The sequence below is a fragment of the Prinia subflava genome, chromosome 1 (genome assembly GCF_021018805.1).
Source record: "Prinia subflava isolate CZ2003 ecotype Zambia chromosome 1, Cam_Psub_1.2, whole genome shotgun sequence".
Lineage (NCBI taxonomy): Eukaryota > Metazoa > Chordata > Aves > Passeriformes > Cisticolidae > Prinia > Prinia subflava.
The window spans coordinates 74,950,979-75,095,157 of NC_086247.1; the positions used below are offsets into that span (position 1 = coordinate 74,950,979).

Here is a 144,179-nt window from a genome sequence, read left to right on the forward strand (position 1 = left end):
TTTATGTAGGCTGAACATGGTGGGTACTTTTCCTCTCCCCATCTCTCCTACTCTTCTAGAATCACATATTTCTGCAACTGCTTGTGGCTTGCTGGGATGGAACAGAATTCAGACACTGCCCTTGTTACATCTGTTGTGCACCATACATCTTAGATTTAAGAAAAAAGAAAAGAAAAAACCTGGCTACAATAATTATGAATCAAGTACCATCCTTCTGGAACAGTCTTAGGGCGTTTCACAGAGCATTCGCTGGAAATGTTCGCTTCTGGCCCGCAGCTGTCCCCGGGCCCAGAGTGGTTTTGCAGGGGAGCCCAGGAGCTCCTCACCCCCCCAGGGCTGGCCTACCCTCCCCTCCCGGTCTGTCACCAGGTGTCCCTGCAGGCCAGGGGACAATCCAGGGACAGCCCAGGTTCCCACACTGCCCAGCTGATGGCACCCGGAGCCCTTCCTTGCCTTCCCGAGGCACAGCCGGGCTTGTGCTGGCTCGGCACTTCACCGGGGTGCTCCGCAAATGCACAAATACCGACAGAGGAAATGCGGTAAAACTAAGAAATGCTTTGCCTTGTGACCCGGAGCCCTCCTGATCCTTGCCTTGTGCTCCAGTGACCTCAAAAGACCACGCTTTAGCAGCATCAGCCTTAGAGACTTGCGTGACAGGGTATTGTTAGTTGAAGTTCTTACTGCATAGGGAAGTGAAAGACATTTTGAAGACATGTGGAACACTGTGAAATGAAGTGGTAAGAAACTTGAGATTTTTTCATGCCTCTACATTTTTAGCTTTTTGAATATCAAGTAGTTCATCTGTTTTACACCTTGAATAAGAATCTGCTAGCAGGAGTTGACATTTGTAACAAGCCCTCTCTTTGGCTTCTGAGTATTTGGTTCTCTTTATGTATTCATCCAAACCTTCAGGTGATGTATTGAGGCATGTGAATCTTCACAGGCAGAATCATTCTGTAACAGTGAATCCTGAGCAGTGGTTCTGGGATAACTTATTCCTGCTTCCCAAACATGAGGCTTCATAGTGTCAAAAATAATATATGGTAAGAAATAGTGAGGTTGGATTCTCACATTGTCCGAGAGTAAATCAAATAACTTTTAAGGTGTAAAAACCTGTTAGTTTCCAACTGCAGTTGAAGGTGCACAAAGCATATTTTATTTTTATAGCCTTTATTATACAGGGGAGAAAAACAGTTGTAGCCGAGATACTTGAAAAGATTTAAAGTATCTTGAAAAACAGAGTATTATTACCTATGCTGCTCTTAATGAGATGATAATTATTTCTAGCTGAAAGACATACTCAGTATAAAACTGAACAGGCTATATATTTAAAGGTGGATCACTTGCTGAACTATTACTGTCATCATTACTGTTTCTGAATGTATTCTGCATCATAATTGGTTTTTTTTGGTTCCGTATAAAGGGTAAGAGAAATAATAAATTATGTTGAGCAAGGAGGATGTACCAGATGGAGCATAAATCTGCAAAATGTGTCCATTTCAGTCAAACTCCTTCCAGACCCTCTACTTTGAATATTTTTTTTAGCATTGCATAACATTTTGGCCTTTGTTTTATACAGAAGACCTGGGTTTTTTGCTCAAGGAGGGGTTCTGCAGAGTTGAACATAAGAGCTTGGGTGAGACCCTGCTTCTTGCCCCTCCTAGGCAGGTTCATCTCTTGCTGCCAAGCTTCAGCTTCTGTGCCAGCGAACTGTATCGTCAGTGCACTTGCATTTTGGAGGGTTGTGTTCCTTTCAGGTAGCCAGCAAGCAGCAGCTTAGAGCAGTTTCTGTTCTCTCACCTGAAGATGTCTTTTGAATTATATTCAAAAGGGAGACAGAAGAATCAGTAAAATTTCTTCTCAGGGGTCATTGTCAAGCTGCTTGGCTAACAGGGTTGAAAACATGGAGGAAAGGGAGAGTTTACAACTAAAACAGCAAGAAACCCACCAAACTTCAGTGAGTTAATAGTTTATTTCCCTTGTTTAAATAGCACTTGCACAGTGGCAGGACAAGCTGTCTCGTTTTGTGAGCCTCAGACTCTCATCTTCCATTCAGGCCCCCTAAGATCCTCCCCAGCAAACACCCACTCAGAGCATCACTGGCCTCCTGCACCTCCTGCAGATTTTACCACAGGGGATGATGGCACATGACTGTTGTGTACTAGCTTTTGGTATCTGACATTAACTTTGCTTTTAGACAACCAAGTGGTTCCATGGTGTTCATTTACTGATGACTCCTTTTTAGAGCTCGCTTCACTCAGAAGTTCCAGATTTTGTCTCATCAAACATATGTTGCAAACACAAAACCTCTTTCAATTACACAAAATAGTGCCTTCTAAAAGGTAGTAGGTAGCTAGAAACATCACTAAACCCCCCCCCCAAAAAAACACTACAAAACAAACAAACAAAAGCAAAAACAAAACAAACAAACAAAAACCCCCAAAACAAACAAACAAACAAAAAGCAAACCAACAAACAAAACCAAACCAAAACAAAACAAAAAAAAGAGAGAAAGGAAAAATGGATTGGAGCAGTGTTTAGGGATGATTAAAGCAAATCTGTGATAGCTTCAAGAATCACCAGGTTTGTAAGGCACCTCTACAAAAGGTCCAGGTATCAATACAACCCCCCAACACCCCATCCCATGGATGCACATTCTGGTGTGTCTGCCCTCCCAAAACAATGTAAAACAACAGCACGGAAAGTTCGAAGGAAATAATGGTGTGAAGTTTCCTTTGAGGAGCTAGGAGAGAAGGTGTAATATCTGCAGCTGGGGAGGTGTCCTGTTGCACAGCAGGGACTGCTATCATCGGTGGGTCTTGCCACCCCTGGTTCTTTAAAGAAATGCTGCACTGGAGGATGTGGGAATTAACCACGTGCGTATGGCAGGTGGGCTCAGCACAGAGCAGTCAATTTTGGCTGTGACTTTGGGAGCAGTGGCTCCAGCTGCCGGGAAAATATTTGTCTGCTCACCAGACACAGTTTTTATGTCACCTACAGGAAGGAGGCCCATTTGTCACAGCTGCAGAACAGCCAGTGTAGAGAGTTAATGACTGCTGCTTGACTATCTCCTGGGGAGTCAAGCAGCACTTGCAACAGCAGGCTTTGGTTTTCCTCCCTGTGTGCCTCCATGCATGTCACAGGGGCTGGGAGAGTGTTTGCTGTGGTCATCCAACACGTCCTCATTCAGAAGTGTCATTTACAGGCAGTAGTGAGGGTGCTGCTCCCTCAGTGCCATACCTCTGTTAGAGTCAGTACTTTTTTAGCTGTCTGTGGTAAGAAGCCCTTTCCCTTGGCACAGCCTAGGTCTTCCCCAGCAGCAAAGATGCTGTAGACCACCAGCAGAGCCGCATTCCGTCATACTGTCACTCATTTTTGGACACAAAAGTAAATGCTGTGCAGAACCACCCCAGAGTGGGAGGATTTCTGTCTGGAGTAGGGCACTTTCTCATCTGAGGTCTGTGTATGCCCCTTGGGGGAAAAAATGGATTATATTTCAATATGCATGTTTAATGGAAGAGCTAATCGCCATCATTACCAATGGAGATCAAAGGAGGGGCTGCTGATGAGTGTGAGGGAGAGGACTTTCAAGACTACAAGCTAAGTAAGTGAAATAATAATGCTATTTGCCCTCATAATGAGTGTCTTACTTTTTACCTACTTCAGATTAGGCCCTTTCTTTCTTAGGAAGAATGAAATTAAGGTCCCTGAAAGAGAATGCTTAGTTTGAGAAATGTCAAAGTGGCCCCCATGTGACTCTGCGTGCGCTGTTTGGTCTGCTCAAAACAGAGCAGTGTGGCAGGAATTCTCAAACCTGTTTCCAAACAGACTCTGTCCTTCTGAGCCATGGGATGTTGGCTCCCTTGGCCTGGCCTCATGAGCGGATGCAGAGAACCAGCAAACCAGCAGGCACAAGGGCAGTATCTTTTTCTGAGCCCTATCCAAGCTCCCTTTTTTTTTTTTTTCTATTTTTCTTCTTTTCTTTTTTTCTTTTTTTTTTTTTTCTCTTTTTTTTTTTTTTTTTCTCTTTTAGCATGGCCTCCTGCCAGGGAAGTGCTCTGGGCAGGGAGAGCTCGGGAAGGTCAGGGACCACTCTGTGTGTGGGACAGCTGTGCCAGCAGCTGCCAGCAGCCAGGGAGTGCGTGCCTGGGAGTGGGGCAGCGATGGATCGTTTGCTGATGTAAATATCTTGATTATGTTCTGTGCTCTGCTCAGCCCTCCTGGTCTCAGACAGGAACATAAGCTAATCCTCTCTGCAGCCATGGCTGGAGAGTGGAATGGGTGAGCTGGACACGGTGAGAGCCACTTCAGGGCTCTTTGAATGTCCCCTGGACAGTCTTGCACCAAGGTCCAGGAGAAACAGAGCTGTTGTTCCCAGCCCTTCACAGATAGCAGGGGCCTGAGAGGGTGGTCATGGAGCCCCAGAGGGAGGGGACAAGAAGAAACAGGCAGGAACTGGAGGGCCGACAAGGTGCACGAGAGCCTAAGGCTGGATCTCTCTGCTGTGGGCCAGTGTAAGGAGAGCAGAGGCACCAGCATCCCAAGGGGTCATGAGCAAAGTATGAGCAAAGTCTTAACCATGGTACCCCTCCAAGACCAGTTTAAAACCAGTGGCTGCTCAACTGTCAAAACACTAAAAGCCAGTCTTCTCACTGGCTCTGGATGGCTCACATTTGGTCATTTGGGAATAATTAAGGAATGTGATCAAAATATAAAAACATTTTTGATTAAGAATGCTTTTGCAGCTTCACAAGAACAGCTTTGGAAGCCTGCCAGATGGATGTATCTTCTGACATTTGAGTTTCCCTTGGCCTGAGGATAAAGTTCTCCTTTTAAATACTAAGTGTCTGTTCAACAGGAATGATAAAATTATTTGATTCGGTATGGAAAAATTATTCTGACCATGGTATTTCCATATCAACAACACTTGGAGGCTTTGCAGAAATAAAGAGCTTATTTTGCATCATTTTATGGATACCTTTGGATTTCATGAACTTCAAGTTAAGACCTTGCAGTTGGCAGCATCATACCCATAATTCAAAAACAGTTTGAGTGCTGGATTAATTTCTCACCAGGAGGTATATTTTGCTTGTTCCAAATGAGAAGAGCATTTTAGACCATGTCAGATTATCAGAATTAATAAAACAGAAGCAATCAGAATCATGAATCATATGCAAACTGTTAGAACTTTAATTAAAGTAATTAGAATATGAAAGCTACTGGACAATATTGGAGCACAGATCCCCCTCAAAGAAAGCATGGATCATTCTTTTTAACAATGCAAAAACGTACATCTCTGTTAAATACATAAACATCACTCAATTTTAATGCAACATATATTTTTATACTTCTAACCTTAGCAGTCATTTTAAAAATGTACAAAGTTTTAACCTTCATTTTTGTTTAAAGAAAAGCCACATGTTTAAAGCAAAGCAAACCAGTCATTAAAAAAACATACCAGCAGCTTTAGCATGTGTACAAATTACAGAAAGCAACATTTATTTTGAGATAAACCAACTGGAATTCTTTAAGTATGATAGAAAACGATGCATGAGGTAACATTTAATTTAAAATCTAGGATCCCTGTACTGTAGTTCCAAACAGTGCTCTGGCTTGACACCTACAGTCCTTGCAAAATTGACTTGTTTAAGTAGTTGAGGATGGCTATTAGGCACACTGCTTTGCATAAAGACAGCTTTATCCTAAGAAAAAATCTGATGTTAATGCTGAAAGATATTCTGAAAGAAACGAAAACCCACTTATATCTCTCAGGTGAAATACACATTTGCCTGTTTCTCAGGTTTACCTTCAAATTATAGGAACAAACTGAAAAATGGGGCCTTTTCTCTACAGGAGTGTGTTGATAGAGAATTGACCTCAGGGCAACTTTGGGAAAGTGTGGCTAGCTACTGCTTTTGCCTCTTTCAGCACAAGTAGCCTGCTGAGAACAGAACAAGATGTCCTGCAGAATAATCCATGGTCAGAGGGCCAGGCTGGGAAAAGATGAGGCTCCCAAACTTTCTTTTCCCTCTTTCCTGAGCAAGAGTCTTCAGATTTTGGGTTGCCTTTTTTTTTAGCATGCTGCTTCCAGACACTACTTCTCACTCTCAATTCTAAAAGTATTTCTGAAAAACTAAAAACAAGTCAATTTTAGAGAACCCAAAGGCACAATTAGATCATACAAGTATGAATTGAGTATTTTTAGGCATTTCTGTGACACTGTTCCCTGTAGTATCCAAGCATCTTTCACCAGCATTAGTGAATGTTATCCTTATAGCACCCCTCTGAGATTGGAGAACCTTCTGTGCTTGTAGTCTCATGTTACAAATGCTTCAGTCTGGCCTTGCATGATGCGGTCAAAGCTATCTTTGTTCAAAAACTGAAGACTGAGAAGAACTGAGGCTTCCTAGGAGTTACTGCTACACAGTTTGGTTCTCCTCCACGATGACTTGCTGCTGTGAAGACAAAACACTTCTCGGCTGCTGCTCTGTACTTTAGGTTTTGCTCACCGTTTGTAGTTTCCTCCCAGAGTGGCCTTGTGGCTGGCCCTGCTCAAGTATGCAAAGATGAGAGCTCAGGCTGTGTGACACTGGCTTCTCCACTGCAAAAGGCACAACAAAGTTTGCTCTCTGTTGTGCTCCTAGCACTATGAAGTTTGTTTTTCTCTAGTAACTAGAATCTACTGAGATGCCCAGTAACCATTAAATGACAGAGAACCTTTCACTAAAGATGATAAACGAAGGGCATATTGCTCTCTCTGCCCACCAGTACGGTTCTGGCAGGGTAACACAGTGCAGGGTGCTTGCAGAAGACCCTTCAGCTCATTCATCTGCGGCCATCTGTCCGTCTCTCTCCACACACGCACACTCGCTCCTCTACACTCACGTGTGCTCCTCCTCAGGCACTCTCAGAAGCTTTCTGTCCCAGGTAGGTGAAACAAGCCTTTCTCAAAGGGAATGCTGCCAAGCTGTGCTGCCTAAACCCCATGAAATGCATTTCAGCCATTCCACCAGAGAGAGTCAAGTCCACTTTGAATTTCTGTGGCCTGTGATGGTAAAATGCCCTGCCAAAGAGCACAAGCAGCGCAGGGGGCTTTGCCACTACCAGTAATCCCAACTTCAAGTCTCTTATCACAAACCCTCCATAGATGTTTGGCTTCACAGAACTAAGGCAGAGGCAGTAACACCACAAAATAATCTAAATTATCTAAAATAAGGGAGCAGACAGAGCAATGTTCTGAAAGATCAAAACATGACATGATTTGAGCTTGATTCCCTTTATGGTAGTGGGGACTGTTTCTGCCATTTGAAAACACAGGTTAAGCCTTGGATCCTGTGCATTTACTTTTTAAAAATATACAAAGATATTGCAAATTATTTTACTAAACCAGATGAAAAGCTTGTTGATGGCAACAAGGAAGGAAATGTCATCTACAAAAATAAGTACCTTTAACTTTTTTCGAGAATTTGCTTTTGCAGTTTTTTGGTGCTTGCAAACTCGGATAAAATCAGTTGATCTAAGTAACCAGTTAATTTATTGCCTGTAGCCTTCCAATTGTTTTATTATAGTTTAGGAGGGATTTTTTTGTTCATCATAATAGACACAAAAGCAGAGTTACATTTGCTTTGGAGAGCAAACTACAAAATTTAGCAATGAATGTTAGTTCCAGGCTGTGCTGTTTTCTGCATGGGCACATACACCTTACTTGCCACCCTGACAGTAGCCTCCTTAAAAGTTAAAATTAATTTTTTTTCAGTTCTGTATTTTTTTCTTTGCATTTCTGTTGTGGATTTTTTGCTGGATTATGGATAAAGCTGCTGTTTCAATTTTTACATCCTTTCCTAAGAGGGGATTTATATGCTCACATTTGCAGATAGGCCACGCCATTCTATTATGTAAATGTAAGTATTTACTTTGCATTACTTTGATTACCAAGGGGAGTTATGAGAAAGGGTAGCTTTTTTTAAATGCTGAATGATGCACATGAAGAGAGGTGGGAGAAGCAGGTAATAAGGGCAATTGCTTCCTGTTTCCAGGCAGTTTTGCTTTGAGAGTTAACGGGAAAAGTGCAGTACAGTACTCAAATACTTTATCTGCAGATACAATAGCTTATTTTTGCTTTGCTCTTGTTGTGGGCTCCCAGAGGGTGGGAGGGTACTATAAAGCTGACTCTGCAATACCGAAGTTTTGTCATCAGCAAAGGAATCTGTGCAGCTCAACATTTTTGCTCACATGTCTACATTGTAGACCCCTATTAGGCACTATCTCTCAATCCTTAACCAAAAGTCTAAAAAAAGGCAAGCAATCTTAAGTCCTTTAAGATTCCTCTCCAGGTTCCTGGTTGAATCAGAGAACAACTTAGGTTGTAAGGAAATTGCAGACAGTTTTCTTGCTAAGTTCCCCTCTATTCAAAGCAGGGCCACCTTTGATACTGGACCAGGCTGCTCATGTCCAGATGAATTTTAAACCTAATGGATTGCCCCTGTTTTCAAGTCATTGTTACACATTCAGTTGTGAAATATACAAAACCTGCATGCCTCAAACGATTCTGCTGCTCCGGGGATGCACTGCGAACTTAGCTGGAAAAGTCTGGGTAAAGGTTTTCAGTAGAAAGTCACAAGGTGGCTGGAGCTAAGGAATGAACTTGAATTAACTCATTTAATTCTTGATTTTATTCCCACCAATTCCTTCTACTCTTGACTCTCCTTTTCAGCTTAGCAAATGGGAAGTAAAAAAAAGTCCATCAAAGAAGAGTTGTGTTGTAAGCTACTTTTTAATCACAGCATTAGTTGACATTCAGTCAGCATGACAATTACATTTTCCTTTTCAAAATGCCAACAGACAAAATAAGCCTAGCAGGAACCTTCAGAAGAAAATGAGGAAATGTCTAAAGACACTGAATGTGGAATGACAGAAAATAATGAGGTAAAACTACTAAATTGATTTGAGCAGTGACAAGGTTTGGTAAAACCAAGGAAAAGATTCCTTTCGGGATCATAGACAAAAGAGCACCTAAAAATATACTGCCATTCTTCTGTTCTACTGAGATGGATTGGATGTCACAGTTATGAAATGCTGAGACTGAAGCTCACTCTCTAACCCTACAATTAATTTGCAGGAGCTGCAGCCAAAATGCCCTTCTGTGCAAGTCTGTGCTCCAAGCTGAGCCTAAAGCTCGATCTCCCTGCCCCCGTATTTTGTTTTTAGCCTTTTTGTTCAGAAGGTGCCAATTACTGAGAAGTCTGGCAGTGGTTTTGCTGAGGATTGCATCTATGCACTGACAATTGAATTTGGCTTTCCAAAGCAAATCCACACAAGCTGTCTGAGCCCGAGCTTGGAGCCAGGGCTGTGCTTCATCCCATGCCCTCCGGCTGCTCTGCAGGGCTGCTGCAGCCTGCGACCACGCTTGGACCCAGTTTGCTGCTAAGCTGGCAATTCTGCCTTGTTTCACGATGCTGCCAGGCTGCTATACAGTGTGTTGCAGAGCATAGAATAAATTCAGAGCTCCTCTTCCTACCCTACAGCCTGTTCTGCACTGCAACCCCTCCACAGGACCTTACTCCCTTCAAAATAGATGGTTTGCTGAACTGTAGTAGAAAGCCAAACATGAACACGGGAAGGGAATCCTAACATTTTATTGTTAAGCTGGGCATGCCAATTTGCTACCAAAATTGTGATAATTTTGTCATGTTTAATTAATTCTTTAGTGACATTTCCCCCATGCAGCCCTGTCAGTTACTCAGAAACTGGAAGGCGTAGTGCCTCCTTACTGCACGTTATAAAACCTGCACGCTGGTTTATTGCTGCTTGAATCGTCTTCAGAGGTGTTTCACACTCCTGTCTCTGCAGAATCCTCTACTGGGAGACCAGCGCGGTTTGTTACATGGACACACTCTCCTCATCCTTCAGTCCCTCTCCAGGGCAGCTGAGAGGGAAATGGTGTTTTCTGTCCTCTGATTCCCTCATCTCCACACCATGCTGCTGTCTTTAGGAGGGATATACAATATCTATAAGATTTTCAGCCTGTCCTCTTTCTCTCCCATTCCAGTTTACTAATCTAAATCATGTTTCAGCTTAAAGGTCTGCTGTTTCATTTACTCTTTATCTAGCTGAAATGGCGATTTTTGAAAATGGCTTAGTATTAGTCCCACGTGGAGATCATGTTTAGACTTGAACCCTTGTTCTAAGGAACTGTTCAAAGGTCGAAACAAACTTGCCTGCGCAACACTCTCCTGTACACACCCACATACGTTTGCATGGCTTCCCAAGGGTTCCTGCCGCTATCCCCAGGTAACAACACTCTCCTGTACACACCCACATACGTTTGCATGGTTTCCCAAGGGTTACTGCTGCTATCCCCAGGTAACAACACTCTCCTGTACACACCCACATACGTTTGCATGGCTTCCCAAGGGTTCCTGCCGCTATCCCCAGGTACCAACCAGCTGCACCCGAACCTCTGCCAGCCGTGCCACAACCACAGCGCCTCGGGGAGAGCGGAGCGCATCCCGCGGCCCCCACGCCCGACCCCGCCTGCTCTGCACCGGCGGGGCGCTGGGACGCTGCTGACACTGCGGGATGCTCCGTCCCCCTCGCCACCTTGCAGCCCAACACAAAGCCATGCCCGACGCCTCTGGCTGCCCGGGCCTGAAAGCATCCTTTCTCCCTTCTTTTTAAGCACGAGGCGCCATCCCACAAAAGAAGGCGCTCCTGCCTTCAAAAGGTTTCTGTTCGTGGGCCGTGGCCTGCCCTGAATCAGCTGCATTCATCAGCCACCCCTCCGTCTGGGGCCGCTTCTCTCTGGCTGCGGATTCGGCGAAACACCGAGCAAGAGCCAGATATAAATCTCCTGCTCAAAGGAAATATTTAGCACCAAAACGAGTAGAAAATAAAAAGGCTTCTCTGTGACTTACCCAATCCTCTCACTTGGGGCGGCTCTATCTAAACAAGCAGGGCTCTGAGCGCTCCCGCCTGGAAGAGCGGTGCCAGCGGGATGGGGAGCGGGACTGCCCCGTGCCTGCGCACCCGCTGCTGCGCCCCAAAGGCTGCAGGCACTGCCCGGGAAATGCAGAGCTTTGTCCATCCAGCCCCGGGCTCGGGGAGCGTGAGAGCCTGCCCAGGACAGGGAGGGGAAAGAACCTGCAGCTTCCTCTTAATTCTGAAAAAGGAAAGCTCACGACACAACAATGCAACTTCATGTACTTACTAAAAGCCAAGGCACGTTAATCCACAGCTTATCAGTGCTCTGCTTTTATTTCCCACTCTGTGAGCTGCTCTGCAATACAAGGGGTAAGATGCAGATCAACTTTCTTTATCTTTTCATTTTAACTTCGATTGTGTAATTCAGTCTGGAAAGGCCAAGTCTCCACATGAATTCATTGAGATGATGGTGTTCCAGCTCTCTGACACAGAAACAGGATGGGTTTCTATTGCAAAACAATTACCACAGAGATAGATAGCCATTTCATAAGCAACAGCACAAGAGACACAGCTAAGCCATTTCGCTAGAACTCAAGGAAGTACTTTTGGAAAGGAAGAAGTGCAGGACAGGGCATGTACCAGCATCTACCTGACAGAGACACTATCAGTGATGCTCTGCCTGGGGCTTTGGCCACAGAGGATGTCTGCCCACTCCCAGCCTGTAGCCCATCACACTGGCTGCTTCACCAGCCCAGCTCAATTTGCCACTAACAGGGAGCAGCGAGGTTTCAGGAGGCTGCTGAAGCTCCTGCCAACAGCCCCAGAAGCAGGCCCAGTGTCTGCAAGGGACAGAGGGAGAGCTCCCTCCCCGCTGAGCACCCTGCCTGCCCACCAGCGAGCACCCGGGGCAGCACGAGGGGATGGCTGGGACCACTCCCTGCAGAAATGTCATCACATTTTGTTAATCCAGCAGAAAAATGTAAAGAAATACATGACCTGCAGAAAACAGAAAGAGATGCAATGCACATGTCCTTATGTCAATGTGTCAATTCTTGCCCAAGTCCCACCACTCCTGTGCTCATTCAGTATCTTGCAAAGTAAAGGACTGGTAAGTATTACACACACACCTGAAAATTTATCTTTTACAGTGCTATTATTTTAAGTCTGTATCACCAATAATTATTTTTTATATATTTGTTCTTGTATCTTTTATCTAAAGTACAAGCCTCAGTGTTATCCTCTGTTTTCAGATTTTTACTTTTTGGTGCAACCATTACCTTGAAACCTACACTTGTAATGCACAAAATTCTTCAAAAATACTGCTGTTTCAATTTTAGTCGTGTACCAAAAGAAATATTACACAAAAATATTTTCCTGCTTCATCTCTACAGTTCCTGAAAAACTGCATCTTGTGGACTTGGAGACAAATGTACTGGAGAAACCAAAATTACGTGAATAGAGGAGACCTCAAATGGCCACTGTGATCTGTAACTATCTATATACACCTTATATACATATGACTGTTTGAGAACCTGTATTCATGAATGTGTACAGTCTACATCCTGCACACATTAATTTGTCTGAGGGTTTTTTAAAAAGAATTTGTTTAAAGTTACTGTCAAAAAATATTAACCCTGTGGTGACACAGCAAACATGGTTGCTGGTTTTACTCTTACCCTCCTACTGCCACTGCTCATTAAACGTAAACTGATTTTGCAAATCTGTCTGTTAACACAGTAATTTCTACATTTTTTTCTTATTGTATTTGCACATGTAACAAATTGGTACAAATATTTCCAATAAAATGTAAAGCTCACTGTTACAATGCCTTTCATGATGGCCATAACTGGTTACTAGTCAACTCAGAAGTTTTGTAGAGACATTTTTAGCTGAACTTGGAAAAATAGGAAACGTATTGTAGTTTAAAATAAATGTACATAATATACAATATATATATATATCTTTATACACATGTGTATGTCTACATACACATATACTGATAAAACATTTAAAGTAATGTTTAGTCTTGATCAGTTCTCTGACTGCTGGGACTACCTGGCAAATAAATCTAGAAACAGAATTTGTCTGCAATTAAATAATAATTTCCACAACTTAGAAAAATATACTTTTACTAAATAAGGTTTAAATTAACTGATTTATGGATATAGGATAAAGGATAATGGTTTCCAGACTCTGACATGATTAAATCTGAAAGGACCCAAGCTACTACAGACCAGTAACAAGCGCTGCCCCGCAGCCAAACACAGAAGAGCACAGAAACACAAGCTGCTGCAGCAGCAGCATCAGTGACACCCAAACCCTCCCTGCTTCCCCCACCTTTTACACAGCCTTCATTTCCACCCAGCCTGGGTCTCCCAGCCGACCCCACGCTGTGATTTAAGGCGCGCTCCAGCCACAAGCACACGGAGCGCAGCGCTCCGCAGGGCCGGTGTGAACGGCTCCTCGCTCCCACACAACGCTGCCTTGAGAGCCAACACATCATCAAGGACCCTAATTGTCAGCTTGGAGGACCATCAGTACTTGAGCTTCACCATATGGATTTTGATCTACTGCATAGGTAAATACATCATGGCAAAACGTACATTTGTGTGTTGTGTGTGTGCATGTGTATAGAAGTATAAGTACACGTGCACACACACATGTATGTGTACATCTCTATATAAAAAATTTCATGGAACTATGTGTAGTAATGTTATCTAGCATGGTATCCTGCATACGTTATCTGATCTTATTAGTTTTTAATATAGAGGCACCAGAAATAATTATAGAGAACAAATCAACCTTTAAAAATTAAACTTAGATCAGTGGACAAGAACTTTGGTAAAGCTTGTCAATATTTATTTTTGTTTTATTCAAATACAGTCAAAATCTATCAGTTGCCATCACCCTCTTCACAAGAGGAAAGTGCATGTTTTTTTTTCCTAAAGAAAATTAAATGTAAGGTGGGACTTAATGAATCAAGAAAATTCTGAATTAAATGTTTATATTTTTCATTACTATCTGATGCAATGAAAGCTAAATAGAGTTCTTGTCCTGTGTGTATTTTATTTATCATATGCACATATATATAAATATATATATATATATATGTACTTCTCTGTTCATGTAGCTGTGTGTGTACATACACATCCACACACTTTCAACATGAGAGAGGAACCTGTTTTTCTCCACTTTCTGCGGGGAGACTCCCACGTTCCTCCCTGTCTTGTACCCTGTGCAGTATAAGCTCCAGTGATGAGGCCAAACAAAAAGATATAGTTCACCATAGTATATTAGTTTATGTAGCAAAGTCATTTTCAAGCAAGTAAAATAAAGCTCTGTATTCCAAACTTCTTTTCCATTTCTCATAAAGAAAAGGAAGGAAAAGGAGAGAGGGGAGGGAGTGGGGTTATGGCAGTAGCATTGAGCCAGTGGCACGTGGCGGCGTGCGTGTGCGAGCACAGGTCCGCACACACACAGGCGCACAGGAGCAGGGCTTTGGTTGACAAATGCAGATTGTCCAGAGGAGGTGGATGCATAAGTAAGGAAGACTCTACAGTGATGCAATTGTATCTTTTATGCTTGCATGGAGTGAGAAAAAAAATTCAATCGGAGAAAAAAAAAAAAAAGAAAAAAAAAAAGAAGAAGCAAAGACCTCTTTTTAGGTCCCTCATCAGTGAGAGCATACTCAGTATGCTAGAGAATTTATCTGAAACCTTTTAAATCAAGGCCTCTTTATTACAAAAATAAAAACGAACAAACAAAAAAGTATGAGAGACGACAAGATGCTGAAGCGTCACTCCAATCGTCCCTGCAGAGAACAATTGCATCCCATTTATTATTCATTCTCTTCTCTCATTTCTACGATGTCTGTCATCTCCTCCGTGTGAGGCATGTCGGTCATTGCAGAGTCTTCACCTTCTGCAGCTGTCTCATTCTCATTCCTCTTCTTTTTCTAGATTGAAACAAGCATCCAGAAACCTATCAGTAAGCTGTGCATGAACACACTCCTACCAGCTTTGGACACTGGGAGAAGTGAGGTGAGAATATGGTTTGTTTAGAGTGTGTTATTAAAAACTAGAATATTTATGTCATATTTGTGGCTTGCCACCCACAACTTAGCTTAACTTAGATGATTTCCATAGCCTTTCTGGGGCGCAGTTTTCTTCTTCCTAACATAAATGCAATCAGGCATTTCTTATGCTAAGCAACATCCAAAACAGGCTTCAGCATGACTGGAGGGAAGAGAGCATCTGGAATCTTTTACATCACAGACTTTTTATTAAAAAAAAGGAAGGAAAACAAAATGTGAGCAAAGAAAAGCTTCTCTAGGGAGGGAGGCGAGGTGGCAACCTATTTTCTCAAATGTCAAACTTCAGGAATTTTACAAGATTTGAGCATTCTGGCTTTTCTTAGTGTTGCTGATCCACTGTGATCCCTTGCCTCACCAAGGCCAAGTAATATTAGACTATTTTTGGCTAGCACGAGCAGGAGGTCATTCAAGAGTCCTATGATTCATCCAGGATGTCCTGGATTAGTAAAGCTAAGAAGAGTTCAGCCCCCTACAAAACAAGTTGAAGCATCTGTTCCTTATTACCCATTTCTCAGCAGGCTGACTAGTTTTACTGAAAACAGTTGTACAGCTGACAAAATATCCCCCACAGGTATTATTGATTCAGCTGAGATGGGTGTATCAGAGTTCCAAAATCTCAGAGGTGTCTACACAACATTTGATCTGCAGCTCTCCAACTGCAGGTGAGAATAACCTGGTATATACAGCTACTGGTTGGCTCTGCCACTGTTACACAGAAAAAAGAATAAATTAGGTTGGCACAGTTATTACTCCTACAAGCTGCACTTACCACTGAGAAAAATTAAGCACAGTGTCCCTGGCCAGAAAGACTCTGTGAGCTACTATGGTAACAAACTAGCAATGAGGATGTTGTGAAACCACAGGTCAAGACAAGCCATTTCAGTGTCTAAAAGTCTTACTCTTTGGTTCTCAAGGCAAACATAACAAATTAATCATGACAGAGATTATGATTTTCTTCTATTGTCTTAACCTAACAAGGTTATTGTTACAACCTAACCTTGTACATTTTGGTCTCTTGCCATGGCCTGCATTGTCAACACCTATCAAAACCGATTTTAGGTTGTTCCAATATAAGCCTTTTAAGATATTACATCTTCTGCAGAGTGTTTGTTGGGTTCTTTTTGGAGGGTTTTTTTTTTAATAGATGTGGTAGGTATTTCCACTTGGCACTTGGTAAGAAATCTAATTAAAAAAAAAAAAGTCACTGCATAGATTATATTTTCTGTTCCCATCCACAGAGTCCTTCTGTACTACAGAGTGATGTACACACCTTGCTGGTTCTGCTAGTTAGAGCTGGACATAGTGCCCTACACGGTGCCTTGAACACATAACTGAAAGGGAACAACATGCAGGTACTGCAGTGTATCCAGTCACTCAGCCAATATTTATTCTGTGTTTGACTTTATTTAGTGGAATCTTCTTCAAAATCCATGTATCACTACTACTCCACACATGCAGGATTGTAGTGTTTAAAATATGTAAAAATGCACCTGTTTAATTATTTATAAGCTCTTACTGTCAACTGCTGCAGGAGTAAGTCTTGTTTTAAGCCACTCCTCTAGATGGCAAAAAACCGTAAGCACCTGTGCTTCTTGTTGATTTTCAGTAGAGCTGGTTTTATAGAGAAATGAATGTATATATGCAGAGATATATGTATTACATAGTGTATACACACAGATATATATGTATACACTGTATATATACAGATATGTATACACCACATAACACATTCCATGGGAGGAAACTTGGAACTTGTTGGAACTTTAAGGTTTCTTCCAACCCAAACCATTCCATCACTCTGTGATTCTGTGATTCTATGATTCAATATACATACAGAAACTCGTGTTGTAAGCTGAGTACATGTACATGAGTAGTTCCTATGCCTACAGAAAAATGCTATGTTGTACTGCAGTAGCAAATACACAGGGCAAAACTGCTGGTGGTAAGGACAGGATATCCATGATGCACGTTTTGAGAAGCAAAAGGCTCTCTGGCTGCACACCAGCATGTCCCATGGCCTAGATGCCCATTAGCAGCTGGATGGCACCTTCTGGTTTTATTTCAGCCCAAAGACTTTCCAAGCTGCCCACTCCCGAGACTTAACAGGGAAGCAAACCAAAGTGAGGATTTCTGGGGAGTTACATTGCCAAAGTGTAACTTCATCTGAACTAAAATCCGCTCTATTCATCACCTGCTTCCATGAGGTCCCACAGAGACTCACTCTCACCTGTTTCCTATAGACGTAACAGGCCGCTATTGCAACCATGGTGGATTCTCCCACAAAACCAGCGAGAAGGGATCCTACTCCAAGCGTGGCTCCATGAACTCTGTTGAAGGCACAGAAAGAAAGCAGTCATTGTTGTGTGAGAATGCATGACTCATAATTACATTTGCACTGGCATATATAACCAATCTGCTGATAGAAATATTTTCTTCAAAGGCACAATACACTGCCTAAGAGAATAACTGGTATTTTAAAGGCCTCGTTTGTTTTTAATGGCTACACTGTTTAGTAAAAGAAGCACACAGAATCAAATTATGGACTAAGAATTTAAAGACTTGTACAGAGTGCTGTAGAATAGATTATTAAACTTATGAACAAGATATTCTTCCATTAGCTTTCTTAACAGTGTGTTTATTAACATGGAAATAAATTCCCCTTAGGACACGTTTTTGCCTCTTTGACATTCGTGTATTTTTTCCAAAGGGACATCACTATTGTGCCTGTCCAGAGTAGTCACGATTGTGCATTTGTAAATGTTTATTTTCCAAACAGTGACACTATTTAGGCTTTGTATCATGGTTAGTATTTGGAGAAAATGTTCTGAGCTATGCAAATTCAGCTATCAAGTGACAGGGAAGAGGAATGAAGAGGACAGCAAACCCACGGGTTCTGTGAGGAATAATGATTTACCCTAGGTAAGGCAGCACGATGAGACTGGTGATGAGGACGATAATCCGCAGCACTGAGCTGGGTGCCAACACAAATGTCTTCTTCAGAGTCATCAGCCAACCAGTCAAGTGTGCTCTGACAGTCACTGTTCATAAACAGGGGAGAAAAAGAGGCAAGAATAGTAAAAAACAAAAAGTCAGGTCATCTCATATACAGCATTTCCATGCAGAGAGCACTGTTCAGAAATAACCACTGTAAAATTTACTGCTTTTGCACCCAAAATTTTGCACCCTACTAGAAAGGAAGTCGATCTTATGTTCAAATTGCTTTAATATACTGATTTGGGAAAATGAAGAAACAAAAAAAAGCACTTATGGACAACACTTGTTCCTAAGAGCTGCTCTCTTAAAACCAATTTATTAGACAGTCCATTCTGTTTTCTTCATTAAAAAAAAATCCCAACTATCTCCTTCCTTAAAGAGAAGTCCTACCAAGGAAAATTTTCTATCTGGTTCCTGTGTGGCACATGGTGTAACAGTCATGCACAAGAAAAGGTATCTACATGTACCTATTCTTGTATTTGTAGTTTACCTTTACTATGAAACTGTCTTGTTGTAGAAGCAGAAAACACTAAAAGATGTTGCATTTAATTACAGAGCTAGAAATTTGAAACATTTTGATTATTGATGTTCAGCTTGACTTGCTCTTTGATAGAAGTATTAACTTTTATTACATAATGCTTATGCTCTGAAGGAGCCACCAAGGTTACAGGACTTTTCTTTTCCTTTTTTTTTTACCTGGAAGTGGAAAAAAGGAGAAGATGCGCAAAGGAACGACACACAGCTCAGCGAAAGCGAAGTCTACTCCAATTATGTCAACTAAAATCTTCTCTGACACATTTGGCGTCCAAAACATCACAAAACAGAGCTAGAAAGAACAAAATTTGAAAAATGATTATATTTCAGAAGGCAAGCACATGAAAAGGTAGGCCCTCCTGGACAAAAATATTTGTTTACTGCTGAGAAGATAACTCTACCAATGGTAAATATACATACTGTATATTTATTTTTAGCTTGCATTCAAATACACGTGTACATAAGAGAGATACCTTAACTTCAGAAGCAATTTCTACTATTAAATTTTTCTCAAATACCAAGTGTGATGCAAAGAGAAAGATTGTTTTTTGTTTCTGCAAGTGGTTGTACTTGAATGGTTTATTGTTACACAAACAGTAAAAGCCCAGATTTTTACAGCACTTGATCTGGTTAAAACACTTGTACTCCTAAACAGATTATCAAAATTTTTAGTAACTAAAGATTTGAAGTCCCCTAAGACCCAGAGATCTGACCTGAACCTAAGACTAGGGGTTTAAATTTGCTGCTGAGAAGAGTACTGTTGGTATGCAGTAAGTCTGATAGCAAAGCACAGTCCTGCAGACATGGTGCTCTCAGGCTACAAATCCACTAAATCTTGATATTTTCATTAAAGAGTGTGTTGTTTAGTCCATACAGAAAAAGAAAATTTCCCTGAAAAACTCATACCAACTGCTACAGTGGTAGTACATGTTTAATTTTTTGGCCAGTCCTGAGGCTTCCATCTGAGCTGAAGGGGCTGTTGGCAGCTGCAGGTCTGGCTTCAGTTCAAGGCACTCACTGAAGAACAGTCCTGACAGTCCTTACAGGACTTCCCCTATAAGAAAGCATACCTTCAAGTATAAGTACTTTATAATTTAATTTGATTTTGTGATTTAAAAAATCACATCTGATTGCTATTCTTGTAACAATATTCTTGTTATTCTTATATTGTTATTTATTGTAAAGTGAACGTTAAGGAAGTGAGCTGACTGAATGGTGCAAAACTGGGGACCTTAAATGATCTGGCACTCATCAGGTTACAAATCTGTATACCCCGTAAATTATGCACATTGGCTGTACAACAGAGTTTGTAGGACTCTATAACCACTCTGTTATAATTTAGCCTACCATGATATGGTATGATAGCAGCTAGCTCTTTTCTTTTTATGCAGTTGTCATATCCCTACACGTTCAGATGGCTTTTCAAACTAGTCTTTGAAGTCCTACAACCTCTAAGACAGCTGGGATTTCACTCTCATTCTTTGGTAGGGTGTCTGAAATTGTCCTTTCTGTTTAGCCTCCAAGTGCCCAGACTGCAGAAGCCTCCCAAGGCCTGTCACTGAGTGGCCTGTGTGGTGAACAAAACACTTCACATTCCTGCATAAAGGTCCATCTTCAATTTTCCTCTGCACTTCTTAGAGTAGGATCTACTATTTATGTGTTACAATTGCATGTTTTACTTGACTAATCTGATGATGGTGTATCTCCATCACCTCTACAGAGAACAACAGTAAGTGGAGGAAGGCAAGAGAAGACAAAAGAACTGAGCAGTCTTTGTGCCAATCTACTGGCACAGGGTATGACTGAAGCAGAGGGGACAATCTAGAGCAGAGGGGGTTGTGTGGTGGAGAATTCAGTTATTAAAAAGTAACTGTACAACAACAGAGTGAATTCTTTCATTGCTGGAGACACCCTTAGGCAGATTGCAGTCATTTGTACTCTCACTGCAAATGACCTGTAAAGCAGTCATACAGGGAATATTTTGTCAAATCTTTATTCAAAGTCCAATAAATAAAGTAAGATACAAAGATGCCCACTCTTCATTTATGATTTGCTGTCTTCATGAAACAAGGACCTTTACACTGCTTGCACTGCACAATGCCATTTAGTGTCCTAGTGAGCAGTATAGCTGCTGCCAGATTCCATACGTGCATGCTAACATACAGAGCCTGCCCACTGCCTGCAAAAGGCAAACAGAGCAGCCTTTCCCTCTTCAGCAGCCACTTGAAAAAGTGTTGAACATGGTTAGACAGGCAAGCAAATGGGTGACCAAAGGCACTGTACTCAGTTCTGCTCTCTGAAGGTTTCCTTCTGGCCCTAATAAGAACAGACTCAATCTCCACGCAGCTCCCACCGGAGTAAGGTCACTTTGCCAATCAAGGGTAATGACTTGCACCCAGGAGTTACGTGGTCATTCCTCCCCAGCCTTTGCAAACTGCAGTCTTCCCCACCCCCCGATCAGCAGAGAGTGGTGCTGGTAAATGGCTTCAAAGAGCACTTACACAGCAGCTGGTGGGTAAAGACTGCTAAGCTTAAGAGTAAGCTGCTTGAGGAGGTGAGGCACTGCAGCAGAAGGACCTTCTATTTCTGTCTCAGCATCCTTCCATCTTTTCAGCCGCAATACTGATAACTAGTTTCATTTTGCTAAGAGAGCCCTCTCCATCATCTTATGATATTCTCAATGCCTACAGGGAACAAAGCCTCAGGAAAATAAATTAATGCTTTGCATCATTCAAGCCCTCTGCAATTGAAACCCTAGAGTGCTTGCAACTTTACTATTTCAAAGACAAAATGTAGTGGAATAAACCCAGGCTCTACTTCAGGCAAAGGATAACACTCAACATTCAAAGCAGGAAGATATTTCAGCTGCTGATTTTGTTACAGATGGTGTCTTCTGAAAATAAGATGAAGTCAGCTTTTCTGTGATTCTGAGTGGTCTTTAGGATGTTTGTCACTATCTTGGTAAAAGGTGATGCCTGACAGAAGACTGGGGAAGATGGTAATAGTAGTCCAGGAAAATGTGGCACAGAAAATTTGAGATTGGCTCTACTGCAATAAGCAGTGTTAATTTCCTGTGACTCAGATCAGGAAAGATTTTAGGAAGTAGATTTACCAATAGGATGTTTCCTATCTTTCTCCTAATTTAACACTGTTTTCTCCCCCCACTTGCATTTCTGTGCACGTCTGCAAGGTTAAAAATAAAATAAATGACTTGGTTAGGGTTACAACTATACCTTCATTTAATCTAATCAAGAGATGAAGACTAAACAGTGAAAGCTTCTGCAGAGGCAAGCAATGTGCATGCAGAGTGGCACTGCAGCTTCAGGCTGCAATTGCAGTTGGCTGTTGAGTGTTGTATCTGGCAACTCTGCTGAGGTCAAAGCATTTCAGTGTTTTGGGAGTAAGGATTTTTCTTGTAGAATTTTAGCAACAAAGCTTATTTGATTTTTTGTTGCCTTATGGTACGAGTGCAGCATGATATTAAAGGATAGTTTTGATAAAGCCTTTGATCATTTAACTGGAACTTCAACTGACCAGCAATGAGGGTTTTGAAAATACAGGAGGAAATGAAGGTGTAAACAGCAGAGTGGAATGCTACAGAGAATAAACAGTTCTGCACAAAGACAGTAGTATGTATTACCAATTGTAATATCAACAACAGTAACCTAAACATTTCTGAAGATATTTTAGTAATTTCAATTGATCTGAAGGGTTTTGGGTTTTGGCATTGTGCCTTTAATTGTTGTACACTAGTAAAATTTGAAAAACTTTACAAGAACTCACAGCACCATAAGAAAACCAGTGCAGCTATGCTAGCTCAGATCAAAGCTCCAGCTAGATTAGTACTGTCTCCCTGCTAAAGGCCACTGGGAGCTGCTGAAGGGAAAAGGGGATCAAAACCAGGGCAAGTGTAGTGTAAGAGATGCCTTTCCCAGTCTGCATGGGAGTTATGGCTCCAGGAGTTCAGTAATCCTGGTGCACCTTCATCCCATGCAGGCGATGCTTTATCTTATATTAGTGATTCTTTTTCAATACAGCTGTGCATTAAAAGTAAGTAAAAAACACTCTCACTTGTGGCTTAGACACCCTCGTTGAAGAGGTGTGCCTTTTTTACATGGAACCTGGCTAAATTCAGTGTTTAAGCATATTCAAAAGTCAAAATTAAAAACTTTGCTGTCACCAAGCCTGAAAGAATGCACCAAATCTTTTTTTTTTTCCATAGGGAAAGTACAGAACTGCTAATGTTCAGTTCAATTTCTCTTTATTCTCTTAAGTACAATTATGGCATTTGACTTTCACAAATGATTGTGATGAAAGATTGTTCATGAGATTTTGTTTCCAAGGCTGCATGTGTGAGGCTGAATGCTTCTAGTTCTTGAAAAATAACAGTCTTTTCATAGGCCTTGTATCTCCTGGAAGCTATTTCCATTTATTCTGGTTGCTGACAGGGATTACTAAACCTCAGAGACCCACTACATAATGCATTATAATACATTATGCTAACAAAGGCTATTGTCGTGTGTATAGTAATCTGCAGGGTGCCAAACTGATCTGCTTTTCAGCACTTGTAGAAAACTGCCTGTCTTTTGAGATATTCATTGATAAATATAAAGCACAAAATAGTATTCTAGTGAGCTATGAGCAACAGTACAGCTTTTCTAGACTTTGTGCGGTCTTTAGTAAGAAGAAACATTGGCAGATGACAGACACATGGTATGGCTCTGTGTTTCTCAGAAAGAAATTAAGGAATCCAAAATGGATGTTTTTAAAAATAGGTTAGACATATGCCAACCTGGAATGAGTATGGAATAACAGATTTTATTGTGGAAACTTATTTTGTGATGAAATGCAGTTCCTATTTTTCTCCTGCAAAAAACCTCTTAGCAGATGTTTCATATCGTTTGTTGAACCTGATATATTTGCAGAAGTGTGGCTGTCCAAGGGAAGAGTTTTATCCTAAAGATATTGTTCTATGTATGTATTGAGGATTGTAGCTTAATTTAACATGTGCCTTGTTCATTCCTTATTACCATTTATGCTGCATGGTGTCCAATGAGGGCAGAGGAAACCTACTTGGAAAATTGTTATACATCTCAGCTTTGAATTGCACCTCTGGTCTTTGGGATAGTATCAGCTAAGTTTATAACTGTTAATACTATGGAAGAATATAAATGACATGATTTAGTCTTTTGAACTGTGCAATAAACAAATCAAAAAGTAGTCTGAGTCTTACTTGGTTGGATCTCCTGATTTGCTAAACGTCTCCATGGTCTCCCTCTTTCTGACATAAACAGAACTTTCATAATTCTGTCCCCTTTCAGAGCTTGTATCACATAATATAAGCTGATTTCACAGATGTATTTTTGAAGTCAAGATAATATCTTGTTCTAACTAACATCTGTGTCAAACGCTGGATTTTTCTCCTCTGTTCAAGAGCCTATTTTGTAAGATGCTGGAAAAAAAGTTGTTTAATTTGGTAGTGCTGTTTTTACAGCTATTTCAAATCCATATCTTCATCGACCTTGAAAATTTAGTTCTCTAAATGACTACATAGTACTGGAGCTTTTCACTCCAAATCTTACTTTAGCATCTTATTGTTAAACTGCACTTCTGTATTTTTATGAAGAATAGAAGGTACAACAGTTTGTGACTGCTAATTGCTTACTAGTACTGAAACAACAGAATAGTTGTTTAAGAACAGTTAATAGTTATCCCCACTTTTCAGATTCCCATTGAGGTGTTCTTCCGTGTTGAATAGAGGTGTGGCACAGAATACAAAGTCCTAATACCCCCTGAAGCTGCCATGCACCTCTTAGGAAGTTGAAAAATAAAGAAAGAATTCAGCAGGGTTCTAATGAAGAAAGAAGATGCAGCTACTCATTGATTTACACAAAGAAGGGCTTTTGTGTTTTATTGTGGCTCAAGAAATCATAAAGTCTAGGTTTTATCATGAAAGCATTATTCCCTGTTGTCAGGAAATTGTATCTAATTTACCATGAAAATAATCAAGTAAAAGCCTTGTTGTCTTTAAAGACTTAAGGTTTTTTGGGTTTTTTTTCAGTTAGGTTGGTTGTTGTTTTTTTTTTTAAGCACAGTTCTATAAACAATCATAAATTTTGTTTGAATATGTGGAGGAATCACTGGTTTCATACTACACTAGAGGCCAGCATCACTGCCTCACTACAGAAGCTTGCTGCATACCTGGTTGTTGCCAGAATAAGCCTGCACACTCATGCTGCCTCTACTGTGTTTCATGTCTGAGAGCAATCTTTGCAGAGCCACACTTGCCATTTTGGCAGTTTTGAGGAATTTTTGATATACAGCAGACAACCTAAATTCATCATCCCAAGTTGTTTGAGACTCTGAGGTGTTAAGCCACAGATCACAGAATATTCTGAATTGTAAGGGACCCACAAGGATTATCAAGTCCAGCTCTTAAGTGAATGGCCCACACAGGGATTGATCCCACAACCTTGGTGTTATCAGCACCATGCTCTAACCAGCTGAGCAGATCTCAGGGTCAAGGTTGCTGCAGTCTGATGCGCTGCTGAGACACATCATGATGTGTGTTCATGTGCCCTGTAACTAAGAAGAGGTCAGAAATTGGGTCCTTTTCTTGTGTGGGAAATGTGAACTCTTCAGGAACAGACTGTCCAAAGCCCCAGGGAACTTCTGACTTCACAGCAGACACTGCTTGGCACAAAGGCTGGACCTGATGAACTCCTGAGGCCTTTCCAACCTGAACAATTGTGAGGTCCCATGAAACAAAAAACCCTGGATCTGTGAGCAGTAAAAATGTCAGACTGCAGTCACATTTGAAACTGATTTATGATAATGCTGATGACCTGAATCACAAGGACATTCTCTCACAGTGATGATCCCTCAGGCATGTGCAAGTCAGTATAGATTTCTGTGAACTTGGTGTTCTGTGCCGGGGCTGTAAGGCTGAAATCAGTCATGATAACATCTGTCAAGCAGAGGGGGAACCAGAGCCTGCTTGTGGGAACACCCCCTAACTTTATATCTCCTCCTGAAACAATTGGTTTATGCATATCTAAATCTTCCCCCAGCTTTCCAGAGTGACAGAGCACTACAATCTTTAGAAATAAAGGAATGTCCAGCACGTCCAGCAGCTGCACAATTCACTGACTCTCTGATAGCATTAACACAATGCCACATCTGCTTTCTCTCCAGCTGATGCTGAAAGTACTTAGGTGGTATTTTCCAAGCTGCGTTGGGTCACTAATTGTTTCAGGTAGTCATCATATCTTCCCAACAAATTACGCCTCTTCGTTTTTTACAGAAAGAAGAATATTTTACTTCACTTCTAAAAAGCTTCAATAAACCAAAGATGGCAGATTTCTGGTCTCTTTTTGAAGAGACCAGAAATCATCTCCCAACTTAGTAACTTTTTCTGTTCCAAGTTTTCAGCGCCCCTTGCTGCTCTTCCTACTGTGCACACAGAGTTTGAGCAGAAGCATTTTTCTGCAGGGACAATTTTTGATGCTTCCTTTTCTGCCTGCTCCAGCCACTCATGCAGAACAGATCCTTTGTATGAAACCTGAACAATCATGAAGGAGACATTAATCTCCACCTCACTGGAGCAAACAAAAAACCTTTGTTCCAGGACAAAGGCTCAATGCAGTACCATGGATAGTACAAGGCCCTGGTGAGGATTTCATAAAGTCTGCCTCTGGTGGTCCAGTATCTTCCTGTGCAGGCTGGAATGTTTCCTTTCATGTCCGAAACAATTTTTACTGAAATGGGAACTAAACCTGACCTTGCAAAGGTGAAGAGCTTCTTGAACACCTGTCTGCCAATATGCCATTTCCCAATTATTATTTTTTGCCAATATGCCATTTTCCAATTGCTGCTTTTTGTGCCAGCAGCCTGAAGATTGAAAAAACCCCAATCTTGGAGTTAAGAGATGGGCAAAATCAAAGCAGTCAAAACAAACTGCTCCACTGCATCCAGTGGTATTACTCTAAAAACTGTCCTTGACCTTCATATGGTCTACAACAGTAAAGTCAAAATAAAATTGATATAGTCTTAAAAATTAATGCTGCTTTTCTAAAGCACGGATATTCTAGATAAGACTTGTGAGATCTTTTTAATACAATAAGGCTGTAATGAGACCATTGGTGAAGTAAGATTTGGGAAAGTTTGGAGAGTTGTCTGTGCTTTTCATGTTCTTTGTATACTCACAAGAGATAAGGACACTGAATTCTGTCACGCAGAGAATTTCAAATACTGGCATGGTCAGCAGCTAGGGTTGTGTCCTCTGAGAAGGACCAGACTCTTGCTGTGACATTTATTCCTGTGGATTTTACTGCCTCTCAGTCCAAATTTGCCATTACTTTAGTAGGGCTGGGTTGTAACCTTTGATAATAAAGCAATGCAGAGATGCAAAACAAGGACAGTAAATAAAAGATAGGAAAAAATGAACACAAATCCAGTGGCCTCTGCAATGGCTTCAACTTCTGACACTGAATGTCACAGGTAGATATAGTAGCAGCAAAATATGGTTCCTATATACATTTCACAGAATCACACAATATTATAGAATATAGAATCATACAATAAAAACAGCAAAGGCTCATCCTAGTTAATGCAGTAACACAAGCCACTTTAAGAAAGCTGGCTCTTATGTTATCTTCCATTTATAAATTTTAGTGCAGGGTTGGTAACTGACCTTCTGGAATTACAACACTGCAAACATAGTCCCAGGCCTGTGTTTGTTAGAAACACAAAGCATGTTTGTTAAAACAAAAGCATTTCAAAAACTGGAAAGCATTACTGCCATCAGAAACTTCCTGCTCCAGAACTAAAATTCCTGATTTCTACAGAGTAATTTAGTTTGTGCAATGTTTGAGCACATGAACACTGATCAATCCACAGATTTCCTTGTTCACATGAAAGAAATCATCACAATCCTGTTTTTCATGGTGTGGCGCAGCTGTTTCTTCTAGTAAGGCAGAAATTATACAGTAGCCAAATCCTCAAGACAGAACAGATTAATGAGGTTTCTAACTGGATACTATATTGCATTCCCCATTTGCAGGGAAGATGTTCAGTATCTGAAATGCCAAGGAACTTAAATGTATGGCTTGTCCTTTTCAGACCATGATGCTATTCCCTAGATCATGAGTCAAAATTTTGTGAAAAAATGAGGCTTTGTGAACTTCAGTTCATTTTTACCTTCTTGTTCAGCTGCTCTTCTGCACCATCAGTGCACAAAGACTACATCTTTGACTCTCTCTTTAGTATTAAATAGGCTCATATTTCACCACACACCCCTCCAGTACTGCCCTTTTCTGAATTCAGACTTTGGTCCTTGTGGGCCATCTTCAGAATGCCTGCTATCTGTTACTTCTGTGAGAGTTGAGATGGGGGAGTGGGGAGGTTTCAGCATTGCATGCGGGTTAGATGTAAAGCACAGAGAAGGTGGCCTAAATTAAGGAGCTCGAAAATCCCCACTTTGTTCAGATTTCAGCTTGTGAACTAAGAACCAGTATTCCAGCAGCCTGGAATGTTTATAGCTCCCAAAGCTACCCAAGTTGCAATTACTGGGTGATTTTTCCTGGTAGCAACCCTCTCAATACACTGAGGAAATACATGGCATCAGTCACAAGGAAACAGAAAGTTATTTTTTATTTTTTCTTGTTCCCTTTTTCAGCACCTGGATCACTTGAAAGCCTGGGCATGAGGCAGCAGATACTTGGCTAAAGGGCTTGTGAGACTGTAAGAGGAATAATGGAGTAAAAACCCCAACAGTTTCTTGCATGGGTCAGAATTGCAAATTGCTTTGCTCCTTTCTAGGCTGATCCTTACCAAACTTAATCAAATGAACACACACAACCCTTCTCCCCTGTTTGCTCAAATGCATGAAGGTGAGGGGATAAATTCAAGTATTTCTACATTTTCTTGCTATCTGACAGTCTAGTACTGATTTCACAGTAGTAGTGGTAACTGACCTTTCTTTCAGAAAGGAGAGAACACTATCCACATTTTTGTGAAAACATGTTCACATGTATTGCTTGCAAACATTGCATGCAAACCCTATTTTAAAACACCCCTTTGCATACCCTCTGGCTACAGTGAAGCTGCCAAAGGCACCTAAAAATTAATCTCAGGTCAGGCCTTGATGCAATTTTCTGTCTCTTATCCAGGTTTTTGCTCTCCAAAGCCAGAAAGAAAGCAGAGTGTGTGTGATACTTCTCTGGCTACTTCAGCTCAGGAGTGCATTCATGGTGGCTGAATGCCATGGGACTCCTGGGAGCCAGTGAGAGCTGTGCACTGCAGGGATCTGCCACGCTATGGACACTCCTCTTCTACCTTCAATAAATTCCGTGAAACGGGAACATGTTCCTTGGCATTTTTCAACATGCAAGCCTCATTCATGTTATCCTGAGTGCAAACTAAGGGTACCTAGTAGGCCAGCAGTCAGGCTTGCTGCAGAGATGCAGTGAATTCTCCTTTAACTTCTTTTAACTTCTGTCAAGAGTTGCTTTATGTCTCCATATTTAGCAGACAGCATAGTTGAAAACATCAAATGCATCACTCTAACGCGTGTAAGAGCTTTGCACAGGATAGTTTATCAGGTGGAAAATGAACTTATTTGTAAGTGCAGAAAGGGATATGAAATGGTATATTTATTACACCGCAGACTGAATATTTGAGAGCAAATGGGCCTATGAAAACTGTACAGTCTTCGGTGTCCCTCATGGGAAAAATCAGCTGCCAGACTTAAGGCAGGGAAATATGATTTGCTGAGTTCAGCTGGAAATTAAACAACTATTGAGTATAGAGTGTTTGCACAGCATTAGGGAATAAGTCAATAAGGCAATGCTACTGCAATAATACCCTGAGTTGGTATGAATATTCTGTCTTTATTTATTCTGACTCCAATATTATCTGCCAGTGCTATATTTCACTGGCTGGTGGAGCCTTGATGATCAACTGGACAGGAGAGTCAGCCAGTACCCACTTGGCAGTTCCTAGTCTGGCAAAACCAAATTCAAAGCAGAGAGCTAAAGATCAGGCATCACAAGTTGTCTTTTAAACAGACAAGCTTTTTCAGCCTGGATGAAACACAGCTGCTACTCTTCCAGAGTGTTTGATTCTTGGTCTTACAGAATTAAGCAGGAAGCAGCAACTACTAAGTCTTGTTTTCCATGCTTCTCATTTTTTTGTATAGGGAATTTTCCCTGTTACAATGGCTTCCTTGTTCTTGATCAGGGTTTTCTTATCTCCTAGGTGCTTGATGATTAATTACAGTTTACTGTAGTAAATGGAACAAAGACTTGCTTCCTCCTCTGTTCAGGCTGAAACTGATCCCATCACAGGGATCCAGCAAGAGAAACCCCATGATTCTGGATCTCACCCTGCTGTTTTCAGATGGAGATGGGGTCTCTATTGAATCTTGCAAGTCTATGCTTCCCAGCATCTGTCCCTCTTTTTTGCCCATGGTTGGGAAGAAATAGAAGTTACACAAGCAAACGTGTCAAATGACGCAGCTTAAACCTTCTGCTGGTTATAACATAATATAAAAGCCCTCACTTAGAATGATCCTGAATATGATTGCATGCTTATCAGATACACACATTATACATTAATCTATGAGATGAATATAAGTGCCAAGTGATGGTAGTTTATGCTGCTGTGCTACAAGGTATAATCACTGGAGAGCTGACAGAATGTCTGTCTGCTGCTCCTCCTAAGGGACTGATAACCACCAGCAAATGAAAGAAACAACACTTGTCAGTAGTAACTCCTCAAACTACAGATGCTCGTCAGCAGGAGTCCTTATCAGTATTTTTTAGTCAGTATTTTTAATGCCCTGTCAAAAGAACAAGTTATGAATCTAAATAGTACACTCTATTTACAAAAAAAAAAAAGTAGCTTTTAATTATAGAATCTAAGAGATTACCTAACAAATAAAACAGAAAATAATTTTGCTAGTATTAGAAACATTTTAAAGTCATCATGAGACTCCTCAGTTATGAGCAACATAATTGAGGAGTCAATAAACCAACCCTGGCTGTGAAGTGGGTGACATTTTGACATCTATTGAAACACACATACTCAGCTCTCAAGGTTAAGCATATAAGCCAGTAAACTGACCAGCTGTCTGTTTGTAAGTACATTACATTTAAACTTTCACTGAGATTTAAATCTAATGCATGTGACCTGGTATTTGAGTTTGGTTACTACAGCACAATGCACACTAATCTGTTCAGCCTAAGTCCCTGAATCTTCACTTTTGTTGAAACTTCATGGTTTCTTATTTTTTTAAGAGATTTAAAGTTTTCACTAGTATGCTTGTAACAAGTAAATATGAAATTTATAAATCTTGCATAAATCATACACACATGCGAGTGTAAATGTAAACACTTTCTCTCCACTCCATCTTTTAGCCTTTTGGAACAGAAAGGAATGAAAAATCACATGGCAAAACTAAACATCTGGATTTTGTTTCTTAAGCAGTGTTTACTAATTAAATATAAAACAGCATTCTATACAATTAGCTTCTCCCCTTAATCAGTTTGTTTATTCTTGAAAACTGCTACCTTCCCCAACTGTCCATAACCATGTGTTCATAAATAAATAAAATTTAAAAAAAAAAAAAAAAAAAAAAAAAAAAAAAAAAAAAAAAAAAAGAAGCATTGAAACTCCTTTTAAATAGCTGGAAAGAGCTTCGAGCTGTTTCTAGTAGAACACATGTTAAAACTGTGCAGCTCTCCTGCTGTACATTAGCTTGGTGGCACATGGATGAGCATGGTGTGGTGCACACAGCATGTCACCCTGGCACCTTGAACCTGCCTTACTGGGAAGGGAAAACCTGTTGTAATACACAGAACACGAGAGAATATGAAGATAACTGGCCTAACTGGCCCCGTGTCTTGCTGACACTTCAGCTAACGTGAACCAAGCAGCAACAGGAGCTGGTGTTTGGAACTGTGTCCCAAAACCACAGTGGCCCGTCCCAGCTGAGGCTGCTGGAAGACAAGGCTGAACCAAATTGCACAGCTCTCGAACTACTGCCGTAAGAACTGACTGCCCCTTCCTGCTCTAAATGAACAAGGAAGTACAGACTATTCAGGGACACTTGGGAGCTTTCACAGTGCTCGCTGAGAAGCTGCTTCTCTGACCAGCATCCTGTACGTTCCTCATGCAGTGACCTGGAGCCAGCCACGCTGAGCTGAGCTTTCACCCCAGCGGCAGCTCCTTAACGAGGGTGCTCAGACCCTGCAGTAACTGAGGCACTCCTCGCCTTCCTGCCATGACCCTGAGATGTGGATGCCACCACTGGCAGTGCCCTGAGCCAGCTGTGACTGTCCTGCCTCCCCAGCGCGGCCTGCACCATCCACAGCTCAGGGCGCACGGCCTCAGCGTTCGCACACAGACAGACGTGTGGGGCACGGCTGTGGCCACACAGAGGAGAAGAGGAGGCTGCAGGGGCTGCCCTCACAAAGGAGGCCTCTCTACTTTGATACAGCAGCACTAAGAGCTGACGTGGAACCAGCCTGCAAAGCCTTGCAGCTCAGAGGCAGATGACCCAACACAATCACGTGGCTGCCAGCAGCTAACATCAGCCAGGGAAAAGGATCTTAACTGACTTCTGTGTCATCACAGAAGGCTTCAAAAAGAGCTCAGCTAGGAAATGGAGAGAAAATTGAGGAAAAAAAAAAAAAAAGAAAGAGAGAGAGAGAAATGTAATTTGGAAGTGTCTCTGCCCCATCACAGGCTGCCTTGGAAAAATCCCTGAATTTTGCACTCTGGTATCCAAGCTCAGAGACACTACCACTATTCTAAGAAAATCCCTTGCTAAAGCACAGCCTGTATTACTCCTGCTAGGCATGGGAGGGTTCCTTTGCGTAGCTTTCTCCTCACAGAGCCTGCCCCTCTATGCAGAGCTTATATGTGAGTGAGTGCTCTCCTCTGACACAGCAAACCTTTGCTGCAGTGGAGATATGCAGTAAATTAGCACCCAGACAAATTATTTTGGGATTTCTGCAGTGTACTGAGGCTGACACATCCCGCAACCAAGGGGATATGGGCTACAGATGTACCACTTTTCTCTGGAGTCTGTGTCTTCCCTTAGTTTACAATTGTGCAGCAACCTCAGGGTTGATCTGCAGGGCCATCTAAACACGTCTAGCATTGAACCAAAGTGTTTAGTTCTTCTATAGCTGATCTGCAATGGCAGCAGCATTGGCATTTGGAACAGTATCTGTACTCACATATGGAAAGAAGCATTTTTTCCAAAGTATCTAATGGCAGGGAAGTAAGACATAATGGCAAACAGCATTAAGCACACTTTTTAAACTGCATTTAAATTACCAAGCGTGACTTACTTTTTAAAATTAGAATGGTCCTTAATTTGTACAGGAAAAGTTCTTCAGCTGAGTCCCTTCCCTCTGCTATACAAATTTTACATTAAGTTGCACAGTCACAAAACATGGCTTTGGAAGGAATCCCCATTTACAGCAAAAGCCACATCAATGTGACTAATCGCAACAACTGTCTTACCTGTCAGGAGTTTAATGGCTTCTACTTATAGCCTTTAAATAAAACAGCTTGTTTACACATTTTTCACTGAGCAATACAACTAATTCACACTTTTTGAAGAGGCAACTTTAATACCCACCTGATTCTGCAAAGTCATGAGGCAGTACTTATGATCATACTTGACAGAACACATGTGCACGCTGCACAGTTAGCCTGGAAAGGCTCAGGTGTAGCCTTTCAGATCCCATGAAGATTTAAACAAACCATAAAGTTACATTTCTTAACAACACTATGACTTTTTTCTAATCTGAGCTAATACTGTCACTACTAAAACAGCGAAAAGGTGTTTCTGTTGCAGTAGTGTGATTGCAGTACTTCTTGTGAAGGCATGACTGGTCTGCGGAAGGAGGTAGCACATTTTTCTCCCAATTCTGTTGAAATAGTATGTCTTTAGTGATTGAAAGTTTCCCAAGGTTTTACATTGGGAAGGTACTTCCCTGCATGGCTGTTGCTTGTACTTAAAGCTTCACTGTTATTTTTTCAAGTGGTTAATGGACTTCCTTTATTTTTAAATCTTATGGAATCCTTCTATAGATCATCCACTGGAAAATGCATTTACAGGACATGTCTAAGTACAGGATTTGTTTTGTCTTACCAGCCTGGGAGCCTTTCCCTCTGGCCTGAAAGAACAAGATGTTACCAATGGTGATGCCACTAGTCTGACTGCCATTTGTTGTAATAAAGCCCCTGAATCAAAACACAGCTGTCACCAATGGCCATGGGAGCTCACCTGGCCACAACAGAGGCAAATTTGAAGTCTAGTTCCTTAGGGCCTGTGGCACACATTAATGTGAGTCATCCCAACATCTGCTGAGTTTGTGTGATGAAGCATTTGCAGGCCTTTGAATCCAGCTGAATCTTTAGAGCTCATGTCTATTTTCCTGCTCTGTCTGTTGACAAGCAATCCTAAGAATCTGTCACTAGCAGGCAAAAATAGAAATGGGACAGGAGAAGCTACAGACCTCAAAAGCGTTTCTGGAATTTCAGTGTGGGCAAATCTCTCATGATGATCTCATGGAAGAACTGCCCTTGAGAGTAAAATGGAGAACTTTTGGATACAAAATCCCAGAAAGTCACAAACCAAAAGCCTGTTGAGGTGATTAAAAATTACTCTGCAGAGGATACTGATGGTAATGTGAAAAGCTCATAATCTATCAGAATCAGAGTAACCTGATAAACACCACTGGGGGATTAAGAATACAGTCAGTTCAGAGAAAACTCTGAGACTGGAATAGTATTCTCAGAACAAGTTATAACAAGGAAAGCTTTCCCCTTTGTGGGGCTGTAACAACACTGACAGACTTGGAGGGAGGCTCTAACTGTAGAGAACGTAACTCTGGTCCGGAACAGGACACAAAAGAAAACCTCAAGGCATGTGATGGCAGATAACATGAGAGCTAGTGTCTCATGGAAAGTCTCCAGACAATGGCCAGTTCAGTGAAGGCATACGTCTGTCTCCATTTCATGCTGTAGGAAATACAAGTTACAGCAAGAGCTGTTGGTCTCTAAGCCACATGAAAAGAGGTCAAACTTAAGGAAACTAAAAGACAGAGGAGATGTCACATTGGTTCATGCAATTCTGTCTTTGATGGTGGCCAGTTGTAGCTGTTTAGGGAAAAAGTATAGGAGACAAAGAGCAGAAGAAATGCAGTTCAGCTATGGATGGATTGAACTGTTTCATTTTCAACTGTGAAATAAAACAGAGTTCTGTATCCTACATTCTCAGGTTGTGGCAAAGGGGTGGGGATGGTTACAAATGTTTCTGGTTTGTGTGCTGTAATATTTCCTTTGACATTAATTAGTTTCTCTTCATGCATAAGCCATTTGCAACTCAGACATAAAGATTCTATTCTGTCAGCACCCCCATACTCAATAGTAAACTTGTGAACGTGGGGAGAAGAGAGTTCCAAAGCAGCCAGTTACCCCATGGAAAGTATGCAATGCTGAGGGTAAACAGCAAACCTGTCTGGGCTATGAGTAGTATCAATTGCAGGACTTTGAGAATTGTATCCTAAAACAACTGCCACATTTTCCAAGTACTCATCTAGCATGATGAAGGACTTCTTCTATGAAAAACCTTTTTTCTAGGTTCTCCTTTTGTTTTGTCCTTCTAGCGCGGGTACTGTGTAGAGACGATGTCCTGGCCCTAAGCACTAATATAAACCCATCCTTTACAGAAACAGACTTTGCATTTACCCTGGTCATCTGCTCATTATCTGCTACGATCCCCACCAGCTGCAGGAGTTCTTTTCCACAGCTGCCTGTTTGTTGCTAAGAAGACTGCAGAAACAGTGTTCTTGGGGAAAATGCACTGTATTTATGTGTGCAAATTGGTAATTTTGAAACACGGTAGGCTCAGCAAAATTCCTCCCTGAACGTCATCCCCATGCAATGCTTCCCAGCATGGACGCAGATTTGGATCCTTTAGTCAGTGTCAGCAGCATCTCTGAGATTGCCCTTTTTAGTTAATTTTGAGAGCAAACAGAACAAGTGTGCATCAAAGTACCCCCACATGAAAACCCAGTGCCAGGAGGGGCAGCAGGGAACAGCTACTGCAGGATCAACCTGTGCTGCCTTTCTCACCATTCACAGTAAATGAAAAATGCTCAGGGACAGGCTGCCATCCCACTGCATGTGACACAAATGCACTCTTTTGTCTTCCTGACACACTGGTTACCTGAAGTTTTGTTCATTTAAAAAAAGACACAAAAAGAGATGAAAAGAAAAGCAGGTCTCTGATATCTTTTTGCATGGGAGGCTGATTTGAAATGAAAAGTAGAGAAAATAAAATGGAGTAACTCCAGCCTTTTAGATATCTAGCCTGAGCTAATGACAGCTGATTTTCTTGTTACTCCAATACTATGATCACACTCTCTTTCTCCAGATAAAAGCAACAGAGCTTCACAGGACAAGACAATTCACCTTTTTTGAACTGCTAGTGCTTTTAGCATTAGGTAGAGGAGACAATTTTCTGGTTGAGATGGAAACCACTGAGTTGAACAAAGGTTTCTTACCGTTAAGGACAACGCCATGCAAACAAAAGTGAACTTCTTGATATGTGTCGCTGTGACGGTGCTGTTGGTGTTCACCAGTTTATTGCTGGGGTTATTCTAGGGCAAGAGAAAGAGATAGCGAGCATTAGCCTGGCTCCAGACTACCGGGAGCTGCTGGCACCAGGATCATGTGCTGGACCTGACTGTCTGTGCCTGGCCGTGTCTGGCTTGGCTTGTTTGCTTTATAACCTAGAGCTTTCTGAGTACTTTGTACCACTACAGAACATTTTCCGCTCAAACTGACAGCAACTGCCGCTACGCTCACTGAGGGCTGAGTGGTCTCCCTGCTTTTCTAAGGAGTCAGTCCTATTTAACACATACAGCTTTGAAAAAGGTTGGTAGTTCCTTCTAAGAAAACACCACGATTTTTCAACCTTAGTCTGAAGTTTGTAGCATGTTTCCACAGGAAAAACAGGATTTTATTCCCTTTTACCACAAATTGGTACCAAATCACCAATGCAAGCATCCTTACTGATCCAATTAGACAAGTAGGTAGTATAAACAAAGCTTCTAGAACAGCTGGCTCCATTAATGCAGTTTAATGAACAGAACATAATTAGGACTATTAAATGTTCCACCTTGAACATGGACTCTGTAGTCACATGGCAGGAAAGTTTTATTTAAAACAACAAAAGCCTTCTTCCAAATGTCTAATACAGCAAATGAGGCTGAAGATTTGAAATTGCCCTTGGGGAACACATAAATTCAAACTAAATGGTCTGTGAAAGGAGAGGATGGGATATCAAAGCAGGGTACCATTAGGAGCCCTTAAGCAAAGGCTGTTAGGTCATCTATTGCATTTACTCTGGCAGTGACATACACAAGTTTGTGCACCTGCTGATAAACCCTGTAGCATGAGACGTACATTTATACACCCCAGATGCAACTTGGGTAGAACAGCAGCACCTGTCACAGAGTCAGCCTCTTTTACTGGAGTTACTTGTAGGAGAACTAGAACTATTGCAGACACATTTTGGGAGTGGAGCATTGTGAAGAGTGCATTGTTCAACACACATTCAGGCGCTTGATGGAATTTTGCAATTTAAGGCTTTTGTTGTGATCAGTGCAGCAATTGCATCTATATGGCCCCATGCTCCTGCCTAAATACCTGCTTGGAAGTTTGGGTGCTTGAAGATGTAGGCAACCCAGACCCTAAAGCAGGAAGCCACTCTGTCTGACCTTTTTGGGAACAGGTTATGAAAACACTTTGTGAACACTCTTTCATGCAGCTATTACTATTAGTTGTGCTTCTGAAGAAATACTTTGCTTCTTTGTTAGTTTTCACAGATGTGAGGATAAGCCTTGCTTACATCACTCACCAGTGTTTAAATGAACTTTTTGCTTCATGGCTCAACTTTCTAACAAGCGAAAAATAACAAAGAGGAAATGAAGCACACCCAAATCAAGCCATCCAAAAGGGCTGCTAAGAAAAAGCTTTCTCATTCATTCCTGCTATACCTACCCTTGCCATACTCCATCCTTTGCTCCAGCTCTTGACCACATACACTTTGTTCATAACTCTTACGCACTATTTAGTTCTCAGAACAAAATACTATGGAGCAAAAGGAGTACCCATTCCCATTTAGTTCTCAGATAAATAGCATTCACAAATCTCACAACTGGTGTTGCTCTGAGTCAGGTGGCAGGCTCCATTAAGAGCAATGGCATTATCACCATATAAAACAGCACACAGAGCACAGAATGAGCATTTGCCTGCTCTCTTCCAAAACGTCCGTAGTAACCCTTAACCTGAATGTAACTGCTAGGCTATGGGGTTGCTTTGGACACAAAGTCTCATAAAAGACTGAAGTAGGACCCTGCATCTCTCCTACAAATGTGAAGAGAGATAATGATTTCACTTGTGAAGACAAGAATCTGACTTCTCCAGTAAAGCCACTGAAGAGGGGCATCTCAAATCCCATCAGTCAGTGTGCTTCTGATGGCCATCATCACTGCCAGCTTCCTGAGTAACTGACAAAAGAAAATGTTTGAGTTTGCATGCAAACACACTGTTTTGGCTTCTGAAAATCACAATGGACACCTTACAGGGTCCAGAAATAAAAAAGTGTTTCTATCTGGACTCTTCTGAGAAAGACTTATGCTCAGGAAACAAAGCTTTTGAAAGGCACAGTGACACAAGGTGATGCATGACCGAGGGAAAAACAATTCTCACAACCATCTTAAAAAATACACTGTGGGTTTCATGTTTAGTATTTATTATCTGAAATGTACAGTGAAGGCATTTACACACATGGTTGCCAGGATGAGATACCCTTTATACTGCTGCTACCTCATTTTGTACACTTTATTACAAATTGCTCTTCAAACATGGAACTAAAATTTCCATTAGTACTTTTCCAGCAATTAAATAAACTGTATCCATATTTGCCTTGCCCTAGCTTTTTCTTCCTCACATTGTTCCACAAGAGCCCTATCGGAAACCTTTTAGCTGAAATAAACAAATGAACAAATCATGGTCTAATCCTGTCACCACTGCAGTTGTCAGCATATCTTTCACCAGCTAAACGAGACCTGAATTTAGGAGTCCTAATTGCTGTTACTATTGCTTGGTAATAGTGCATTTGATTGTGTCTTGTATCAAATGAGGTTAGTAGCTCCTGAGTTTCCTGTCCCAAACTATTTTTATCGTTCAGTTCGTTGGGATTGCATCTGCAGTTCCTTTCCAGCAGAATGGCCTCTGAGAAAGACTACATGTGGAATTTTATCTGACAGGTCAATTTAGTTGTACACAGGCAGGTTAGGAGGTTATGACTGATTTGACTCTGTGTTGGTTTTAAATTCTCCTTGGAAATATGGTGGGTAATATTAAACAGGGCTTGCTCCAGTTAAATATATTCCAGAGAAAACAAACATATTTTTCATGAGTATTTGGAACCAGAAAGTTCAGTTACTAATTGGTGAATAAAGGGGAGGAGAGGATCTGGCATTTGTATTCCAGAGTCTCAGGACAGGACTGTTCTTTGCATAACATATGGACTAGTGAGTACCAGTTATAAATCAGAACAAAAAAAGAGACTAAACAAAATTAATTTTTGCTCTGCACTCAGTTCCAGGAGCAGTCCTTGCATTCTCACATAATTACATTATTTACCAAGAAAAATCTTCATTACCTTAGTCTGCTAAGTCAGTCCACTAAAAGAATGTCTGTTATCTGTGTTAGGGTCAGTCGATGAAACACCCTTTGCTAAATATTAACATAAGCAAATGAACCCAAACCCACTTGAGAGATACCACAAAATCACAAGGAGAGACCTGAGCTTGCTCATTCAGTGATGCCGATACTTTGTAAGAAATCACTTCATTACTTAAGCAGCTACCTCATAGTGAGGACTTTTTTTAATCCTTAAAAATACAGCTAGCAGCTATCTATCCAAAAGGCATCTTAATACCTTGTAACACAGAGCTGAGGTTGAAATATTGTCAGACAACAGCTTGAAGCCACCAGCAGCCAATTAATTTTAACTGGATTTTAAGAAAACCTATCAGTGGAACAACAAAGAGAGAGAACTAGGAGGACCACACATGCAAAACCCCACAAGAGGTATTTATGACAGCCCTAACAGGGACACTCACCTTGTCAAAAGCAGGGTATACAGCTCTGATCTCTGTCAGCCAGCCATAGGGCATGTGTCCCACAGGATATGTAGCTGTCAAAATTGCCACTGCCTATGAACAGAGACAGAGAAACATGAACTTCAAATCTTCAAACACAAGAGCTAAACTAACATAGAGTGCTATTGCCCACCAGTATCACCCCATTGACCTTGACACAATGCAAAACGAGACAAGGGACTGGAAGCTTTTTGTTTCAGGAAGACCATCAAAATGGCCATCATTTGGCCTTCTATTTTAAACTTATGAATTTTTTTTGTGCCATGAAATTACCTAAGTCAGCTTTGTCATTTTACCATCTCTCTGATACTCTGAGATAATAGTTAACTTGAGCTGTGGTGCACCCCTTAAGCAGTCCAACAACTTCCTCCCATATTGCTCCTGAGTTATTTTACCCACAGATACCTGAGCAGCAGAATGCCTTGCAGCTCACAGTAGTTTTGGATCATGCCACATAATTTCAATTTATATACATTTTACTTGATTATTCATAAATAAAACAGCTTCAAGTAAGACAGAAGGACTATAAATCAGTGGACCTCAGTGGCTGACTGAGTTTGGACATCAATCTGACTGCCTGGGGGTAGAAGGCTCTTACGAGACAAAAAAATCCACCTCTTCCCACTCTGGTGCTCATCAATGAGCACCAGACAAAAATAATTCCAGATGAACATTTGTATGGGAAGAAAAAATTCACTGCCTGAAGTTTTAAAACTAGGCCCTTTTACAATCTCAAAAGTACAGTGCAAGAGGTTTATCAAAGACATAAACTCCCCCACATATTAACTGAGAGTGCTTGGGTGCCTTTTGTCTGCAGGTTCAGATCTATTACAACCCACACATTTCTGATTCATTTTACATCTGGCAATGGTAGTGTTAAGACCTTTTTTAACTACTGCTGTTTCTGTTTCACTCCCTAACTTTCAAAATACATTTTCTTGATTATATGAGCCCATTTTCCCATTATAAATGTAACTGCTGTCTTTGCTTGGTTAAAAGATCTATACAAACACAGGACCATGTAGCAAGCTAATTTTTCCCTGTGCTGTTTAAAAAGAGAGTGGAATGTAATGATATCCACAGAGAAGAAGAGAGTGGTATAGATCCTTCCCTGCTAATAATAGCTTTAATAATGTTTAATGTACCTTGAAAAAGTAATTGGTTCAAATAAAACAAATTGGAATTTTAAGATAGTACCCTTTTTAATTGCACACCCTCTCATTATTTTATTTTCATCAGAATTTCCATCTGTATGAAACCTAACTTGTTAAATCGCGTAAGGAATATAAAAGCTATTTTGCTTATTTTCATTGTTAAATCCAAAAAGAATGCAAAGACACAGTACCTGTTACAGAAAAAAGTATTTCACTTCCATATTTTTTATGCTACATTCCTCTTGGATGAAAGTATTAAGTTTTTAGCAGTGATCTTTTTCCAGTATTTTTCCTCAATTAGTGTTACTCCAACATATATGCATGAAAGTTTTCCTAAATGTCTAGCACCTGTATTTGACAGGTGAAAAAGGCCCCTATGAAAGGCACCACCAAGGAGGTAGCCCAATCACCACAACTGTTCTGGCAGTCCAAACAAAAGCAGTGGGACTTGGACAGTGTAAGTGGATTTGGGATTTCTGGTTCTCATAAACTTTTTACAGCCTAGTCCTTCACAGGGACTCCCTGTCCAGAGTGAAAGCTGCTGCTATTATTGAAAAGGGGACCTGTAAAAGTCCTGTGGATACTGATGCTCCAGACACTGATGTTATCTGTGTTGTCAGTACCTCACTTTTCAGAGGCGATTATTGCAGAAATCAGAGGAAGCTGGGATGTGACCATTACTGTTGGTGTAAAACTGCCAGCAAATCACCAGCTGTGACACCTATTTGGAGTCGTCCTGATAGCAACAAAATGGAACTGGCTAGCCATCAGATGTGATGCCTCTAAAATCGAAAGTCACCAAGAAATGCAAAAGTGATCTTTGCTAACCTCTGGCTCCCCTTGTATGGAGACCAGTTAATGAATGGATTGATCCCTGAATCACACATGCAAAAGTGTTAAGTTTCCTAAGTTCTCTTCTTACAGCTGTTTATTTGCAGTCTCTGGCACCTCCTGAGTGAGTGAAATACACAGGATAATGTATGACAAATTAGCAGCAGTTCTGTGAACTTTTCATTTAGTATTTTACAGCTTTGCTTATCCTATGCCAATATGCATCTAGACATCCTCACACAGAACTGGCAGCAGAAGGCTCCAGACTTCTTAAGAGAATGGGTCAGCTTGTGGTGAGCATTGGTAAAGGCTCTGCATTACAATCAGAAATCTGTCTCTCAACAGCTGTGGGAGACTTACTGGAGTAATCTGAAATTCCTCAAGAGAAACAGGGTGCGTTTCACACCCCAACCAGGACACAGATTTTTTTTTAATATGTGCTTTTTATTGTTTCTGTGTGATGCACTGACTGCTAAGAGTAGTTTCACTTCAGTTAGCACAGCCATAAAATATACATGACAGGAAAGAACAGGACATGGGACTACTGCTAACTGTCCTAAAATTTCTGGGATTTAATGCTCCAGACTATATGTACCTATGTGTAGAGCATGAAAACCTGGGATGCAGGCACTGTCCAGTAAAAGAATTCTACTAGTCTTGCTGAGGGTGAGGTCCCACTAGACCTGGCAGAAGGGCTCATGATGAGAGTCCAAGCAATCTTCTTTTCAAGCATAAGAAGAGCACTAAACAGAAATGTATTTAAGACAATTTTTTCTTGTCAGCTTGGCTGAGAAGAGAAGCACAGAGGTGATGCCATGGAAATGATCATTTGCAGTAATGGAGAGCATTGCCTTTCTTACCTCTGTGGCAGCGGAGCTGCCACCTAGGTCCCGAGAGACAAAGAGGTTGACAATGGGCCTGCTTATTCTCTGAGTTGCCAAAATTAATGCCAAAGGCCACCAGAAACTCAGCATCTTCCTTATTGTAGCTTCTCCCTGCAACACAGGGTAAAAAAACATGAAGTGTGTTTGGAAAAAAACCATGCAGCACAGGACCAAAAGCATGGAGAAAGGTTTTCTGCTTTTCCCATCCATTGTCAGTTTGGTACATTCATTTTAATAATTTTCAGTATGAGGAGCCTAAAATATTTTCACTCATGGTAGCAATACTGATTCAGAAGAAGATGTGTCATGGATCTCAATAAATAATGCATAAGGTATCTATCTGCATAATTTGTTCTGACTACCAGACAAAGGTACATGAAAAACAATATGACATTTGAAGAAAAAGAGAAATTTTGATATCTTCTTCCATAGGAACTAAGGTGTTCACTTAGTTCATGCTGTGCTGTCTTACAGCTCAGTACAGAGGTCCTCAGTAGACACATCCATACCATGGAAGGCATTGTGTAACACGTGCTGTTGCTGGAATAATTTCTATCATGTCTCTTTAACTGAAAATGTTTTCTTCCTGCAGGACAGAGAAAAGGCCCCTCATGCACAGTGGTTTAATGCACTATTATAACACAAAAAAGCCTCAAGTAAAATTATTGAGCTTGAAAAAACACAAGTATGAAGATGTACCCCCATTTCAGGCCCACTTCTGTCAGGAATAACATCATGTATGTTCCTGTAGTATCCAAGGCAGAGCGTGGTACATCGGACAAGTGCTCCCATATATAAGGACAAGATTGGGATCAAGAGAGGCTCCCTGCACTCCAAGTGACTGTGAAGCAAAATGGCTACAAAAACAACCTGCAGAGAAAACAAAGAGATGATTAACCATTTGTCTATGTGCTACTCCAGGCCAACACATCTCCTGTCTGATTCTTGCTAAGTCAATCTGCAACAACTTGCATGGCTACGGTATCTATAGAAATTTTAGTCAGGATCCCCCAGTATTCGGTCATGTACATGAGAAGAACAAGAGTTAACTTCATACTCCATGAAACAGGCCTTGAAGGTTGGACAGGTGTCAGACTAGAGCCCATAAATAGGAGAAGGCAGGCATGAAAGTCTGGCAAGGTCTGGCAGCAAGCACGTGGCTGAGAGTCACCCTTCCCATGCGAATGTGCTATTCTGATACATGCTGAGGCTGGAGACGTGCTTCTAGGGTCAGCTGCTAAGCCCCACTGTTTTTTTTTTTTCTTGGGCCAGGGCGGGGTAGTGGCCATTAAAAAGCCAGATGCTTTAAAATATTCACTTCAACATTTCGGAGCAGGAAGTCTTACGTCAACCTAATTTTCAACTTTTTCAAGTGAAATTTCACTATTTCATTATTTGCTTTTCAGCTGAGTGGCACATTAATGTAAATTAAATGGAAACTTCGGCTAATGAACAGTTCATAATTCAGCCTCTTAGCACTAAATACTCAATCCATAAAATGTAAAGGAACTGATTAATGTGATATTATTCTCTTTGTTAAGTACAAAGTAGATGAAATGCCTGTTAAATTCCAAATTACTCTGGATGGGGGACACAACTGGAAAGCCAACTGTGTTTAGTGCTGTGAAGAGCAGAACCAAGACAATCCTGCCAGGACATGCTGGCATTCAAGTGAGTTACAAGAAATAAAATACACATCGTTCAGGTGCAGGTTCTCTCCTTCATTGCTAGAGCTGCAGATGTAGTTAAGAAAAACCACGCTCTGTAAATGTTCCTGAGGCAGGCCACAGTGCTTATGAGGGCTTTCAAACCTACAAAAACATTGCTTTTGAGTAAATAGAAGAAAAGTCAGTCACAAAGAGTGTGCACATTAAGCTACTCAAGAAAAAGTGGACTGCCTGTGCCATACTCCCTGTGTAGGGTGCAGATGTAGGTGTAGAGTTCTGGGCTATGACAGCCACAACTTTTTGTGTTCTGGATTTGCTCTTGCTCTGTGTAGTATTCTGTTGAGAGAAGATGACAGGTGTCTTACTCTTCACAACCCTGGCACCCCACTCACCAACCGCTGTGGAAAGGGCATGGCCAAAATAAGAATTTGTTTCTGTATTTAGCTGCGTGTGACCTGACACGCACCCAGGGTCAGGAAACTTTGTAGGTCACATCGGAACATGAGTAGACCCTGAGGGCTAAGGTCATTTACAGTCACTGCTATTATCTCTGGGGATTTACTGCAGTGCTGCACTGGGGCAGACCTGACCAATGCTGAGTAGCAACTGACTGAATGGTTCAACCTGGTTTATGGTTCCTTTATGTTTAGTGGGAGGAAAATGCTACAGAAAATTGAACTGAGTGCCATTGACTTCATATTTCCTTTGATGTCGTACTGTTTTATCCTCTTTCTTATCCAGTCATTACACCATTCAGCAGTACAGCACTGAACTGTTTGCAGTTGCTGGGACTCTTCATTTCCTAATATTTTTATATGTTTTAAAAGAGGGCTTATATTGGTTCTTAAAAGCTACAACACTGGCCATCAGCAGAGTGTATGATGTTGTTTTTTCACTGTGCTTAATACAAAGCAACAGGATAGTTAACACCACCCTTTTGAAAGTTCAAAAAACATTTGCTCTTCTCTGAATCATCCAGGGGTTATCACCACAGACTACTTCTGGTGCACTTCTGAGCCTTCACCTTTTGGAACAGTAACAAGTACTCAGAAGGCGGCTTAAACTGCCTTTCCTTGGATTAGACACTCCGTGCAAAACTGACAGGTCAGCTGGAGAATCATGCCTTCACCTCCAACCCAAGATTTCACTGGAACTGTGCAAGTGCTGGGGAGAATGTACAGAGAGAGAAAGATCTCTTTCAAAGCACTGTCAGCCTCAGGATTGGTAGCAGCCAGTGGTCTCTTTGCCCGACCTTTCCTTTCTCCGAATGTACACACGTACGTACAGAACTTGTTTCTCAGCCATTATGAAACAGGGCTGTGGAAGTGCTTCAGGACATGACCCTAAGCCAAACAGCCCTGGCAACTGACTTGATCCAGTCAAGTGAGATTGTCCTAAAGCACAACTGCCAGCAAATAGCCTTCACAAGACGAACAGTCGGAGGGCAGCACACAAGATTACATTCTCTGGTGTCTTGCTTATGGAAGAGAGAGAAGGCTCAGCCTCTGTACTCCCTCCTCTGAAGGGAATTCCTGTTTAGGAAAGCATCTGGTCCATAACACAACAGTGACTTCTGTGAGAAGCCTTTACCTGAGCTATGACATCTGAGATGGAGGCACATCCCACTAGGAAACTGTACTTGTGTTTCAGCAGAATCCCAGCATGGGTCCATGCCTGAAAAAAAAGGCCAGAGAAAAGTTTGGGAAGTGATTATGATATTGTGAATGATTTCAGGTCCAACAATGCTGTTTTCTGGATGTTACATTGCACACAAACAGCCTGCAGCAGTACCTGATGCGAACCTGGGCAAACACTGGGCCATTAATGCAGAGAAAGCATGTTGCATTGAGTTCCTCATTGCTGGGCTGGCAGGGAGAATGGGGATAAATTTACAGACTGTATAGAAATTTCTGAGCGTATCTAGTAAGAAAGCAGCCCTTCGCAAATCAGACGCTGCACAGGGTGAATTATCATAGTAAATAATCTAATAAATAATCATTCACCAGCTAGATGCACCTCTGAAGTGTAATACTCATTGGCCCACTGAGTATACAGAGTCATGTCTGGAAAAGAAAAGCAACTTCTTTTTAATGATCCAACCTCTTTTTATTGTCAGCGACTGCTTCAAGCAGACAAAGTGGTGAGAAAGTGGTGGAGGCATCGGCATGAGAACGTTCTCTGTTACCAGTTTTACACAGAGCTAGAGGCATTAAAGAGGGTTGCCACATTTTCTTGTTGTGCAAGCCACAAGCAATGAGCCTGGTGATCTGGGAAGCAGCAGCTCTCCCCACGTGTGGGTCTCTTGCCCAAGCATTTGAGATATACTGGAGTTAGCTGTGTTTGTAAAAACTGATGGTAAGAAACATCTTTTTGACAAAACTACTTTGAGCAAGTATTGATTTTATTCCTTGTGAGCTCTGCAGGTGATCTGGGAATGTATAGCAAATCCAAATCTTTCACCACAAATCTGAATGAAGTCACATACAACCAGTGCAGCTGATCACAAGATGACCAGTGCTTTCCAACATGCACGTATTGTAACTCTGACAAGGCAGCTGAGGTTTTTTACATCTGTCATGATCTCTGGATGTTTAAAGTCCACTCAGATCCTTTCTCCATGTAGCAGGAGATGAGTAAAGGTATATACAGAATTACTGCTTGCAAAGGATGCACCTTACTTCTGCATACTTCAGTTTCCCACCAGGTAACAAAGTTTGTGAACTAAGGTCACAAAAACATAACATTAACATTAAATTTCAGTTCTGAATCAGGCACTCACCATGGCATCCATAAAAGGGAAGGCAGCAAGATAAAGGAAGGCCCTCCGAGTTTTACTTCCCACTGATTCGTCCACATGGTGCAGCTTATTAATAATGTAATACCCCAAATCACTATATGCTGTAGAGAAACAAGATAAGAATGAAAAACAAAGGTTGCATATGGACCCTTGGGTGAGATATTCAGAAGTACCTAAAAAACTGAGATGCCTTGGAGCTCAGACACACATTCACTTGGCAAACAGCTGCAAGGGCTTCAGATATTGCAGCCTCACCAGCTGCTGTTTATGACTAAGAACTGCTCTCATGGTTCTTTTTAAAGTAACCTTTGGCAGAGGCATGATAACAAATGGCTGGATTGGGAGATGAGCATAGTAAGAGCCACATCTGTTTGCTAAATGAACACACCGGTACTCCAGAAAATGTACCAGTCCTTCATTAAATCAAGGCTCTTTGTTAGAAAAGCTGTTTTCACCAGGCATTGTGTATTTCATGGGATATAGTGGCTTTTAAATGTTGAAACCATCGATTATCACTGCATTCTCATGACATTACCTGTAAACCTGCCCAAGGTTGTAAAAGGATACTGTGATTTGTGATGGCATGCAGCAAATCACGCTTATTATGCCTCTCCCTTACTCTGCCTAATGACCACCTCTGCCAGGTCCTGTCAGGACACTGTGTGCTTTGCTGTGCAGCCCCTGGGCAGCCTTGACCTGCCTTAAGATTCCCTCCTTATTTAGAGCCAGCACCTCCAAAGCCACCACTCAGAACAGGGCACCTATGGAAATCAGGGGGTTCCCGCTTCTGATGGCCAGCGTGTTACCTCCCTGTCCTGTTCCAACCCAAGAGAACTTTCAGTGTTGGACAGCACTCTCTTTCCAGGCCTCTCCTCACTAAGTGTTGGGTTGAAGGCTGCACAGACATGGCAGGTCCCCACACAGCTCTCTTTAAGAACCCCAGAGTCCTCCCAATAACCAGGAATAATAAAGGCTGTGACTGCAGCCTGAACTATGGAGACAAATATAATATGCAGAGGTAAATAATCCAGATCAGTTTTAACCTTTTATAAACTATGTTCTAGATGGCACATCATTACTTGATTTCCTCTATACACTTGCAATAGCTGTTAAAGGAATGATTAGGCTGTAAGGCCAATTTCCTCCAAGGCAAGTAACGGCAGAATTATCTGTGTCTGGGGAATCTTATTTCAGTTCTCTCTAACTTTTGTATTTTCTAAGTTAACTATTTCAAATATGAACATCTATCTAATTTTCCATTTATAACAACCCTATTATCTTTATACAGATCTTCATATAGGGTATTTCAGGAAAGTGATGCTTTCCATGCATGTAGATCTCATAACTGGATTGACAAATGCTAACATTAGTCATCAAAATCAATCTTCTTAGCCTAAAACTGACTATCATAACTTGTAAACAATATTTGGAAGCAACTAAAGAGGAGTTTAAGTTGTCATTGTTTTGTGATGGCTTAGAGATATAGCAGTTAAATGATTAACAGAACTGAAAAGACTATTTGAGTCCAAAAAAGACAGTGTAAACAAGATAGTAAAATAAAAGAAGGTGGCACGACAGCACTGTGAATAAGCACAAGCCTCATTCCAGATAACCAGGACTGCCCAGAAGATGCTAAAAATGTTAAAAACTCCCCCTTATACTGGTCCCTACCTATATGTCTTTCACCTGAACTATGACTGTTAGACTCACAGTTTCCAAATTCACTCAGTAAATCCCAAGTTCCTTAGCCATCTTCCTGAGGCACTCTCAGCCTTGTTTCCTTTTGAAGAGGGTTGGGGAAGAATTTTAAAGCAGGACTCCAACTTTTCTTCAGTTTGAAGAAGGTGGTTTAGTCCCTTAAGTGTTCAGGTGCTTGTTGCAGTTCATTCCACCATCAAGCACAGCCTCTTTATATTTTTGCATGAATAGCCATGCGTCAATCTTCACTCGGTGTTTTGAAAACTTTCTGCTACTTAGTGTTTTTTTGGGTAGTAAATCCTTGAGGAAAGCTGCTTTTATGGCAGGGCAGCACATGGATGTTCCTGAATCAACTTATTTCAATGAAGGAAAGAAATCTGGAAGGTCTGTGAAGCAAGCCATGTGTGAAGGTCAGATTCACTGAACTTCCTCTTATGTTCCATTGAGTGTGCTTTACACCTCTGTACAAAAACTTAAAAATCAATGCAGGAAACACACCACCTTATCCTCCACACAGGGACTGCAAATTGTAGTCCACGTGCTGAGGAACCTGCCTCTGTGGAGGGGCCACTTCCAGCAGTGCAGTGCTAGAAGCACAGCACGCTGCAGAAGTCACCCTTCCCTGCTCTCCATCTGCTTCAAATGAGACTTTTAAAGTGTTTAGAATGTGAGTAATAAGTAACTTTTTTGACTCAAAAGGCCATTGCGGTTTGTTTTCTACCTAAAGTTTACTATCATAGAAAAAATCACAGAATCAGAGGGTCAGAGGCTGAACTACTCTCACTTCTAAGAAAAAGGTTGTAGTTTATTGGCAGGGCACTCTCAAGGCACGTATACTATTGCAATTTATAGCACATTATTTTTAAAATTTCTAGGGCTATCAGCACTGAACTCTGTAAGCTTCAAAGATTTTTTTTCTCTCCCCATCAAAAAAAAGTTTAATTGCACTTTTTAATGTGATTTTGGTTTTAAATTCATAATGGTTAAGCTTAAAACATTATTTTCAAAATAGTCAACTATTTTATATGTCAGTGAAAGAACACAATCACTTCTGTTGATGTCCATGAATGTTTCCATCCTCACAAAGAAGGACTCAGCAAGCTGAGATTCACTAACAAAAATACAGGCACGTGTCACTGAGCTGTGAATCAAGCAATTGCTGATGCAGTTAGAACTTAACCTTGGCCAACCTTACAAACTTATTATGAAGAATGGTACAAAATTAATAACACAGACAACAGAGCCACAGAGTATTACATGAATCTAAAGCAGCTGGTGCTTCCCACTTCTTGCATCATTTCAACTAAAACAGAGAAGTCCAAGTCCAAGACAAGCTGCCTGTTTGCTCTTCTCTAATACCTCATTTGTTTTGCTATGTCTAAGGATCAGATTTGCTAACCAGAAGTTAAGCAGGAATTCTTGGTTTTGGTTTTTGCAGTTGAGTTTTAAGACCCAGAAGGTCAAGAAATGACACTGAAAACTGTACACCTAATTGGATCTCCTGGTCCCTACACCAATTTCTCTAGCAAGAGAATTATTACCACACAAACTTCAGACACCCTTAAAACAACCCACTCTTAATGCTACCAGTAGTCTCAGACAAATAGCTGTACTGTTGTCATTTTGGAGCTGACTGCTACTGAGCCTGTCATACTTAAATCATAAAGAAAAAATTCTCAGAAGTGACCCCATTTACTTCCAGACATGGAGCTACATATGTCAAAAATAGCTTTATTGGAAGAAAAAACCCAAAACCTGATTTGGGGATAAAGTGTGTTCTTTCTAGACACATTCCATTTACGTACTTTGCTGCCAGTTTTATATATGAACTTGGAGACTTGAGAAGTAACACATCTATCCTGCTGCTTGTCGGAAAGATGGTTCACATGGCCAAAACTGATGCTCATCACTTTCTCAATCACAGAATATTCTGAGTTGAAACAGATACACAAGGACCAAAAAGTCCAACTCTTAAGTGAACAGAAGCACAGGGACCAAACCCCCAGCCTTGGTGGTATTAGCTCCATGCTTAATGCACTGAGCGAATCTGTTCAGCTAAGTGATTTGGGCAGATAGGAAAATACCAATGTGAAAGAACAATAGCAAAACTTCATTTGGAGATGCCACAGGGTATATAGATTTCTTTATGTCTTTGGTTAGCTTGAATTTAAAACAGAAGAGAAAACCTCTGTTTTCCCCATGTGAAAGCTCAGATGAGTGTTTAAGGTGGTGTGATTTTTTTTTCTTTGCTTATAGCAATACATGAATTAAAGAAAACCAAAACAGCGTAGGAACATCTCAGTGAAGACTGATTACTGCAATCATATTTTTCTGTGCTCGAGTCTAGTTCCAAAATTGCATTAGTTGATTTTCGCAAATCTACAAATGACTTTTAGGACCTGAAATATCTTCATATAAGCCAACATTTCATAAGTCTCAAAATTATCCTGTTTTAACTGAAACACAGTCACTGCTATCCAAAACTGCTTTGGTCATAGGCTTTCTTCCTTTGTCCAGAGTACCTTGTTGAAAAGAAACTGCCCATTGTGGAAAAGGGTTGGGGCAGCCAGGGAAGCATGTTACTGCTTTAGCAATGACCATGCTGAAGTAGGACAAATTTTTAATGAATAACATTTCATTTTTATTTAGAGAGGGGGGGAGGAGGAAAGCAGCAAGCCCAGATTATATTCTGATTTGTGTCCCTGTGCTGTCCCTTTTTTCCAGAGCAAAATGTTTAGTCTCCAGTACAGTGGTCTTGTCAGAACAAGACTGACTAAAAAAAACCACTCAGCTTGTCATAACCCACTCTGTAACTTCTAGTCTCTGGAAAATTCCAGTAGTGTTATACTGGAATTGGTGGGATTACAGCTATGTCTCACTTCCTATAGAGAATTTTAATATACATGCAGTGATCATGCATGTGGGAAGTTCAAAAGTATCAGCAGAATTGCCAGGAGCTGCTGAAGATTTCCCCTGTGCAGCCTGACAGTAATAAATGGGCACGAAACAAATCACTCACATGTCTTGGCCATCCAATCTGCTATAGATTACTGCAAAAGTTAAACTACACTTAAGTTGACTGGTTACTAAAGTTCCATTCTTTTTCTCCCGGTGATGGCAATGATCCATCATGAAGTTTTTAATCAGGTATAATAGAAAGCAATGAGGATGTTTCCTCAAAGTAATTGCTGCCTTGTCATTTCTAGCACTACTGAGAATTATTCAAAAGGAAATAAACTTTTTCAGAATACTATTTCTCAGTAAACTAGTGAGAAGTTGAACAATGTTGTTTTATTGCCAAAGAAAATGTGCATACTCTTCATGACACTGATGTTAAAAGACTCACTTAGTATGGAGGGCTTACCAGCAACACCAAGAAATGCATTATGTTATCATGTTATACAAATGACTTTTCTCCTCTGTCAAGCTGGCAATTTAGTAAGATGTCAAAAATGTGCAGAGACAGGCTTAGCATCTTGAATCCCTTCTTTTACAGCCACCAAAAGCCAATCTCTGAAACAACAAGACAATTTAGACCCTGGCTCCATAGCGAACTTCCCACCAGGAAACTAACTGGTGGCAGTAGCTGCCCTCGAAGTAGCCCAAGGAAGGAAGGCAGAATACTGTATCTTATTTCCAGATCACACCTGAAACAGCCAGTCCAGGAATACTGTACTGACAAGGCTTACAGCAGCGTTGGAAGTGGGATGAGAACATGAGTTTGAATCCCTTTGGCCAACGAGGTTCTCAGTTGTTACTGCTGCCTGTACAGGGGAGTGACAGGAGCTGATGCTGAGGACTTTGCAGACCTTCACAAGGACGTGGGTGGTGATGACTGAGAACCCAGAGCTTGCAGCTGTGAGTTCAAGTAGTTTAGCTCAGCCAGTCACGGGCACAGAGGGTTGTGCGAGCCCCTGTGGGGAAGCAGAGGTGGGGAGCAGGTGCTGAAGCAATGGAGCATGAGTCAGGTGGGTGAAACAGTCTGGTTTGATATTTTCCATGAGTAGAGGCTGCTGTTTGTGAGGAGCTGTGTGTGTAGACTGCAAATAGTCTCTATCACAGTTGGAAATGTGGTGATTCATTGTGGTCACTGTGTTTCTACTACCACTTGTTTTCTTTCTTTAGACTTTTGGTGCTCCTTATTTCATTGGGCTTTTTGTTTTCTGTTTCTTCCTGGGCTTTGACAGTCCATGGCAGATAGACATGTCATCTTCCTTAGCCCTATATTTATGGCATGTTGAAAAAATTCACTCCCCTAAGTGTTATTTGTTTCTTTTTTTCAGTCACCAAGCATCAGTGACCTGTATTTCTCTTGCAGATAGCCTGTGATAGGCTTGCAGCTGCTGGGGAGTACTTGCAGGTCCTAGGAGGCTGCCTGTCACTGGACTGCTTCTCTTCTTCCTGCTAGGCAGGCTGTGTATCTGTGGGTCAGAGCAAAATAATCAGGACTTGAAACAGGTTCAAAGGAAACTTGGAACATAAAATTTGGCAACACCACCCAGGCAATTGGTGCTAGAATCTGACTAACTCCATTCCCTCAGGCGCTCTGCCAGTCTCTGCTGTGGCCTTTGCATATTTTCAGGCATAGACAAGTTAAAATACCAAAAAATATTTTGCAGTCTGTCACCACAAAAAGTCTTTAATTCAGGACTTTAAAGCTTGGTAAGCACAGCCTCCTTTTTTTCCCAGTATCTGCAGAGTGCATTTCAGAGGTTCTGAACTCAGCAGGGCTCTGCTTCCAGAAAAAGGCAAGAAACTTAGCTGACAGGTTTTCCAACCATTGTTCCAAACACCTCCTTTCAATAAGAAGTCCCACATGGAAAATCCAGTTATGCCTTTCACCTGGAAATCTGATATTTATACTTAAAACTTTCTTAAAATCTATCCTAGCTTAAAATAAAATACTGTATGGCTAGAAAATAACTTTTTATCCAGCTGGCAAAGGCAAAACCTTTGACCAGCACTGGCAGAAAAGCAAGTGAGCAACTAGAAGAGCAGCTCTGGGGACTGAAAAAACATTGCAAGCAAAGAAATATAAGAGCCAAATGTACAAATGGGCCAAAACTTATAACACTGACTCAATAAAACACCCTAAAATGTAAATATGTTTAAGAAGTGACCAGCTGAAATCAGTGAATTAAATGAACTTGAATGCATGGATTCATATAAAATTAGCTTATAAAATTAGCAGCATCTTATCCCTGGCACACAGTTGCCCTGGCTAGTGAGCCATTACTGTAAGCATTTTTTATGAGTGTAACACAGAGCAAAGCTAAACAGCACAGGGTTCGCATACCAGTGGTGGAATAAGAGATATGACGGCCAAAACAAACTGTGGTGCTTGGGAGGCACATAGAGCTGGTGAACATAGCTGGCAGAGTGCTAAAGGGTAAGAGTTGGGGGCTTTTGTATTTACCAGATAGATCTTATATCTACTCAGGCAGGAACTGAAATAGTCCTGTTCTGTTCTATTCTATTCTATTCTATTCTAGTCTAGTCTAGTCTAGTCTAGTCTATTCAATTCACTGCAGCACAGGTTGCTCTTAAGATACTAAGCCTGATAAAGAATGGCCTCCCTTTGAGGCCCCTTAGATGCTGAGATTTCACAGCAATTCAGGATACTGCCATTACACTTGCATTTCCCATTTTTCTGAGATGCAATGACACCCTACTGGTGGTGATCCAATCTAAAACCACTGCCTGTCAACCAACACATTCTCTATCTCTGTCCCATTACCTCCTCCCTCCCACCCCTTACAACTCAGCTTTTTAGGATTTTACCTGCAGTGCACTCTCTGCTTCTTCCTCCAGAATCTCCCATTCCTCTTTGCCATGGTCCAGAGGTTTCAGCTCTGTAGAATGAGCCAGAAGGTGTAGAGAATCTCGTAGAGTTCTTGGAGAGGATGAAATTAAAAGTCTTCCAAGTTAAATGGCTTTTTCTGCTGTGGCTGATGCTTGATATTGATATCCCATTTTTCTAGGCTCTTAAAAACTGGCAAATCCTGTGGCAGCCTTTTTTTTAATGTTCAGTTTGTGTCTGCTTGTGTATTTTCTTTGTTTCAGAGTACACTCAGGGAGTTGGTCTCAGTTTGGTATAAATTGCTCTAACCAACGTCTTCCTCACAGATTAAATATTCAACAGAAGTGGATGATGCCTAGCAGCAGTAGAGAGTACTACCTGATATTTTAATGAGGATGCTGGCACCTGCCTGCTGAGAGTTTTGTACTGTGAGATAAGTAGTAAAAGAATAGGTACAGAGGGAGTACACCAACGATGCCACCAAGAACTGACAAAAAGCCCTACCAAGCACACCTTGAAGTCCTGCCAAACCAACCAGCAGATACTGCTAGCTGATCATCACTACCTAAGAGTAACTCTGAGCTATCAGCTTCAGGCAACCTGTCAACCTTGTTGAAGTTTTGCTCACACATCTGACTGAAAGAAATCAGTAGCATGTTTTGTTTCCAGGCAGGAGAGCCTGGAATCTGCTCCTTAATAACCTGTTTGAAAAGTAATAAAAATTTTGTGGATGGGCACGATATCAGCCCAAGAGAGCTCATGTCTTCTGCATCTCCTGTTGTTCTTACAAATGAAATATTAAGCCTACAGCTCAAGCAGTTTGAGGAATGGGTGAGGGAAGCAAATTAAAAGTCGTATTAACTAGACATGAAGTGACCTTACCTATTAAGGTATGAAATACAGCAGCTACAGCGCCAGCCACAACCATGCACAAAACTGCTTTGGTCCTGTCTCTCTTGCTGTTCACAAACACCAGACCCACATTTTTGAAGTCACTCATGGGACCCGTGAAGAACTTCATCAGGGAGTATGCCAGCCCATAGCTGGCCAACATTTCCACAGCATCCTCCTTGACAGCAGCGATGCCCCTGTTCAAGGCCTGTTGAAACACAGAAAGAGAAAATGATGTAGCGCATGTGGAAGGGTGCCAAACACAATCTCCTGCACCTGGTTTCTGAAGGAACAAGCAAGTCCAGCTGTCATTGTTTTCACCCCAAGCTGGGCTTTATTTCTCTGCATTCAGCAGCAGTAACTTGTGACCAGTGACACAGGTGAGATAATTTAATATAGACTAAATTCAAGTCAAGTAGACTTGAAGATAAGGTATCTATTTCTGAAGTATATAATGGAACTTCTGCCATACCAAAAATCAGTCTCTTTCCTCTTTAAAGTAATTTTATGTCCTGCTAATAGTCATGGATAATGCAAAACCACTGAAATACTGCTCTGATGTTTCAGCCATGATTTCAACAGAGCATAGTCCTTGCAGGTCATCTTTACAGGCAAAAGCTCTGATACACGCTCAAAGTTGAGGAAAACGTTTTCTGTGTAACAAGCTTTTCACAGCACTTCATGTAACTGTTGTGACTAGCTGATATTAGTCTATGACTTTCACTATGAAATGAGGCCAAATATGCATGTGATTAAACATAACCAATCTCCTTTCATGTAGTTGACATATTCATATTTGTGTATATACAAATTTGTATCCAATACCATATTCATTTATACCCTCTTGCAGGAAATTTAAAAAGACCTACAGCACTTCTCATTCAAGACATATTTAGGTACAACTAACTTACTAATTTATTCTAGGTCTGTGTTTAGGAAATGTTTGCCAATTAATCACTGAGAATTAGATGGATTATTTTTTATAACTAAGGTGAGCTGTGAAAAAGATGTGTAATATTCCTTCAGATTCCAGCTTGAACCAAAATGCTTCTAAAGTATTGACTAAAAATGACAGAATGATGAATTTTATCCGCAGTGTGACAGCATCAATCATCTGGTACACCCAGAAAACTGTTAAAACAATATTAGATTCAAAAAGCATGAAGGATGAAATATGATTTGTTTTAAGAAGTATTTAGTTCCTATGGGTTACAGCTGATGTGTGTTGACAGGGCCGTGGCAATGAGGCCAACCAGGAACATCTCTCCAAGCCACCACCCAAACCTCATTCACACTTGTACAGTCCTAATACCACTTTATCTGAATGAACAAACCAGCTAGAGTATCATTAGATGTTGTTGTTTAAATTTATGGGGGGTCCCTGGGGAGTGCCCCCCGGAGACCCCCGGGGTCTTTTGGGGTCATGGTGTTCCCGCGCTGGCAGGCAAGGAGACTCAGATGCCGGTGGGATGCTGATGAGGTGAGGGTTTATTCACTGAGGGAGAGGGGAAGGGGAGGGGGGAGGGGGAAGGGAGGAGAGGGAAAGGGAGCGTCCGGACGCCTCCAGGGGTAGAGGGGCAAGAGGGCAGAGCCTTCTGCCTTAGCATTCTTATCACAGAGGTTCAAAGGGGCGCGGTAACAGTCTCCAGCCAATGAGGTTACAGATACAGGATACTGCAGGGAGGATACAGACTTGGGATAAACCATACATTTTCCAAGGGTGAGCCAGAGCAAACCATTTCCATAAAATGCAATCCCACAATTAGATAATTGTGGTAAAGTCCTTCCATTTCAAATGTAAGCATAAGCTTTTTGTTGCAGTTATTTGACTTTATTTTCCCTTCCAAAGAGCACACAGGCAAGCAACTCCTATTGACTTGAAAAGAACCTGCATCCCTGAAGTAGAAATAAGCATTTTCTCTACTGTTATTTTCTACTCTTTCTATAAGACATTCTTAATCTTTGAAACTAAAGCTGTACTGTCAACATAGCAAAAAGCTGTAGAAAATACCAACTTCTCCACCTTTGACATCTGCCAGATCTCTCTCTTTTAATGTGCTCTGACCTGAATGCCTTAGGCTCCAAATGTTTTCAACTGTCTTGCTCCAGTTCGTTCTTTCCTGAAAACACCATGTGTTAGATATGGAATACCTGCAGCTGCTATGTGTAACTTTTCCTGGGATATAGATAATTCCATGTATTGCATTGATATCAGCTCAAAGCATATTAAATCTGCTGATGCCAAAAGCACTAGTTTCTGCACAAAACTATATTCAAACAATTAGTGAAAAACTGTGGCCTCTGAAATTAATAGTCAGGTGTAGTTATCTTTTGTGATGATGCTTGTGATGGTGAAATAATCAGTTTCAAGGTGTATGCAGAGTTACAAACTTCTAATTTAAACTTGTTAAAAAGATGCCGAATCTCCCAATTGCTGTTGCCAGTAATAGACAAATAGCCTTACATTATGCCAAATAAAAGGTTCCTTGGTCATGGCTCTTCCCCTCTTTTTTCTTCTGTCAAGAATGAAATATTTCTGGCAGCTTCACTTTAAAGAGAAACAGCTAACCAATATCAGGCAGGCTAGTTAAAAATCTTCTCATCACATATAAACAGCTGAATTATTTCCAGCAGTTTCACAAGCACAAGTGCTTTCTTCCTGCTTTGTACAACTACAGAATACCAGAGTCTGTGGAGGATGGTAATCCACTGCTGACAAGGTCATGGGATAAATATGGCTTTAAGAAATAACTTTTTTTTCAAAAGGCATGGCACTCTGATCCCTCTGCAGAGAGAGAAATCTTTGCCTAGCACAGACCTCATGCCAGTGCAAACAGCTCCATATGACTCTGGCCCCAGGGTAACTAAGTTTTTCCATCTAAGTAGGACAGACAGGAAGACTTGAGCACTCCTCTTTCTCTCCCTCTCTGGATTTACTGATCTCTTTTGAATGAACAAATGACAGCCAAGTAGATAACTTCTGAGTAATCTTCCCTGGAGACACCCTGTATACCAGGTAAGGTAAGCTGGCAAAATCCAAAAGGGATTTTTGTAAGAGGTAGGTTGCCATTAATTTTTACTCCTGTGGAACGTGTGGCTGACATGATGAAATACTCTAGAGGATAGCCCTGCAAAAGCAATCCTTCTAAATGCTTCTTTGGAAAGATCCTTGGGAAATGAACAGTCAATAGGGCTGTGTTTAGGGATGGTTTAACTTCTATAGCCTTTCCCTTTTTCACTTTAAGATGACAATATAAAATCCCTCATCCCCAATTTTCAAATTCCGTATGAGAACCAGCTTTAGTTTTTACTAAACTTGTTTTAGATAGCTTTCCTACTCTACGTACTTCCAAGTATTTTTCCTGCTAAAGCTGTTGGTGTCATATTTGATATCCTAAAATTCACAAAAAATCCCAGATAACTGATAAAGCTGCTTTGGTGTGCAGTATGAAAGGCACAGACACTTGATCTTTCATGGCATGCCAGCCATGCAGTTGGCAATCTTCCAGTCTAATTTCCTGTTAGATTTCCAATTAAATCTGTCATAATGGAAGGCAATATAAACCAGGTCAAGGCCTCCATTTTCTAATCTGGCTCTATTTTGAACACTTTTTGTGTGAACGGAAATCAATAAGGAAAGTTCATCAGTAGAATCTCTATCACAAGAAAGCCTACCTCTACAAAGATTTGTGTAGCTTGTCAGTGAAGTCACACAGAACTAGGTAGCAAGAATACAAATGACAATATTTAACACAGCATTTAGCTTGATCATACACATTTCAGGTGTCATCCTACTTTGAACCAGCTTATTCACCCTATATTTGATGGGATAACTAGGCAATCCAGATGCTGGCAGACTGTTGGTGACATCTCCTTCAGCTGAATTCTTAATGAAGCCCTAATCCAATACAGTAGTAGGTGAAAATGTCACAGTAAAGTGCAATTCATCAAATGTGATTAAAACAAAGCCATAGATTTTTCTGACCCTTCTAGAAATAACAGAAAAAACCTCACAGAACATTTCCAGGCAGAGCACAGTCTGGTAGACACATGGACTGGTGTCTATCATGGACAGGGGTCCTACCTACAGCTGAAGTAAGTCATATTCCTAAAATACTTCTCAAAAAGGCAGGCACCAAGATACACAGTTACTTCTATGCAATGTCTTCTTGTTACCACTAGAAAGATGAAATCTTTACTAGAGAACTTTCTAACAACCCCATGAACCTTTTTTTTTTTATGAATAATTGTATGCTGTCTTTAATGTTCACAAAAATCAGAGAGGACTAGCATTTTAAAATTCCCATTCAAAAGATTCAAGTCAGAGGAATACCAAATACACTTAACTACATTGCAAGCCAGTAACCATGTCTTTACAATTGGGTACTACAGCTGGCTTTAGCTTCTTAGAAGGAACATATGAGACCTCTCAAATTTCTAGGACATGCATAATGGATGAACGAATAACAAACGTCTGCATGCAAAGGCAGTGATTTGAAAAGCAGCAGTTGTGAGAAAAATGTCAAAGGTCTAACTTGTCCTATTTTGCATGAACTTTTAGCACTATTCACTAACGTTGGCAGAAAAGGTTTTGTTCCAATCTAGGGCTACACACCTCTGTTGCCAAAAATTCAAAGGCTGTCTCTTAAGCTGGCTCGATAGTTTGACCATTGCTCACATGATCCTCCTCTCCTAGAGACTACTGGATGACTCATATTTTACTTTGTATTTTAGTTTTAGAGGTATAGTAAAAAAAATTAAAATCCTCTAAGAATGCAACACCTACTGTACAAGTTTTCTTCTGCTTTTAAAACTGATTATTACCTACATACTACCTATATTTCACTAGTCTGCTGCTAACTATGCAACACTTCTACTTCATTTGAAGTTAAATACTGACTGTGCAGTCAGTACTTGACCCCAGTGCATTTTTTTAAACAGGAGGATGTAAAATCTAAGAAATGTAGTTTTTTATCAATGGTCAATTTTGCTTATCCCAGAAAAGCAGAATGTGACATACTGGAAGCTGGCATGTTCCTATGGCTTTTCTGCCTGAGATGTTTTCAAGTCTGTTCAGGCTAGTTATCTACCTAGAGGTGACATCAAAAACCTGCTCAATTTGGCAGTATCTTGGCCAAATGTATGTTTGGTTCAGCAAACATTTGTAATGTGTTACCCTTTCCTGCATATATCTTTCTTCCTACCTGGGATTCCCTAAGAAAACGGAAGAGAACCAAAGCAGCCAGTGCTTTGAGCAAGCTGATGTAGGGGACAGTCTATCTCCTGTGTCAATAATCTCTCTCCTGATGACTCTTGGCTGAGTTCTCATTTACTAAATCCTGTCACATTGAAATCTTCAGCATCAAATGTACCAGCTGGCTCTGGCTGTTCTGCCTCCCGCTGTCACCACTGCAGGAACTGTGCTGCCAGGCCAGACACCTGACAGATCTGATGCTCTGAGAGCATGGCATAATTGGATCACTGTGTAGGTGCTACCTGAGCACTAGTGCAGCTGCATCTCTGCTACTGGTTTCTCATAAATCCAGGAGCCCCCATGGGCAATCTGAGATAAACAGGTAGTGCTCTGACATAGGTCTGCGTAAGACCTCCATGGACACAGGTATAGAAGTGAGAGAAAACTGGGGGAAAATAACACACACACAGCTATTCGGGGTCAAGAAGATTGCCCAAACATACTGTATGAAGAGAGCCCTGCAAGGGTAGAGGGAGTCAGACCTTGTATCTTGAAAATTATCACTGAAGAGTGTTTATTCTTTTGGGTCTTTTGGGGGGCAGCTGGTGTTTTATTCTGCAACACTTTTACCCTATTTGGCATCTCTAATTTTGGGGAGCTCATGTGTCAGATGTCTGAAATGCCACCTGAGGTCACTTCTTATTAGCCCGCTATTGAAACACTCCACTTTCCCCTGCTCCATTACTAAAGCTGGCTGTGAGAGAACAGCCAGTCACCCCCCTCCACAGTGCTCCAAGTGCAGACATTGTTCAACCCAGAGAAACGATCCCAGTCCTCAGCAAGAGACCAGAGCTCTGAACCCCACCTGAAGGAAGACGAAATACCTGTCCTGAGAGAAGAACACCTTGACATTCTTGTCTATGGGGGCCTGTCTCTGGAGAGGATGTCCAGAGGAAGAGCATTAGGACTGACCTAATCTCAGAAAATGAGAGATGAAATTCTTCTGTTGCTTGCTGCTTTTCAATTCACAATGAAGGACAACTGTCACATTTTGTCCTTAAAAAAAGTTAGTCTACAAAAAAAAAATCAATCCAATTTATTCTGTCTGCTTAAGTAATGAGAATATGGCCTAGAAGAAGAAAGGTCATGTAATCTGTGAAACAACAAACAAGCCATGAAAACTGGAATGCCATGGGTTGCAATGGAAACTAGAATGCCATTGGTTGCAGCTTTTCCCCCATTCACCTTCCTGAGCAGCAAAGGAAAGCAAGAACGAACATTTTTGCAAGGTTCTTACTCTAACAGAAATGCCTGTTATTCTGTGACCATGATCAGGATCTCAGTTTTACTTGTTGACACTAGCCACTCGCTATCAAATGTCCCGGCTGTGAACCCGAAAGAAGTTTAAACAAATACCCTAAATCCAAAATAACATAGTTCTAGAGCACTTGCAGCTTCACTTGACCTGGGATGCATCAGTGAACTGCACCTTTAAACAGGCACAGCCAGGAGGTGCAGAAATAACTAGAGCAGCAGTGGCAACAGTCACCTCAGTGAAAATGGGAAATCCTTCCCACTGCAACAATTAAGGCAGAAGAGGACATGTCTGGGAGCTGGAGGAGCAGCTATGGCACACTGCCCTAGGGCACCTACTGCCTGGGTGTAGATTCATGAACAACAGGTTACAGCACAATGAGGCAGAGAATAACACACAAACCACAGATGATCGTGGTGCGGGACCACAGGAAAGAAACCAGACTCAGTGAAGCCAAAAAATGGCTCATTTCAAATTACATTTGACAAAGTTCCAGAATATTTATGACAGGGAGCAATCCTGGAGAGGTGAATCAGCTGCTGCAGATGGTTGCCTCCCTGTGGGATGTGGAGAACATTGATCCCAAAGCCAAGAGAGCTATGAGCCATGACTGTGGGAAGCCCTTCAGGACACACATCCTTGTGTGGAACAGGGATGCCTGACACCAGCATGAGGGAGACCTAAATCACTGCCATTTCCACTAATGTCTGCAGAGAAACATAATTCCTGAGGTGAGACCATAAGCTTTAACTTCTCCTGGCCCTTTTTAAGCAAGCAGTGCTTCTAGGGATACAGGACAAAAGCAGCATCAGAGATAGTCTCTGCATTGTGACTTTCCTGGAATCCTCTGACTGATGTTAACCAATTGTCCAAAATGTCTTCAAAGGGAAACGTGCAAGGAAATGCTTTGTTCCCAAAGCAGTGTGCAAGCTTTTCATTCAGGTTTCCCTGGAGCTAATCCGCAAAGGTGAGAAGCATTTGGGATTATGTTGCATAAACATGGCAAACTCTGGACTGAGGTTATTTGTCTTCAGATCTTCTTCATGCCAAAGACTCATTCTCCTCTCAAAAGCTCTTTCTGTTTCTAAGTCTAGGAGTACAGACAAATAAAATAGAGACATAAATTGAGACAGAAAACTAGGAGAAGGTTGGTTCCCTGTCTCTTCAGAATGCCCAGTGGAATAGCTATCATTTCTTCACCAAATTCCATTTTGATTACTTTTAAGTGCTAGAAAACACTGGGGAGGATACAAATGCATATCACATGTATCTACACACAAAGAATATTTGCCTTAATCATAAGTGATACAGTATCTACAGCAGTGCTCCTTCTTTCGTTTTTAATTTCCCAAAGAAATAGGCTCTGTTCTCTTCTGCAAATTATATCCCCCGAAGTAAAAAGTAAGCTGATATACTATCAGTTGCACATTTCATAAAATCACTTTTTCTCATGTTTATAAATTAAATCTCTGCGAGGATTGTTATAAGACGTGTTCGTATGCATGCGGCAAATCTAATCAACACAGGTCCTGTGCCTGTCAGACTCTCACAGCTCTGGCATACTGCCTTTCTATCAGCACTAACTCGGTCTTTGCTGAAATGCTGGTCATGGCTCTCTCATAGTGAAATGGAGAGTGCCACTTCCTCCATTATTACACCTCGCTAGGCTCCAAAGTGCATGGACAGGTTCAGGTTGGAGGGGGCCCTGGGGGCCAGCTTAGAGCGCTGCCCCAGGCTGGGAGATCTTGTGGAGACCCCACACCTTCCCCAGGCAACCACCTCAGGCCACTCAGCCTGAACTGTAACACGTCACCAAAACTGGCATCTGAAGATCCACATCTGCCTCCCTTGCCCATCAAAGCTTGCTAGCATCAGCCTAACTCCACTTCCCATATGTTCCTTTCTTTTCCTGAAAAATCTTTTGTTTCATCATTCACTACCACTTCTCCTCATTTTCACCAAAGATTTTGTCGTCCACATTAACTCACCTATGTTTTTATTGCATTGCAAGAAATTATTTAGCTCCATTTGTCTTCTAATTTTCACCCCTCCTGTTCAGTATTTTTCAGTAATTTAGATGTTGTGTTTGGTTCCTTTGTATTTCTGCGTTCATGCCTTGCATAGGAAGCCAGGCCTCTGCTTTCACATGTTTTCACATAAGCAGCTTTGTTAATGGTCTTCTCATGTTTTTTCAGAAAAGGTCACCTGCCATTCACAATTACAAGAGCCTGTATGTAGTGTAAATCCACTTCTTCCACTTAAAAAAATATTCAAAAAGGGAAAAAAATAATCCAAGCAAACACTTCTACATATCTGCAAAAGTACTTTTGCCAGCTGAAGAATTATGGGAAATGAATGAGGTTTGTCCTTGGCTTTGTAAATTTTTAAAAACATTTTCCTTAAATTTTTCAAGCTATAAAAATCCTGATGCTTAAAGCTTTTGGTGAAAATTTCTAAAATTGGACAGAAGCTATCAAAAATGCCTTTAATTTTTGATTAATTAAAGACAAAAACTTGGACAAGCACCTAAAAATTGCACAAATTCAGTAAAACTTGTTAAGATATTTTAACTGCACAGAAATCTTGCCTCTGTTTCAGCTGTGCTGTGTGCTGCTGGCCATCAAGCTTAGAGCAGGGAAGGTCAAGCATCAACACACAGCAGAGACCACACAGGTTCAAGTCCTTAAGGAACCAGGAGACAAAAACACTACACACTTTGTATTTGCTCAAAGCAAAGAGCAAAGTATTTCTCTTTCCACAGACTGAAGCTGCAGTACCCTACCACAAATTCTTTCTCTCAGGAATGGTCAGGTGATTGATTCTCCAATTTTGCCTCTTTTGGAAAGGACCCTAGAGGCAAGATCAGTAGAAGTTACTTTTGTTTAATTTCTCTTATTTCTTTACACTTTCTATTCTTTAATAATGATTCAGAGCCCATATCCTCCTACGTGGATGACAAATAATTGACATATCCTCTCATTTCCCTTTCTGCATGGATTTTAAGGGATGTAATAATTACACCCAGCAAACTGTGTGAAAGCCAACAACCATATTCAAGGCCATCAATACTACAGCAAAACCTTTTATTATCACCACATGTACTATCCTACCAATTCATGGCTGCTCTAGAGATTAGCCTACTGCTGCTGTTGTTTCAAATTACTGATTTTGCCAGAACTGGTAGTCAGCTGGGAGAGATGGGTTGCTTCACTGGAGTATAGTCATGCAAACACATTTTTGGGGGTTTTGTGTGAAGACGAACAAATTTGTTGCTCAGAAGTCAAAACTGTGAGAATTAGGGGGAGCTATCTTTTGTTATCTGCTCTTTGCTCCTTCCCTCCCCTAATGTGGTTCAAATTCATCAGTAGCCAGCAGCAGACCAAGGTAAGTGTACCTCACAAACTGCAACTCCTCTGTCAGTGGAGCTAGGCAAAATATGTAAAGCAACTGAGTTTCTGCTATTTAATGAACATTTCTTGCACATGATGAAAGGCTAAAGCAAACCAAAGCAAGTCTGCAAGTTTTGTTCATTCAGCATGAGTAAATGTTCTCTCTCTCACTGCAGACAGGAGAGGTAAGAAGCCTGCTGAGCAAATGCATAAAATTCTTGACTTGTGCAATGACTGGGCTTAGGAAGAAGCCTAAGTACTGCACTATGTCAAAAAACGCTGAACAATCTATTAAATACATGTTAAGGCTACTGCAATTACAAAAAATACTCATAACCATCAAACAAGGCTTCTGTGCCTGACTTTAGAAGCTGTAGCTTGACCAGCTGTCCCCAAACACGTAGCACAGCCCCACCTTCACCTATACTTAGTGCACCATGCAATTATCTTCTGTCCATTAGCTTACTCCTGACACATTTATCTGCCCATGTGGCTCAGCATGGACTCGTCACTTATGTTCCAGGGCTTTGCTCATCTTCAGCCGAGCAGAACGTATTTGAGGTCTGATATTTTCCTCAGCTGTTGTGTCGGGAGCAAGGGAGCATGGCTGGTTAAGGGCTGTCATTAAGCAGCTGCTCCCTCCAGCACGCTGTCGGCTGGGCAGAGCACAGTTTGGGCTACACAAAGCTGAGTTTGTTAGGTGTGAGTGCCTGTGACTGCAAGGGTAGAGCTGCCAGAAGAGCTCATGTCTTAATTGCTTAGGAGAGACAAATAGAGGGCACCCAGATCAGTAGCCTAAATACAAACTTGGTGTTTCCCCTGCTGGAAACACCCATCATAAATAAAGTCTGTAACAGCAGTAGGAAAACCTTTCATTTGTATCTGTCTTTTTTTTCCTCTTTCATTCTATTACTTTGTAGCAGCTTTATTAGGACGAGATTAAAGTTACTCAGTGGACTTGAAAACAAATTGTGGATAGCGGCTGTGGTTTCATTTCTCTAAAGCTAGTGCAAAACACACTTTAAAGTATTTCCAGTTCTTACAGAACTTTCCAATACTTCAGTATCTGCAGAAAGTGACAGTCTCACTAAACTAGTAATTCTGGCTCTAGAATTTAACCTAATGTACCTGTTTAAAATAAATGGAAAGCAGCAGGTAAAGACGTGGGGTGGAAGAAGACAGAAAGGAGAAGAGGTAGTCTTTCCCCAAAGTAAAATTTTCCCTCAGAAAATCTAGCCTTGTCTGTCCTCAGCCTAAGTTTTGAGAACCTTGGACTCCTTGCCCGGCTCCTGCAGGTGTTGTTGACAGGACTGGCTAACATTTCCTTTTAAAAATAGCTCAGCTGGTTCTTTCAGTATCCAATGACACAAAGTCAACAAGTCAACCCACAATGAAATTACTGCACATGGGTTTTTCCAGACGGTGGCTATATGGAGCACAAGCAACAAAGAAGTTTCTCCAGAAATGATGTGCTCTTTTGGAAACACCTTGTCTTTCACATGGGGAAGCACAGTAATATTTCTACACAAGCAAGGTTGAAAATACCCTTCTGACCTAGAAGAGTGGGATGCTATGGGAGAACCTGATTACTGATGCTTATGTTATCTCATGGCAGCTGGGAGCCAAATTGCTGCTCTTATCATAAATGGCTTTCTGTGACAATGGAAATAAGGTGAAATACCAGTTCATTTGAAATGCAATCAAGCTAGATATGCTCTCTCCTTACTGGATTGGGAGTAATGAAAAAGGGGAGACGTGGAAAATGTATTAGTGCTTCAAACTTTTCCTCTGTACCTCTTGGTAACATGTAAGTTTATAGAGGGAGTCACAAAAGCATTCTTTCTGAATATACTGGGACACTCAGACTGCAGAGACAGGGGTCCACTGGAGTGATCTTTAAATGCCTGGCAATAATTAATCCCCTAATACCTTCAGCAAATCCCTGGCTAGTGCTTCTCCTCAGAATTCCTTAAGCAGTACCTAGGCAGTCTTCTCCACAAAGAGAGCCTTGCAAGTACCCATGGAGCTGTAGCAAGTCTTGTGACTTTGATTTCTATGTGTCCAGCAGGGGTGAGTCTTAATCAGTGTAGTTCACAAGTCAATTTGTGAGTGCTCCTGATCATGCCAAATACATGTTATAGTTTGATGCTTGCTGATTCCAAAAGTATCTACCCCTGGGTTGACAAAACACAAATTTAAAAAAAAATAATTAAAAAACATCTTCCAGCTAAAGAGGTGGCCAGGCCTACTACGGATGGCTTCCTCCACTGAGGAACTGCTAATGTTGCCACAATAACTCTTAAATTGGGTTTTGCTAACACCATTTCTACAGACTCCTTTAGCAGCAGAATATTCACCACGACACCCCTGACAAACTCAATGCTCTCTTAGCCACCAAACTTAACTCCAAGCTTAAAGCTATCTACTGACATCCTTTGTCATTCTTGTATTCCTGATGCAGTGATCCCTTCTTGCTAAAAGCAATTCTTTTCATTGCAATGAACATTTTTCTACCACCCTACTCCCTTTAACTCCTCAACTTGAATTGCACAGGTAAAATTTATGAACCCATTTTTATTTGTTTTATAAAGGCACAAGAGTCTGACTTTTTAAGTTTAGGAAAAATACTAAGGGATTCTCAAAGCTTAAGTGAACCCGATCCTGGTACACCATGGTGCAACAGGTAATTTTGCCTAATAGGTTCTCTGTCTGAGTCACTGGTTTTAAATAATGGGTGTCTTTACTGAGGGATTTCAAAAGCGGTAAGAAATGCAGTGAAGATAGACTATCTACCATGTTTTCACAGCACTACTCCACATTGTGCTGAGGTATCATCAGGAGACCAGCCTCCCATTACAGTGCCCCTGGCCCCCAGACCAGCCTTGTCTTGCTTTCTGAGTCATTTATCCCTCTATTTCCACAAAGTCAAAACAGATGTAATCTCTTTTCTATCTTCTCCATACGTGAGGCTTTTTTGTCCTCTTGCTGATGAGCAGGAAAGTACAGAGGATGTAAAACATTAATTCAGAACAGCTATAATTTATCTCTGAGTTGCTCCAATGCAAAATACAAAATTGGCTTTGGATGGGCATCCTGCCAAGATTCTTAGGCAGGGAGAGAGAGCTAAGTGTCACACTACTGCCATTATGGGAGTTGAAAAATGGAGCTGCCTTGCTTTGATAGCATAGCACAGCCTGTAACCTGAGTGAATACTTCATTACATTTCTCTGTCTACAAGAAAAACAGGTTACAATTTATCCTTTGCTGAATCTTGAATACCAAAGGACAAAATACGGCTGTTGGGCTTGCTTAGTCAAGGCCTGCAGGGAAGTTGGGCAAAAGCATGAAGTGCTCCCAAAACAGCTTCTAAAATGTGATGATGCTAAGGCCACCAACTTGCACTGCAGTGGCATACACCCTAGGGGTAAATAGAATGCTGAAGCTCTTGTAGGGATGGTGTGTAATACCAGAATTCAAACACTACAGACACGTGAATGAAGCCAATAGCACAGAGCGATCCCAAGAGGACTTCACTTTTCTACTTGCATGGTAGAACAATTGAAATTAGGATATGCACAGCCATATCAGTGGAGCATTTCTGGGACCTAAGTGCCAGGAAGGCACTAAGACTACCAAATCTGCAGGTGCAGGTCAGTAGCAAATTAGTCCATGCTGATCTTGACAAATAAATTCTTTCTGACATCAGGGAAATAAGGTTCTGAAACACACCTTGCAGAGTCGTAGTGGGAGCAAGCGTCTGAGATATTTTGAAGCAGTCAATGCTGGTTCTGTCTTGCAACAAAAACTGGAATGTACACTTGCAAAGAAAATGAAAATTTCTTTTGAGATAATGCCACATGATGGTTTTAATTGCTACTCCCTTTGGTCATGTTTTTGCTGATAATCTATTATGTTTGTTCTGAGCAGCCTAGAAGAAACTTGCTCATACGAGTCACAGGTCCCAAAGGAAAATTTATAACTGGAGCTTAAACGAGGTTATAGTCTGCTGGAATTCAAGAAATGGTCTAGCTTAGGAACTGCAGTTTAAGAGCTGTAGAAGTATTGTGGGATGATCTTCCAAAGGACTGTCATTTGGCAATTGTGATCCTATAGAGGTGGATCTTCAAAACCAGCCTACTACAACTGTAAAAGCATAGTTTTCTATGCCAGGTATTTACAGACTTCAGTGATGCTGCACAGCATACCGATTTTCTAAACTCTCTATTTGGAACTCTTTGGTCCAAAGAGTCAAAACCATGACTGTGACAAGAGTAAAGTGAATGCAGGTGTCATGACACCTCTCTTGGATAGTCTAACTTGGGGGTCAGATGATCCAAAAAAGAGCCTTTCTCTTAGATCACCCCAGATTTACTGCAGGCAGTGAATACTCTGAAATTGGTGACTCTACCGTGATGACAACGTAGTGCAGGACTCTTAACCCCAGTGAGCTCTGGGGTCCAGTCCCCAGGAACATGTATGTCTCTGCCTGTTGCTGGTGGGTAACTTACAAACCCCAGCAGATTTGTCCCTGTGGGGTGATCTACCAGCAACTTCAGCCTTTTTTAGGTCATCATGCACTTTATAAAGAGCAGTAAATGGCATCACAGAAAACAGCATCTCACTGCTGCCCGCTGTCAGATGCTTTAGACCAGTACATTTTCCTTCTCTTGCCTTTTCCATCCTTGGATGCATCCCTGGCAGCTCTCAAGCATGGGGCAGGCTCCAGTTGTCCTCACATGTTGGGTCTCATCACAGGTAGCTAAACTGACTTTAAAAGCCCAGCAAATTGCCTCCCACCCTGCCATAAGACCAAATTGCCTTAAACATAAGGACTGTATTTTCATAAACTTAGAAGTAGAGGCAATTATTGTATCTCTTTGTGCATATTTCACTGTCTATGAGGCAGCTCCCTTACTACTACTATGTTCTCTTTTTTTGAAGACCTGAACTTTATGTTTCAACTTTCTTCTGGAAGTGTTTGATATTGGAGAAAATCCTTGTTGAGGTTACACTGGAACTGTTGCCATCACTACAAATTTAAGCAACAGTGTGACTGATTTCTCAACTCCAGGCAAGAGTGCCAAAAACCTTATTTTATAGGAACTGAGACACAATAACTCTGTAACTCAACAACCTCTTCAACAAATACAGTTCAAATCTGGATGAAGAATTTTATTTCTTTTGTTAGCTATATGACATACCTTTGAGCAAACTTTGACTAAAAGACCAGCCCATTCAATGACATACTCAAATACTAATTTTTTTTTCCAGTCTGTAACACATCTGCTGCTGTTGGTCAGAAGACTTAAGGGAAACTAAGGTATTTCTTTCTATTACTGAGCTTTCGTGATGTCTTTCCCCCACAAGACTATCTTGATTCATTTTAATAAAGATGCCTTTGAGGAAGCAGATGCTTGTCACAGTGGTATCTAGCAGATTAAGCCTTTCCTCCTTGAAACTGCTGGGATTTATAACCAAAGAGCCTTGAATTATAGGCGTTGTAAAATTAAAAGGCAATTCTATTTTGAAGCTCTGTTGCAGCTTATCTTGAAACCCAAACAACATGCGACAAAGAAGAATAGTTTGAAACTCTTTTGGTCACGGCATTTATTTCACCCCCAATTTGGGGATCAACTCTTGAGCCCCCATTTGGGCTAGCACAGCTGTGTTCCCCCCTGGCTCTCAGACTCTGGACAAAGATTTACAGCACTATGGATGTACTGTCAACAGCAGTAAAAGCCAACACTTTCCACTAAGCCCCAGCCGGCCACGGCAGGACGGAGCGGCACGCTCCTCGTGCTTGTGTCACGGGACTCGCAGTGCAAACACAGCCTAGGCCAGCTCCCAGCCCTGCCCGAGGCACTCCAGTGACAGACAGACAGACAGACAGACAACCCCCCCAGCCAGAGACCTGGTGGAGGGACAGCCTTTAATTGGAACTGGCAGTGGAGCTGAGGGCGCAGGCTCACTGCAGCAGTCAGCATTTATTTCTTGGGAAAGGGAAGCAATGGGGCAGTTGCTCAGCCAGGCCCGTCCCTGCTGCCTGCACTGGAGAAGACTCTTGCAGCCAGCATCGGAACAGCTGCCAACATCTCTGGGAAAGAAAAAAGGGCTATAAAGTACAAAATAAAGAGAAAAGCCTCTGAAAAAGGCCATTGTATTTTTTTTAGTTAGAATTTTATAAGAGCCACAGGCCCTTTTAAGATGGGGCTTCAACCAGTTCTGTGGTAATATAAGCTTATTCCAAACTCATGTTTCAGGATTGTAAGTAGATGTATTTAAAGTTTATTATATGCAACTGGTATGACCTGATCCAGTAGACTCTGAAATCAGTGCAAATCAGAAAGTGCTTTGTCCTTGAAGAATAGCTTTCTTTTGAGTGCTTCTGCTCTTCCAGGTGTATTACCAGAAGACATGGAAGGATGTAGTGACTGTCAAGACTCCTCCTCTTATTTTGTCCACCTTCACAAACTTAAACAAGTGACACTATACGAGCAAGAAAGAAGGAATGGTACAGTTCTACATGAAGTGGTACAACTAAACTTGGCTTTGTTGAACTTAATATTGCTTTTACTATTCCAAAAGTAGTATCTTTTAAAGGGTGCTAACAACCCTCAGCCCTGCTACCTATGGTCATGACAGAAGTCACAAGTCTTGTTTCGTACAATTTGGACATGTTTCTCTTACAGCTGTTTCAGTCAAGTAATATTCTTTGCTTTCTGTCCCATGTTGGATATTTGAGGGCACAAATCTGCAGCAACCTTCCATGCAAGTTTATATTCCAGGGCAATGTTTATTTGCAGTATTTCACAGTTTACATTGTGCTATGATGAAAGAATTGTATAAATTACATTTCTTTATCTGCTTGTTTATTTAATTTTTAAAATACTGGTTCAGACTAGGACTACTGTTCTTCTCTAGAGACTGGGAAAACTTGAAGTACCTTAAAGAACCCATGAGTTCAAAAAGGTTTTGTGCTGTATGACTGTGCAAAATGGGAAGCAAGCCGAAGTGCCACAGCTACAGTGAGGGGCTGTGCAGAGGCTGCTGATTGACCCACTGTCCCTGTGACCCTGGAAGCCCTTGCCCAGGGCCTTTCCAACTTTCTGATTTCAGGCTGGGTTGTCTGCCTACAGCAAACTAATAAACTGCAAAGCAAGCCTACAGTGGACCTTGACCAAAATACTAAAACCTCCTGCTCCTAAGTAACCCGATGTTATTGTCACACATTTGTTGGTTGTTTCAGTGCCAGCATTCCGTCATGCCGTAGATCAAGGTTTTCCATCAGGACAAAGTAGTTTGGAATAAATAGATTTTAAAAGAAGAAAGTGAAATCCAGGTCAGAGCATATTCTGTTTTGAAGCATTATGTACAGTCTAAATTCTTATGCTTCACAACATTTAAATATTTTTGGGCACTAAGTTGTGTTGATTTGGTGATAAGTCAGTGAATTCTTTGGGATGCTCAGCACTGTGAATTTGGCACACTTACCAAACTTGCCTGTGACAGAGAGGAGCAATTTGTTGCTAGCAGGAAGGCAGCAAACCACATAGAAATGCACAGGCAGTTGTGCCTGCGGTGGCAGATGGGGAACAGCGGGAGAGGCCAGGTTTGAAAGATGCCGTGAGAAAAGGCTCATCAGGCTTAGAGGGGAAGAGACTTGAAGATGTCAGACCAAAAAAGAGTTGCAAAATATGGCTCAGAGACTCCTCATCTTTCTCTTTTCCATTAGGACACACATCTCCACTTGTGCATCTCCTCCAAAAATACTAACCACAGAGGAGACAGTGAAGTCTCCTGGGAGAAACAAAGCTGCAAGGCTATAGCAAATATTCTTTTGATAAGCTTGTTTGGCTGTACACACACATCTGATTTTCCTGGCGATAGTGGATGTCATGGTGGAATGCCACCAAGTCAGTGGGAAGCAGGACTGTTGGTTTCAGCTCACAAAAAAATCCCAGTCTGCTGCAGATGCCTTTGCAGGGGTCTGTGGGAGTACTGCTGGAACTGCCACTCCAGTGCATTCTGACCACATTACGTACTTTGCCCTCATCAAGTAAACAACCAAACTTGCACACTGCAGCAGTGAAAACAAAACAAAAAAACCAAACCAAACCAAACCAAACCAAACCAAACCAAACCAAAAAAAAAAAAAAAAAAAGAAGAAGAGAGGAAATCTTCAAGCAGTGCATACACAGGAGAGAAAGTAATGATGAATGCTCAGAAAACAGCCAATGAAGTAGAATATTCTCCTCCTTCTATTATTACTTGAAATGGTTCAAACTGGAATAAGCCTGATCAAAAAGAATACTTCCCACTGTATTTTCAGCAAATGCAACAAGAGTGAACACAAGCAAAGCTGAGGACTGAAGCCATGCTCAGTAAGGTCTGGGCAGGGTCCAGACAACAACAGCTAGACAGTCTACACTGCAAACCTTTGAAAGAAGCAGTGCATGAAATTGCAGGCAGTTTAATTAATTTGTCATGCTGATGTTTGTACAATCTGATTAGGTAACAGCAGCTGATATGGTATCACATAGGAGAGGATTCATCAGACTGAATAATTACATGGATTAGAAAAGGGCCTCTGAAATGCTTACGGGGCAGGCTCAAAGAGAAATGCAATCAGCAATGCTGAAAGGAGATGCACGGGCCTCAAAGGAATTTGGTGGGACACTGAAGATCAAGCTGATATTCTTCAGCATTTTCATTAATTTTCATTCACCACATCACAAATGCTGAGAATATGCAGATTATATATGCTAAGGATGTGAATCTAGGAAGCACCACAGGCACAGATAGCTTTGAGACTTGTGTAATAAAAAGCTGAAAATGCCAAGCCAAACACTGGAGACTAATAACAAGAATTTCTGGCACGAGCCAGGAACTTGTCAGTCAGACTAGGTGTACGAACACACTGCCAGAGGAGTGGCCAGCACGGAGATGCAGACACAGAAAAAGGCAAATGCACTTGGAGAACTGGAGAGGCGTTTCTGGTAGACACTGAGAAATATTTTTCTCGTTTCTTCTCCATGGGATCAAGGAGGCTTTCAGAGCATCCCCAATTCAGTGGAAGGTTACTAAGTGGATCCAGGGGTACAGGGAAACCTGATCAAGCGAGTGGAAACCAGAAGAGGTTGTTTTCCATAGCTAAGGGAAGGCTGAGAGGCTGCTTTGTTTCAACATAACCATGATGGAAAAAACAGGGAAGAAGTGTCATTTAATTCAGAAGACAGTACTGGCCTTAGAACAAATGGGTATAAACAGGGCTTGCATACAATCTGGCTGAAGTTTAGAAGATGGGTCTCTAACAACTGAAACAGAAAACTGCTTTTCCTTCCAAAGGCAACAAGGGCAAAAAGATATGTGATGTGATCCCTTTCAGCAATAATGCATCTTGTGCACTTGAAGGTAGGGAAACACAGCCTGGAAAACAAAGGAGTGCCTACATCTTATTTTTAAATTATTATTAAATCTATTTAATTATTAAATTAAATTATTATCACAGGTACTAATATTGCTTGGATTGCTTGTGACATTTCACCCCCTATTTCAGTACAACATGCAGCAGGAGGATGAGAAAACTGCCTCAAAACCAGATTTCAAACAAGATTTCATCTCCTTTTGCAGGGGATGCTCCAAAGGACAACCTCAGCAGAGGGATCTGGTTTAAGTACTCCAGGTCACATCTCAGAGGTGTTTTCCCTTAGGTCTCCAGCTGTTTTCTAACACCAAACAGTTGGGCCAGCCTCTGAGACAGTATGCTTCAGTGCTGCTGAAAGCTTGGTACATGTGTGCAACTGCTTTGTTATGTAAGGGCAGGTTTTGGGTTTGATTGTTGGGTTTTTTTTTGTAGTCCTGTTTTTTTCACCCCACACTCTGGTTACAGCTTCCTCTTTGCCTCCCCATGTCCCCTTTCTCTATCAAGTAACAGGGCAAATGTACAGTCTTTCACAAAAGCCTGTAAGGGAGGGATTGGTCACAACCACACTACCCCTACTTTCCTGTGCTCTCAACCACCACAGCACCCAGCTCTTCTTTCTCTTACACTGCACTTACATTGCACCAGCCAGAACCATCCAATATTGCTTTGCTTACAGGTCTTCTTCTTTTTTTTTTTTTTTCTTTTGATCATGCTGCCTTCACCTTTTATTAGCCATGCCCAAGTTATCTCCTTTAGCATCAGTTAAACCAATATTTTATCACTATCACTGCCTTACTTGACTACATGTGCAAAGAGTACAGATGAATATATATTAAAAGATACAATGAAGATAAGTGTATGTGCACTGCAAGTCAAGATAATGAGAAATTTGATTAAGGACTTTTTGTTTGGTTGGTTTTTTTTAACATGAACATGGGAATTTTGCATTTAATATGGTGCTTAGGCTTGCAAGGGTGCAGAGTCTGAAGACTGCTTTAGTAAGAGTGTGTGACAGGATCTGTATTCTTCTTCACCTGCTTAAACCTCAGAAAGACAGGGAAAGGCACAAGAACTCCTGCACCAGCTAGGTGTAGGAGCCAGCTGCTGTGCCTCCACATGGTTTGAGCCTTGTTAAAAAACTAGGCTAGGAATGAAAAAGACCCTAAGTAGTTTGATACTTCAGTCCACTGGAAAGAAAGAATTCTTTTACATCACACCATCACCCTTTGTGTTTTCATTACTCAGTTTTGCTTGACTTTCTTTTGTTTGCATTACACTTTTTGACCTTCCAGGGCTACAGAGCCTCACCACATTAGAACACAGCCCCTTTTAATGTATTTACCTGCTCTAAAGTGTTACTTTTAAAAAGCATATATACTGGGACAAACTTAGCCAGAATGATCACAAAAGTGGCTGCATTTGTTTTCCACAGCAGCTGCAGATGCTTCAGAGGTGATTCCCAAGCATCCTCTCTGACTCCAGAAATCTTTTCCAATGAGCTTGTCTGTGAAAAATGCAGCACGAAGAAGCTTCAAGAAGAATTCTTCACTGCCTTCTACCTTCTATAGGTATTTGCATCTGGATAGTCTGAAGAGAAGGAAGCTCTACTCATGAGGTTATAAGATGGAGGAAAACTGAAATGGAAAATTGAATAAATCTTTCTGTTTTGACTTGTGAGTAATAACTGCTGAAGCCAACATTTCCATACAAAATGCTCCACTGGTTTATGTGGCCAGGATGTTTTGCCACCAAAATCTGGGTGGAGTCAATTGAAATCTGTCCTGTGGTTTCTGCGGTACGCTAATATGTTTTCTAAATTTAATACGCTTCAGGGCAGAAGGTTTGAATTCCTGAAGATAGCAACTCATGTATTTTTTTCCTTTTTCTTTCTTGCCAAGTAGACCTAGATGGAAAGGTTTCTTACAGCTTTCTGTTCTTCCTACCACAGACCAGTCAATGAACCAAAGTTTATTCACTTTGACCCTCTGGGAGTGGTGTTCATCTGCATGTCTGAGAGCAAATGACTGCTAAAGTGAGGATAAACATCCTGTAAATATCTCCAGGAAGGAGAAGTAAATTGGACCTCTTCTGAGTAATTAAAGCTGAGTCTATCTCCTCCCATTTTTTCAGTCCTTTAAAGAAGTATATGTGGCCAGCAGTTCACTGTGGAATCATGAACTTTATTCCGCTGTATTTGCTGCTGAAAAACTCATCAGCACATGAACAGTTCAAAGAATGGTACTAAAAAGTGACAACAGGAAAGGCAGAGCTATGATTTGTCTGGCAGTGAACTTCCCAATGACTAAGTACTCACAGCACACAAGTGGAAAAATCTGATACTACACTTGAAGGCCAGAGGCCATAGTCCAGAAAAACAATCTCTTCTAACAAGGAAAAGGTCATCAAGACTAAAATTTCATTTAATCTATCAAAGTGCATTCAGTTTTTCATGGGCACGAGGGCAGTCATAACTTCAAATGCCAGACCTGAAATTCCGATACAGCCAATTTGGCAGATGATGAATGAAAACCTACCATTCTACTCCCCAGAGACATAAAGCATAAACAGCTTATGAAGGTATCTGATAGAGAGAAAGGAGTATTCACCCCTTCTGAGTGAAGACAATATAATGTTCTAAGCAGTCACATGGGTTCCACAGAGAGAAACTGCTTTTGCCTTTGGCTAAAGAAGTTCAGTGCTTCTTGTCTTCTGTTCAGAGGTGGCACTGTAATGTACTAAAGGCCAAGAGACAAAGGATGGCATTAATTAAAAAAAAAAGAAAACAAAATCCATCCACGTGTAAGAAAACACTCACAGTTCTCTCATGGATTTTAACAACACTTACAAATTTGGGAGCCAAACCAGACAGTGGTGATTAAAACCACTGCTCCGAAGTTCTATTTAACTAAGGCTGAAATTCAACTAAACAATTTGAGCTGATCTGAAAAGGAAATTTAGGTGGTTTGCCTCCTTCTGTAGTAAACAGTCCTACCCTTTCAAACCTTTCTGCTGGAGGTTAACCTCTCAAACCTCTCTCCCTTATTTGCCAAGGAACAGTGAGGATACAAACAATTCCCTAGAAAGCTAGTAACATTTTTCCACATAGTGAACAGAAAATAATGCACCTCCACTATGCAACTTCAAGGAACTGGAAGTCAGACCACAGACTTATTGCAAATACTGCAGGAATGTTTTCTTCTAATCTACTTGCTCCTCAAGGACCAGACCTTTCAGCACAGAGAGTGCCTCCTCTATATTTGCTTAGCAGTGCTGCACATATTTAGTTTTAATTAAGATATTATGATAATCAAACATACTGTTTCTAGTCTTTTCTGATGATAGAGGGAAAATAAACTAAGGGCTGTAATGCACTGACTGAAATTTGGGTGCATCCCAGTGACGATCCTATAACCAGAGATATCTTTATAGTTTTGTGTGCATCAGAAGTCCTTTTCAAGTGCTACATTTAAAGTGGGTTCAACCCCAATCATGACTTTTTCAACATATATTATTTCCCTCACCTTGAAATAGGAACAAATAGCCCTTATGTAAAACAAACAAACAAAGTGGGACATTATAGCTTTGAAAGGTATCACCATGAACTTTTTCAAAAGAGTTTATCTATCACTTGTCTAGTATCCTCTTGTACAGTGACGTACAACAGATACCTGAGGCTTCCTTAAGACAGCAGCAAATGATTGAGGTCATTTTGTTCCTCCACTTCTTCATGGTTAAAACAAAGCACAAATAGTCGCTGTGTTTAAAGTTTGCACACTGTGAGGGAGGAGCACTTGTGGTTTCACCCCAGACCATCAGCCACTAAATCACTCCACACCCCCCGTGACAGGGGAGAGAACGGGAAGGGTGAAGTGAGAGAACCTAGGGGCCGAGATAATGACAATTTATTCACAGAAGCAAAAGACACACACAAGCAAAGCAGAACAAGCAATTCATTCACCATTCTCCTTGGGCAGAGAGGTGTTCAGCCACCCCCAGGAAATCAGGGCTCCATCATGCATAAAGGTAACTTGGGAAGACAGATGACACCACTCCAAATGTCCCCTCTTCCTCTTTCCTTGCATCTTTGTATGCTGAGCATGATGGCATTTGGTCTGGAATATCCCTTGTGTCAGCTGGGGTTAGCTGTCCTCTGTCCCCTCCCAACTTCTTGTGCACCCTTAGACCCCTGGCTGGTGGGCTAAGGAGTAGAAAAGGCCTTAACTCTGGGCAAGCACCAGTGAGCAATAATGAAAACTTCCTTGAATTATCCACACTGTTTTCAGCACAAATCCAAAACATGGCCCCTACTAGTTACTACGAAGAAATTTACCTCTACCCCAGCCAAAACGAGCACATGCAGATATAAAAGTCTTCCATGTAAAGTACTTTATTGAATTATCAGGCACTCTGTGTCCAATGAAGACAAGAAAGTCATTGCCAATGAATCCACCCATTTATTCACTCATCATGGTCCTCCTGCACAGCTATGGAAAAACCACTGGAGGCAGAGTAAGAGGAAATGAGGACTTCTTTATCAACAATGTCAGCCATACACAGAAGAAATGTTTTGCCAAGTTTTCTTTCACCTTATCTTTCAAATCCTTCAATGAGGACTGAAAAACTTGCCACGTGCACATTAAAGAAAAAAAGGTAACACAGCAGCCACAGTGCTTTACAAGTCCTGGAGCTGTAAGAAAAAAAATCTACATCTGATCTAAAAATATCTGTTTATTAGCTTAAAAAATTGAAGGTTTGTATTTTTTTAACCCTTTCATGCACACGTTTTCAATTTTTGAATCTGGAGGTTTGTCAACTCTGAAAATCCTGAAATAATATTCAAGAATTAGCATGACAAATATAATCAAATTTGATTACACTGGATGCCCTAGAAATTTTTTTAGTGTTTACTTTGTTGTCAACAAGCCTAAGTATGGCATATGCCTGTATTTATTAATTTAATCAAACTACTTCATTATATTACTTCCCTGAAGGGCTCAAGTCCAGAGCTAGAATAATTTTAGACCTTCTTACTGCAAAGACATTTCACCTTTGTATTCATATTTAACTAAACTGGCTCACGTGTTCTAAGCCAAGTCCTCTTTTTCAAGCTGCACATCAAAGGAAAAAGAAAGCCTGTGCTCTGATGCTGTTATTAATTCAGAAACTGGACACAGGCCTGGAAGGGCACTTTTCTTCTTCATTCTTCAAGCCTCCTCATTCAGATTGCTTCTTACAGTGGTTTTCAGACATTTTAGATTTCAAAGCTGTCTAGCAGAGTTTAGGAAACCTGACAGTGTGTTTTAAGCCGACTCTTTTGGTGTGTTTCTTTAGCAATGTGCTCAGCTTGGACATCCTAGTAAGAAAATAATTACTTTTTTTCCTCTTGCTCATAGCTTACATGCTTGTTAGAGGCAGCTCATTAGTAAGTAGCTTGGCAGTATCATTACTTTCAGCTGCTGGCTCACTAGGTGAGTCACCTACCTTGCTAGAAGCAGCTAAACCCAAAGATATAATGATGCGGTGTTAATTCCCTTCAGCAAGACAGGTAAAATGCAGAGGTTGAAGGCAAGCAGCTTTGGAGAGTGGCAGCTATCCAAACAGCTACCACTGCTGCCTTTCTCGGACTTCTTTAAAATGACTGCTTTGGCAGAAGGCAATGCCCTGAGCAATCCCTCCAAAGCTATTGTACACGCTCCACGAGGTATTGTGCAGCCTACGTCTGTATGGTGGATATAAATTTTCCTCCTGAAAGGAATAAATCTTTCACAAGCAAGGGAAAGAGAAGATATGGTTTCTAAATGAATGATTCATTGTTTGAGGGAGCAGCCTTGATTTGTTGGAGTTGCTACGATACCGCAGCAGCAATGCCAACTTATCATAGCCCTTTAACGCACTCTGGAAGCTCAGCAAGCCAAAAAGGCATTGCTGAGAGAAATTATTTATTTTTAAACAGGACATCTGTATTTACCACAAGGCTACTCTTAATATTGCACCTTTCTCCATAGGCTGGCATCAAATTATGCATAATTTCCACGCCCCCTCCCCGCCCTCCACTGATGGTTCTGGGGGAGTGAAGGGCATAAACAGGAAGGCAGTGTACACTGAGAAAGATGGCAGGACGCCCCAAAATGGTAATTTAAACAACTCTCTTGTTGAGCCTGCCAAAACTTAGGTTTGAGCCTTTTTTTGATTAAAAAAAAAATACCATCAACAACTTTCTGCTGTATTGAAAGCATATGTGGCTTTGCTGATTCATGCTTATCCAGTGAAAGTCTGAAAGCATCTAGTGCATATTCTTTGGGAAAAAGCACAACAGGGCTAGATAAGAATAAAGTCCTAATAATTTCTTGGGAATTCTCATGTTTAAAGCTATAATTGTAGCAACACCAAATCCTTCTTTCGGCAGCATAAAAACTGCATGTTATCAAGCTGATACCCTAAACCAGGTGTCTGCAGCAGGTTAACAGTACAAAACAGGGAACTGGCACCAACTAAACACCAGAGCCTCTTAGACACTACCAAAAGTGATGGGTGAAGATGGGAGTGAAGTTAAGGCCAGGGAGAAAGAAACCTCAGCATGCAAATTTGTGATGCAGAAAACTGAGGGGGAAATGTGGAACTGCACTGCTAATGTTGCTGAAGGAAACTTGGCTCCAACTGCAGAAGAGCTCGTGACTGTCTTAGGAAGAGGAAACACACATGTCATGCCCTTCCTGTGGGCTGCAGGCTTTCAGAGAATGCAAAACAACAAAAAAAAGTGTAATAAATACATAATGCCAGCCAGTCATTGCAAAAGGATGATGATGACAAAAACATGGCAGCCTCTAGGTAAAGATTACCTCAGTACACACATCTCTTCTGTTGCAAAATCAACTCGATTTTCTGCAAAAAGTTGTAGCACATGTTGCCACCTCTTTTCTTTTGATATTCTCATTAGTCCTCCTGAATCCAGAAAACAGAGAGTACTACAAAAATAGGAAGTTAGAGAGGATTGCTGATTGCGATTAAAAAGTTTTCTGCTCCTATTCCTTGTCCCTGCCAAGGCACAAAGTGCAAATAAAACAAGCAGAATGAAAATCAAAGTAGGAAAATTGCTGATAAAGAAGATACTAGATGGTGAAATGGATACCTAGCCTCTAATACAAAAGGAAGTAATATGATTTTTTGCTTACCTTTTTTTTTTTAGTTTTAACCCTTAAGTTTTCACTTTATTTTAAAAAATGGACAGATTTCTTCCTGATTTTATGACTGAACTGGCATGAGGGTTATCTTTGAGTGGTTCTTGACCAAACTGAGTGGTTAGACACTTAGCAGCATCACTCTTCCTGAAGTTTGGTAAGCGGTGTTTGCTTTGAAAGTGGTTGTGCTCTCTGACTGACAAGTCCATCATTTTTCGCTTTCAGTGCATGCTGAGAAATGACCCAGATTGGTTTTGTAGGACAAAACTCCACTCTGTTAAAGGTTTTTCTTAAATAAAATCTTATTCAAAATTCCCATTAAATCTTTCTTCTTCATATCACAATTAAAAAGCCTCACTAAGTTACAGTACTGGGACAAGAATGACATACATCAGCTTATGTATCAGAGGATATTTACTGGTATCTGAAGTGTGATTCGATATGACTTCTATGCACAAAAGATACCTGCAAAATAACTCTGTGGACCCTTTTGGAGCCCTAATCTTACTGACCCAACTTTAACCTACCACTGGCATTACACTGAACACATATGCTTCAAAAGATACAGCTTTAATAGAAATATATGGAACCTGAGGGTAATTTCCCTCATCATTTTGCAGCTTGCTTAAAAGGCTGCATAATCAGATGCTTCATCCTTGGACTGAAGAAGGATATTCTTTCTAAGTCCTATTACTTTTCAGTTTTTCTCCCTTGGTACTGTGATATGTGAAGAAACTGCTGAGACTTCCTTTTCCTTCGCTCCTTGATAGTAGCGGGAAAACAAGGAGGTTAAAAGAGCAATAAGGGAATTAAAAGGATTCTTAAAAGGACTTGAAAGGAAGTACAAGCAGTGTCAGGAGGAAAGCACACTCTCTAAATGAACGCACTGCTTCCTGACAGTATCTCCAGCCTTTGATTAGGCTCAGCCCCTGGAGACTCCTGGAAGAATCCTAAGGGCTAATTAGAAAAATGACATGAAGTGATGAGAGTCTCAGCTGGTCTTTATTCTTTGCTTTCCTTCTGAGGGGGGGGAAAAAGCAAAAGGAGCAAATACACACCAGTAACATCAGAAATTGAGCCACATTCATTATGGTGGTTATTCTATTGAGTTTGTGTTGCAGTTGCAGGGTTTGAGCTGCATGAAAGGAGGCCACAGGATTAAAAAAAGGTCATTCCTAAGAAGCCATCCCTTGGAGTGTGTGTGAAAGGCTGTAGGAATAAGATGACTCTCAGTCAAGACTGTGCTGTTGGCTACACCTTTTTTAATACAGCCAGGGGTGGAAACAACATGAATAATTCACACAAGAGACTTGCTAGATTGAAGTGGAAGAAAAAGTGAATTTCCTTCCTTTGCTACCAGTATTTATAAACTGTACCTTGCTTTAATCTTTCTTGTTGGTAATTCTCACTGCTCTCCTGACACTGGATTAATTTCTAGTTTGGCACATTGTCTGAAAAACAGAGCGCAGTGACATAGCAGAAAGAAAGAAAAAGATAAAAGAAAATGAACCAAAATTGATCTGCCTGCACCAGCAGCACAAATACAAATTATAATGGAAAAAAACAACCTTCCATGCAAGCTTCTCAGACTGTAGTTTACACATAAAGGTAGCTCTACCTAGAAATAGCTACTGATGTAATTTATTATGTTGCATCTTAGCCTAACAGGAACATCCTTTGACAGTTGTGGGGATAAGAATGAATTCTCCTTGGTCGGGCATTTCTGTGCAGACAGATCATGGCTGTTGGGTAACTAAGCCTCATTACTGGGTATGTGACAAAGGAGAGAAAATAAATAACAACAGCCATGACACAGCAGTCCTGGAGGAAATAGCTGCACCTTTCAGCCAAGCTGAACCACTTCCGATACACCACAACAGCTTGGAAGCATAATGCTATATGAAAGGCAGTGAGATGCTAGTGGTGGCTGTCACAACTAAAAGCTTTAGCATGATGTGGCCCTGGGTTACTGATCCAAGTCCCAAATATCCCAGGGGGAACCATCATATAAACCAATTAGGTCCCATGTGCAAAAGAGGAGCTCTGTATGTAAGGGCTGATCTCCACCAGAAAGTGACATTTGCTTCTCTTTAATTTAAATACTGTTTTAATAGCTTAAAGACGCCGTGGCTCTTTCACTGCTGAGAAAAACCCAAGTCTTAATTAGAGGCCACAGAAAATATGGGTGTAACAGACAGAGACATGTAGGGATGCCCATATTCAGTTGTCAGTGGTAAGAAGCAAAGACTATTAAAAAGAAAGTGGCAGTACTTTGCTGAAGGATGTTGAACAGAGACAAAACATGGCCTGGAGTTCTTAAGGATGTGGTCTGAAGTGAAGGAAGTGGGTCCTGTTTCTTGCCTGGCTGTGGACTCATATGACCTCCATTGTAAAGGCATCTTTGCAATGTGCATTGAGAATTTAAGTATGTAGAAACCACATAATGGGAAATGCAGTAGTAGCATAGAAATAAAGAACACTCCGTGCTGACCTTCACTGTGTGGATTTAGATATCTAATTTCTGTATCTATTTTCAGAGAACGATTGGAGGCTTTTCACCCTGGCAGGAGGAATACGGCACCATCGTGAGGAAAGACAACTGAGTGCAGTCTACAAAAAAAAAAAGAGATCTGTGCATGCCTCTGCATAACACAGGTTCAGCAAAACTGTAGCTCATCAAATCTAAATCTTGATTTTTTTTTAATTTAACTGAATAAAAGGAAACTTCTGCTAAGCAGTATGAGATCTTTTAAATAAATGGGATGATCCTCCTGGTCAATATGGGAGCACGTGATCTGCCATGTCCACTGCAGTTTCACTGCTGAAGACAGGAAAAAACCCACAGTGGACATGTCATTCCACAAAAGTTCCTCAGCAAGAGCTGTCCAAAGGAGTTGCTAGACTAGATAGACATCTAAGTGGACACTGATGGACAACTAGCAGGGCACTGGATGATCTGGTTGGTAACATAAATTTACTCCTTATTCAAACCATTTGAAATGCTACTACTCTACCTCAGAAAATAGTCACTGATATCTGAGGTGTTTTGAGATAAGAGCACTATGTACAAAATATGCAACTAAATTTATGGGAAGTAATCTATTTTCTGTGAAGGTATTTAAAAGAACAAAACTATATCTGGAACTATATCTTCTTGAAAACAATGCTGACATGAAAAATAACAAACCCATATCATTCAGCATCTGCAGGGTTAATTTGTTTTGCTAAAAATGACACAGAGTCACACTCATATCTGTAAGCCTTCATATACCTTCTGAGAGGGCAAACCAAAGAATTTCTACCAAATAACAAAATGCATACAGAAATTAAAAAATTGACATCAGATAAATCGAACTAATTGATCTGGTTTTGTAGTGTATAGTCAGGCTGACACTCCAGTTGCTGGTTTTTCTCAGTGCAATTAGGAGAGAGACTTTTTTCCAAAAGTTCTCCCAAGAATGGGGCACCCAGCTGCTATGGACTCTCAGCAGCAGCAGCAGGCAGCCTAAATCCCTCAGATGATGCCAGGGCAGGGTATTTATTACCTTCCCAACCTTCTCCTGCTCCTTGCACGGCTGAACCCAGGCATGGTGGGTTGTTCTCCATCAGCAGGCAGGAGCACCAGGCTTATTCTGATCTCTCCTACAGAATTTGCTTCTCACCTCAGGTGTGTTTTGCCATTCAGTAGCAGGAACCATCCCACCAAGGTGCTCATCACTGCTTCTGCTCACCTGTCCCTTGAGCTCACAGTGTAAAACCTTAAGCAATTTCCCACAGGAAGAACAACAAGCCCACATACTAAAAATACTGCATGGACAAGTAATCCAGAAAGTTCAGGACAAGGAACTACCTGACATGAGTAAGCTTAAAAACGACCCAAATCCTGAGGGAAGGAGAGACATCACACAGTGCCTCTGTCCCAAAAGAGAGGTCTTTACCAGTGGATGATGTTTTGATGTGCACTCTATTAAAACACAGAGTGTGACAAGAAATCTCACGGTAAAAGAAACGTCATGTCTGGCACAATAGTTTTCTTTTTGCAAATTGCTATACTGCACAAAAACAACCATTGCTCTTCCCTTAAAAACAGAGATGGACAACCCCAGCACTGGTAGTGGAGATGCTGGAAGCTGCCCAGCAGAAGGCTGCCCTCACTGGCCACAGGCACAGCAGCTGCCTATCAGCCTCTCTGGCACACCCCCTCCTCTTCCTCCTCCTCTTCCCCACACCCAGCCTCCTCTTAGGTCAGTGGAAACATTTCTTTGGCTTCCATGGACACTGCACCAGCTCCTCTATCACTGAGCGAACTTGTTTCATTTCTGCTGGAGTGGCTTCCACATCTGCAGAAAAAGTAATCGCGGTAAACCTAAATTCAGGTGGAAAAAGTAAGAAGCAGCATGCATGGCACTCGTGCCCCCATGATGTTGTGGCTACAGGGAGCTGCCTTCCCCAGCGGCACAGGCATGGAACTGGGGGGAGATGCTGGCCCTCTGTGCCTCCTAAGCCCCTGCAAGAGGCAGCCAAGCACAACAACCCTGCCCGTGCGGAGGAGGGAAGGAAGAGGGCTGGGACAGAACACCAAAAACCTGGACATTGTAATCAGTTTTCATCCAAACCAAGTCACTTGCACTTAAAGAGGGGGGTTAAAGAGCAAGACTGGAAAAACACATTGCAGAGCAATGCTGTAAAGAATTTGTACTAAATTGAGCACTAATCTTAAGCACTCCTTAAAAATAGTAACTCAAGAGAACTTATTTTGACCTGAGAAGCCTGCACAAACACATATATCTGTGAACGAAGAAATGAAAAATGCTCTCAGAGGCATCCCAATAAGCTTTATTTAAAAGTTGCTAATCTTTTCCTAAACTGAGTGGACATGTAGTTGCCTATTAACACAGTTGTGTGTTCCTATGGCACTTCATGAAAACTTTAAAAAAATTTCTTTTTGAAGGATATTCGTGAATAGAAATGTCAGGATGTTTCAGGTCCTCCAGGGAGAACGTATGACTTGTTATTATTCAGCTTTAATGATTTAAATGCCAATGTAACAATCCAGGAATGGAAACAGTATGTTCCAGGAATGCTGCAGTGAATTAGCAATTGTGATCTACTTGTAATTGCTGATTATCCTCATGAATTCTACCCAGATCTAGTAGAGCGAATGTTTTTTTTACTGACAGAAAGAAACTTGGGAATGGGATTAACATACAAAATTTCACATCAACAGCGGCCTACTCTGTTTTCAACAAGGTTCCGACTCTTGGTATCTTTCATCTAAATAATTGCAGAGCAAGAGACCCTACTCAGAGAGCAGGGCCAGGGCAGGAGTCATGTCCTGCAGCTCCTGTAAATACCAGATCCTCTTACCAGGCACTGCCACTGCAACGTCAACACAAATACTGTCGCTAGGGCAAGGAGAGCAGCCAGCGGGCTTCAGAGGCGGGCAGCTGGGCAGAAGGCAGGGCAGCAGAGCCACGTGTCCTGGGCAGCTCTTGCATATGCCAAGAGGTATTTGAATGAGATTTGGAACACACTGCAAAATAATGTATGTTCACTTGGATGTGTTGTTTCTACCAACTGTCCCACTCGGTCTCCTTTCTTTTTTGAAAATACTTGTTTCGAGGAAAAATTTTGTGGTTTGGAGGGAGTAATAAACACAGCATTGGCACAGATTTGCATGTGCAGATGCTGGGTTTCTTCTGTAGCAGGCTGAGAGATCAGAAGCACAGTCATCAGGCAGTATGAATAAGAAAGCCTGTGAAACAGGTATGATTACAAAGGAAAATGTTAAAAGAGGAGTCCAAGATAACAGATGGTTATGATAGAGCAGAAAATGAGTAAACAAAAGTTGTGAAGGAGTCTCTCAAGGGACAGGGTATTCAGTGAAGAGCAGTGAAGTGCAATGCAGACTCAAGGAAAAAAGAAAGCAAGAGGAAAGCCAAGACTTTAAGCTTTGCCAGGCAGTATTCACTGCAGATGAAATTAATTGCACTGAAAGGAAACTGATGTCAGTAGAGAACTCAAGAGATTATTCATTAATTGAAGACATTAGACAAATCAGCTCTTGCAAATGAGCAGTTCAGAGCACTGTCAGACCATCAGCTTCTTAAACAGTTGATATACAGTGGTCCTCAAGAAAATGGGAGAGTCAGGTGAAGGTGCTGAAGGAAAGAGCAGAGAAGCACATATGAGTCAGAAGTACTGCGGAAAGGGCTGCACAGAAAAACAAGAAAGACGATTTCAGTAAAACTCCTGCCAGATCATGCAGGAAAAAAAATGCATTTTGGCTTCCCAGGCTGTGACACAAGAAAGTGCTCACCTGAGACTGGATCTCTGAACCATCCTCAGTGCTTTTTGCTATTTTACCTCTGAGCCACATTCAACACTTGATTGTTACCAAGTTTTTTCAAGCCTGATCATGAAGTAATTTCTTGAGGTATGTGCAAAGCTGCTTTGAAGTCAGTAGAGCACTACGAGCATCTGCTCATATACATGGTACTGGGACCACACTGACACTGACCATGACTACTTTGCAGACTTCTTATAAGATGCCGCTCAAGCACATAAAAAGCCTTTTTGCTTTCTATTTTTAAATTAGTAAAAGACAAATCTAAACTATTTCTGAAGTTTATGGTTCTTGCATGGTGTGGAAAAAGTCATGGACTTGATGGATTTAGTTATCCTGTTAGAAATATTTATGATATTTGGGAGTTAAAGGTAAAATTTTCACATAATTTATTGGATTAGACTTCATTGCAAAGGTTGTAGCTCAATATTGTTATAGTTCTGCAATTTCAAGTGTTTTTCTTCACCTGAATAGAGAAGCCCAATGGTATCAGACATGCTGGTGGCTTCTGAGGCAGGAATCAAAACACTTGACAAGTGAAAAAGCTTCCAAGTTCTTGGAGCTGAAACTTTTCAGTTTATGCCGAGTGACAGTTTTCACAGTCCTAAGGCAACATGTACCATCACACAACCTTCCCTGACAGATACTAATTTAGCTAAGGTTGTCCAAAGAGATAAACACAAACCAGGGTCTTATGAAAATCGGGTTAAGCCAAGTTGGAAAAAGAATTTAGGTGAAATGGAAGAAATACCTAGACAATGTCTCTACCTCCTGAAACAAAACTTCACAAGAGGAAGTAGAGCACATCATCCTTAAGTGATGTAAATATTGCACAAATCACGCCATGCTAGTAATTAGTTAACTGTTGAGAATTACTCATTTGAACGTGTAGGTTTACATATTAATAAATACTAACCTAAAATCTGACTCTGAAGCCATCACTGATAACAACAACATGTGAAAGAGAAAAAATGAATAAATAGGCTTTCAAATTTGGATCTGCTTGCTGCTACCCCAGAGTTCCTGTGTGCCCAGTCAACTTTTGTGCATCATTTTTTTTATTAGATGATGATACAGGCTTATAAAGTTTCCAGAGTTTTATGCCTGCTGGAAAACTGAGCTTGTATGTGGACCTGTAGTTCTTTATTTTCCCTTTGCCTGAGGTAGGTTTAGAGATGAACCTTTTTCCCTCCCTCCAGAAGCCCCAAGATGTATTTCTTTCACACAGAAATTCAGTCTGTTAACATGTAAGGAAGTAGAACCTTGTGGTCCAAGAGCAATTCCTATCCCTGTCCAACCCTACATGCCTGCCTTCACCTACACACACATACACAACCATCCTCATTTGTTTGAGCACTATACTTTCCATTTTGTATGCATTTGGTGGTGTGTAAATGCAGGAGCAGATATGACTGAGATACAGCACAGAGATTTTGCAGAACTATCTGTTATATTGCACAAGAAATGAATAGAATTATACAAAACAAAAAACGCTGTTTGCCTTCCCCAGCTTTGGAAATTTTTCCTTTTGATCACTGTTTGCCAGGGAATTTGTGGGCCTTTAAAGTATTCAGGGACCTTCACTGACATAGCTTTGCCTTCTGCATCTCTTCTTTCTTGAAAACAGCTGGCAAGATAAGCTCTTCCTGATAACCAAGGGTCATCAAGGTTTAGTAACCTTCTATGGATACCCTTGCAACATCACTGCTTGCAGCTGCAGCTGAACGTGGAATGTGGAGGCAATTAAGATAGCAGAAGGAGCGACTGGGCTAACAAACAAAATGGGAGCCTGGTGGATGTTAAAGGTGCTCACACAGAGCCCATAACCTCCTCAGCACGGCTCACAAGTTGCACTGTCCCCAACCAGCAACAGGTGAGACGCGCTCCTGCAGCTGCGGCAGCCGGCACTCGCGCTCGCCGCGAGGAGAGCACAAACAGCAACGGAGCCACACCAGCCACAGCCGGGCAAACCCCGCTTCCTTCAGCTGTGGTGGTGGGGAAAGGGGGGGGTTAACTTCATGTATTACTTTGAAGTTTTGTTTTTAATCTGAACGAGCCCCTCAACAGTATGAGCAGGTGCAGGATGACAGGCTCAGAGCGAGCTACCAGGGCTGGTGTAACACATCTGTAGGGATCTCCAGAGCTCAGCCCTGCAGCTCCCAGGCTCTGCAGGAGCCTCCACCGCCCCTGACACCACTCAGGATCAAGCCCCTGCTACTGAACTGCTGCATTCACAGCAGGAGCTGTGTTTTCAAGGTGGCATATTTTCTCATTTGCTTTGTTTCTTCAGTTCAAAAACATTAACTTGAATTTTGGCAAATTTTCAGTGAAGAGCAGGACTGACTGTTGTTGCAAAAAGGAATATGCGAGACTCGTCTCCCTGGGCACATTCCAAATATTTAGATTTTGCCTTTTACAGTCCACTTCTGTTGTCAGATACAGCCTCATTGTTCTAGCAGCAGCCAGAAATACAAGACGGCCTAGAGTTCAAAGCAGGGGAAAAATCAATGCACAGATTTCATTTTATCACACATAAACAATGGTTGGCTGAATTTGCTTCCACCTAGCAGCCTGCAGCCCAAACACAGTATTTATAGACTAATTCACATTTATTTTTAGATTGGCTAACTATTCATTGAACAGGGAGGAAATACCTGAGCAAAGGAGCAAGAGACTTGGATCACAGAACTGCACCTATTAGATAGGGCAGGCGAAATGTTGACAGTCACAGTCACTAACAGTGAAGGAAAATGTGAACACAGAGTTCTTAACTGGGACAAACATTCAGCACCGAATTATAGTTATCATATTATTTGTTTACAGCACTTCTGTTCCTAACTTATACTTATTCAGCTGATGACCTCAAAAATAAATCAATTACTTAAGCAAAACTTAGCTTTAACACTAATGAGCCTTTTTCTAAAAGGAAGTAGCTGCAGAGGACTGTGGTGTCACTAAGTCCTCATTTGTCACTGCCCCCCAATTCACCAGTGCAGTTCTCCAAGCTTAGCTGCACTCTTATGCTGAAATTGCCAGAGATAGCTTCAGGACTCACATGGGAGCAAGAGTGTCAGCACTGTAAATAATCCCCAGGGGATCCTGGCTATGGAAGGGAAGAAACTAGGTGCTGATCAAGTAAGAAGGGCTGAGACCTGGAAAGGGGATGGGGACATGTTTTTGGTGGAAGAAATAGAATTTCCTTAAGATTGTGAGGTTCTCTGAAGAAGGTATTTTTACCACTTTTTTATCTTAAATGCTGTTACTCACTGGGCTATGAACAACCCCACTGCTGACATCTAAGCTGAGAACACAGCAGCATTGCTACCATCAACTGTACCCCAGCACAGGAAGCAGCAAGTGGCCATTCAGTACATCAGGTCGGCTCAATATTTGGAGAATTCATTGCCTGTGCTTCCAGAAGAAACATGACTCAGATACATGTGACCAAGAGCATCTGCATAGGAATTGGAGGCAGATGTTTGCTAGCAGGAAAAGCACACACTTTAGAAGCAACGAGCTCCATTGAAAAGGTGGGTCTTTGGGTTTCTGGAGGAAACAATCTTCTTTGACTACTCCCGGGTTATTGCTGTAATTGCAAATACGGAATTACAGTTGCAGTGTCATGCAAACTAGAAAGCACATTAGAAGAAAACAATTGTTACTTTCTGTGATTCCTTTTAAACAGAATATGCTGGGTGTTCAGAATACTAAGTTAATACAGTGTAAGTCATCTAGAATGACACATGATGTTAAAATACAGAACGCTGTAACTGAACTTCTTTGTTATTTGTTTGTTTGAAACACAGAAACTGTCCTTTCTTCAAGTCTAAATTCTCTGGTCACAGCCACAGTAAGGCAGCCAAGCTATTATAATGAAAAATTCCCTTTCACTGTATAAGCACTCTTAATTTTTAACTTAAGCTTTGCTCTGGTATCCCTAAGTCTGCAGGTACGCTATCTATGAGATACTGAAATTCTATAGTAAAAGGCTGAAGTAAAAACCTACTGAAATGTAGATAAAGCAAGTAAACCATTTGGGGGGGATATATGCTTTTTTCGTGTAACTGTACATTTGTGTGGGGTTATATCATCTTATAATCTGTAACTTTTTTCTCCAATTTTTTTCCCGAAACATAATACTACAAATGATGCAGCCTGCTCTCTATAGCTCTTGTACAGCCTCCACAATTTTGAGCTGCCTAATGATTGTTCACTACCTGTTAGTGGATTTGGCTAGATTAATTTTTTTTTCTGTTCTTGCTGCTATTAGTTTGATAAATACAACTGAGAAAATGCAATATTGAAATATTGATTCCTTATGTATTTTTAAAATAGGAAGGTAAAATGCAGCTGTAGTTTCAGAGCATCCTGTTTCATGGCCTTAACTAGCCCTACTCCTTTAACTGTGTTAAGAATGGGTATAGTCAGCTGTATGTATTGTTATTCTTCTGTAGGTAACATAAAAATTTGTCACCAGAGAAAATTGTGGAAAGCAGAACTATTCATGGACAGTAGTTCTCCACTTAGTTTCAAACAGAAACTTGCCTGAATCACTGCCTTAAACTTCATTTTCATGAGATTAATGTTATGAGGGATCAGCTTGATCTGAGCTTTATCCCCAGAAACCATCTCACACTTCTGTATAATGAAAATCATCTTTTTGCTTGTTCAGGTCTGAGCTTGTTGTGCCCAGCAGTAGCCTCCTGTCAGTGAGCAAAGATCATGTCCAATGGAGTCATCAAAGACAGCACTTCTTGGGTACCCAGTCAAGGCAAATGCAGGTATTTCCCTATCTCTCCTGGGAGCTTTGCATCTTACTATAACAACACCAATGATTTCTCCACAGAAGTTCCCTCCAGTTACAAATACAGACCAGGCTATTGGACCATTAGAAGAAAATAACATTCCTTGCTTATTTTGTTACGTTCCATGAAAATCTGTGAGATTTGGCAGCTGCTTTCTACAGTTGACATCCTGCAGCTTCATTACGACTATCTGGTATTAGTTCACCAGTAAAAATACTTTTTTTTCACACACAGTCTCCTCTTCTGTCAATGATGAATGCCAGCTACCTTCTCCTTCATTGCTGACTTCTCTATTCTTTTCTTTCTCTTCTGAAACATCACTACTACTATGGAACAAGAACTCAGCAATGATTTCAACACTACTGGAAGCAAAGAAGCTGAATCATGTTATATGAACAAGCAGATACCCCTTACTTTTACAACAGCACTAACTTCTCATTGTGGAAGTTGTGGAATCTTTGGCTTTAATGTCACAAGAGAAACTCCAAAGGGCACAGATGGTGTCACTTCCTGTAGGTGAAAAACTGATGGATCTTCATCTTAAACCCACATCGGCCTGACGGGTTAACAGGATGCTGTTTGAAGTCTTGCATTTAGTCCTCTCTCCTGATCTGTTTTTTTATTCTCTGAGGAAAGTGAGGTTTGCTTATTGGCATATCCCAGGCACTTGAGTTTTATTCTGCTTTTTACATAATAAGTTCTTTGTCCAGAAAGCAAAGAAATGGGATGACTATAGCTTTTGTTCCAATGCCTGGGCTGAGTTTTGGGCCATTAAGACTCTTTCCAATTGTAAGATCTTATTCCCTCAGGGTTTTTTATGTAATGGGTGATAAAGGAGTTGGAAAGCAAATTTATTACCTCTTTCTTAAAGGCTTTCCTTTCCATCCTTGACAGTGCTAAGGGGACCTTTACTGCTGAAGCTATTGGATTTCTCTTGAGTGTCTTATTACTTGGTGTCGTTAACAAGATAAGTTATCCTTTCCCAAATCTCCTCCTCCTGTTCACTTTCAAGGGTCATGTTTTTGCATGGCTTCAATGTTAATGTGGAGAAAGTTCCCACTAAGCATAAGGAAACTCTACAGGCCATGTTGGATTAAGAGTGCACTTACTGGTCATGGATCTTCATGTATCTTTTCTGTGGGTATCAGATAGTACAGACAGCCAAAAACTTCCAGTGAGCCAAAAAGAACTGGAGCCGCTTTTACGTCATGTGATACTCCTTTCTTTCACCCAGGTTTCTGTCTCTGTTTTCAGTTTGGAAACCCAGCATTGTGCCCAGAGTTCACGTTCCCTGTGGGGACAAGTTCTGATGACTTCACAGTTTCATAGTGACATTGAGCAACAGCTGACATCTATCTGCACAGGCTGCAGCCATTTCTATTTCCAGACTGTCTTTATTCTGCTTAGTTAACAATGATACAGCAAATTCCTAATTCACTACCAAGAGTGAATGAAAAAGACCAGTCTTTTAAAAAGACTGGGGAAGAAAGAAATCAGTTTTCTACTTTCTAAGGGTATTGCTACCTTCTATGTTTACAGGGATCATCTGGATTATTCAAGGAGTGAAGATATTTAGGGAAATACCAAATCTGCACCCATTTTCCCATGCATTAGTGTAGCAATGAGGAGCGATCATACAGATGAAAAGGGAACAACTATGCTGCAGGGAGATTTCAGCCTTCCCGAGTCTAGGATGCAAGTATAAAGTAAACAGATCTGCCACTTTATTTGTGGAAAAATGAGGATTGCCCTGATTAAAAAAAAAAATAAAAAATTAACAGCCTTTATGAAGGTGAGAGGATTCACCTCTTTGCACATACAGCACAGACAGAGTCACACAAACCTTTTGCCTACCTCTCACCCTGGCTATCCCCACTCAGGAAGGCTGATGGAGTAGGACCAGATGATGGCCACAGGTCAGAGCAGCTAGGACACACCTCATGGTCTGGCCTTTTGCTTCCATTTGCTGTCAGCAGAGAAACTGGACTGTGCTTCATCAGTGCTCAATTACTCACATGTTTGTGGTGAAACTAAAAAGAATCCCAAAGCCCCCAAGTGAAGTGAAAGTCCCTCTTCCCTCAGCCTCAACTCACACATATGAAAATACAGAATCTTTCAGACACAGAGTTAAGACTCTCATGTTTCAACATTTGCTTTTCTTGCATCATGCATTGTTCTAGTGACAGTACAAAAACATTTTAAAATCACATTTTTAACTAACTAGAACAACACCAATACGGCTTTCTAGTAGCCCAATCATGCAGAGGCCAAAAAATCTAATGCCCACACTTCTAAAATGCCACATTTTTGAAAGTACTGTGTCTTGAAAACTTGTAATAGATTTTTTTTCATTACTGTAATAATGGTTGCTTTGCTTTCAGAAGGACAAAGCAACATAATTCAAATGGATGGAATTATAGAGACTGAGACTTCCAAAGTGGCCAACAGAAGGCAAGCATGTCTCTTCCAGCGCTCTCAATACAGTCTGCATGCTTCTGTCTTTGAAAGGATTTTCATATCACAACAGCAGCTTTGGAATTTGGAATGCTGGGATAAAAAGGGAAGGTATTTTATGATTTTAGATTTTCCTAAATCAGGGCCAATGGCAATGACAAGATGATCAGCTTTGATTTATCATTAGTATGCAAAACAGAAAAAATTAACAGATCAGCTGTCCTGTGAACAACAATAAAAGGGCATTAGCAAACCCTTTCAAATTTTGTTTAACATGTATAATTGAATGAATTTCTTTATGAAAAGGAATATATATTGTCTTCTCTCATTATGTTCTATTGAGCAACTCCATCCCCGAGCTCATCCTTCCTCTGTCCCATCCCCTGCCCCCCGCTCGTTCTGCTGGAGCAGAAAATGAACAGAGCTCCGTTTGTTCACCAGTGCCAGCAGCAGCAGAGGCAGCAGTGTCAGCCCCGCAGAAGCAGCCCCCTGCCTCTGTGTCCCTGGCTGAGGGGACATCTTGCCTTTTTGGGAATCATTCCTATGGAAGAACAGGGTTTGTGAAGGTCTCAAGTAAGCAATGACCTGTTTTAAAGAAGGTAGAAATATTGGAAAAAAAAATTTTAGAACCACAGCATATTCAGATTAAGAAGTTTTTACAACGTTCCCTTCACAAAGGGAATGGAAACTACTTGCAGGGGTGTAGGCTTCCATCATTTGTGGTGCTCCAGGCACACCTGCAATAGCATGACTTTCATTAAGGTGATCTTAAAAACAAGTTGTTCAGCTTTTCTGACTCTGCTCTTTCCAGAGTCTCATTCTTCTGGTACCTGGGAGCCTTCCTCATTTCCAGCTTAAAAGCACTCATTGTCTGTGCACAGTCATATGTTGTTACTCAATTTCCTCTTGTTTGCAGGTAGGTACCATCTTTCCATCAGAAAACATGATCCCGTCTCCCTCACAGACAAACACCTAAATCACCCTCCACCTTTCTTTGCTGGGCTACAGAATCCAAAACCTTTTGGCTTCACCTTCTCAAATAAGATGATGAAAAAAAAAATGGAGAAATTAATAGCTGGAGCTTCTTTTGCCTAATCTTTTGAACAAGTTTGAACTGACCTGCCCTAAGTATGTATGGCCATAACTGACCACTGTATCCCAGGTGAAATCTCACTTGCAGCATGCATTACCTCTACTAGGGGACAGGTCATCAGATAAATCCTCCAAGACCTTCTATCTTCTGATCTTTATGTTACCCTCATAACTCCTCTTTCCCCCCCAGAAAACAGGAGACCTTTGTGGTTATACTTCAGGCAGCTTGCAACACCTGTGTAGGGAAACATCAATCTGTATTCATTAGGAGACAACTCTGCTTCAGCAACATTAAAGGTTTGCAATGTGAACTTTTAAGAGTGCTAGGCAAGCCAAAACCTATATGCTGCTGGAGCTGTTATTTCACTAACTTGTTTACTCAGAATACTTTCTCCTAGTTGCATGTTTTGAGTCCTCCCATTATACAGTTGTCCTCTGTGCTTCTGCTTTATATTTTTCCTTGTTACCAGCCTCTGTAGAAACACTATCAGCAATATCTGTAAGGTAGGGAGATTTTCAGAAAGAGTCTTAAGATCAGTGTTGGCTCAGCACAAGTTTAATTTAGAGCATGTGATGGATCTGACTCACACTGTGCTATTCATGCCATCCATCCCTAATTTGGAACAAGCCCAGTAGTTTAGTTATGACCTGAAAATGTCTCAAGACAAATTATATATAGCATTTTAAAAATATTTATAATGTTAAAAATGGTCATGAACATCAAAGTCCCTCAAGGGACGCACAGGTTCATAATGGGGACATTTCTGTCTGAAGTCTACAGTGAGCACCTTCACAACACCTGGATCTCTCTGCACCTTATATTCATGCCCATGTAAAACTGACTGAGCTTGACATACTTCTCCCAGGTTTCCTCAAAGGATTGTCTTTGAAAGAATACACCAAACAGCAGAAGTACTGTCTGATCCAATAGGGGCTTTGTTAAGATTAGATCCTCCCAGCACTCCAACATCTTTATCTCAGGCCACGCAGGTAAGAAAACATTCCTAGTCAGCCACAGCAATGAGACCTAACAGCAGGATGAACAGGCATGTGGGGAATGCAGGCAATGTTATTTCTGTCTGTGATCCAGCAATTGGCTTTAAGACTTAGTGAGAATAATCACTCCGACCTTGGTTTGTAGATTCTTTGGAAAAAGCCACCAATGAGGACACCAGGCATTTATCATGTGCCATCAGACATCAGCACGGAGGGACAAAAATTCCACTGCTTCTACATGGCCTCATGCTGAGCAAGAATTCAAAACAAGCCACCTGAGTGAGGATGAGAGGGAGCCACAGGTCAAGTGGAGAAGCAGTCACAGCCATGCCTTGCCAGCACTGTTCCATGCCACTCCTAGAGAAAAAGTATCTGAGGCAGACTGACCCGGACCTGTCTCTGACATGGTGGGATGTGAAAGCAGGAACACATACAGAAGGGTAGCATGCTGCCTGGCACCACAGCTGCATGTCTGGAGGATGAAGGAGCAAGCACAGACCCTCTGCTAAATAAAAGCCTTGCAGCTTTACAAAGCTCACATTCTTCATTTGAAGTCTGGCTGTCTCATATGAGATAAATACCTGTACATCAGCTGAAGTGAGGCCTACATTTAAAGCCCACAAACACAAAGAAGATTTCTAATTAAGCATTTCTCTTGCTGAACCAGGCCTCTTGCTTGCAAGGAAGGAATCTGTTGGGGGCAGGCAGTGGGCACCTTGCTGCCGAACTTACTGAGGGCTGCTTGTCTGCAAATAGCAAAGGGATGTGCCTTGGAGGCAGCCTGTGGACAGGCACAGAAAAGGAAAAGCAGAGGAGACAGAAGAGAAGCAGGTATTTGAAGCTTACAGAGTACTGTGGACTAAAAAAACAGCAGTAAATAGGAGGCAGGATGACGAGGTGAAGGGACAGGAGCTGTCCAGGGCCACCAACTAGAGCAGTGCACAGGAGGCCCCAGCCAAGGGCTGAAACAAAAAAAATCCCTTGTCTTAAATAAATATGTATAAACAAAGAGCCAAAAACAGACAGTAAAATATGAGATTGATGATGTTTGATCCTTCAGGGTTCAGCTTGGCAGGCTGCAGATGCCAGACTGTTGGTTATGGTGCTGCATCACTGCACTGCCACGCAGGGATTCAGTGGAAGACAAAAAAAGGATCGAATTGAGGGCAGCTCCCTATTTTTATATCCTGTTTCTTTCTCAATGGTTGTTTTCTTTCTTTCACAAAGGAATTGCAAAACAAAGGGATATACACAGAAGATTTGAGGTTATAGGATCTTATCTGGTCGAAACAGAAAGAAGGAAAGTGTAGAGGTATTTGATTCTAAATGTCAAGAGGCAATAAAGGCACTATTCTTCATGGAAAGTAAACGAGAGACACTCATGCTGGCAGTTGCCTTTGAAACCAACTCCCTGAAGTTGCAATAGTAACATCTTGCAAAACAGCTACTAATCCTTTCCTGCAGTTGTTCCAGCCTTTCTGTGCATCCCTCACCCCTATGCTACCTCAACAGCAAAGTAGAACAGTGCTTAGGGTTCCCTAATGCCCTAAGTGTGTTAAGAGTGAAAAAAACCAAAACAACAAACTCAAATATCCTCTGTTCTGGCTGCAGACAGAACTACTTCCCTGTCCAGCCAATGCGCTTATTTCTTGTCATAGCACTCCATACTCAGAGTTCTCAAGAGACTGTATTCATATCTAATGGTTTCATATGCTGCTACTATTGTCCGTTCTTGAAAAAAGGTCAGGGCTATTAGTGAGCCATATTTTTTCCTCTATTTATTTCTACAGTTAAGCACAGGTTATCCTTTATCACCAGCTGGACGAGTATTGATTTAACATTCTTCTCAATGCTGGTCTCAATACAGAAACTGACGGCCTTCTCATTAAGCTAAACTTGCACTGGCATGCCTCCTTTGTCTACTTTAGACTTCCAGCAGAATGACGGAGGAAAAAGTTTCTAGTTTGTTATTCTGCAAGATATTAGTGATAAAATGATGGCCCCACAGTTGCTTTGATGGAGCATTTCAGCCCTTCTAGGGCAGTGAAAAGCTTTCATGACCCAGGACTTCTGGGATGTGGTAGTATTTCTAAACCAAGGATGTCAGGGCTTTCAGACAGCTTGATCTAAACCCCTTTCTTACCACTCATTCCCCCTTTCAAATCTCTGGATGCACACAGAATACAACAGACCCCACATCTGGAGATTACTGCAAGTGTGACCAAACCCTTGGAGCTCAAAGTCACAAATATGTAACTTCACATGAGGTTTCCCTGGCAAAGTCCCGAGGCAATGATTGTGCCTTCGTTAGCTATTTTCTCCTCAGTGATGCAACCACCCACAGAGTAGTAGGAGCTTGCAGCTGACAAAAATGGCATGCTGTGATTTGGAAAAGCTAGCCCAAAATGACACTGGCCTTTTCTGGACAGTGACTCAAAGCTCACCAACAGGTCAAGCCTAGAAAATGTCAAGCAGGATACCTGCTGGGATTTATCATGAATTTACATAAAGAGAAAAACACTGGTCTCTGCACAGTATTAACAGAAAAAACCCACCCTACTTATGTATTAGATCCAGAAGGCAGTGCTGACGAAAGCTCTTCCCAAGCCCATTACAATGCTGGAGCATGTCCTAACCAGCAGACCGTTGACTGCATCTCAGAAAGCTCATATAAGAACAAGACTGAATGCTGAAAGGTCGTCATGCTTTCATGCTTTGAAATAAAACACTCTGAAGCAAAATCACTGCCCACAAGTATATAAAGAACAGTGGTGCAGTGATCAGGACTGCTCTCAAGGTCACATTTCGAAAAGATAAAATCCATGTACAAAATCACGGATTCAAAAACAAAACAGCATTTGCACGTGCAGCATGTAACCAGAGATGGCTCAAACTATAAGCCACAAGTAAGGTACATGAGCAGTTACAGCCCGTCTCATTATTTTCTTGAGCATTTATTTAGTCTTGCATATAAGTCAGTAGTAATCAGGACAGTACTTTAGCACCACTTGGTGTGCAATTCCCCTATAAAGAATTGCACAACACACCTGCTCACAACACACCATGTACATGTGCATGTGTGTCTTAAAGAGGCATGTGAAAAATGTGTTTACCTGTGTCAAAAAAGAAGCTTTCAGTGGATGACTGCCTTTGGTGTTTTAATGTGCTGAAAAATGTTGTGCAGTTTTTCTTCCTCTTTTAAAGTGAATGCTTAAGATTGCAAAATCGTTATGACCCAACATAACTACAGGGGAAGCTGACAGTGCTGTCACACTGAATTTGGAGGCCCACATTGCCTGCTGTTATGTGCTACTAAATGCAGAGAAAAATGACCAGAGATGTCAAGTACATCACCTGGCATTTTCACTTCTTTTGGGCAGAGTTGGTGGCTGGTTTGAACTCATCTTCTTAGCTGGCCTCTCAGGCTGAGTGGGTTGCAAATAATTCTAATGTTCAAAGTCATCTCCAAAATGCCACAGTGGAGGAGGAAGGGGGATGGACTGATGGAATAAATTACCCAAGCCAGTGGCAGGATGAGGGCAAAATGGATGGACAATCCTGGTAGCAATCAGGAGGAGGTGCTGCACTGCAGCTTCAGTCTGGTAACAAAGCCACAGAGATGTCTGCGTAACTCATACACTCCAGCACCCATGGGACAACCAAGCAATAGACCCGAAGAACTGAACTGGAAAGGCAGTAAGAAAGGGTGAGAAAGGTCAAGAAAGGGTCCAGGGCTGTGGGCACACATATGGGACCACAGGATTGAAATGTCCCCTGTGCTTGCCAAGACTTGTCTCACAACAGCTTATGCCTTTAAAAACCTCAGCAAGCCTCCAGCTAAAAAGCAAAGTTAAGATCTCCCTTTCTTCCACACTGAGGACATCTCAACACTGTACTTCTCTCATACTGGAAAGGTTCCTGCATTTTGATAAGCTCATTTTGTTTGGATTTTTCCCCTCAGCTCTGCCAGGGAGACCCTAACACAATGTGTTGCTCACTCGGGTAGCAAAGGGCACGCTGCCTCCGGTGAATGCTTCTAAAAGGAACAAGACAAGGACTCACAGAAAATACTTCTACTAGTTAGGTAGCTCTGGTTTCTCCCCCTAGCAAGGGCTCTCTGTATGCTGAATCTGGGAGGCAGCAAGTGAAAAACAGAGTGCTGTGAGAAAAGTGTATCATGACCACCAATTATTAATAAAAGAAATTCCTCACCTCTGAGTTGCAGGTTTTTCACACTTCACCTTGGTAAGAGCCTATACCTACAGTGCCCTTCTAGAGCGCACTGAATACCTTTGAGGAGGATGTGGTTCTCAAGCTCAGAAAATGTGGTCTTCAGGCTTGACCCACCATGTACAGCACTGAATGCCTTTGAGGAGGATGTGGTTCTCAAGCTCAGAAAGTGTGGTCTTCAGGCTTGACTCACCATGTACAGCACTTTACAGTGATCACAACACTTTTTTTCAGTAACTCACTGAATCTGAGCCCATGTAAAACACCACCACCACCACCTAATGCTATCTAAAGGTCAGCACTCTTTGTGCCACATTTTAGAAGGAAGTGAGAGAGAGAAAAACTTCTGCTATTTAATTGGAAAATCATCTAGAAATCCTTTCAGTTTAAACTGTGTTTACCACCCCAATCTTTCTACCACCCCTGCCCACATTCTTCTCCGCAGCAGTGACCTAGCCAACCTCGTTTCCCCTTTGCTCTTCTTCATGACCACACCACAGTTCATACTGCAGATGGTTATCAAACTCCCTTTCCTGTCCAGGCTATAAATGCTTCACTTCTATAATCTTTCTTCTTGCATAACTGACATTTTTTCCCCTCTCAACAACCAAAAATGTGAAGTGTCTTCCCACCCCGTGATGCTGCTAACAATTTGTTTTCTCTTCAAATGGTCTAAAGGTTTTTTAATTGGTGAGATGCTGACAGAAGAAATGGCAATGATGGACTTGCTCAAGTATCTGTCTTCCACCTGCAGGACAGCAGTTTTGAGATCAAAGGCTGACAAATTCTAGCAGCAAAATGGTATGCTGATGGAAGGAAAGCCTTTGCCTTGAGGAGCAAAGATGGATCAGGGATGGATCAGAGGCTACCTCACCTTAACTACCCATAGCTACAGGAACAGCAGCTACTGTATACTAACACAGAGGTTACAAAAATGAGATATTGGTCACTGGTATGCTGCAGAAGGAAGGAGGGGTGAGTAGGGAGTGAACAGGAAAAAGAGCCCAATAAAATATAGACATAAACCCTGCATTTTCAGGAAAGTAGATGTCAAACACGATCTTTAATAAAACAAGGGAGGAACATTAGGTGATGCAGTTGCATGCCTTATACCTACACAAGCTGCACGTCTGACTTGAAGAAGGAAAAAATCAGTCCCGGCTGACAGGCACCACTGCATTCTTCAGCCAGTGCAGGCAATAATCAATGCCAGCACATTAAAGCTCAGGGGCAGCCTGCATCTGACTTCATTCACTAATTTAAGAGCAAAACACAGGTAAGAAGGCCAGGAGACAGACCATTTCCCAGCCAAAAGTGTTTCAAATGTATTTGTCAGTAAACAGACTGGCACTTCTTGGTTCAGTGAGCTTTCAGCCCCACAGAACGCTGTACCTTAGGGAATGTTTATAAGGAGTTGGAAACAGGTAATGAAAAAATATAAAATCACATATGCTCTCCAGCTCCTGTGCACATGAATTTTCTCTGCACTCCACTGAAAATTTTCTGGGCTGTAAAAATTGAAAAGGATTGAAAAAAACTGCCTTAACAATGCAGAAATACTATGTGAAGCAAAACACTTGAAAATAAGTAGTGTCTTGCAATTTATTCACTTCCCACACTAAAAGCTGAACTCTTGCTGAACCACTACATCAGTAAAGCAAATCTGGACCTGTTGGGCAACAGTGACCACCCTTTCTCCAACAGTAACACTCCAGCCAGAATGGGAACAGTGAATTTTTTGCATCATCTTTGGGAAAATAATTAAAATGGCACTTGAGATTTCACGCCCTTGTGGCACTTATTTTTCAACAAACTGTTCCTTACTCTCCAGTATTTTTCCTTTGTCCTTTTTTAGAATGCTCTTGCAAAGGCTGTGGAAATCAATGTGCTATTGCAAGTAACAATGCTCTACTTCAGCCCTCTTTGGAACAAAATGCACATTTACACCTGGAATTATTCTTAGTTAATGTTTCACGAAGGCTCTTTTATTCTGCATTACATCAGGAGGGAACTCATCAAGAAAATGTGCATGTGCAGAAAAACTCTAGAGCAAGGTAGTGACATCCTGTGGGAAATCTGCAAGAGAGGTGATACCATTGAGGAGACAGGACACGGGAAAACTGGAGAGCTCTGCTGCTTCTGAAGTGTACAGGTCATTTATATTTCTTATGGTGGTTCTTTTAAATCATCTATCTAATGCTTATCTGAGAAGTGGTGGTACCTAAAACCACAGCTACAGCAATATCATGTCAGTAGACAATCAAGCAAGCAGAAAGAAGTGCAATATGATGATCTAATTGCATATTAACATTCCTGTTTCCCTCACCCCACAATCCATAGGTTTCCAAGTACAAGCATGAGGTAGCAATGGCTGATTAAAATAGCTTGTTAAAATATAAGATAGTTACAAATTACCCCTTTTTTTAAAAAGAAACACATGTTCTGATATGTCATTTGAACTGGAATTGAGCTCAGCAGTAATATCTGTTATTTAAAAACATCACAGATTTCTCAAAGTAGCTGCAAAGCAAAATCTGTTTGGAATTGCTCAGTTTTATGCATGGAGTTTTCTGCATGAGCTGGCAGATATATTTAAATTTTCTATTTATACAGCAACTTACATCCATGTTTTACAAATATGAAGGAATATACTTTGTAATCGCCTCGTGAAACACATCACTATTTTAGAACTGACAAAACTCACACAAGGAGAAATGTCTAAGATCAAGATAGGAATAGATAGAATCTGCACTTTCAGAGCTGGAGCCTTGAGTGTATGCCTTCTTTGAAAATAAAAAGACACTTTATCTTTAGTCATAAGATTGGCCATGTCATATAAGCCTTTGTATACAACCAAGTTCTTCAGGCAGCAGCAAAATGAGCAATGATTAAAAAGAAATCAGTTCAGACCGAAGCAAACGTAAAGAGAAATCAGCTTTCTTGGTTTTGGAAAAAGGCAGCAAAATGAAATAAACAAGAAAAGCCCCAAAACAAAGCAAATGGTCACAATCAAAAGTTTTACTTCAGGGATTTCTCAACATGATGCAGAATACAGTGGTTCAAACCCCTTTCAAAATTTCAGTTTTGAACCCAGGTTTTAAAATTAGGCTTGGGGTATTTTCAACTCCTGATTTCAATTCCTGATGCTGTCTTAGTCTTCTGGATTTTCACTGGCATAGGGAGGAGAAGCCAATTTCCCTATCTCTGAAATAAGCATGAGAAGTATTTGGTTACCCCTTGCACCTTTTTCAGTGGATATCCAATCATATTGTGACTGAAGTATCTCCAGTGAGGGCTCTCCGGCCTAGAGACTGGGAACTGTGACTGCTTGGCAAAGTTGTAAATGTTCCTTGTGTCCCACTGCACGAGTTAGTCTTCTGGTAGAGAGAATCATTTCCACCCCACAGACCTCCAAGTTTTATTTTTTAGCAGCCTGGTGGGCAAGTATCTCTGAACTTAAAATTTTGAGATTAATTAAATTACTTCATTAAAAAGTGGCTAGTTGGTGCTGCATGGAGTTGTTTTTCCCCCCCTTCCTTCCAACCTGTCCTGTAGAGAGAGGAAATAAACTCTCTCTACAGCTCTACAGATAGCAGACATGCTTACTGGTTATCAGCAAGTACAAAACCTGCCCGTTTTTAACAGTGAAGCATAAGAAAGTCCATAGGAGTCCTTAGAGCCAAGCTGACACAGCCATGGGAGGTGGGAGGCAGGAAATTGGATGGTTTTGAGAAGGAAGGAGAGCGCAGGATAAAAAAAGGGAAGGTACTGACAAATGAACCAAAAGAGGTCCTAGCTCAAGATTATGTATTTTACACTATGGCAACGTGGAGCACTGCAGGGAATGGGCACCTCATTAGTGCAGGTTCATTCTCATAATTTCTAGTACTATGTGAAATCTCCAGTGGTGATAGCCCCAGTGCTCTTCATAACCTGTTTATTTTGTACCTTGCATGCTATAAAATGCAAATGGATATTGGTTTAGCTGCCAGGAGTAAGTCTTTGTCACCTTTAAGAACATTAGCGCTTTGTTGAGATTTGGCTTTCATCTGCAAATGTTTTATGAGATCTTTGACTTCTTCCCAGATCTCAGCGTGCGCTGCTTGCTGTGAAATGCCAGCAAATGCTCTGTGTGAGCAAAGCCTGGGGTGCAATGCCCGCTGCACTAACACAGACATATCAGCCTAATTAATCTCTGGGGCAGCCTCAAGAGCTGTGCACACGGTCCAGAGCCCACCCAGCACTGGTGTGAAACCCCCAGTGCCTGGCAGATGATCATGCAGGAGCCAGGGCTGGAGGGCTCAGGCTGGCATGCAGAGCGAAGTAAAGCTGCACTGCTTACAAAAATGTCTCTGGAGACAGCACTGAGGTATAAATCCTGAAAGTTACTACTTTAGGTGTGTGTGGTTTGGCTTTTAAGCCTTCATAGAGGGCCTCACGTGGATCTGCTCACTCCAAAGAAAACTTAGGTATATTTCAGTGGTCATTCCTAGCTATTTCTCCTGTGAATTCTGCAAGAGAAAGTACTTCAAAATAATGCCATGGAAAATAATAACAAAAAAAAAAAATCTGTATATTAGCATTTTTATTTTAGCATTAGCATGCTCTGTATATGTTTCCTTCTTCAACATAATTTAATCTAAATTTAATTTAAAATGCTGTGTATTTCACATTCATTTAAAATAAATGGGACATTTCCACCAGCCTACCCTATTAGTAATGTAGTTGTGGTAATAACATACAGTCATGTTGTACACCAATTATAGGACGTTGCTAGCTTTCCTGTTTATATGGTACTAAAGTCCTACACAATTTAAACGAGTCCCTGACCTCTTACAACATCAATAACAGGAGTACTTTGCACTCATACAGCACCTTTCATCTCAGAGTGCTTCTGACACATGAATTTTCATTGCATCTACATACAGGTAGGTGTCTAGGCACACTTCAAAGGCAGGGAAGCTGTGCCACGGAAAGGTTACACAACTTGGCAAAAATCCCTGGTGAACAGCTGGGAATGTGAACTCTCCCATTACTTGTTTTGAACGTCCAGACAATAATGCTTACCCCAAAACCAAGCTTCATAAGGCATTAATCAAAATGTTTAACCCCCTACCAAGTTTGCAAATGGCATGGGCAGACAATAAGCTCACTAATTCTTTTTGATACATTATTCATGACTTGTTCTCCTTTTCTGGCAACTTTCTTTTTTTAAGTTTAAAAAAACAAAACAAAACAAAACCAAAACAAAGCAAAAAACCTGACAAAAAACTCCAATCAAATACAAGAAAAAACAGCAATTACTGCAAAATAATTTGGAATCCAAAACACTCAGCATTTCCTTTATGGCTCATCTGTTGGATCTCAAACATTACAACATGGGCAATGTATGGCAAGTTCTCTGCAAGGACCAGAGCACCTGAGTGACCTTTGGAGAAAGCGGCAGCAGGGCTGCTCGGTTTTAGTTTCCAGAAGCCACTGAACACCGTCTGCATGCACAAATCATGCTGGCACACTAAACTGCCCGGCCAACAGCGACACAAACTAATGATCAGGGGGCTGGCTAAATGATAACTACAAAATTCAGAAAACCCCAACAAAAAACCCCTCCTGGTGTTCCCATTGATCATTATGGGACTAGTGCAAATGAGGAGTAGTCCTTGAGATGCAAGTACTGCTCGCTCTCTGCCTGGCCTTTGCCACCCCATGAGCATCAGACAGAGTTGTCAGCCATGCTTGCAAACTGTATTTAGCACTGCCTAGGGTTGAGTCTGGGCTTCTGACAGAGTTAGTGAATTCATGCACACCGCAGCTTTCCCCCTTTGTAAAAATGCTGATGTAAATGCAAATGTTACAAGTCAGGCCACCAGAATATATGTGAGCAGCTCTGGAACTGTGTTAAAACGAAAAGTGATGTGGGTGGTGACAGATTTTTGAGCCCACAGAGTAGCAATGCTGTTATTTGTTGGTTGAGTTGTTTGAAGTTGTGTTGCTCTCCATCACATAGGAGGCATTTATTTATTTATTTCTAAGCAAGTCCATCCAACATTTTTCAAGGGAGGCAGAATTTTAATGCAAACTTTGCCCTCCAATGACTGAGTTCTACATACAACAGTAATTATTGTGAATCTCAGGATAAGATGTTGAGAATTGAAAGCTCCTCTCAATGGCAGAATAAAAGAGACCATCTCTCTCCTGGTGGTGTTAAGCTCTTGGGATGAAAATGCTCTGTTGAGTAAATTTGTGTGTGCATGCATATATTTGGAGAAAAAATATATATAGATGCGTGCACATGAACACACACGTTACTGACACACAGGTTTGAATGGAGAAGGAACATTCAGCCAAAATATTTGGGACTATTTTCCTGAAGGCAGTACTCTTAGGAAGAAAATTTAATTTCTTAAGAGCCATGTAGCACTGTAAATAAACTGGAAACGGGTTGCAGAAGAAAATCAAGAAAGTAAGTTAGAAATGGTTTATCTCTCTAATATTCTGGTAATTTACCTGGTCATGCATTAGGACTACCTTTTTTAGTAGAGGAAAAGAAAATCAGGTATTTGTCAGGGAGACTTTATGAGGTGAAGAAATGGGGTCAGCTCACTAGACTGGAGTAACTGTAATGTAGCTTTGTCCTCAGGCATTGTTGGATTAGAGTCCAGGATCAACAGGAGGCTCTTCACTGGCTGTAGTGGTTCTGGAAGGGACTTCAGGAGCTGAGCTTATTAGTTCTTAAGCACTGCGCCAGCATTTTTTACTTCCTGTAAACACAAGAGACTGCCATACCAAGCATCTTATATGGGGCAATGGTGACAGCCTTAACCTATGTTCTGCAAACAATCTTTAGCCTTACTGTAAATTTCCCTTCAAGCAGCAAGAAACCTAGAGGCAGCTGCATACCAAGGTAATTCTCTAGTGATGTCTGCTACTGACTACAGCTACTCAACACCCAGAAAAACCTCTCAGGGTAATAGGAAAAAACCAGATATTACTCTGTTTCTCACTTTTCAATCTGAGGTATCTAATAGTATAAGGTTTTGCTAAGAAGGCTCTGTTTTGAACACTCTATTTCCAAATACTCTCCCCACCTGAGGGAGCAATGTATGAATACCATACATCAAAAGGGTTTATGACTTAGAGCATTTCTTACACATCTCTTCTTTCCTGGTCAGGCAAGGTCCAATTTTTTACAGTCATCTCTTACTTCTGACCTGCAGTTCTTCTGTCTCTTTTATAAGATCGTCCAGAGCAAATAACATTCCTTCATGCAGATTTTACTTCCCTTATCATTCTTAGAAATCTGTGTTCTCTGCAGGATACATTTACAGGAGGGGTGCTGCAGCCTTTGCAGAGCTATCTGTTGGCACACCCATTCTTCTATGTTGCTTCCATTCATCCCTCACATTAAAATTATTACATTTTTTTGAAAATGTAAAGCCGAAAGGTGACGGGCTCAGCAAATCACTCTACTTTCATCCTCCCAAGTCCAAAAGTAATGTACAAGTGCAAAAAGTAACTTCATGTACTACACAGAAGAAAATAAAATCACTGCCCTTTTGTCTTTAAGAGGAACCCTTCAGACCTGGAGTAGCTTTGTTACTGCTCCAGTTTCCTGATTTCCATGTAGGTAAAGCCAGTACAAAAACTATCTTTCCAGTTTCTGCTCCTGAAAGAAGCTAGAGTTCTAGCAGGCTGGATTTCTCCCTTTTCAATTAAATGTCTCCCCAGGCAGCCATCTGAGACAAGGGATAACCCCAGCTCTCCTGAAATGCCAATCCTATGACTTGGCTATCAAACAAAACACATTTTCTACACTGTCAAAGTTGCTTAAGTGTTTATATGTATCATTCACAGATAACATCCCTCCTGTGTCACTGGTACCCAGCCAGACAGAAGGATCCTCGCTTATAAAATTACTTGTGAATTTCTGAAATCCTGGTTCAGAGCACACTGAAGCCATAGGGATGTTTTTATAGGCTGACATTTACCTTGAATTGAGCTGACCTTGTATGAAGCAAACTGTATGAATGCACCTGTCATACTCAGTTTTCTGAGTGCACTGCTTTCAATTTAACTTCTACTGTATGTTATTAACATGGCATAGTTATTAGTATTTAGATCTCCTTCTCCTTTGTCATGTCTATATTTAGATTTCCCTTCCCTCTTCCCCCCCCAGTATATTTTAAAGAAGACTGGCTTAGTAGGAAAGCACGTAGTTATTAGACAAGCATGGAACTGTATTTTTTAGCATCGCGGTTTATTTAAAGGACTGGGAATCAAAATGCGATTGACACAGCCATGACAAACATATGATTAATGTCAGCTATTTTTTCCTACTGTAGTATTTTTCCTTTCTTCTTTACAAATGCTTGAAAGTACCCACTAATTTTCTGATACCTTTGCTCAAGAGGGACAGGAACAAGTGTCTATTCTTCTTAGCCAAACTGAGTGACTTAGGGCAAGGATAAAGCTATTTGGGGTGCAGTACCTGGCGTGGCTGCCCAGCTTAACACCTGCGAGTGAGCAGCAGTGTTTACCATCCTACTATAATTGCAATGACAGGTCCTATACAGTGCAGCCCAACACAAGACCGGGGCCTGGACTGTCATAGATACAGAAACGTGAGAGCAGAGACTCCCCCACGCCCCAGTGCAGTGGCGAACGAGCACTAGCTCGGGCAGGGGAGTGGGTACGTCAAGCACTGAACATGTTCTCGGTGCAAAGGCAGCAAGCGGGGATTGGGAGGACGGTCTGGGATGGCTGCATGTCAGGGAGATAGGCTGTCAGAGGGTTCGGATACACCGGGCTATCTTCTCGGTGCCCATGCCAGGGGACAGCCTTAGGTCACCAACACCGCTACAGAACTGCAGCAGCGCTGAGGCGCACGGAACGGCGGCGGGGGCAGGGGTGCAGCGGAGGCTCACCCGCCCGGAGCCCCGCCGGGAAGTCGCCCGCTCCCCGAGGGGTGCGGAGCGGCTCCCCGCGGGATGCCGCGGCGGGGGCTCTGGCGACGGGGCCGAGTGGCGGCGGCAGCGCCCGGGGCGGGGCGGGGGGGCCGCGGCGCCCCTCGGGCAGCGGCGGCGGCAGCAGCAGCCGGGTCTCCCGGCCCGCGCCGCGCTCCGGCCGCCGCCGAGCCGCGCTGCACTGCGCTAGGGGCTGCTGCACCTGAGCGGCCGTGTCGGCGCGGGGACAGACCACTGCCAGCCCCCAGCCAATGCATTATGTAATTTCAGATTATATAATCCTGAAATGCGAGGGGGGGAAATTTCCCGAAACAACCCAAACCCTGCCGTCCTTCCTCGGGCATCTCCTGGGGGTGTGAGGCAGCCCGTGCACCGGCCGCCCGCTGCCCCCACCGGCGCAGGGGCTGCAGTCCCCGCCCGGCGCGATGAGCCGGGGCAGGACGGCGGGGCACGGCTCGGCTCGGCTCGGCTCTCCGTCCCTTCCCTTCCCGGCGGAGGCGCCGACCGCGCCAGCCCGGCGCTGCGGGAGGGTGGGCGGCAGAGGGTCTCTCCCCGGAGAGGCGCTGCCTTACCTGCTCCCCGAAGTCGATGGCGATGTTGGTGATGCCAAGAGGGACCAGGAACCGGATCAGGGGCCAGTAGTTAGTGAGCGCTGGAAATTTCACCATAGTCCCAGCTGCGCGGTGACCCGCGGCGCATCTGCCGCGGCAGGAGACGGCGCGGGAGGACGGCGCGGGGGAAGGATGAAAGGGCACCGGAGGAGGGTGCGTGCGTGTCCCTGTGCGTGTGTGCGGGCGGGGAGGGGGTGGGGGGGAGATAAGGGCGAGGGAGAGGAGCAGCAGAGCCCCCTAAAAATAAAGAGCCGGGGAGCGGGCGGGGGGCCGGGCCGGTCCCTCCCTGCCGGGCGCTGCGCTGGCTGGGCGGCGGGGCGCGCTGTGCTGCCGCCTTAGCAGGAGACCCGAGAGATCAAGTCCATCCCCGCCGCCCTCCTCCTACACAACAATGATCCGCCGCCGCTGCCGCCGCTGCCGCCGCCGCCGCCGCTGCCGGAAAAAAAAAGAGGAGGGACACCGCCGCCAGCCACTGGTGCGGGCAGCGCTGCCATCCTCGGGGCGCGGGGGCCAGGGGAAGGGCCGGGCCGGGCCCCCCCCCGCCTGACGCTCGCCGGCGGCGGAGCGACGGCCGCGGCGCCGCGCAGGAAAACACCGCCCTCCCCCTCCTCCTTCTCCTCCTCCTCCTCCTCCTCCCCGCCGCCGCCGGCGCGGGGCCGGCGCAGGCCGCGGTCCGTGCGAGCGGTGCGGGCCGGCGGCGGGGCCGGGTGCGCGGGCCGGCGGCGGAGCACGTGGGTTTGACACACGCTCGCAGCCCGGCGGCGGCGGCGGGGGAGAGAGCGGCACCGAGCGGCTCCTCCCGGCGCCGGAGCGGCCGCGCCGCGCCCCCCGCACTCGGCCGCGCCGGGGCCCGGCTCGGCACCTGCCGGCGGCCCTTCACCCCAGGGGCGCCCTGCGCTGCCCCCCGTCTGCGCGCCCGGCACCCTCCTGTGCGGCCGGGGCCAGGGAAAGGCGCTCCCTGGCCGGGGGCTCCGCGCCTCGGGCAGGGGCACTCATGCAGCTGCAGGAAAGGTGGGGGTCCTGAACGAGGCGTCAGCCACGGTGTCTGACCTATAGCTCTTCTGAAAAAAAAACTGAAATAAATGAATCTTGAACGTTTGGCAGTGTAACATCATCTTTCTCCCTTTCTCCCAGATCTCTGCCCGAGCTGCGGGCAAGAGAGATGGCAGGAGGGCCCTCACCGGCTGGGACACCGGCTGCCTTCTGAGCCCGGGCCGTGGCAAACCACGAGGTTTTGCCAGCCTAAGGGTGGGAAAAAGATGGGAAGGCAACCCCCATCTGAACAATTTGCAGAAGTTTCTCAGCGTTTTCGAAACTGCAGGATGGTTTCAAGGTTTCGTTGTAATTGAGTTTCACTGGGGCATTTAGGTTTATGGTGCTATCTTCACCTTGTCCCCTTCAAGGAGAGTTGGCAAATATTTTGGGAAGGTAGGAACCCTAGGAGGAGTCAGATACCTGTATCTGATCCTCAGAGGAGCAGTGGCCAGCAGAGGAGTGCTGCAAAGCCTCCCTCTCCCAAAGACAACTGTACTGAAATGTTCCCATGAGCAAGCGCCATTTCACATACTTGGAGAGTTAGCAGGAGGGGAGCTCTGAAAGTCCCTGGTAGGCAGATGACAGGCTGTGGGGTGGGGCTGGAGTGAAGGAACCCCTCACTCCTGAGGTGTTTTGGCAAAGTCAGCCGCAGTTGTGCTGGAGGTTTTCTCCCTCCTACAGCTGGAGTTTTTCTCACCTAGCAACCCTTGAACTGGAGCAGCCATCGCTGTGATCACAACCTCAAATGATTACAAGAAATCAAACCTGCCTCCATCCTGTAGATCACTTACAGTGCCACAGGCGTGGTGTCCTGGAGAGAAGCAGAGAAAATCAGGAGAGGACCATGGACTGAGAAGAGGGAAGCAGAAGTTGTTTGTGATTGCCTAAGAATGTCTTTGGATTAACAGCACCAAATCTTCATCATCCTAAGGGAGAGCTAACCATCTCCAGATGCACCAGTAGTTCATCCATCAGACATCTTTGAACCCTGTCCAGTGAGGGATCACTCAACCTCCAACCAACCTGACTAGAGCTGGACTTAAATAGAAGCTCTTAGACAGGCAGGGGCCTTATGCCAGCTGCCTTGTTTTACTTGTTTGCTTGCACTAAGCTGAATTCCCTGCCAATTTAGACATAGCTTTTATGTACCTTAAGTGTAAGTTGCAGGTCCTTTTCTTTGAAGCAAGCCTTGTGACTTTTGAACTCAAGGCTAGATGTATATTGAAGCATTACTTCAATATTACATTCTTTCTTCCTGAGAATGTGTATGGTTTTAGATAACTGTATTGCCAGTAACTAATTTCTTCCTGTCAGGACTAGATTTTTTTTTTTTTGGCATTGTGTTCATTCTTCCCTGCCATAGATCTGAGAACAACTTGTAGATGAAACAATGGAAGAATATTTTTTAAAACTCCATATTTTAAAATGCTGTCTTTGCAAAGTGTTCCTTTTTTTGTTTCAGTTTAGAGAGGTTCTTTATTTAAGGGAAAGAAACTTCTAGTGCTGTTTTTGAGCCAGAGAAAAGTAAAAGGGAATCCCCAAAGCCACTTGTAAATATATGATTTTAACTTGCCATTTGAAAATTCCAGGTGAGCTGATGTTTGAGAACTATTTCCTCTAATTCCTGGCATAAACAAGCTACCCCAAAATTAAAGCTTCTTGAATCAAAACATTCAGACACTCTGTGTCTCACGGTGCAAACTATCAAGAATACATAGTGATTCTTTATCCCAAAGTCATGTTCAGTCCTGGTAATGCTGAGAAACCCAGGTAGTTTAGTATATTAAGAAAAGTGTATCCATTTAGGGTTTTTTTATGTGTTAACAAGGTAGTTGTTACTTTTTAATTCCACCAGATTATGAATTATGCCCCACACATCTTTAGTTCATTTCCTTCTGGTCAGTCACTTGAGGGCTGTGGTTACCATTTTATCTTCCTGCTACTCAAAGCAGTACAGGGTTTTTTTAAGAGTAGTTTTACATTTTACCTCCTCACATGTACTGTAATGTCCTGGGCAAGTGTTAACCTAACTGATGCTTTCTGTAGTTCCATATTTTAAAATCATTAAACCTACTTAATAAACTGTTAGACAGTGCTTTAGGTTTGTCTCTCTGCTTCCCATTCATGTAATTTTTTTCTGGGCTGACTGGAGTTTTTGTGTGCTTCTCTTTCAGCCCAGGTCATATTTGTTCCTTGAATTCATTACAGAAACAAAATTGTGTTTGCAACCAAAGAACAAGGATGGTTTCTCACATCTTGAATTCAGTAGTTTGCTCAGCTGACGAGCTGAGGAAATAGGTCATTTTAGCTGTGTTGGGCAAAAAGCAATGATTAGTAATCATTTCCTTTCTAACATATTTTCTGTTACACTACATTTCTTACTCATATAGCAAACACTGTCTGTTTGTTTAGTGGAATAAAAAAGACAGAGAGGACAGCAGGAAATAATTAGCCACAATTTCACTGCTTTTTATAGAAAAATCATCTGGTCCGGGAGCATCTCAAATGGGGCCATCTCACTGGAGAAGTCCATATGAATAGAGTACAGTGCTGCAATGTGTTACAGTATATAAATGGTGAAAGGTATCACAAAACTCCCTTGTGCCTGGTAATGAAATGTGTTCGTAATTGCTGGTTAAGCAACCGGGGCAAAGTCCGAAGGTGTCCCCAGCAGCAGACTGAATCAGGACAGTGCATATTACCTTTACTCACCCAGTCAGAAATCCAACATACAGATCAGCTCATGGGCTTTAAGGTGTTAGAGTCCCAGTGCTGTCCTGAGCTTAAAGGAGGCCTCTTACCACAAATACATGATGGGAATCTTGAAAGGACCCCTGCTGTGGTATTGCCTTGCTTCAGAACCATGCCTCTTTTTTCCTTGTTGAGGCTACTGCTAATTAACTACTAGAGAAAACAGGTCTTGGGTTTGTTTTTTAAATCACTGGGCTTGGGCTTTCCATCTCCAGTTGGCTGTTTAGCTGTCACCTCTGCTTTTGGAGCTACTCGGTCTCTTTCAAACCTTTTCTTCTACGTAGAATTTTTTTTTTCTCATGATCTGGTGATTTAAAATCACTCATTGTATAAAAAACTCAAACCAGCAGATAACAGAATTTGTCAGCCAGTCATTCCATAAGAGGACAGATGAGCTGGATTTCCCAGCCTAGAGAATGGCCAGTGATTCTGCTCTTGGAATGGCCTTGGGCTTGGAGAGAGCAAACGATGACTGTCTTTTCCTATCTGTAATCAGATAAAGTGGAAGGACATCTCCACAGTCATGTTCTGCTTCTGTCTTGAGTTATTCCTCCCCCAGCAACCCCTGCCTCTTGCAAATTTAACTTTTAAGTTGGAACTGAGTCTGATGCATATTTCCAGCTCTTTACACCACATTAGTTAAAACAAAAAGGTAGTAATTTAAAGATGTTGTCAAACTGTGACTGAATGTTACTGAAGGAACGCTCAGAATGCGGGTCTTGTGCACAAAATGGAAAAATACTCTTTCCCATTTAGTGTTGAATAAACCAAATAAATTTTTCTACACACTAAATTTTCTGGGGGACTGAGCAGTTGTAAGGAATCTTCAGGACCCAACTGAAGATCCCCTTCTTTCCCTGGACCTGAGTTCTGCAGAAAGCCTGTTTCTAGTGAAATGTATGCTCAGCCTCTTTTTCTGCAAAGGACAAGACAAAGGAGAGCTAGAGGCACAACATTTTCTCTTACTAGGGGTCAGCGAAGCCTGAATCACTACAATCACTGTGAATTGTGCAGAAGGCCTTTACCTTAAAGGGTTAGTGGAACTCTCCTTGTCTCACTCCTTGTGTATCAGCCTTAGGATCAAGGGGCATTAGGTTCTTGGGTTGTGTGCCTGGCCATGACTTCTAGGCCCTTGCAGTTCATGACTGGAAAGAACACAGAATTGCTGCAGGAAAAGTCTGAATATTTATGGAGCATTTTAATCTGTGAGTTGAAAGATCAGAAAACAGCCAAAGGAATTGGGTTGTCAGTCAGACAAGTGTCTGACTAATACAGTTCTGATTTAGCTGCATCTCTGTGTGAGAATAAAAATGGTCTTTACAACTAATCTATGCCACTTCCCTGAGCCCAGTCTGCTCTGGACGCAGCTGGCTTGTCAAGTTAGATGATAAGGATGGTGCCCCTGCAGGAAACCCATGTCTTTCTTTTTTGGCTGGCACAAGCGCCCTGGCGGCAGCTTCAGGCAAAATTGTTTCCCAGCTGATGACGCAGAAGAAGCTTCCTATTAATTCTTGGTAGACCAAGATAAAAATTTTGTTGGGTTTCAGTGGCACAAGGAGACCTGGGTTGCTCAGAAGTGCCTGACTTATTTTTCAGATGAGACTCGAAGTGTTCTCTCTGGTCACCTGCCGTGGGGGACTCGTCCAGACCCTGCCTTCTGCCACAGGGCACTCGGGAGCACTGGCTCTGTATCCCCCATCTTCAAGGGTGCCTGTTCCATGGCTCACTCAGGCTCACAGCCTGGGGTAATCCCAGCTGTGTGCATCTTGTGGCACTGGCATGAATAGTGTTACTGGCTCCCTGGGCTTGTGTTCTGAGTCCAAAACCGTATCTTCTTCTGATGCAACTCGGGGCACGTGGCTCTGCAGCGGCTCCGACACAGGAGAGCTGGCGGGAGCAGCTGGGCTGGAACTGCTGGTGGGGATGCTCAGGGATGCCCAGCTGCAGCCCTGCTCACCAAGGCAACAGTGCTGGGCCACTTCGTAGCTGATTAATCCAAACAGCTCCTTCCTCAGTGTTGGAGTGGTATTTATGGAAATATGGCATTGCAGAAGGCTAACTGGGCCCGAGTTAAAGGTTTCTGTCTCTCAAAAGCTTGTGGTGTGGTATCTGGGATGCTGAGGGACGGGAATGCTTATAAACCTTGCATGCTACAGAGGGAATTGCATTGTCCTCATATCAGGCTTGAGGCTCCAGCATTGTTTCATGATCAGAAGGAGAGAAATTTTCTCCTTGTCAAAGGAAATGTGTACAAATGTTGCATTTTCTCAGCATAGAAGAAATTAAATCCTTAAACACGGAGTTCTTAGTGCATTTTGTGTAGGTTTTTACCTTGCCTAATTTCCAAATTACAATTTAATGGTTATAACTTGGGCATTCAAACATTTTGAAAAAAATACAAGTAATAATTTCAAGTATTTTCTAGAACTTATTTCTAGTTAATAAATTAAAACGTATTTATGTGGAATTGCCTGGAATTCAGAACCCATTTTTAAATTTACATTTAGTATCTTTGCTTCAAGCATTAGAATGTACTTTTTTCATCCTGTTTGATTCTCATTAAAATGTCTACGTGTAATATCATTTGCTGTGCTCTATATGAAATTTAATGACACGCAAAGCCACCAACATCATTCTGTTGCAAAGGACAACCTTTATGACTTTGTGTTTTATTAAAACAGTAATCAATACTGGGCTGGAGCTGTTTAGAGATTATTGATGCAGTTGAATGCCATTTAACTAAAACTGGAGGGAGGAGGTTGAGATTTTGCGTTCTAAACTCTTGTATTCAGTATCCTTTTGTGTAGAGCTCAGTTGTTAGATTAATTGTTGAGGATATATTTAAATGTTTCAGAAATATGCACTTATAATCTTGCAATATTTCCCCCTTTCTAGTTTTATTTAGAGGGGGCTCAGTCCATCCTCAATATATGTCTTTCCAAACATGGCTTCTGTGTTACCACAGAAAACCATAAAATAACCTATTCAGAGCCTGTAGTAAACTAATGAGTAATTAATGTATTTGTGAGAATGCAGTAATGTGCAAACACATAAGCATTATTTATTAGTGCTTATAGAGCCAAAAATGCTGTAGGATGTGCATGCCTAAGGCCAGGGTCTCCTGAGTATAAATTTCAGCAGAAGTTCTCCAGTGATAAATTTTGTATTTATCAAATGCTATAGTACAAGGGGTAATAGTTTTAAACTACAAGAGGGTCAGTTTAGATTAGATATAAGGAATAAAGTTTTTTACAATGAGGGTGATGAAACACTGGAGCAGATTGCCCAGAGAGGTGGAGGATGCTACCCTTTCCCTCTGGTCACGGTCAGGCCAGATGGGACTCTGAGCAACCTGGTCTTGTTGGAGATGTCCCTGCTCATTGCAGGGGGGCTGGACTAGGTGACCTTTAAAAGTCTCTTCCAACCCAAACTATTCTGTGATTCTTTGAATCTATGATACAATGATGAGTTTGAGATTTGTATAATGTTCAAGTACTTTCTTGTGCTTCCTTTCAAGTCTGCTATGAAAGCACCTGTAAACCTGTTACAGGAGTGCTGACGTCTTTTATTTTGTGAATTATTATGAATGACATAGCTATTGGCATTTTCCCTTCTCCCAACAGTTTGCTGTCAATTTTTTTCTCTAGTTTCAAAACAGTATTATGAAGAGACAAAAGAAACTAGGCACAGCACTGGCTTTCATTTGCATGTGGACATGAAATATCTTAAGCAGGATTCTCTCAAAATCCCTCTATCTTCCATTCTGGATACTTAATTAATAGGATTCACATTCTTCCTAGGACAACAAAAATTAAATATTTTGAGTTGAGTTATGAAACTTTTCAATTATTTGCTTGGTTTTTTGGGTGCAGTGCAATGAGTTTGTTAAGCCCTTCGAACTCCAACTTACCATCTAAACCAGGTGTATTTGTATCTGGATGAAGTCAAAGAATTGTTTCTTCATGTGGGTGGAATGAGACTCTTTATTAGCTGAACCCCATTGTCCTAAGACAAGCCTAGAAAGGAGCACTGTAGCACAGCCTTTTCTGGCTATGAGAATTCAGATTAACATGTTATTACCATAAATTGCTAAAAAGATGTGTCATATTCAATGGAATAAAACAACTTATTTTCTCTTTTACTACTGAAAGTAAAAATTGTGTGCTGAATGGATTTCTTACTGAAAATAACAAGTGTGTTGCCTCAGTTGGTCACAAACCACAACGAATTTGGTGTAGACAAGCTCCAGACCCACCAAGGTATTCAGCAGCTGATCACCACATTTTCCTTTCCTTTCTAGCAAAAATGCCTTCTCCAGCAGCCATGCTATAGACTGGAGGGAAGAGCAGGTGAAAGAAGGTAGTAGAAAAACCTCATGTGACAGGATGGGCTTGGTGTGTTTGGGGAACCTTTGTTGTTATGGAAAGAAGCTGGGAATGTTTCTCTCTTGAAGCCTGGCTGCTGGATCAAGCAGGCCAGATGCATCCCAACACCAGGGACATCCCAGTGGCACCAGAGAGCTGCACAGAAAGCCATCCCTGTGCTCTGGGAGCAAGGGAATGAGGATCTGCTGGAAGTGGTGGTGAGGGAGAATGGGGAAATCAAAACAAGCCCCACAGCTGGAGCAGTGGCAATGACAACAATAACCTCATCTTCTGCTGCATGGGTGGAGCTCAGTGGTAAAACCAGTGAGGCCATGCTTTGTTGCTTCTGCTGTGAATTTATGACGTGACATCAGGGTAAATAATTGATTTTCCTCAAAAGAATCTTTCCTTTGCTGGATGTAAGAGCATTGCCTCTCAGGATCTGGGAACTGAACCTGAGTAGGTGATGAGGTTAAAGCCCTAAAACCTGGCAGGACAGGAGAGCAGCAGCATCTCATGGGGGCACAGGGGAAGACAGTAATTTTGGGGCATCAGTCCAAGAACATGTGAAAGCATCTGCAGTGGGTCAGGATTGCATTGATGGTGGGCAATGCCTTGGTACCTTGCTGTTCCAGATGAGCCCCGCTGAGAAGAATAAATATAAGTTTGCTGGAGGATCCTGTGGTACTCCCTGTAGTCTGCAGTTTGCTGTGTTATTTTTGCTGGTGGTGTGATGGGGTTTTTTTGCGTTGTTTGTTAGAGGACAGGAAGAGGCACCATGTAAAAGTTTACCTGTTTTGAAATACAGATTCTGTGAGCATGGTATCTGCCCTCAGTCTCTTGATGAGAGACCTGCTTGGCACTGAGGCCATTGCTGTAACAAACAGCAGTGAATGCAGTTACCAAGGACAGATGCTGATCCATACAGGTAGCAGATGTCACAGGCACCGTGGTCTAGTGCCTGAATCATAAATGAACATTCTCTTCCCAGATGGATTAGGAAGTGCAATCCTCAAAACCGAATATTCATCAAAGGCAACATATTTACTTCCCATTCACCTGATATCCACTGAGTCTGGTCTTCCTGAGGATGAAGAGGATCCCTTTCCATCTACTCACTGTAGATAGTAGCAGACTGGGTCAGGACTTTTACCAGTGTATTCTGAAGCATGTCAGTCTCATCTGGTGCTATTTTTTCAGGTTTTTCCAAGTTTGTATTTTCCTAATAAAGTTTTCTTTCCAGCAGGAAGCTATCTGTCATTTTTGAATGCCCAGAAAATAAACTTTGGTTTATTATATGTTCTTACAATTCCCAAATGCCTAACTGCTAATCCCTGAAGAACTCAGAAGATTTTCCAAGGCTTTTTCTCCTCTAGCAAAAAATAGTTGGAGGTGGTCAGATAGCTTAAAGAATGTCAGGCAAGGACAAATGGATGAACTGGCAAACAGCAGAGTATCAGACTGCCCCCTGTGCTTAGGAAACACTTAATCAGCTAAATATGACCTGTAACAACTGAGCCTGAAAAAATTTATTGTTCAATAAACTGAAAAAAAATTTGAAAGTGTCTTTCCCCCTCATTTTTATCAGATGTTTTCTGTCTGCTTACTAACTTACATGAAAGCCATGGAAAAATTCAAATTAGGTTTTCATAAAGGTGTAATGGATCCCTATGAGCTTTTAGTGCAGATAAAAGGCATATAGAAAAAAGCAAACCCATGAACATTGTTTGACTGACATGAAGCCCTGGGAATACAAAGTTAGTATCAATGCTATTTGCCTAAAGATGAATCTCCCCTTAAAGTTTAAGCATTCTTTGATTCACAGCATGTCAACTGCCTAAACAATTTCTTTTAACTCAGAGCTTTGATAGTGGAAGATAGTTACAAGTACCATGAGGTAATTTTCTAGCCCCAGGTTCCTGCCATTTGATCTTCTAGCTCTGAGTCAAACTCCTCAGGGTTCAGAAATCCTTTGGACAAAATGATGAGGTTTCAATACGTGCACTGAGCTGAAACTTCTTGCATAGTGCAGAGTCTTTAATTTTGTAGAGTGTTGTGCTTATATATTTTGGCAAATTTAGTTGAATCTTAATTATTTATATATCTCCAGAATGTGAAGTGATTAGTTTTTGCAAAAATGATTGCTTTTGTAGTGTGAGAGCAAACACATCACTGTGCTGCCTGCAAGTCTGTGTGACAAATAAAGTCCTGTCTCCAGCAAGCCAGCAATTGCTGCTTGTTCCCTGCTGCGGGGTACCTCCATTTTTATACTTAGAAGTTTTAGTATAGAAAAATATATCTTTTAATCTTATTTTATGGTGTAATGCATGCAACCATTCAGTTATTCACTTCAAAGTTACCCTGCTACAGTCGTTTCTCTGTGTGAGAATTCACACGAGTAGAGGAAAGGAAGGCTGTGGAATTTCTCTGTCACTGAGCATTCATGTTCCACTGCTGATGGCTCCTGTGGAAGAATTAGCAGAGTGAGTGTTCCTTCTGGTGTTTTTGTTTGCATAGTTTTGCTGGGTTTTGTGTCTTTCCCCACGACAGGAAAATTGGACTAAACTGGGCAAGGGAGTTCAGCACTGTGGAATGGCAGTTCCTTGCTATGTTTGAGACTGTGACACAAAAATCCCTCTGGAAGCTTTGTGCTGAACTTTGAGGTTGAGGAGAAGTAGTTATGTGTAACATTAAACTTGGGGCTGATCATTTGCTCATAGTGATCAGATTCCCAAAATGTGCTTTCAGATTCTGGCTGATGATACTGTTCTGTGTAGGCTAGATTAGCTACTGAGAGGGAAATCCATGATTATGAAACTTTGGTATTTGTGTGTGTATATGTGATCTTCAAACAGACATGCTGCTTGATTACAGAGCTTGACATTAACTTTTATTATTTTATTTACTTTTTAAATGATTGGCCCTGAAGCCTCTATGTACAGAACATGTTATCACTGAGGTAACTGAAGATACAGGTGTACATCTGCCCTGAGGAGATGGAGTTTAGGTTTATTTCCCAGTTTCTTGCTTCTTATAGTCCCCCTTACCACACTAATCAGATCATTCTTATGAAATGGATCTCTCTTTTGTTACTCTATCAAGCAACACTTTAGCAAAAAAAAAACAAAAAAAAAACAAAAAAAAAAAGAAAAGAAAAAAAAGTGTTTTAACATTTTCTTTTCAAGAGGGAATCAGCTGAAGCTGATAACCAGTTCTCTACCAACTGGCTGCAAATTCTTGGGGTTTTTTGAGCATAGAAGTATTTACTAACATATACCAAACTCCTCCATCTGATTCCCACTTTTTCCAGGTGTGGATGCAGAACTGGTAAGGTCATTCAAGGGTGCCAGATTTCATTAAAATCTTTATTGATGCTACTTATGAAACTTAAGTAAATTTTTGTATATTTTTCAATAGGTCTGACACTTCCAGTCCTATCAAAATTCACTGAACCAAGCTTGAAACTTCTTTCTAGCATTTCACTATCCCGCATACACATCTGGGCACCTCTGGAATGAAGGCATAAACAAACAAAACCCAGAATATTTTGATTTTATTTTTACATATGTATTGAATGAAATTTCTTTGTGTACTTCTGGTATGTAAGCAATAGTACAGATAAACTCTGTTAAACTGTGTTTTCTGCTTGGTTGTTAAATGAAAAAAATATAAATTAAGATGTTTGCTAGTTTCTCCCTGAGAGATGCTTTTGCTTGGTTAACATTAGGGTTTTGTTCTGCTCTGATCAGCTGTTACCTTGATTGTTTTGTGAATGTTTTTACTGCATAATCAGGAACAAATACCTTAAAAGTAATTCCTTTTTTCATTACCAAGTTTGTCTCATGCCTATGACAAGCTTCCTTTGTTGAAGAAGAAACATATTTTTAGTTCAGTTTGCAAATGCAGCGTATGGGAAATTCTGTGATAGCTGTTCTTGGTAGTAATCTTCCAATTTTGGTTGCATCCCTGGCTATGACTGGAGGCTTGACCTCCTGTGGCTGTCTGGACCAGAGATGGTAATCTTCCCAGGATATGGGTGAACATGAGAAGTGTGGTCTTTCTAGTCCATGAAACTGTTCATTCGTGCAGGAAACACCATGGGCTGTTAAAACTGCCATGGGGACATCTGACCTGGACTTGTCCTTCAGGTTCTGAAGCTATTCCAATTTTTTCTTCCATCTAGTTGTTGCCAGCAAGATGTCAGAAAGCTCTGCATTTTTGGGCACATTTGCAGTAAAGCAAGGAAAACCTTTTGTTTAAAGGTAGTGGAGTCCAGGGCATAGGACACAGAGGTGATCCACCAGAGTGAGGAGGTTCTCTCTAGTTTCTGAAAATGGAAGTTCTTCTTCGCAGTCACAAAAGCGGCCCCCAAAATTTATGAGTTAGTGGAAACTTGTTCCAAGTGAGGTCTGTAAATCTTTTGTACTGTACAAAGAGGGTCCATTGGTTTGGTTGCCCACCATTTCCCTTCTTTAGGGGATTTGGGAAAGAGTATACAATACCCATCTGGGGCTTAATGCAGATAGGAGCACTACAACCTCAAATGCACAGCAAAGGGATGGAAGCAGCTAAATTCAGGGTAGGTGGATCAGTGCAGCTGCTCACTGAATACCTGGTTTTGCTCCAGCCCAAGACCATCCTGTGTGCATGGAGCTTCAGCCACTCAGTCATAGAGTTTGTCCACTGGCTGCACTTTGTGCAGCAGCAGCATTTTAGGTTTACTTATTTGACCTGGGAGGATATTAGTCAGCCTGTGCCCTCTTCCAGCACTTGATTCTGGTTTGGCAGATCCCTTGTTGCCAGGCAGCATCTGCTGAGAGTGATTTATCTATTTCACATCTCGGGATAAGTGAAAATACTAATTCTTCCAGGTGCAGTGTTAAATATAAATGCATTCATTAGTGATGGACAGCCCATGTTGGCACTCAGCCTCAGGGAGCCAAGCCTTCAGAAGGGGCCCCAGCACAGGGCTCTCCCCTTGATGCTTTATCAAAGGTAAATAATCTGAGATTTTCTAGTTTACTGAACATGCTTTGTAAATATTAATTAATTGAACAGAGATTTAAATGTGATCCCCATTTTTAATCTTTTGCAAATCATTGTTAATCCATTCTGTTTACACTTCCATGTTCTAAGCAGGAACAGTTCTTATTAATCAATACACCCTGATACACATACAATTTGCTGTTTTACCGTGGAAGGAGGCAAGATTTTGCTGCCTGTGTGCTTTAGACATGGGCATCCCACTGCTGGGATCCCAGGAGTCTGCATCAGGAGGAGTCTGGAAGCTAAAGGAGCCTCACAGCTAAGCAGATTAACAGTGATTTCTTCAGTCTGGCAGCAGGTGCTTGTAACTGACTCTATGCTGTGCAAGATGATACTTCATCAAATAAATGCCCTGTCAAAGTTAATTAGTTACATTTTTATTTTGCAATGTACCTCTATGATGACATCCTGCTGGTATTGAAAAGTGCTCCAAAAATGATCGTTTGTGCTGTAGCTAGTGGATTTTATGAAAACGGGAAAATGAGCTCTTGGAAAGTGAATATGAAGACTAAATATTTGATTTTACTTTATTGGTTGGTGCTGACAATATAAATGCTATTTAAAGCTTCTGGAGATTTTGACCAAGCTGGCAGATTTTAGGAGTCTGTCAGCTGTCTTCACTTAATAATGTCTTCTGCTCTTGTAGTGAAGACATGAATGTGTGGAAACCTCTGAGCTGTGGTCATCAGAAGAATGACCATTGTTTCAGGTATTGCTTGTGATGTTCTGTTCTTCAGAATTCTTATCTCTTATTCTGAGAAATTATATAAAAACATTTGGGCTAAAGCAGTGTCAGAGAATGAAGTTAAGATGCTCACCCATCTGTCAGATATGGTTTCCATCAAAAACAGCACACTGAGCATTTATTTCATAGCTGCCAAAATGCTTGGCAAGGATTTCAGCAGAAACATCTGCATATTCACAAGACTTTAGGCCATCTCTCTAGAGATGGGGACCCTGTCAGCTCAGGGAATGAGACGGATAGATAATGTCTATCTATACAAAAATCCTCACCAATGAAACAGGGTGTTTTTTTTTTACTTTCTGCCCCAAATACTAGAGATAGCATTGACTGAACCATTTAACAACAATAAAAATATATGGCAGTAATTATAAACACAATTGTGGCATTATAAGATTGCACTTTATGTTGCTTGTCTCTCAGCAACAATTTAAAATATTTTTAAAAAAATAAAATATTTAGAAATGTCTTCTTTTTAGATGGAGTACAAATCTACAGAGATGGGATAATAGGTTCATTTTCTTTAGAAGTCTGAAAGCTTATACTAATAATAAAAGCTTATACTAATAATCAGCAGCAGCTGAATTGCTGAAGAATTGTGTTGTGCTTTTATCTGCAGCTAAAATCAGATGTGCCATTTTACCATTGTGAAATCTGAATTTTATGTGTGCTGCCAAAAATGCTCTGATGCTGCAAGGCTGAGAGGTTATTCCTTGACAAAATGGCATCATTTTGATGCAGTTAATGTCAAATGTTAATACATTTAGGGTTTCTTGCACCTTTTTTCCCCTTTATTTTACTTTTTTTTCCCCTTTGTTCCAGAGGCAGGAAACAGCTACACTAATAAATGCCTTTCTGACAGAATAAGAGGACTCATTGAAAGTTGGGTCTTGAGTCCTGAGCTCTCTCAGGATTATTCAGATATCCTGGGCAGAAAATTTCAGCATTATTGAGGCAGGGTTTTTTTAGACAGTGCTGTTCTGGAAGGCATCTATGCCAAAGTATCTCATGTGTCACTGGCATTCTCATTCAAAATCAATAATTTGGATGAGAACTTAGACAGGGCCTGGCTGTGGCATCAGTGTGGTAGATCAGTTTTTGCCCTCCAAAATGAGATGCATGTCTTCAGATGAAAATTGTTCTACCCCTCTCCTCAGGTGGTAGAAGGAGATAGATAGGCAGTTTCAAGATGTGGCTGAGACTGGCTGAATCACCTTTTTTGAAGTTCATGCTTCATTCTGATAGTTATCTAGAGATAAGGGAATCTAGCCATGTTAATCATCAAGGATGCAGTCACACCTTTCTGTTTGCAATGGGGCATTGCACTCACATTCAAAATCTGGGCTTTCTTGTTATTTCTATTCTTGATCAACAAGATCTTACTGTACATGGGGGAAAAGCTTGGTTGGGGAGAGAGTGAGGATGGCACTGAATATCTACCAGTTCCATGAGAGAAATTAACTGGGCTTTATTTTTTATGGTGAATCTCAGCAGCTTGTCACTTACTCTGAGAAGCATTCTCAGTCAGGTGGACAGCTTCCCACTGCTTTGTTTTTTGACCTGATGGCCACATCCTCCCCATTTACCCCTCACTGCATTCATCCCTTGCAAAACTACTGTGACAGGGTAAACCACAATTAGCAGAGGCACAGACCCATCATTACATTTCCATCAGACTGTGCAAATAGTAATTTTAAAACAGGAAGTCCTTGCATTGTTGCCTAACTGCATTCTTTAGGAAGGAAACAAACAGGCAGGGGTTAAAATCTAGGTGACTGATGGTACCATCTTGACAAGCTTTGTAAAGACACTATGATGGTGTGCTCCTGCCTTTCCAGAGACAGTGAGGTAACTGTCATGAAGGTCAGCAATCAGTAAGAAATAATGGGGCTTTTCCAAAACAAGCTGCAAATTTGTTTTGTAATTCAGTATTTAAGAGAAAAAATAAAAGCATTTTTAGGTCAATTTCTTTGGTTATGATTGTTATCTCCACATGTCATTGCTGTTCAGTACTAAAATACTGAGTCAACAGCTTGCAATTTAAGTGAATGCTTTCTCAGTGAAATTGAGTGTTTATCTATCCACTAGTTTTATTTTTTTTTTTCAAAAGTCTTCCTTTGCAGATCTGTCACTCATCAACATATGGCTATAATTATCTGTTTATTTGGTTGGAATTGAGGGATGGATTATTTTCTACCAGGGGAAGTGATTTTGTTTTTTCTTTTTATACATTCAATTAAAGGTATTTGGGACTGCCATGCATCCTGTCAAGTCTTTATAATACTCAGATGCTCTAGTGCCTGTGGATGCATGCTCCATACCAAATCGCTCCATAATTTGCAATCATAATGAAAGGAAAATTATATCAGGGGACTAATGAGGGGACCAGGTGGGACTGACTAGTCTTTTCTGAGCTTGCCAACTGAGCTTTATTAATGCTACAGTTAGTGTATTAACTATAATCATTTGTCTAAATTTCCTATTGGCCTATGCATATATTTTCTCTGAACATAAGTGAAACAGAATTTTTTTCATGTTTTGTTTTCAGTGATGAATTTTCTCCAAGACTAAAACCCAGCAAGGAAAGCAAACCAGAGTAGAACAATAGAATGGCTTGACCAGCTGGCAGAGCTCTGTGATCAGTAGGTAGAATATTATTTTCCTTTGGAGTGTGGGTGTGGAAAAGGGTAAGCTACTTTGTTTTTCCATTGTGATAAATTTTCGGGAAGACCTGAGCTCCTGGAACTTCTGTTTTTCACAGTCACTTTTTGGAATTTATGGTAAATTTGGCAACCGGGAAGTGGAGTCATCCTTCCTGACTTATGATGATGAAGTGCAAATATCAGCTCTTCATTCTCCTGAAGGTCGTATGACTTGCTGTGAATTGCTCTGAAAGCGGCTTCTCAGACCAAAAAGAATAAACAGAGTGTTTTCAACTGAAAGGCCACTAGGTTCACAGGATATTTAAGCTCAATACAGAGTGAAAACTGCTGCAGTCATGTCATGTCTCTTCCACGACTGTATGCCTCACATGGTCTCTTAATACTTTGATTTTATCAGCTCTAAGAGGCGTGACCCTATTTATTTTTCTCTTATTAGTGTAGACATCGTAATTCCTATTTATCTTCTGGTTAATTTCTTAGGTTCAAACAAAGTTTCTAACTTGAAGCAAAATGGAGGAACCCTGAAATGATGATTTGGTATCCATGCAGGGTATGAGAGAGTCACAGCCAACACTGGTATACCAGTATGAAACAGCCATCAAGAAGTCCTCATAAATGACTCCTTCAGTTGCTCCCGAGGTTTGGAATGAGAAATAAAGGCATTATATCAGCTAAGAGCTGCAAGATAAGTGTGGAGTTCTTAATGGTTACTAGCATACAGTTCAAAACCTGACAGCCAAACCTCTTCTACAAGTCTCAAATATACAGCTCTCTTCAGTGGAGGCAGAGAGGTTCAGTGGTAGCTTGATCACTGTGTAAGTGTCTGGCATTTCCTTCTATTCAAGGAAAATTGCATGGTACATATTTACTCTTGAGAATCCATCAAGAGGCTTGTGTAAGCCAAGAGTGTATGTTCATGTCAAATATTTCACCCATAATTCTTATTTTTTCATTCCAAAGCTTGCCTAAGAGTCGCATAAAGTGGATATGTGTGGGTGTGCAGACAAGAGGAAGATTTTCCTAGCTGAGACCCACACATCTGGAATTCTCTCTCCATAGTCATCATCTGGCCAAGTAAATATCCTGCGTGGGATCCTTCAGAGAAAGACTCAAAGATCTCTTCCTCTTCTCTTTATCATGGTTTCCCTATAATTGCTGTTTTGTGTGGTTTTGATGTAAGGGAAAAAGGGGCAGTGTTTTATCTCTGGAGTGCCTTTCAGGTGCTGCTCTGAAGTCTCCTGATGTAATTATTTTTGTACTACACAGTTTGATTAGTTGTCGATGAAGTTCTAACCAATAGTTACTGAAGAAAGAGGAGTTTAACAAGAAAGGTTGCTGTTAACTATTTGAAGGAAACTACAATAGTCTGAACCTTCACTAGGTTCTGCTTGGCCATCGCAGCAATGCCTCTCACATTCTGGCTCCCTGAAAATGTCTGGAGAGTGTCAGCTCCTCTCATGTCGTCCCCCACTTCTGCTGGCATAAACCTGGAGTCCTGTGGCTGAAGTCACTGCATGTTTGTGCAGTTTGTGCTGTTTAGATTCTTTTTCTAAACCCCACCTGTGTATATTTGTTTTTAGTAGGAATACAATGAGAATAAAGCCTTATTCTCCTAATGTTTTCCAGACTGCTTGGCGAATTACTTGGGGTTCAACTACGGACCTGGGGGTGTCTTGGTTGTTTTCTCTTTTGTGATTAAGTGACAAGGTGCGTTCATACTGCCGGAAGCATAGCTGCAACACAGGGAATGGACCGAGACAGACTAAGAGTTTTGTTTTGCAGACAGGCCAGACTTATTTTTGGTGTCTTTGGCTTGGTCATGTTTCAGGAACCTCATTCCATAAGGGTTTTTCCTGCCTTCAAAACCTCAGTTGTTTTAACAATAACAATAACAAATTATAAATGTCTCCATCTGTAAGAGAAGTAACTCGATCAAATTGAAAGGCTCATGTTACCCAAGACATAGGGAACAGTGTGCTTGAGTGCTCTGCAAACATTGTCCAGAAACATTGCCCTTAGGCCCCGTGGAGATTTCTGGACAGCAGAGTACCTGTGGGTACACAGTTTCACAAAACAGCAAAGATGCAAGTAATGCTAGAAGTAGGATTGATTCTAGGCTGGCTTTTAGGCTGCTCTTCTTGGTTGCCTTGCAGGTGGATAGGTAGCTTAAATATAACTCTAACATGTCACCTGGCATAGCAGAAAGGCTGAACAGTACCACCGTTTAGAGTTTGCCTCCAAAACCAGGCCACAGCTAATTCTCTGGTTCTGTAGTTTCTATCTTGCATGTTGTCTGGCTGGTCCCTATCTGAACCCCAGTTATATGGTACAGACTGACTTAAGCCTTTAACAGCTCATTCTCTCTGCCTTACATGAGCTTGCACTGAAACCCCATTTGCGTATGGGGCAGAAAGAGACTCACAGGCATTCCCCGCATTGATTTGCAGCATGTGACTCACATACCTTAGTGAACAGAACCCTTCCAGTGGCTTTAGGAACAAAGACATTCAGGCTTAAAACCTGTCAATGCAATGCTTCTTTAAAATGAAAAAAAAATTGATTTTGGCAATGATTGTTGTAGAAATGGTAAATACAAGAAAGTAGTTGGTAGGGAAGGAAGAGACACAAGCTATATTTCATAACAGAATACTTTTGAAAATACAGCAAAAGCTGCTTAAATTTGGAGCTCTGTTTTCATTGTATTTTACTGTCTAATGAATCAGAAATAAAATGTGTAATTTTATTGAAAATATAAAGTCAATCCAGATGTTTACATTCAGTAGTGTCACCAGTGTCTACAAGGAGCATGTTATCCCATTAGATTTACTTCTCTGAGCAAAACCAAACAGCTCATGCTGAGTAAGACCAGAGCTTCCGTTCAAACAGCAGTGGTAAGACTGTGGGACTGGAATCTCCTGTATGAAGGGAAAATTTTAACACTAATACACGTAAAGTCTGTGGAAACATAATACACTGGGCTCTTTGTACTCTAGAAATATGCAATGATTCTTTTTTTAATTTTTTTTTTTTTACTTTGAGAATTCTGGTGTGTTGCGTTTGCAACTGCACTAAAAATTTATATTAACTCTATCTAAAAAGGCACTGAAACATTCTCATTACAAGTTTTTACTTGTAATTCTGTTAGGATGTGGTTAAATTTTGGGTTTTAACTCGATGAGGGTCCTCAAAGCTGGAGACATCTGTCAAAAGGGAGTGGGTTCTTTACTTGTAGGGAAGACGGAGATGATTGAATTTGGAATTCACTACATAAATTCTCCTCACTATCTTTTATGGGCCAGACTTTCATTTTGTGGGAAGATATTCACCCAGAGCACATGTGCAGTGACTGCGTTCTTTCTGTGACGTATCCTGGCCATGGGCCTGACACTGAGGAGTGGCTCTCTGGTTAGTCTAATGGCATGCCAGTTCTGAAAAGGAGAGACTTCTTTGAGCCCATCTGGGGACAGCAGTGGCAGGGAAATCTGAGACAGCCTAGCATGAGCTTAAGTCTTATTGAAAATGTGGTGCTTTATATTTAAGCGAACTGACTACCCTGTATTAAAGGAGGAATTTATCAGTAAAAGAAGCTTCATAGTCCTGAGCCTCTCTGATGACCAAGTGAAGACATACAGTATAATCCATTATTTGTAACTTTTGCTTCCTCTGGCTCCTGTGGTTATTTTTTGGTGAGGGATGTGTGTGAAAGTCTGAGGCAGTTAACCTGTTTGAAACATTACAGTAAGTGAGGTCATTGGGGCAGGAATAGAGGTGTGGGGATTGTTCAGACAGTCTTTTTCCATTCCTGTCAACAATTTTAGTTTGGTTTCTTGATTGTGGGCATTGATGCAATCTTCATTTAGATCATCATATCCTATTTTTTGTTCTGAGGCAAAACTGAGAATCAGCCCTCCCAAGACTGCTGTGATCCCGGGGTGGCTAAATACTGCTGGGTCTGATGTAGTAATGAAAACTGGATATATTTATCCAGTTTTAGTATATTATCTACCCAATCAGTATTTTGCTCATATACATTGATACATAATGTCCACAGTAAAACACTTTTCACACAGAAGAATGCCAGTAAGTCCCCCCAAAAATATAAATTCCCTCATTGAGACAAGAAGTTCTTCAATAGCCAGACAAATTAAAATAACCCTGTAACAGGAGAAATAACCCTGTAAAGTATCTGAGTGTCTTGAAAACCTTTGCAAGTTCTTATCTTCCTGCTCCTGATGGGGCCTGAGTGAGGAGCTGGCAAGGTGGGGCAAGAGAAGGCAGCTATATCCTCCAGTGGCCACGAGCAGATAGAAGGGTTGAGATGTTGAGGAGTGTTTGGGTGACTCAGGACTCACAAGAAGCTGTTGCAGAGCTGCCAGATGTTCTCTTATTCCCACTCCCTTCATAATCCTAGACCCCATGTACAGCAGAGTGTGCCGCATCTGCTGGCAGAATTTTTGTGAACATTTCTTTTGTGTACTTTGTACAGTGTTCCATGAAAGTTAACCCTTGAAGATACTTGCATTAGTTGTGTAAAGGGCATTGCCCTAACTTTAGAGGTAATAATCAAAACACAGGAAAATTGAAGTCAAAGCTCTCTGGTAACTTGAAATATCTGATCTGAAAAGCTTTTAAAATCTGAATGTTAAAAGCCCACATACATTATATGGCATGTTCAAAGCATGCCTCTCTCCACAACTTCATTTGCAGCTCTGTATGCTGAGAATTTTTAAGCCAGATTGATGGGTGTCCTGTGAGTGTCTGGAATTAGCACTTTTGAAATTTCTGTCTTGAATGGATGTCCCTCATCCCATGGGGGCTGTGGCAGAGATGGGCACATCATTTTCTTTTCCAGCACCAGAATTCAGTTGCCCAAAGGAAGATCACTCAACCTCAGTGTGATTTTTCCCTGCAGCTGCATCTTCTGACTCCTCATCATTCTTATTCAAGGGAACAAGTAGAATCACTAGGTATGTCTGTGAAAGGTTCACTGTACATAGTGCAGATAAAATCTTTGGGGAGATACAAGCTTGCAGTTAAGTGGTCTTCTCTGGATGCATAGAATATGACTAGTACAAAGGCTTGTATTCTGCCTGGATTTCACAGTGATTGTGCATTCCTTTTACCCCTGTGACTGTAATCCCATTGCAGCAGACCTCATATCTTGCTGGGAAGCACTAAATATGATTTTTAAAAAGGAGTAGTTTTCTTTTTCTTGTTAAATCAGGAGGAAAGGCTCCTCCCACTTGTTAAGACATATAGAATTGATTTGGAGCCAATCTAAACTGCAAAAATATGCAGGTCAAGGAAGAACTCAATAATGAAGATGTATCTTGCCTTTTGGTAACCCAGGAAAAATGCTGGTTATAGAGAGATGCTGGCTAAATTACTGTCTACACAGCATGGCTTCTTGCCTTACAGTATCACAAGAAACTTGTCTCTGTTTAGAATCTAGAAAATGCTGTAGTCAAGTCAAGAACATCAAAGGATATTTCTCTTACTGCACCAGCAGCAGTATGAAAAAATAGAATTAAGTGATAGCAGAACAGAAGGAGGCAGGAAACTTACAGGGATCCAAACAGAGTCTCAACAAGAGCGCCAGGTTTATTGTAGAGATAAGGTGGATTAAAAAGTGTGTTATAAAGATGTGCTCCTTGCAGCTTAATTACTTTAAGTTCTTTTGGTAGTGTGATAAACAAAACATCAGGGTTTTGATGTTTAGAGACATGTAGTCCCTTGTTTTGAGGTATTTTTGTACAAGAAGTCTCATTCTAAGTTTAGTCTAGGACTACATGTAAGGTGATTTGATACTGATCAGTAGCACTTCTTCTACTGCTGGCTTTTGCCCAAATCAAACATTTCTTACTTGAAAGATTACACAAGAAAAAGAAGATGACTCTCTCCTTCATTGGTAAACAGAAGCATCGTTTCTTTCACTCAACATCTACTTCACTACCCCTGTTTTTCTTGCAGTATTTAAGGGATTGATAATGTTGTTTCCCCTGTGCCTTCTGCTGTGGTCAGGTCTTTCCTGCCTTCTTTTGGAAAACAGGGCTGTGATTTCATCATACTGTGTAATGAAGTTTAGACTAGTGCAGGAAGAGATTGTACAAAATAATATTTTTTATTTTTGTAATAAACTTCATAATCTGAGTGTAAAAAAAAATAGAAGTTATTGGTCTAAAATTTGTAAAACAAGCTATGTAATTTTTTATTTAAAAATTAAATATCTTTACCCTAAAACTAGTAGTTTGGTATGTAGGTTTGCTGCATATAGCATTTTTTTTTCAAATGGATTTGTGTAACCTTGTGAAAGAGTTTAAAGTGTGTAGTGAAAAAGATCTATGTTTGCATACATTATCGGGTAGATGTTTTTGTTTTGGTTGGTTGAGGGTTTGTTTGTTTTCCATAAAAGAAGGCTTTTGTATTGTAGTGAACAATAAATTGCATTTGTCCAACTCTCATGCAAGTAGCAGACAACACTTTCTTAAACTGTCTGACAAGGCCCACTATAAAGTCCAGCAATCTGCTCTTAGGAAAGGGTGAACAATTTAAAAAAATATTTTGAGTTCCCTTTATGTCAGTGCACACCAAGTCAGCCTGTTTCTTAAATTCAGCCTGAAACATACTTCCAAAAAATTTAAACTGTTTTAATTTTAAGGAATCCATTATAGCTCTAGTGGTACAAATAAATTTTCCTTATTTTAGGAAAATATGATAGTTGGCAGATATATGTCCCTTATATAAAACTCCCATATGGTCATTGTATAAGTCAAGGTCTCCTGGCAGTTGTACTAGTAAGGGCAGTGACTGATGATCTGACATATGAAAATCTTATTTCTGGTTGTAACAAATGATCCCTGAAGACTGGAAAAATAACTCTCCCTTTGGTGTTTTGGAATAAATTGTTCATTATATCTACTTTAAAGTGATAAAACTATTAATTGCATATGAATTTTATTTATTTCTATTCTCATACTGCTATCTTCTTCCCTTGTGGGAGAGATGTCTCCCCCGTATTTGTTATGCACCTTTACAACAAAAGAAGTGAAAAGCAGCTAATACCACAACTTCATCTAAAACCAACTGCATACTTATTACTTTCCTTCAGCTTCTCCAAATTAAGTTAAATTTTGGGTAATTTCCATCTGTTGACTTTCTTTCCCAGTGGAGTGGTTAGTAAGAATTTGTTTTAAACCTGGTACAGGACAGAAAGGTCTAATTCCAGGAATGGGTCATCCAAAGGTATGCCAGGTAAGCTACAGCAAGTTGCCTTTATTGCCCTATAGGTAATACCATCTGTGGCTAAACCAGAGTTTGGGCATGGACTCCATGCGAATGAGTGTGACTTTTGGTGTCATGAGCTTCTGAAGTTCATTTTACTTAGTATTTCTCATGCCTGTTGTCTTCAAACAATTAAGCCAAGCATGTCTAATATACACAAAAATTGGACATGATGAACCAAGGAAATGCTGAACTTGAAGAAACGAGGCAGGTAAAGGACTCTCAGCTCCTGTGTTTTGCTCTCCCAAAAGAGAGTATTCTGGCAGCAAATCATCTTTTGACTGCCTTTCTAAAAGTAGGCTTCGCACATATTGATTGTTCTGCAATCTATACACAGACTCTGTCGAGATCAGGGTGCTCCCTAAGGGATGGGGAGGTGGAAGTCAAGGGTGGTCCCTGGAGTAGCAGGATAAGGACCTCACTAGTCCCAGCTCACTCTCCAGTACCCACAATAGCCAAGCAGGACCGATCTGTGGGTGGTGGCCAAGTAATACCAAGATCATCACACATTATCATGGCCATGGCAGATTGAAGGTGAAACCAGGAGTCAATCCACAGGTCAGGGTTAGGATTAGGTCCAGTGATCACCCAGCAGGAATACAGCAATAACACTAGGCTTGGGTTGAGCCAGGAAACCTGTCTGTGGGTCAGAGCCTAAATTAGGGATCTTCAATGGCCAGCCATGGCCATGGAGAACAGCACTCCTCTGTCATGGCCCGGGCAGGGAGTGAAGGCCCAGGGCTGAGCTTGAATAGACCTCCTGGGTTCAAGGGTGTGGAGTGGCCTCGGGTGAGGCTGGTCACAGCTATTTGTGGTGTGTTAGTGCACTCAGGGCCTGGCAGACCAGGGCTGTCTTGCAACGCATCCCAAAATGTTTAAAGGAAATGGGTTCACATTTTTCTTTTGGTATCCCACATGCCTCTTCCTCCATAATGGACACAAAAGTATAAGGAACCAGCACACATTCTTTTAATGTACTGAATTCTTGACAAAGGCCCTCCTTCCCAAGAGCTACATCTGAGAGATCTTTGTAGTGCATTTTTATTAAAGTCTCCTTTCTGCATGCTGCTAACATGCTCCTTGAACATCACAAGTGTGAAAAAACAGATATAGTTATTATGTTTCATTATGAGTTGAAGATGACTTACAAAAGCAAATTTTTACAGTGTGCAGAGCACCAGCTGAGCAAAGGCCAAACTTCTTGTTTAGTTTGGATATTTCATGTTTCTTAGGAACCCCTTAAAATTCACAAGGGGGGTGTGTGTGCAGAGGAAAAAGTAGAATTCCTGTTGTTGTAGAGTGAGCTGATGTAAGGAAAGAGGAAGAGCCTGGATTCCTATATCTGAAGATATTCCGGCGAGAAAGAAGGGTAGAGTGTTCTATGTCATAAAGGTAAGACACTAAATGTGATCCTGAGCTTCTGCTGCTGCAATGTGTCACAGAGGGAATGAGAGAGGCTCCTGTTTCTCTTGGTAAGATGCTGAAAGTTGAGGTGTGAGAAACTGCAGTGGAAAAACCTGGGCTCACTAATGGATAAATTCTTTCCATGACTTAGGTCAAAACCTTCTGTAAACAGGTTCACATTTCTGTAGATATGAGCTAAGCAGTTTTATGGATTATTTTTTTGTTCTTAAAATTTTAGCTTTGTAAGAAACCCTATGTCACATATTCTTATCTTTTTGCTGTCTGACCTGCTTATCATTGTGTAGTCAAAGCTGTACAATGAGTCTAAAATAACCTTGGTGTTTAACTGATACATGCATGCTTCAGTTTACATTCTGCATTCAGGATGCTGTAAAGTCATGAGCCTGATAGAAACCTGTGAGTGAGCACTCAGAATAGAACTCATATAAAAAAAAGCAGGGTGGAATTGGAAAAAGATGGCAGGAAGAACTACTGAGCAGCTCTTGGGGAAGAGAAAAAATCTTACCAATTTGCTAGTAGTCAGGTTTCCAATTCAATGAGGTATTTCAGTGTACCTCTTGTTTGATAGTTCATGTCCTTGAAATTAATAGAGAACCTACACAAATGTAGGTTCTTTACCTGAAGGGAAAGTCAGAATGGTCTCTTTTCCATGCTGATAAGCGTTATTCACAGTTATTCACCTTTTTTTGTCTGTGAAGTTTTGCTAGTTTATTACTTCAAGTGGGTCGACTCTACAGTTGGATCAGTACCTGACTGGTAATGAGTTGTATAATATATAGTTTTCATTTTTTTCCAAATTCTCCTTTTTTGCTCCCTTCTATTATGAAATTCTCAAAGCATAGCTGTCAAAAGCAGGGATTCATGCTGAGAACATGGATTGCCAATCAAGAAACTCTCTTTAATATATTGTAAGATTACCATTTATCCTCTGAACAGGAAATCATACAGAAATTTACTCTGTTCCTTTCTTAACCGTAGTTTCCAAGGCCTCTGTGATATTTGTTGTGCTTGTAGGGGCAGCACAAAACAGCTGTCTTTTCTCACCTTGCATACCTTAAAAATGGTGCCAGCTGTCTTATTGCAGAGTTCTACAAGGAGACAGAAAGTTGCTGTGCAGAAATAGTGCTGTAATTAGCCTGCTGTCCTGCACTATCACCAATGACTAACTGTCTGAAAATCCTTCCCTGGAAAATACTGTTCTGCTGACATCAAAAGACCCACACTCTATGGGTAGCACTCATGGTGATTTCACTCCTCCCGATTTGACTCTAGTAGTTTCCAGACACCCCTCAGCTTAAAGGAAAAGTATTGGAAAAAGCCTGAGCTGTGAACACTTCATGTGCAGGACAACCTCCCTGATCCTGTGAGGTCTGTGTGATGTGAGGAGTGTGCAGCGCCACTGACAGTGCATGGTTTAATGCTTGCTTGTCTTTGTTTTACTGGCTTTTATCTTGAGATGATCTGTCTGGGTGCTTCTTCTCCAGAAACAAGCCCTGCTCCCAGTGATGTCCTGTCTCTCATCCTATCCTCTTTCTCTGTTTTGTGTTTTAAGCTGTACAGCATCCTTTTTTCCTGATGGCTCTGAGCATCTGGCCCTGCATGTCAGGTGGTCTTTACAGAGTTAAAGTAACTTGTGTGTTGTAGAGCAAACAGATTTGAAGAGTGAAGTTTCAGTTTGGTGAATGGTTTCTGTAAAGGAAAGTCAAATACTTAATGCTCTCACATTTGTTCTCCTGGAGAGTAAAAGTTTTTGCTTGAAGTGTTACGATAAAACTCTTGAAATTAAAAAAAATTGCTTCATTCTGAAAAACGCATATAAAGGATGAGTTGTCAAAAAAACGGGAAAACTTTACACTGGCCTGCTTTTAATCTATATTTCTTGCATCAAAAATGCTGCCTAGAATAATTCTAATGGGTATTCTGAAAGCATTGTCATGTTTTCCAAGTCTCCCATCTTATTATGCACCACAGAATATTCCAATTCATTGCAAATAGAATAATTGTAACAGGGAATGGCAGAGGATTTCTCTTCAAATGGCCTTTGATTTTTCTTTCTTATTCAACATTTGGAGTTGAGTGACTGCTATTTTTTAAGGCTTCTTGAACAGATTTGCATGTTTGAGAATAAGTTATTTGTAGGTAAATGCTGTTTTCTGCTTAATAAGTTCTTTCTCCTCCCCCTTTAAATATTGTTTCATTTTCATTTAAAATAATCTGTCTCTCTTCCAGTCACAGTGCTGGACAGTGAAGTGGGTACATGTAGAAGTATTTTAGTCAGAAGCCACAGAAGACACAAATATGTTTAGTTTTATACAGGTTCAGAGCATGTTTTTTGAATCTGAATGAAGGCATAGAACCTTATAACTGTGTTAGTTAAAACCTTGCTTTGGACTCCATATCAATAGTTTGGAAATATTGGTCAAGTGTTGCTTACTATTGCAGAGTTAAATAACTCACTTTGGGGTTTTTTGTTTGTAAAAATTCTTTCCGTGATATGAAGCAATCCATTTTGTAGCTCTCTAGCTCTCTCTTCATAGTGTTTTTCCATGTGACTGCAACCTTTTAAACTGTCATTCACTGAAGTTGAATGGGAGTCATGAAATATAGTAAATCCCAGATGTGCACATTGCTGACTGCTTTGTGTTGAAGCATTGCCCTCCAGATTTGCACTAGCGGTGTTACATGCAAGAATGAGAACTCTGAAAAGCCCTGCTCTTGGTGCACGAGGTTGATAGGCACAATAGAGTTAGACAGCACACAGCCTCCATGCCTGTGCTCTTCAGGGAGTACAGAATATCCCTTGTGGATCATTTTTTTTTACTGTAGTGTTGTAGGATTGGCTGATATTTGGAACTGACAACATTGCTTTCTGTTGTATGGTTTCTGTGTAAATATACATAACAGTGTCTGTAAGAAGGTAGGTCTCTGTGCCTAATAAAAGGACATAACCTGTAAACCATGTTTTTCAAAGAATTTCTTTTCCTTGAAGTCTAAAGGATGACTTCTAGGTGAAAAAGTGATGTTCCCTTCTGTAGCTTCAGTTTGTGAGGAAATTGGAATCTGCAGAAACAGTACTTAGCATATTCACAAATTGTATTTATCAACAGCGTAGCCTAAAGGAATGCCAATTCAATTGCAAAAGATGTCTAGTTCAGAGTGATAAAATGCAGAAGTCTGGTTTAAAATGGTAGATAGCTTCTTACAGAATAAAACTCTTTCTCTGATTTATTTTCAACATTCCATTTTTTATCTTTAGGCGTACAGAAACAGGTATTTGCTGTACCAAACTTCATCAGGCTGAACAAAACTTGGGTTTCTATTGTATCTGACTCACAGACGATGATGTATAGAACTGTGTATTCAAGTGTGTTAACCTGAGTTTTTTCTTCTCTTGGCACTTGAATCCATCCATTAAATGATGATCAGATGGATTATCAAAATAATGCTATCTGCTTGATAGCACAAATGGCATATTTTGCTTTCTTATCAATCTCTTTACATTGAAAAAGGTAACTTCAGTTTTAAGGTTGCTTTAACCACACAGGCTGATACTCCTCCTTAGGCTGAAAACCAGTACCAACCATTTTGAAAAGAGACCAGACCTTTGATAATTGATTTCAATAGAAGTGTAGGAACCATGAAGCTGTGTTCTGCAGTCTCAGTGGAGAGTGAGGAGCACCTAAGTGCTTGAATAGCTGCTTTGTAATTGCAGCTGTTAAATCTGTGTAACCTTTACCTGAGCTATGCATCAATGCCTTGCCCACACACCTGTGCTCTTCATATTGCTTGCAAGTACTGAAGTGTACTCTCAGCACAGGCACAGTGAACAGTAATTCAACTCTGCTTTGAAATTTCTTCCACTGAGCATTCATGGGGCAAATTGATTCAACTGGAATCCCCCTCCATCTGTTAACTTGGTGCCTCTGTCCTGACAGGGTTGATTGATTGCAGTGCTCTGGTCAAGTGAGTGGCAACTGAGCTGACAAAGCAGTGGTTCACCCCTGCTGACAGGGAGGTTTATTAGTCAGAATCATAATGAGCTCCAGTGATGAAAAAGGATGGCAGTAAATAGCAATTTTTTGTGCTGTACCTTTCTGTTTAGAGCTATCTCAATACTCAGTCCACATGTAAAGGAAAGTAGGTTGTCTGTCTTAAAGTCACATTTCAGATCACCTTTGTTGTTAGGATGCTTTTCAGCTTCACTATGGGCAGAAGTTGATCACCCTTCCTTTTTTCCTGGGGCATTGCAAACTACTTGCATAATAGCATTTTATTTTTATGCAACTAGTGCATGCAAAGGCCTTTTTTTAATGTGGTGGCACTATTTTTTGTTTATGACAGTAATGTTTATTCTGTCAGTTTGCAGTCATGTTGGAAGCTGGTGTAGCAATTAGCACTTGAAAGACAAAAAAGGGAAATATCAGCATTTGTGGCTGAAAACAGGAGTCTCTGAGTTTAACTACTTTAGCATGTATTCCGGTTATCGTTACATATTTCCAGACTAAAAATAAATGTCAGGGGCTAAAGAAATCCCTGTAAACTGAATTTTGTAAGATCTGAACCTGTACAGGCACTTCATTTGCCTAGGAAGACCAGCGAAGGCCTAGACTTGAACTACATTTAGAAATGCAAAATTTGAGTTTTATAGTGCAAGTGTTCTTCTCTCCAGAAGAACTGAGGCAAGTTCCTCTGTTGCAGGGAAATAAGATGCCTAGGCAAGCTAAGTGTTGGGTATTTTCATGGAGTGTTCCCTCTATGCACAAGAAAATCAGAAAGGATCAAAATGTTCAGACTGAACCTGCAGGTTTTTCAGAGCTTTTTTTCAGGTAGCTGGAATGAAACAGTAATGCTCAATTCAATTTGCCTCGGTACGATTGCGATTTGTGAGGATGTACAAAAAATAAGGAGTCAAATGTAATCGCATTACAGCTCCTGAAGTTAAGTATGCAAGAGATTAGTTTCCTTTCAGCCAGGGAGGAACTGACCCATTCTCTCTGAGAGCTCTAATTAGAGCAGCCAGTAATAGAATCAGCACTGCTTCTTCACTGAGCCAGTCAAGTCGTGCTGTTGGTCAAGGCAGCAGAGTAACTTGGCCAGCTCACAGTGTGGTGAGGTGCCACTCAGAGAGGATTTTCTCACCTGCCTAGCAGGTTTGAGGATGTGTGTTGAGAGATGAGGTTGCTGGTGTTTTAAGCCTAGTGGTTTACAGGCTGGTAAGGAGTTGTACTCTGAAATATGACTGAACATCACCTTGCTTTTCACTTCTTCAGGAGCCAGATATGAATCTAACATCCCTTGGACTAAAAGGGGGAAAAAACACCTTGAAAAACCCAGAAAAGCAACCTTGTAAATGCCATTTCTGAAGAGGGAAGGAGAGAAAACAGACAGATGCACTTTGTTGACCCTTCATTCTCTTCCCCCACGCTCTCCTCCCACAACAGCTTAGATCATTAAGCTCCTGTATAATTAAAACTTGGTCCAAGTCACACTAATTCTGTTTACTGGCCACAGTGAAGGATATAAATACCTAATCACTTCCTTACACAGAGGCTGCTTCCTGCTGGTGGTTTGCAGTTGTGAAGGACTCAGTCTCGCAGCCAGTTCCTTGTACAGCTGCTTGCCCTGTGTGAAGGAGCCTTCTTCCAAAGTGGTCCCCTGCCACAGCACATTTCTTTCCACAGATTCCTCCTCCTGTTTTTAAAAGGGAGTAATGTCACTTTCTATAAACAAACAGCATAGAAAGGCTATTGTCTATGCACATAATAACTGGAATTAAATTTACAGAATGAAATTAAAAAGGAAAGAAGAGACTGTCTTTTGAGGTTTTCTGAAGGGACTGCTGTTCTAATGGTCAGTTGAAACCACAGCACAGAAGTCCTTACAGATGAAAAGGTCCTGAGCATATATCCACTGAAGTCATAGCAATGGTTAATTGACAACCTCATAATTAATACAAAGTGTTCTCAACATGGAATTCAAAATGTCCCTCAGTCACCCTCAGAACATGCAGAAGTTAAATAAAGTGCTGCCTGCAAAAGTATTTCATGGGCATGTTAGATCCATCCAACACCCTTCTCTCTCTGTAGGAAGGAATTACTGCCTGAGGGGAAAGCAGGAAAGAAGGAGAACCTTTCTTATTCACATCACCATGTTCTTGTGAAGCTGTCATATGTGACAGCTTGAAATGAGTGGCTACTCTGGAGCTCCAGTAGGGTAGACATGGCTCTAACTCATTGAGGAGGGAGAGATGTACTAACAGTCATACAGCCTGCTTGGACACTGCTTGTGGGAGAAGTCTCAGAATTAGATGGAGGGTTTCCTTGAGACACTGAGAACCCAGAGCTGTAATTCTTCATGTCCTTGGGCTCAGCAACTCCAAGAAGTTACTTCATTAGCTACTGCTTGCTCTGTAGAAGGAGAAAAGGCAGAATCGCAAATCAAGTAGTACCAAATGAGGACACTGCAATCACAGCCCTTTGAATTCAGTAGCAGTTTCAGAAATACCCCCTGTTCTGCTGAGGGTTTAAAGCAAATTATTTCTGTCTTTTCTCTCTCCTTATTTATGAATGCTGAGTGCTGCTGTAATCAAATAAGGTTGGACTGTATTTTGCTTATGTTTTATCTATGCAACTGTACAAAGTACCTAGCGGTGAAAGATACTAGATGAAGACCTTTAAAACTCTTTAATAAAATTACTTCCAAGTGGTAGTGACCAATCTAGTATTTAAGCTATAATGAAAGAGTGAGACAAAATACATCAGTCCTGTCAGGATGGACAGGGCTTGTTGTGCTTTGGTGTTCAAAGTGAGTCTATTTTAATACTTTTTCGAGCCATGTTGGGGAGAGGTAATAGTTACACACTTAGTCTGTGGCCTTTAATATGTACTGATGGTCCCACTGAATATTTTGTAAAGCATTTTTAGTTACATGGGTCGTTAGCATAAAAGTAACTTTAAAGTAGTAGCCATATTAATGACACCTTGAAATTTATAAAAAGTATCTGGGATACAAGCTAAAGACAGATTTATTTGAACAAAACCTGTGTGAAGTAGAAGAATGGATATGAATTTAAAACATATATCTCTTTTGGCTTTACTTATTTTCTGCATCGGATTTATACTATACAAGCTCCTCTACATTTAACGTCTGGTTAATGTTGCCTTATTGTAGAATTAATGGTTCAAATAATTTTATTTGAATGTGGACCACTTAGTAAGCATTTCAATTAATTTGTCTTATTCTTCTGTATTATATGCATGTTGCCCTGCATGTTCCTTTATTACCTTCTACTAGGGTACCTAATATCTATCTTGATTTCTCTTCCCACCTTGTTGAGCCAGAAGTGCAGTGGATTG

At 41.5% G+C, this 144,179-nt stretch overlaps 1 protein-coding gene and 2 long non-coding RNA genes across 5 annotated transcripts; 2 read left to right on the forward strand and 1 right to left on the reverse strand.

Annotated features, from left to right (window-relative positions):
• Positions 1 to 1,006: 1,006 nt before the first annotated feature.
• On the forward strand, positions 1,007 to 14,564 carry LOC134552036 (uncharacterized). The gene is made up of 2 exons (XR_010080745.1): positions 1,007 to 10,290; positions 10,363 to 14,564. It is a non-coding gene; the product is annotated as an uncharacterized LOC134552036 (long non-coding RNA).
• Positions 14,195 to 112,063, reverse strand: ANKH (ANKH inorganic pyrophosphate transport regulator). Its single transcript, XM_063400269.1, has 12 exons — positions 111,479 to 112,063; positions 55,512 to 55,728; positions 47,114 to 47,232; positions 45,925 to 46,008; positions 43,367 to 43,537; positions 42,644 to 42,778; positions 39,760 to 39,852; positions 36,127 to 36,222; positions 18,704 to 18,833; positions 17,928 to 18,051; positions 17,241 to 17,340; positions 14,195 to 14,875 (listed from the first exon to the last, which is right to left on the reverse strand). The coding sequence occupies exons 1-12, from the start codon at positions 111,572 to 111,574 to the stop codon at positions 14,759 to 14,761; spliced, it is 1,482 nt and encodes a 493-aa protein (XP_063256339.1). The 5' UTR covers positions 111,575 to 112,063; the 3' UTR covers positions 14,195 to 14,758.
• LOC134562574 (uncharacterized) lies at positions 91,396 to 98,683 on the forward strand. Of its 3 annotated transcripts, none has more exons than XR_010083207.1 (4): positions 91,396 to 91,896; positions 93,039 to 93,147; positions 95,553 to 95,736; positions 97,859 to 98,683. It is a non-coding gene; the product is annotated as an uncharacterized LOC134562574 (long non-coding RNA). The 3 variants fall into 3 exon arrangements; XR_010083208.1 differs by lacking the exon at positions 97,859 to 98,683 and adding an exon at positions 97,584 to 97,823; XR_010083206.1 differs by lacking the exon at positions 97,859 to 98,683 and having other exon boundaries at positions 95,553 to 95,974.
• Positions 112,064 to 144,179: the final 32,116 nt, after the last annotated feature.

What these genes read in the sequence shown, in the direction of transcription:
- ANKH (XM_063400269.1), bottom strand. Translation starts at nt 111,574, where the DNA reads ATGGTGAAATTTCCAGCGCTCACTAACTACTGGCCCCTGATCCGGTTC. An exon ending in CCATCGACTTCGGGGAGCAG is followed by an intron (nt 55,729 to 111,478) that starts GTAAGGCAGCGC and finishes GTGTTTCAACAG; the next exon opens with GCCTTGAACAGGGGCATCGC. An exon ending in TATACCCTGCTTTTGACAAG is followed by an intron (nt 36,223 to 39,759) that starts GTGAGTGTCCCT and finishes CTCTTGCCCTAG; the next exon opens with AATAACCCCAGCAATAAACT.